We start from the raw sequence: 140487 nt of genomic DNA on the forward strand, positions 1-140487 counted from the left end.
CCTTAACTGGAGCTACAATATCCCTTTAAACCAGCCCACACCGTTCTCTCCAGCCCCAGTTCCTGCCATTCGATGCCTCAGCCACACTGAATTTTTCACCATCCCTTTTGCCTCTTTGCTGTTTCCACACATTTCAAGTCCTCTGCCATTTCCCCCCTCTCTGCCTAGCAAGTCCTACTCATTAATGGACTTGCAGTACAAATATTACCTCTCTGAAGCCTCTTTTTTAGCACCTCTAGGAATTAGTCACTCTCTCCACTGTGTTTCCCTCATACCTCCATCACACCTCCTACCAAACACATTGTGATCATTTTTATGTGTCTCTGTTCTGTGCAGGGCATGAGCTCACCGAGAGCAGGAGGCAGAGCCCAACTTCTCAGCACGGGGCCTCCTACTTACGAGGCCAGTGAATTTTTACGGATGAATTGCTCGAGTAATTAGAACATCACTCTTGGAGTTGGAAGAAAACTGTCCTTCAGAGAACCCGGCAGGAAAGACAGGCAGTTAGGCAGAGTGAGGTGAGAAGTAATGTGTGGAGTCAGACAGCCACAGTCAGATGGGTGTCTTTGGCCATGGCTCTGATGTCAAATCTCAGGGACAGACCATCTGAAACGTGAGCTCGGGTGGATCAGGTTGCCGAGTGGCATTTTGCTACAGTGAAGAACACTCCCAGCACTCTGCTCACCTGACCTCCAAGCCCCATCGCACATGCCCACTTCCTCCGTGAAGACTTCCCTGAACACTCCTGCTCCTGTCTCCCAGCTGGACTCTCAGGTTCTTAAAACCCCATTCCCATGTTTCATGCTTGGTGGACAGACAGCACAATGCTGGTGCGTGGTTTGTGCTAAAAAAAATGTTTACTGATGCTGGTGAAATTGCCTGCTTTGGATCACAGGGACTGCGGCGTACGAACCGTGTGACCCTCTGGACCCACTCTCCACCCTTCTGCACTGCGCGCTGCGTGCCAGGAGGCTGGCCTTTTTGGACTGCACCAGCCAGACTCCTTGTCCTCTGGCTTCCAGTTAGGTTTGGCCAGGGCGAGGCGCGGGAATAAGATGAGATGGCTTGAGAGTGAGGTCAGCATACTCATTTCCCTAGTTCCTCCCCACTGGCCAGGGGTTGCAGTGCCTGCCTGCCTCCACCAAAGGCCGCAGCTCCTGCGGGCGGGTGGCAGCCCTCTCCTGCAGCCTCATCCACAGCCCTTGCTAAGATTCCGCAACCACACCATTCCTTTTGTCCTGTGTGGCTGGCTACCCGTGTGCCTGGCTGTCCCTTAATAGTCTCCTGAAACCGGCCACATTTTGTAGATGGCCTCTTCATTAGATCCTCCCTGGTCACTCCATCTACACGGTGATCAGACACAGGACCCCTAGGGACGTTTCTGACCCCCACGTCCAGCTCCGCGCTGGCAGGGTAGCCCAGATGCCGGCCCGACATTGGTGTGTCGGTGCCAGCTTGGCTCAGAATCACATTTATTGATTATATCCCAGGAACTTAGATGCTTCTGCATATGTCCCAGTCCCACATTGATTTCTTAAATTTCCCGACCAGAGAAAGCGGGCATTTGTCCCCAACCTTAGGAGTAATCTCCATGGAATTTGGAGTTCCAGAATAGTTTTTGAAATCACAAATGATCCTGTTTTCCTTCTTATATGTTCAGTGCTTTTCTGGACCAGTTAGATATGCAAACTTGGAGTTGTCTTCTTTGGGGGCGGGGCAGCGGTGTGATTTTCCTCTTGGAAAAATCTATCATCTAGTCCAGAGCTGGTTTTTGTTTTTTTTTTTTTTCCAGTCCAGAGCTGTTGAAGGCGTCCTGCCTGCCCACCCCATGGCCATGACTCTAGCTCAGGCTCCTGGAGTTCAGGCTTCTTGGGGCCCCCCCATTCCACAGCACCGTATCATCCTGCAGAGAGCAAGTTTCCCGGGACCCCCAGCCAGCCAACCTACTGCAATGAACAGGGTTCTTGGGGTTGCACTGGTCCAACCATAACACACATGGCACTTTTCTCACCAGGAAGATCTGGGCAAATGAGCCTCTTGACTTAAGGTTCCCCAGCATCTCAAGGAACTCTGAACAGGGAGGTCTTCAGCTTGCTGAATCATTTAACCTAGTTCTGGGACTTCAGTAAAAAGATCAGCTCCAGCGTGAAACCTCCTCTCCCAGGAGCCTCTCACCGTGTGCTGGCCTAGATTGCCTAGATGGCACTGGGAGCAAGATCAGAGACATGTGACCCGGGCAGAAATTGACGCCTAGGAAGGAGGAGCAGCCAGGGGCCTGAGTCCCAGCACAGGGTGGGCGGGTGAGGGAGAGGTGTCTGAGTGTGTTGCTGCAGATAGACAGATGCTGACATGCTGAGCGGGGAGGGGTGTGGGCGGGGGCAGGAATGCATGCAGGGGGTCAAAGTGATGGGAAAGAAAAAATAGGCAGTGATGTGTGTGTGTGTGTGTGTGTGTGGGCGCTTGCCACACAGCAGGTGGGGTATGATGGAAAAAAACAGCTTTGCCAAATTAAGATTTGGTCCTGAAACTTTTGCCAAGCTTTTTCTCCCTTCCCCTCCTCTGCCCACACTGCCCTCACCAATGTTATCACTCTTTCCCAGTGCCGGGTGCTGAGGACTGATAGCTCTGCCTGGGGCGAAGTTCTGGCCGGCTCCCTCCCTGGCCCGAATTGCCCCTTTCCCACTAGGCCTCCCTGTCCACCGGCCCTGCAGAGAAGGGCTGGCACCCTCACCCTGGAGCTCTTAGTGCCAGGAGTGACACCTGAGCTGGGAGATCACCCGAGCACCCTTTTTAACCAGCCTTGGCTCATGTGACTGGCTCGCGTCCAGGCAGGGCACATGGTGCTATTTATTTCCCACAGGGCTCTCTGCAGGCAGAGTGGGCAGGGTGGGGCTTTCTCATTGTATTTAAGCCCCAGCTGGCGCCACAGAACTGCCCCAGGCTCAGCCTTTGCCCCTTGCCCAACCCAGCAGGTAAAAATAAACCCATTTTGGCAGCTTTGGGGCTTTGGCTGGGGGTTGCTAGCAATGCGATGTAAACACCTCATGGGAGGCTTGGGGGTGTTGGTGGCAGCAGGGGGACTCTGGCTCCAAACAACTCTGCCATGGACTAAAGGGACAGGGTGTTTGACCTCCCCAGCGAGGCCCGCAGGCTCCCACTCTTTCAGCCGGGCACCGCTTGTTCCAAGGCAGAGGCATCGTAAATAGTGGGTGGTGGCTGGGGCAGCTTGTCGAAAGGGTAGGGAGAGGGGAACAAAGCAGAGAGGAAACGGTCGTGGCTAGTGAGGGACACGCTGTCCCCACAGAATCCTTTGCTGACCTCCACCTCCACCGCTGTCTGTCTGGTTCTTGGGGGGCAAGTGGTGGACTCCTAGGGCTCCTAGTCCTTGTCCACCATCATACCTATGTCGCTGTATTGCAATTCTTACCTGTTCCACTTGCCCCTAAACTGTGTGTTCCCAGAGAGCAAGGACACCTGTGCTGCTGATGTGTGAACGGGTCCAGCACAGTGACCAGCACATGCAAGACATGGGGCCTTGATGGAGAGAATAAAGAGAAGGCAGAGAAAGGCGGGAGGTGGGGCCTGGCCCCCTGGGAGAGCCCCTCTATCAGTGCAGTTACAGGGGAGGGGGGAGGGGACACTCCCCGAGCCAAGAGGCTCCTGCAGTTGTTCCCTGACTCTGCGGTCTGGGGGGCGGGGGTCTCCACCTGGCATCCTCCAGCCCCAGCCCCAGCCTGGCTTTCCCAGCTAAAGCCACGCCTCCCCTCCACCCTCTTCCTCTGGCTGTAGTGGAATTTAAGGCCGAGAATAAATAAAGAACAGAGGAATTACTCTCTGAAATGCAGCTGCCTTGGGCCAGGTTGGGCTGGGAAGGGGTAGGAGGAGTAGCAGGTGACATGGCAGTTGGTAAACAGTTGTCCCTGCAGGAAGACCCACCACGGAAGCGCCTGACTCTGTTATTTCAGCAGGATTGAGGGGAAGCACCTGTGGTCTGTCCGCTCCTCTAGGTCCCCCAAAGAACTCTGACGTCTCCTCCCTCTCACTCGTGCTACTTTGCGTGGACATCTCTCTGGGATCTGAAAGCAGATGGTGACTCTGGGTTCCAAGGAGAGGAAAGGGGCTGTGGAACGCAGGTTTACTGAGAGGGGACTGGAACCAGGGTGACGTGGGACAGCTGCTCAAAGACTCAGGGACACCGTTTCCGAATCCACCCCACGTATTCACCCTAGTCTCAGGCTCTGACTGGGTCTGTTGGTGGGACAGAAATAAACAATGTTGATTTAGCAACCAGAGAAAACAGCAAGGCAGCCAGCTAGTTGTTTCGGGAAGTGAGGGAGAGGCAGGGAGGAGAGGTGGGGAAGCTGGGTGCCTGCTGTTTCCTCCTCCCCATGGTTGCTTTGGACTGCGACTTTGGGGTAGAGCCAGTTTCAGGAGGGAGCAGCAAGAGTCAGAGCCCTGATCTGAAATCATGTCAGCGAAACTTCAAAGGTAACCACATCTCATCTCCCAGGCCAGAAGAGGGAGTGGGAGCCAAGTAGCTAGTGGTAGCAGGTCCTCCGTCCCTTTCATCCCCACCACCTGTTCTCTCCTTCAGCTCAGAACACAAGCCTCTGACTCTGTACTCTATGCAGACTCAGAAACATGCTCTTCTGAAACCATCTCCCCTTCCCACTCCACTCACCTACACACACAAATTTTAAACCAGAACAGAGTGTAGATAATTCGTCGGCAAGTTTTCTCTAAAGCCATTGCCTAGCTTTTGTCAAATTCTGAACATGTGGTCAGCAAGGCTGTCGATGCTCCCTATCCTTGACAAATGCCACTAGAGTGCTTTTTTGCACACAGCAGTTGCTCAGTAAGTCACTGGTGAAAGAACAAATGCACCAAAAAGGTGTGTAAGGACATGCTTCAGCAGAGTAGAAGTGAGTGTAATTTGGGACAGGGCTCCACCCTGGGAATGATTAAGAATTCTCTGCAGTGGTTCAGATTGGGTGTCCTGGGTCTGCTACTGCATCAGGAGCTCAACAGCCAGACGCAAAGGTAGGGCTGAGCAGCCTCTGCAAAACAAGGTTAAATTGTGCCCAGGTTCATGCCACAGAAAGGTCAAAATCAGTCTTTAGCATTAGCACAGCCCAGCTGCAGTCACTTTGGGCAGCTGCCTCTGCATCAACGAACCCCTTCAGAAAGTACATTTCCCTAGAAAGTGAAAGGCGATGGACCACACTCCAACAGCCCTTGCTGCCATTTTCACCGCCATTTCTTTCTTTTCTTTTCTTTTTTTGAGACAGAGTCTCACTCTGTTGCCCGGGCTAGAGTGTCGTGGCGTCAGCCTAGCTCACAGCAACTTCAAACTCCTAGGCTTAAGCAATCCTCCTGCCTCAGCCTCCCGAGTAGCTGGGACTACAGGCATGCACCACCATGCCCAGCTAATATATATTTTTAGCTGTCCAGATAATTTCTTTATTTTTAGTGGAGACAGGGTCTCGCTCTTGCTCAGGCTGGTCTCAAATTCCTGGCCTCAAGCGATCCTCCAGCCTTGGCCTCCCAGAGTGCTAGGATTACAGGCGTGAGCCACCACATCCAGCCCCTGAATGTTCTTTTAAATTCTGCCTGAGCTCCAGCAGCAGTTCATTTCTCTAACACACAGTTGCTTCATGTGAGTATGAGAAGGTCCATTTCTAGCTTTAGGCCAGGCTCCCACGAGGCAGAAGGCCTGTTCCAAGAATCCAGGGGACAATTCAAGTGTGGCAGAAGACAGTTACCCAGTTAGGTATCCAATTAGCTCCTGTCGCCAGGACAATAATGGCTCAGGGCCAGATCAAAAGCAGGCTGGAGCAGAGCTGCCCACCGCCCCTTGTTTCTCCTTTCCTGCCATTTGTTCAATCCCTCAGGCTTTAAAAGTTACCCACAGACCAAGGCCTGGGCCTAAAACACCCAGACTTCCCAAATAAACTGTATTCTTTGAAGCTGCTTGTCAGGCTTCATTCTTAAGCTAACCTTGGGCACAGGAGGGCAAACGTCATACCCGATGGGAGAACTGACAGGGTTCCCCGAGAGGTGGCCATCCTCGAGTACTCCGTGTGTTTTCCCACCTTCCTTCTCCAGAACGGTGCGGGGACTTACAAACCAGACTACAGACAGCAGCTCTGGGCACTAAAAGAGGAATCCTGGCTGAATCTCTGCAAGGCTGTTTCTCATCTCACTCCTTTTCCCTTCCCAAGACTTTTTATTCAAGCCTTTTCTTTCTCTCCCACCGTCATCAAGTTAGGGAGGCTGTACCTGCAGCACAGCCCTAATCATCCAGTGACCGCGACTCGCCCACTTCAGAACACGGCACAGGGGTCCTACCGGGACGGTGCTCAGCCTTGGTTTTGAAACAACCATAAGATGCTAAATAATTCTCAAACCAATTCACTTTTATTTTTTAAAAAACAAACCACCTCCCCCAAAAAAACAAAAAAACACTGACTCATCCATTCCAAACTGCATTTTCAGGGGAAGCGTGTCAGCAGACTCAAACGAACAATGACAGAATCCCATGACACCAAAGTCTTTCAAACCTGATGATTTAGAGGCTGACGTTCTGAGCTGAAATAGCCACAGGTCACCATTTGGCCTGATTTGGGGCTCTCCTTTCTTTTGAGTCTATTTGTGTGGTGGCAGAAGAGGAGAGAATCTTTCTAGTCTTCAGTCTTCTCCTGTTATAGAAAAATATTAAAGTCTAGGCTTGACTGAGCGGTGGCTGAGCTATATTAAGAATCACATCCTGCCCCTTCAAAGTCTAGACAATATATTTGCAGCTCTGGCTTACCCCAGGGGTTACGGATCTCAGGAACCAGAGAGCTTTGAGTCCTTACAAGGACAGGTTCACTTAACTCCTAAAACTCTTCTCATTGAAATTAGCAGGCAAAATGTGACCCCTAATCACATCATGGCCAAAGCCCAGCTCTGGAAGTAAATTCTTAGGCTTCAGGAAGTATAGGCTGAAGTTCAAAGTGGGACATGTTGAACTGAGGATATTGAAAATATATTATTTAAAACTGGGAGGCTGGTCCCTGGCACAGGACAACTCTTCCTTTATTTGCCAATCCCTGGTCTTTCTTGCTCCTTATTTTTGCAGACTCCAGGTGGCCCACATCATGGACATCTGCAGTTGCTCTACGTATCGTGAGCTACAGTGCTCTACACACTGGTCATCTCCGGTGAGAATGAAGAGATGAAGGAAAACACGTTCTGGCAATTCCACCTGGTTCAAAGGATAAGTACTTATTTTTAATTCTCGTAACAGAAAAAGCACACAGAGGCAGTCTAGAACAATCATTGGCATCTTTCCAACTTCCGTGTTGACGACATCAGACAACAGATGTAAAAGAAATAATTAAAAATAAATGAGAAAGAGTTTTCTATGATTCACTATAGTAGGAGCATTCTGTCAGGAAAGCTTAGAATCATTTATCAGCTGCTACCTAAAATTTCATATTTAGCTTTAATTATGCCTAGTTAGGAATTAAGCAAAACAAAGTATTTTAACACCACCAGCTGCTACAGATTGAAACATTTTCACAGTTGAAATTTTTATTTAATTTTTTGTTTTGTTCTATTTTTGATTACGCAATAAAACCCATTCTTAACAGATTAAATGTCATGAAAACTAAAATGTAATGACATTAGCCAGCTAAGCTGTCTGTCCCAACCCCCTCAAACACCTGGGAATAAAGCACTAACATGGTCATAAATCAATTTCCTCTGGGAAAGGAGATCCAGGCTGGACTCTTTCTCCTGCTTTAGAGCCCCCGTGGGGCAGAAGCAGAATCCTTACATCACAGCTATGTTACGGTGGCATTTTTCTTTTCATTGTTATCAAGGTAACTGTGTCTAACACTGGACCACAAGAAAGTGGCCTCACATAACCCTTATCTGACTGCCCTTTCCCAGGAGGAAGAGATTAGAGATCGATTGTGTGGGTCAACTTAAAAGAGGATCACGTCCATCATCCGCACGTGATCAGTGGGCAGCACAGTCTGCCAATTCAGAACATCATAAAGACACGGGCCCGCCCACATGCAGCTTATATTCTAACATAAGGAGGAAATCATGATAGCACATGATGAATGAATACATCAGTCCCGGTGAGGGTGGAAGGTAGGACGGAATCTAAGGAGATGAGCAGGTTATTAGCTGGATCAGCAAGTTTCCTGTGTTGAAAGAAGAAATGATTTTAGGAATGAAATAAAATGAAAATTCTGACCCAGCTTTTTCACGGTGTTGCTAACAATCTGTAAATTCAGTTGACTTTGTCAATTTAGAAACCAGTTAAGTCAACCCACTTGGCCTGTTTAGGTGAAATGACTTGAAGAACAAAAATGGCTAAAGAACAATCCAGTAACTGAGTAAGAGACAGTCTGAATCTCTGCACTAACTCTGATCCAATTCACGCACTCACTGCTCTAGCTGGGCAAGGATCCATGTGGAAATATAACAGTGGCAAAAAAAGGCAGCACAGTGACAGCCTCTAAAAACCACAACTTGTCCCTTACATTTGAAATCCATCCATAAACCTCCTCAAATCCATCTGCACAACCAGCACCATGTTGTAAAGCAGCCCACTCTCCCCAAACTTGAATCGGCCCACAGAAGACAGGCATGCCAACGTCAATGATTCTGTGTCACTCTCCAGGTTGCCACTCTGAGGCAGAAACACATCCATTCACCTTCACAGAGCTGTCCGGAATTTGTCTAGTGTTCATGCGTTGTCTGCATCCTTTCACTCGACCCGGTTTCAGTAACCTTACAGTCCATTCAGTACACAGAATCAGAGCACGTGCCAACCTCAGCCACGGGCTCCTCTCTGCCGAGTCCAGAAGCAGTGCTGGCTCACCACGATCTTGCACTAAAAACACCAATACTGAAATCAAGTTTAGGTCAGGTGCATTTGGGGTGGCAATCCTTTTAACACAGGTTGCTAAAGGAGCAGGTCTTCCACACTGATAACAGCTGGCAAAACAACCTCAACATATGCTCTGCCTAGATAATGCAGGAGATTCTTAAACTTCTCCTCTTCTCCTACAAATGAGAGAATTCAGTAAGAGTTAGAGGGATCTAAAGGAGCTGAATACACCATTGCCTTCTGTAAACCGGGAGTAAAGTCTTAGATAATAAAGGTTTTAAATAATCCAGATTCTCAGTCACCGAAAGTATCAAGACTTCCTCCTGCAGAGGGTGAGGCCTCAGTTTGAGTTCTCTGCCATCTGGCCCTTGTGTTTGGGAGGCTGAGGCCACACTCTGGACATTTATACTACTACCACCAGTGTGGTTTGTTCATTCTCATTTTTCACAGCCTGGTGCAATGACAATCACAAATACTTTTGGGTTAGGCAAAAGTTCCTTAGATAATATGTGCACAGTATTTTTCTTCTCTTCTTTTTACTGTATTGTCCAATGAAAGGAGCTTCCTTCCAATCTCATGGAGTTTGCAGATTAAATTCTAAAAGAATAAAAATGGAACTGGATCATTCTAAGAACTATATTGTAGAAAGCAAATGCTCTACTCTAAAGAGCACACATTTAGGATAGAACTTGGGCATACTTTTGTTTTAGAGTAATGTGGAAATAGAGGAAGGCACAGGAAAAACCATAAACAGAACAGCAGCAGCAAACTTAGTCTCTTCTTTCTCTACCCTTCCAAGTATCACATTTGGCCTAGCAATTAGTTTTATTATCAGCCTTTACTGTTTAAGTTTAAATCTTAACAGAGAAAAAGAAAGGCTGGTAAAGTGAATAAAATTAGGGAACATAAAGGGGAAACATGGATTATTACCAGTTTCTGGATTTTCAAACAAGAGTTTTCTTCCTATAAGTGAAGTTCACTCAGACCTAGGGAACAGCCTTAAGTTTAAAGTGAAAGTGGGGAAAATGATCAGTGGCAGGTAGCTGGAAAGAGAGGAGAGAAAGCATTTAAACTGTTGTGAGGTTTACCTGAGAGTAGTCACTTTTATAAGTATAGAGTCCACGAAAATACAGCAAGTAGGCTGGTCCAGAGAGTACCACGAAGTTGGGGAACCACAGTTCTCGTGCTGATTCTACCTTTAGCATTCTGGATCATGTGGGGCAAAGAAGCTGCTTTATCTTCCTTGGAGATGGAGGAGGAGGGATGGGAGAGGAAAGAGGAAGGGATACATATGTCTCAGTTTTAAAATCGGCACCTTACAAGGTTATTTGGTAAAGTGGTGAGATGTCTGTAAAATGCTTTGAGTGCCCGGGAAACTTATCAGAGGGAAAATAGTAACAACAACATAATATGGAAACACCATGCATCAGAGAATTGAAGCTAAGAGGAATGAGTCATTGAAAATCAGTGACACCAATTGTCCAGGTCACCAACAGCTTCCGGGTGCACCCCCCCAACCTCATATTCCGCAGTGAGCCCTTTCATCCAGAATGAGCCCCAGAGAATGGCCTGCTGAGGCAAGAGATCTAGCCTTGGCGCTCATCCACAAATACCACCACATCCCCAACCCTCCAGAACAGACATTGAGGGAGACTAGAAGTGAAGAATAGAGTATATTTTTTGGTATGCCTTCTATCTTGAGAGAAAGACATTTAAACCAATACAATAATATGTATCTTGAAGTAACATCTGACGATAACAAAGATGCATTGACCTATAAAAAGTCATTTAATGTATATTCCAGATGGCCAATACAAGCTGGTTAGGTAATTAGCCCTTGAAGAATTCTTTTACAGTCATATAAAAACGTTTTGCCTTGTTAAAAAAAGAAGTCTAGTCTAACAAAAACATATCCACCAATGGGCTTGCCTTTTTTTTTTTTCCATTTGCAGGTTTGCAAGGTAATTAAAAATATGCATCTCTGAGCATATTGCTGTCCATTAGCTAATCAGTTTTGGCAATACACTGCAGAGAGGTATACTGCCATTGGTTTCTGACATTAAGTTAGCTTTAAGCTTATTGGCTATTCCAACAACTGGCGGCAGCTTGGAACCCAGTCCCTGGAAAGCATTTGTGGGATTTACTACCCGTTTCCCTGACACTTTATCTACAGTGGTAAGAGATCTGGGCATAGACTTGCTAATCCAAGGGTGTCTTAATGCTTGGGCTGGGGTCAGACGGGCAGAGGGGTCCCAGTGAAGACACCTTTTCAAAAACTCTATAAACAGGTAGTCATCGCACCCTTTCAGTGCTGTCCCCCAGTCTTTGCTGCCTGGGGGACCCCGCTTTTTACCCCTTCGTGAGCGACCCCCCACAAGCACAACCCTCCCATCTGCCTGAGTAGTCACAGAGCAATAGCGAGGCAGGCCCTTGGAGTTGATAAAGTACTTGGCACGTTTAGATTGCTCCAGAAGTTTTGGTGGTGGCATCCCCAAAAGCTCCATCATGCAGGCCAACTGGTCTCCTTCATCCTCTCCAGGGAAGAGAGGCTGTCCTGTTAACAGTTCTGCAAGGATGCAGCCAAAACTCCATATATCGATGGGTGTGCTGTAGCGGCTTCCTAAGATGATCTCCGGAGCTCTGTAGAACCGAGACTGGATGTATGTGTAAAGCTTCTGGTACTCGAAACAGCTGGACCCAAAGTCAATGACCTTGGTTGCACTGCGCCCATGGTGTTTCAGGAGAATGTTTTCTGGCTTTAGGTCACAGTGAATAATCTTATTTTTGTGGAGAGCATCCAAGGATTGCAAGATGGATTGAGCAAACTTGCGTACTAACTGTACGCTAAAACCTTGAAATTTGTTTTTTTTGATTAGCTCGTAAAGGTCTATGCTCAGCAATTCAAAGGCCATGCAAACGTGGTTCCGAAATGTGAAACTTTCCAGCATGTGGATAACGTTCATGCTACCAGTTTTATCCTGTTTTTTAAGATGCTCCAAAATCCGGATCTCCTCAGCTGCTTGACGATGGAAACGCTTCTCATTTCGCACCATTTTTAGGGCCACGTACTGTCGAAGTTTGTGATCATAGACCCGGGCTACCTGCCCAAAACTCCCCTTGCCAATAATTTTCAGCACCTCATATCGATACGCAAGATGGTCTCGAGGTACGTGAATATAGGACCCATCTGCATCATCATATCCCCCATTGTTGGGACCACCAATAACTCCCTGTCTTTTTTTGGCATTTGGACCCACAAAGTAAATTTCTGGATAATTGATGATTTCCAGCTTCTCATAAGCAGTGAGGTGGTGTTTATATTGCTTCAGTGCTTGTTCTGGAGTCAGAGGCACCACTTTGGGTGCTTTGGATGAACTGCTGGATTTTACTGAATACAAGTTATCTGAACTTTTACCCTGAGAAACAGTAGGAGAGCACTTTTCAGAGTCATTGGTACCATCTGACTGAAGAATATCGGATCTTTTGTTGCCAAATTCTTGGAACAGCTGTTCTACCTTCATCTCACCTCCATTCAGAAAGTGCTGAGTATGATCTCTTATTAACTGCTCAGTGGTAATCTATGAAAGAGAAAAATGAATATAATGTTAAAGTCACTAAAAACATTAGAAAGATGAAAGGATCTTCCCTCCTCTGACTTAGTAATAATAGCTGAACATGTCCAGCCATGTTTATTTTAAGGTTGAAATGACCCAAAAGGGAGATAAGAAAAGCAATAGTCTCTAGAGACTTGTGTTACATTAATCCTTAGTCTCCCTGAGTATTATGGCCACTCCAATCCCCTAGATGCCTTGTTTTGTTCAAGATGATCTTACCACTCCCTTAACATGCTAGGTTCCTTCTTACAGGTATGTCCTTGTACGGAGAATCCTTTTACCCTTTGGCACCCCTTCCCAGCCCACTCAAATCCTATACTCCTTCGAGGCCCAATTCAAGTACTCTCTTCCTCTTAGAAGTACTCTGAGCCCATGCTAATTAACTTCACATCTTAACTGCAGCTTTTGAGCCCGTACCACACAATTCGGCACTTGCTTATATATGCACACTGTCTTATATGTTTTACTAATTGTTTCAAGTATCTTCCCATATCTTAAGGGTATATAGCAGGATCAAAATAATGTATATTAAAGTGTTCTGTAAACAATAAGGCACTATTAAATGACAGAAGCAGGATTTGAATGCAGATCTTCTGACTCCCAGTCCGGGGCCCTTCCCATTAACAACACTCAGCACCAGGTTCTCCTAGCACCTACACAACTCTCTAGTAGTGCTGAATGCTGACTATGGCTGGAATCACCCAAGTCCTCATCATCTACTCCCACGTCCCCATATAAATTATTACAGCCTTCTAAGTCAGTTCACTGAATTACAAAAGTTCTAAGCCAGAGAGGACTCTTGAGATCGTCTGGACCAATTTTTTAAGTATCTGATAAATAACAGTGAGAATCCAAAGCCTCAGAGGTGCTTCCTATAAAATTCTTCCCCAGTAAGAGTCTCCATAATAAAGGAGCACTACTCCTTTTACTCAATTTTGCTTAACCTTTTCCTGGACGGAATAGTAACCCACAGAAGAAAGTTCTATTTATTCCTCTGAATTGAAATAAGATTATTTTAATTGAAACAAGATTCTTTGAGCCAGGTGTGGTGGTTCACACCCGTAATCCTATCACTTTGGGAGGCTGAGGAGGGAGGATTGCTTGAGGTCAGGAGTTCGAGACCAGCATGAGCCAAAAGTGAGACCCTGTCTCTACAGAAAAATAGAAACATTCGATGGGCGTGATGGTGTGGGCCTGTAGTACCAGCTACTGGGGAAGCTGAAGCAGGAAGATCACTTGAGTCCAGGAGTTAGAGCTTGCAGCGAGCTATGATGATGTCACTGCACTCTACCCAGGGTAACAGAGTGAGACTCTGCCTCAACAAAAACAAACAAGGCAACTGAACACTCCTTTTCCCAATCCCCTACCCTTTCATATTAAAAAAAATTTAAAATTAAAAAAATAAAGTGGACAAATCTTTAAAAATAGAATTTTAATATAACCTAAGCAAACCAAAAATTGTATTTATGTATTACCAAAAATAAAGGAATAAAAAATATCAAAAAATAAAAACATAAATAAAAAAGGGTAAAAAATTTTAAATGTTAGCATATCTCAGATAGGCCCCTAAATCTAGTTATGAAAGTCCTCTTTGTTCCTTTTATGAAGTCATTGAATCAGTTTAAATATTTATAGAGTTCTTATAGTTAAGTGAGGTATTATATGATCTTAAACAAAAACGATGCAGCCAGTTCATTGTAGCCAGTTAGTTTTAAAATAAAGAGGCCAGATGTGGACCAGTTATAGCTTCTTTCATACCAAAAAAGGGAACTATCACTGGTCATGAGAATAAATGGGCCCGCAGACAGAACCTAAATACTGTGCTAAAATGCAAATACAATGTAATATTTTTCCTATCAGTAACTGAGTCAAATAACTATTCTTGTTTTTAGAGATGAAGAAACAGAAATGAGCCACACTCATCCATCCATCCATTCAAAATTCACCTGAACACTTAATGTTCACTATTTAGCACCTGTGCTAAAAAGCAAGCTTTAAGGAACTACAGTCTATTAGGAAATAAATCTGGCTGAACTAGGGAAAGAATTATAATTGTTTGGTTTTAGTTAGATTTACATAACAAAAATGAACATCTGCATGCATATTAGCCAGTTTTCCTGAAAACTTACTACTTTACTTTAATGCACCTAAACATTTACTGCTCAAGTCTTTGGGACACATCCTGAAGAAATATGAATCAGAAGGCCTGGGATGGGGTCCTGGCTATACTGCTTAAAAGTTGCAGGTCCCTGGGCAGGTAACTTTAACCTTTCTTAGCCCCAGTTTCTTTATTTATAAAATGTGGATAATAATACCTACTTGCAGAATGATGTGTGAGTCAAATTATAATTAATAATATATGTGAAAGACCCTCACAAACTACAAAACATTTTTAAAACACTGGTTCCAATTACACAAAATTCTCAATATATTAAGGTTTAAATTCCCATATACCCTTCCCTTCTCCTTTCCATTTATCTCCTGTCTGGTGGCTTCCTCCACATCTCCAGCCTGGTCTTCCTCCACCAAGAATCTAGCACTAAATACGCCTTCTGCTCAAGGAGGGCCCCACAACAGGGCTTTTCTTAGGACACACGGAAACACCTCACCCACTTTCTCCCCCACGTAAAACCTGCTTTCCACTCGCTATGCAATTTAACGTGTTACCTCTCCAGGGATATTTGAACTTTACCAGAAGATCAATGCCTTAACCCAAAGGAATGCCTCTCTAGGAACTGCAGTCATCAGTGACAAGCTGGTAGGAAGGGGATTTGTGGTCCAGGGTCCATCCCTGGAAATCTCACCTACTCTGCCTACATGTAAGGCTGCGCTGGCTCTGGAGGTCTTCGTTTCTGTTTGTGATAAAGAGAGGGTCTCAGGCACAGAACATTAATAAAAACAGACACAACAGAAATTTAATTTCCACATGACTAATACAGTAAGATTAAGGATGCCACTTGGATTTCCTGACTCATGGTTTTTCCTGAAATGAGCCTAAGTCTCTCTCCCTGCAAATTGGTCTTACTTTGCTCTCTCAGGAACTACACAGAAGTATCCAAAATTCAAAGAAGAGTCTTCTGTTCTTTCTGCAGAAGAATGGGCTAAAATTTTTTTTAAAAAAAGGTCTTTCAGATACCTAAAAGGGGCTGCCCTGCCCCTGCCCCCACCACCCTTCTGTAGGTTCGTCACTCCCACTACATCCTCTTTATCTCCCCAGATGTGTGTCAGGTTCCCTTGCTATCCTGTTCACATTCTCAACGTAGACTGCGCCTTATGTCTTTCTTGAAGTGTGGCTTCTAGAATAGGATACGCTATTTCAGGCGTAGTCCACTATGGAGATTATCATCTCCAGCAAATCTGGAGAATTCCAGGAAGACATTTTTCCATACAGGGAGGGGTTCTCTCCTTAGCTTACTTTCCTTTCATGTAAATAACTCAAATACTGGCCTGAATCAATTATATATCAAGTCTGCTGTGCTATAAATAAAACCTTCCTTCCATTGTTCTAGAAAAAATCTACAATGTTCACACATGTTGAAGTGTAATAGTTATAACACACTATATATTTCTGTATAGAATAGTAATCACAATAACCAAGCAATGTGTAAGATAGATTCTACGAAATATTTTGCTAACCATGTAATTATATCTAGAGAGACAGATAGTGTCAGATTTATCATATTTTATCTCATAGGAATGCTTCACATACACTGCTAATTTGAAGGGCTCATGGCGTTTCAAACAGAATCTTCTACTGTATTAATCAAGTCTTAAAGATCTTGTTGACAAATTCAGAAGGAAAATACCCTTCTCACCCAGAAACACCTTTTTCCCAGCTCCCAACCCTAAATCCCTGCAACATAAAACTTAGCCCAATAAAAGCCTATGGGCAGAAGATTTATAGTTTACAATGAGAACATAAGAGCATTCTGAATAAACAATGAAGCTAAAAGGACTTTGTGAAAAGGGCAACAGGGTCTTGGAGGGAGTAACTGCATAATGAACTATGGTGGCACCAAGAGGTCAAAAAATATTTTTTTTTAGCAAAGTTTGCAAAGACACCATTAAGTTAGAATCTAAAAACCTGTGCTTCCCAAAAACTGTTACTCTTAACACCATGCAGTCAGAAATTCATTTTAATCCTGAAACTTACAATTTAAGTGATCTACTAGAAGGCATTGGCCAACTCTGAATCAAAGTTAAAATGAAACTTAAGCCAGATGTTAACATACAGGCCCAATTGCAAAAAGTTTCTCATAGGGATGTTGTGATTGACAGCAAGGAGCCAAGAAATCTGGTGGTCAAAACAAGGGGTATGTGGCTCTGGGGTTCTCAGAGGTTTCTACTTGCAAAGAATAGAAAGAAACCCCACTGCCCTCCAGAAAGGACATTAAAAATCGGGTGATCAGCCTTCCAAATATTTTTAGCCCAAGCTTTGTATATTAGTAGCCTTTAAAGTGGTGAAGACGTTGATTATAAGCAAAAACTGATGAGAACTTAGAAAGGACTCTGAAAAATACAAGTAATTTTTTTCCATATAGGAACAATTCAGGTCTTAAACAAAAAAATGTGAAGGAGAAATATTACAAATTAGCCAATTCAATTATTCGATTTGTTCATTAGATGACAAATGCAGTAAATTTTAAAGTCACAGGATAGCTTCTCTTTGTCATGGAACTTGTCCAAACCCCTGTTCTGCCTACTACTCTGTATGCTGAGGGAATGTGAATTAATTTCATTATTATCTTAAGTAAAATGGTGTCAAAAGCTAAGTGTCTGCAGTTCCCGAAATGATTAAATGCATCAAAAACCAAACTGTACTGTTCAAGTTTTATTTATAACCTATATAATGTTACTCTTTAGCATACTAATAAGATAAACTGCATTTCTATCTTGAAGGGAAAAAAATCTGCAGATCTATGAATTCCAGGATGCTTTCTCTTCCTTGTTTTTATTAAAAAGAGCCTTTGTAATACCTTATATATATCATCCTCTATGAAAATAAGCATTATCTTCATAAAAGTAGCACATTATTTTTTTCCTAGTGCTATTATATATATATTTCTCCCAGTGGAAAATGAAAGAAAACAGTGGGCTCCAAATTAAAATCATTCTGAAAAGCTAAATTTGGACCACAGAAATTGTTATTCCAAAGTCAGGAGAAATCAAAAGGAAACAAAAGAGTCTAGATTGTCAGTGATCTGTAACTGGACCTGCACTACCTCTTTTCCAAGACAATTCGAGTGCAAAGAATTACTTCCTTTACTTACATTTAGTCTTCTGGGTGGAGGTGGTTCAGAAGGATTGCAGAGTACATTTGAACAGGGTGGGCATTTGGTTTCATCTATCATCATGAAGGTATCATAGACACCATCCCCCAATCTAGTTGAAAGGATTATAGATAAAATCTGTCAGTAACTGAAGAATATAAATTTGTATTTCCAAAACATCCTGTGTCTTAAGTGCTTCATATCTGCTTCAAGGAACAATAACAGAAATAAATGTCTACACTGCATTTTGGTATTGAATACAAACAACTGGGGTATTTGTCAGAATAGAGAAAATACATTTTTCTTCTCATTTTTTTTTTTTTAAGAAAGGACAGCATTTCTAGGTTTGTATTTTAAAATAGTTAAAATAAGTCTTACTTTCTGAATATTGTTAAAAAAAAATAGGAACTATCGAAATGATCTCATTTAACTTACTACTTGAAAAAGAAGGCTAGTTTGAATGTGAAGCCTAAAAACCAGAATAGAAAAAAATGACAGAGGTTAATTGTTTTTTCAAAGTCAGAGACCTGGATTCTAATCTCAGCTCTAACACTGGCTGTGCTACCTTCCCCTCTGAACCTGTTTTCCACATGTTAATGGGAAGAATAGTTCCAGTCTACACACTTATGAGTCTTACAGGCAAGAAATAAAAAGCCTTTTTAGGGCTGTCTTCTCTTTATTTATTTATGTACTTACCTGCTTACATCTACCTAATTTGTAGAAAAATACAATGAATACTACAGCAAACACTAAAGGGATGTTCTAAATTACAAAATGTACTGAATTTACTTCTTTTCCCACTTCATTTTCCCATGGATGGTAGAGGCAAAATGCTAAATGATGAAGGATCGTTTCTCTCTTATTTAACACTACACTATGGCTACACCACTGTAAAGGAACACAAAAGACAGAGGGGAATTATTTAATCCACAAGATGGCCCTGAATAATGTATTTCATCTGCTACCAAGAACGTGGGTTTCCCAGTCACAGACATTAGCATTTCATTGTATCATTTTACATGACACAATGAATACAACAGTGACCATGTTACAGGGGAAGAATTTTTTTAAATGTCTTTTAAAATATCCTGGAATATTTTAGTCACCTTTAAAAACTGTTTTGTTAAATTAGTTCTAGAGTTTTCCTGATTGATGTGTTATAGGAATACAAAAGATTAAAAAAAACCTACCACGAATATTTTCGGAATGTTCTCTTTTTAAAAACGTGCTCACATTCTTATGGAATAATTTATATCTTTAACAAGGAACTACTTCACAGACAGCAACCAAATATTCCAGATATAACTGACCCTTTGCCATAAGCTTGATAAAACAAACCGGGACAAGTGTCCACATTTATACAAAGAAAAAGACGGAAGACCTGCAAGATTTCCTGCTAACAGCCAAACGAAATTAACGACAGGAAATCTCCACGCAAATAAAGCGGGGTGTGGGGCGGGGGAGCTTCTCTCCATTTAGGTGTAAAACACAATGCAAGGTGGGGAATCTCTTAAAATAGGATCCGGAGAAAGCCCCACCCAGCACAGCCCCAAACCTGCACATCCAAAGCTAGACCGCACTCCTCTCAGCAAAGCCCCAAAAGTTGACCCTTGCTTATGTGCTCTAAGCAACAGGGCTTCTTTCAAAGATACTGCTCCCTGGCTCGCCCAGTTTGCTAAAAACCCCACAAAAAGTCCCAGGTTTTCAGAGTCCCTTACTATATACCCCCGATCTAAGGCATTAGAGATAATCCAGCAGTGGAAATTCTTCCTCTAACTCTGCTCTAGCCTCCTCCCAGGTTCACAGTGGGCTGCGGAGGGGGCGCTGGCGGAGAGGGAGCGGGGCGGACCGGTCCCCAAGAGAGAATCAGACCCCTTCCTTGGTCCCTCCTGTTGGGGGCTTGCTCAACCTCCAGCCCAGGCCTTCCCCGCCCCCCGGCCTCGCCTGCCAGCGCCAGCCGCTCACTTGGGCGCCCCCAGCCCGTTACCCCGCGGCGCCGTTACCTCCGCTGCTGGGGCGGGAGCCCGGTCCCGGGCGGCGCCGCATCCTTCCGCCCAGGCCCACGAGCCGTGCCTCCCATCTGCTAGCTCGGGACCCCCGCGGGGGGGAGGGGCGGCGGTTGGAGGGGCGGGCGGGCCGCGTCCACCTGCGCTGGGACTGCAGCCTCCCGGGCGCGACGCTCCCCCGGGGACTCCGAGCCACACACTGCAGCTCCGCGCGCCTCTGCTGCCGACTGGCCCGGGCCAGGAAAGGGGGAGAAGCAGCAGCACGGGTGGGAGGGGGAGCTGTCTGGTCGCCTGGCAACCGCGGCACGCCCCGGGAAACGCCTCTGCGCCACTGCGCGCCGACGCACAGGGGCGGGGCCAGAAGCCAGTTCCTGCCGCGCGGCGCCCCTTGGCCCCTGGCGCTGGCGCGGGAGGTGGGGGGCGAGGGGCCCACGGCCTACGCAGACGGGCTCGCGGGAGGCGACTTGGGCGCAGGGGCACGCGGCTGGGAGAGAGGAGAAGGGTCCCAGCGGAGGGTGGAGGAAGGTAGCAATTAGCCTGCAATTTCTGTCTCTGGAGTGCGGCCCGCCCCTCACGGTAAGTAGCACGTTGCAGCCTGGAGTTCTAAAACCTTCCCTTTCAGTATGAACTTAAAATGAATGAAAAAATACGTGCGTTGCTTCAGACTTTCCCCCTGCGGGGCAGCCCTCCGGAGAGTAATGAGTTATGTATAAGAAAGCAATAGTAAACCCATTTATTGACACTGTCCTTGCACTTATGAACGTTATTTTATTTAATCTCAGTAACCATATCAGATAACATCTCCCTTTTACAGATTTAGCTAGGATCCGGAGTTAAAGCTGGGGTTTGTCTGAGTCCCGTCAAACAGCATGCCACACAGATGGTAGGGCTCAAAGAGCCATTTTACAGTTGAGGAAACTGAGGCCAGAGGAGCGGTGCTTCTTCATGATCAGGTGGCCAAGCCTGAGCTACAAGTTTCAAATGCCCAGGCTTCTTGCTCCACCAGATCCCTAGGAAGGCCCTTCCTGTCTTTTATCCTATTCTAAGGATTGGTGGTGAATGTATTGTTTTCCTTTTCTGAAAAGTTAAGACACCTCAGTAACACCAGTGTCAAGCAGATTTCGATTGTTGGAACGACAGTGAGAGGAAAGGAGGATAAAACACGAACACAAGTGTTGTTTTCTTGAATGTGGCATGCAGTCAGATTTTGCAAACCTGCAAAGCACGAGGCAGTCTGATCCTTCAGGAGAGAACCAAACGTTCTCAAGATGCGGAACAGCGGCGCCACCTGGTGGGACTTTGGGACTCATTGTCCCAAGTCAACATAGCACACTCCCATAAATCTTAAAATTTCCATCCAAGGCTCATTTCCGTGTGACTAAAAGTCATATTCCGTGTTCTCATGCGTCCATGTAAAAATGCCCCTAAAGATTCAAAGTGTCTCTTCACTCTATAAATTAGGAATCTGTCGGTTTGGGGGACTGTATGATCAATGTTGCTTTAGCCTCTCTTTGGTAAAAATGTAAATAAAAAGGTTTTCTTCCACCATGATTTTTACAAATTTTCCAATTTTATACACTTTTTATGTTTGCCTCCTCCTCCCCCCACCCTGCAAGCAGAACAATCCTGCTTTCATAGGAGTTTGTATTTGAGCTCTTATGAAGCTTTTGTTTGAATAAAGAGTTCCATGGCAACAAAAAGTTTGGACTAGATTGTTGTTGAAGTCACTTCCAGCCTAAGATTGCAAAATTCTATTAAATAATCCCTGTTCTTAGAACTTATGTGGACACGTCTGACTATTGCCTTGAACAGTTGAATGGGACTTGCCCCCACAAGTTTTCTTACCTCATTCTGGATCACTGCTCGTGAGAGGTTTACATTCCCACTGTGTTTAAGACACATCTGCCAAAGCCAAGCTGAAGCATTCCTGCTCCCCTTCTTGCTCCTAAGGTGGCAAATGCAGACTCTCCCATTGTCTTTAGCCTATTGTTCCCATGGTCAAGGGAGGGAGGACTTCTTGAGGGTGCTGGAGCTTCATAAATTTCTGAACTTAGTGACCCAAGTACTTCCCAATGTTTCTTCAAAGAGCCCCTGTTTCCTAACACCATGGCTAGGTTAAAGTCCAATAAAAGATCTAGCAGGAACCTCCACACCCCCGTTGAGAAGCTGCCCTGTGTCCTCCAGCTCTTGAGCAGCTTCCACACCATTCATGCCCTTTCTTCCCCTCCAAAACCTCATTCAAGAGTAGTAAGAAGTCACTATTATCTTTCTCCGTGAAGTTAAAGCCAGATTAACCCACCATGGATTAGCCAAAGTCATATACGATGCCTGTGTGTCCTTTGAAGTCAATTCTAAGACATCTGCAAGATGAGGAACCTGCCAGTTCTATCACATGCACAAAATAAGGAAACAAAAAAAGCAACTATTCCAGGATTAAAAAAAAAAATGGAATATTCATAATGTAATCACAGCAGTTTCAAATGCACAGATTAAGAAAACATCCCTGTGGCCACATTCACCTGGAATTTTGTGATGAAACAGATGTTGGTGGGTTATGTTAAGTTTGAAATCATTTCATTGATATATATTTCTTTACAAAATGTGCCATAATGCATTTGATGACATATACATCACAAAACTGGAATACATTTTTAAAAAATTATTTGAAGAGAAACTATGAAATTCACTCTTTTCCACAAGCTATGTTGTCCTGAAATTCACCTGTGCTCCTGAAACACATACCTAACACATACCTGCTATTTTTGAAGCACAGAAATCTAGCTCACTGAAACACTAAAATCATGTCTTCTTTTTTCTGGAACCTCAGAAACTGTCTCTCTTCTGTGCCTCAGGCACCTCCTATTCCCACTCCCTTCCATCTGCCCAAAGATTTGAAAAATGCGCCATTAATACTTCTGAATCTTGAAACAACAAAGCAAACAAAAGCCCTGCCCACAGTACTGTACTATAGTCCTGCCTCTTCTAGTACTGTAAACATTTGATTCTGTGTCTCCTAAGCCCTAAGGTTTGTCCTTATTAACCTCAAACCCCAGAAACATTTTTCTTTTTCCAAAATTTCTGCCACCCCTCTTTGCTTGTTTCTCTGGAGTCAGCAAGACCAGTTCTACCTACAGCCCCTAAGGGGCTATATGAAGCTACATTTCGTTTTTTCATTTTATTTTATCTTAATAGATTTAGGGGGTACAAATGTTTTTTTTTTTTTTTTTTTTTTGTTACATGGATGAATTGTATAGTGATGAAATCTAGGCTTTTAGTGTACTGGTCACCTGAATAGTGTACATTGTTGAAACTATACTTCTCAAATCTTAAAACCTAACCAGGACTCTTTCTAATCATCCAAGTATTTATCATGTTCCAGGTACCATCTGCAGTGCTTTTAATATATTTGCTCATTTAAAACTTAACAGTAGTCCTGTGAGATAGGTATTGTCTTCATCTTACACTTCAAAACACAGTCTCAGATTAATAACTTGCCCAAGGTCACCCAGCTAGTAAATGGTAAACTGGAATTCAAATCCTGGTCTGTTTGATCTTAAAACCCAGTCCCTTGACTGCCTGTATTCTGCCTGTCTTTCCTGAGCTTGGTGGGATGGCCAAGACTAGACCACTGGACCCTTGAAGTCTGTGATATAGTTTCAACAATAGTTCCCCAAAGATTTCCATATCCTAATCCCCAGCATCTGTGACTATGTCACCTTAATCAACAAAAAGAGAGTTTGGAAATGTGAAGTTAAGGATTTTGAGATGAGGAGATTTTTCTAGATTACCTGGATGGGCCCAGTGGAATCACAAGAGGTCCTAATAAGATGGAAGGGGAAAGAAGGAGGGTAAGAGAGGGAAATGTGAGGATGGAAGCAGAGGTCAGAGAGAAAGATCTGAAGATGCTGTTGTTGGTCTTGAAGATGAGAAAGGGGCCATGGGTCAAGGAACGAAGGTGTCCCCTAGAACCTGGGAAAGGCAAGGAAACAAATTTTCCTCTGGAGCCACCAGGAGAAACAGCCCTGCCAATTCCTTAATTTTAGGACTTCTGACTTTCATAACTGTAAGATAATAAATTTGTGTTGTTTTAGCCACTACATTTGTGATAACTTGTTACATTAAAGGTTAGGAACCTTGAATACTGTGATAAATTAAACATGGCCATACATTCTTTGCAGCTGCTCCCAGGAATTGGTGGAAATTATTTTTTTTAGGTCTTGAATCTGACTAGCCCTGTCACCTGCTTTGACCAATACAATGTGACAGAATTAATCTTGTGTGATTTTGGAGCTTAGGCCTCAGGAGACCTTACAGCTTCCGCTCTCATACTTTTAGATGCTGCCACCTTGTGGACAGGTCTGAGCGAGACATCTGGAGTCTTCAGCCAACGTCAACTGCCAGAGGAGTGAAAGAGGCCACCCAGCTGGGTTGAGCTGCCAGATGACAGCAGCCACAAGAGAACCCCAGGCAAAGTTAGCTGGAGAACCACTCAGCTGAATCCAGCCCAAATCAACAGCCCCTTGAAAATTATGAGCAAATAAAATGATTATTTTAAGCCACTAAACCTTGGAGTACAGTAATAGATGAATGATATACACAGGTACTTCTGAAAAATACCAATTCCTGCCTACCCTCCATCCCACCAGATAATGATGAAAAATTTCTTGGTAAGGGGCTCTGCCAATCTTTTTGTTGTGGCTGTCGTTCATCAGTCAGGTTGAGAAATCACTACTGGAGACCATGGAGGCCAAGTCCTACTGGATCAGCTGGGCCTTGGAAACCCATTTCACCTGCTCTATTGGACTTGGGCCAAAGAACTAGTTCTCTCTCGATCACCTAGTATATAGGTTAGGACTTTTTGTATTGCAAATATCAAAAAGTCCAACTGAAGCTGCTGAAAGAAAATGTACCATATACATTTTTACAGGGTTTTTTTCTTTTTTTAGCTGTAGAGCTAAAGTTAGGTATGATGTGTGCCCATTTCCATTTCTTTGCTCTGTATTCAAACTTACTTGCTGGCTTCATTCTCAGGCTTCTTTTTTGCAAGCAAGATGACAACTGGCAATTCTGGGTTCAACTCAGCAGAAAAGCTCTCTCAGTCACCCCGGCATTATCACTGTATTTCCTTGGCTTTGACTGGGTCCATCCTTAAACCAAATCTGTGGCCAGGAAAATGTGATGCTCTGATTGATCAGGCCTGAGCCTCCTGGACCCAGCGGCAGGGTCACCTGGAGTACATTGGACTACTCTTGAAAGTTAGGGAGACAGTGATTCTCCTGCTTCTGCATCCCAAAGTACGGGGTTTACAGGCATGAGCCAACCCTGTCTTTCAGAGGCAAGGCCCTTTGTTAGGTGCACAGAAGGATCCAGCTCTTCATCCACACCCCTCCCTCCAATTCCCACAGAGTCCCCACCTTTCTCTTGCCCCCTTTTTTTGTTCCACTGATGAAGAATCAGAGTCATGTTCTCAGCTCACAGTTACTGAATTTATACCTTTTATGGGAACTTCACAGTATCTATCTACTTTTTCTAAATAGTCCTCTCCTTCTCTGGCTCTACCTGCCTTCCTCTGGCTGGACCCCACAAGCTTAGCATATTTCTATGTATGACTAGACCAGGATGTAAGTGCAGTTGCCAGAAAAAAATACAGAACACTCGACTGAATTTGAATTTCAGATAAATAATGCTTAATTTTAAGTGTAAGTATGGGCTGAGTGCAGTGGCTCATGCCTGTAATCCTAGCACTTTGGGAGGCTAAGGCAGGAGGATTTCTGGAAGTCAGGAGTTTGAGACCAGCCAGAGCAAGAGCGAAACCCTATCTGTACAAAAAATAGAAAAATTAGCCAGGTGTGGTGGTGTGCGTGGTCCCAGCTACTCGGGAGGTTGAAGCAAGAGGATCACTGCTTCAAAATATTTTCTAGTATTGTAAGGAATTCAACTTACAGCCATGCTTACCGCCAAGTATAATTAGAGAAAATGATTTTTCCCCCAGTAAATAGCAGCCTTCTTGGTATAGTTGCCCTGTGCCTTGCTACATTTCTGCAGCTCAGACCTAAGAGTGGGCAACAGGCGGGGATCTCTGTGGGGTGGCTCTGGAGCTGCAAAGGGAAGGCTCAGGGATCCAGGCTTGCTGGACTTGGGGTTCAGCCAGCTTACCTGGCAACAGGGTCAGCAGGCAGGGAGCAGGCAGGTCAGTGATGCAGGCAGAGAAGGTGGGATCATGCCCACATTGGGAAAAGGAGCTCTTACTTTACCAAGGGGGAGGCTGGATGCTGTGGGGCAGAATCCTGGGCTCCTACTTGTCAACCAGTAGTTAATTTTTAGGCTTACAATTGATGTCTTCTTATCCAGGACATCTGGTGTACAATAGTTTCCCCAGCTTGAAATTTCTAGTATCCCCTGAATAACTTTCCTCAGCTCCCTAGACAGAGGCTTCTTCAGCAGCTGTGCTGCAACAGACTCCAGGGGTATGATATACCCCAAGTGTGGCCAAATACAGGCTCAAGGGGACAGAGGTCTGTGGGTGCTGTCCTCTTCTGGGCTTCTGTGACATTGGCCATGTGGCTGGGGTACTTGAGAATAAAGGCCTGCTGGATCAGTTTAGGATGAGTTGGGGCAAGCACCTAGACCACAGTAGGTGGTGGGAAGACACTGTGGAAGGCCTAAGTTTTGGACAGCCGATGTGGAGTTCTCCTCTGTGCAACCGTATGACCCAATTAAGCAATTAGTATTTTTTTATTGGTGGATGGATACTCTGCTCTGCAGTTTTAATATGCAAAATTTAATTTAGTAGGGGCCAGGACCCCAGATGTTTAAATCTTGGCATGTGACATATCTATGACATATGGTGTACAACAGTTTCCTCGGCTTGAAATTTCTAGTATTCCCCTGAATAACTTTCCTCAGCTCCCTAGACAGAGAGGCTTCCTCAGTAGCTGTGCTGCAACAGACTCCAAGGATATCAAATAGCCCAAGTGTGGCCAAACATGGGCTCAAGGGTACAGAGGTCTGTGGGCGCTGTCCCCTTCTGGGCTCCTCACAGGGAAAACTAATTTCTCTTTCCTGCCTGGGTGACCGTTTGGAGCAAATCTTGGGACAACAGGGGATTCCTTGTTACTGAATTATCTAAATTAAAACTCAAGGAGGAAAAAAATCTTAGAGAAAATTCTAGATGATGCCCCTAGCTTACAGTGATAAGCAGACGTAAATTCTGGTCTCTCTAGTTAGGCAGAAGGCCAGAGTCCACCCCAGATGCAGAGAAAAGAAAGAAGGTCTAGTGATTATTGATTGTGTTGATGATTATGTGCTAGCATAGTACAACGGGTAAATAATCAAAGTGACCTAAGGCAGGTCCTAGGTCCAAGGGAAGGGGGAGTCGATTTAGCAAATACTGCCCAGCTATATGAAGTTAAATTTTACAATGCTTATTTAGATTGTAGGAAATTGTACTTTGTTCTAACTGATGCTATCTGCTTCTGTGAACCTGCTTGCTTTTTATTCGATTGTTTAAGATAGTTAATCAGATAAGACCAGAGGGTCTTTAGATGATGTCATAAACTTAAAGCTGAAAATTGTTGCCTAAGATGTCCCAAGGTGTATATGTTTAATGTTCCATATGGTGTAATGGTGAAGGGTATATAAGTTGTCACAAAACCGGTGCTCAGGACCGCACTCCGAGCTCGGTGGGATTTCCTGCCTGAGAGCGTGCCTCTGGCCAGCTAATTAAGACTCAGTAAATTTCAATCAGTCTTTGGTGGTTGACTTTCTCGCTCTGGTCCGTGCCTGAGAGCGTGCCGCTGGCCTGCTAATTAAGACTCTAAATTTCAATCAGTCTTTCGTGGTTAACTTTCTCGCTCTGGTCCGTGCCTGAGAACGTGCCGCTGGCCTGCTAATTAAGACTCACTAAATTTGAATCAGTCTTTCCTGGTTGACTTTCTCGCTCTGGTCCGTAACAACAGTACAATGTAAAGATCTTAATTTAAAAAGCCTTTAAGAAAAGCATTCAAGAGAACTGCAAGTATAGTAAAACTTGAGTTCCATTAATTTTGCGGGATTGAACCAAACCGAACAGATGGGAGCTGGCGGTGCTGGTCAATGCAGTACCTAAAGCAGACGGAAGGGAAGGAAATCATTGCACTCGCGTAGGTGCAGTCTGGTCACTACAGGCGTGCACGCCGAGCAGCTCGCGCAGGCGCAGAGCCGTGCGAGGGCGGGGCCAACGGGCGAGGGAGGATAAGTTCCCCAGGCGTCCCGGTCCGCCCTGCTTCAGTTCCCGTCGTCGCCGCTAGGGGCGGCCGCGGTCTCCGCAGCGGCAACAGCCACGAAGCTGAGCGGCCCGAGTTTCCAGTCGGGCCATTTTCTCCGCCGGGCCCCAGCATGGCTGCCTCCAGGGCTGCGGGCCGGGCAGCTGCTGCACTCTGGCTTTCCTGACATCCCCTGGCTTCTGTGCTTCCCTTGCCTTCCCCGGGCCACCCCAGCAGACATGTTTGCCAAAGTCTTTCGGGTCAAGTCCAACGCGGCCATCAAGGGGTCGGACAGGTGAGGGAGGGAGGGGGCCTGCTCTGCCTGCCAGGACACCCAGGCGTCTCTCGGGCCAGGCTGGAATCCAGTCTTAGCTAGGCTTGATCAGCCAACCTGGGGCGGAGGCCGAGGGGTACAGCCAGAGAAGGAACTTAAGGGTGAAAGGAAGGGGGGGGGGCTGGAGAGGGGGCCTGATTTATCTCCCAGGCTGACTTTTGGATATTCTAGTGAGTTTAAAAGAAAACGTAATTTAGTCAGCGTTTCCTGACTGAAGACTGAGGTGTTGTGGAGGCTGCAAAAAAAAAAAAAAAAAAAAAGGAATACAGGGTCCCTGCCCTGCAAAGAGCTTAGAGCACCTTGGGAGAGATCAGGCGGGGTACCCAGAATTAAACGTACAGGAGAAAAAAATTTCTAGAGATTAATTCTGGCAAGAGAGACAGCTGGAAGCTGAGGTGGAAGGGAATAAGGCATCTGTGGTAAGGAGAACTGTATCCGTGCAGATACCACCTTGGGAATTTTGGAACCAGTGTTCTATAATTGTCATTGTTGGTGTTATGGTATAGCTATTTAATCATAAGCTGACAGAATTGCCAAGCATATGTGAGAAAGGAGTGGGTCTGAGGGCGAGGTATGAAGTCAGGAAGGCAGGGCTGAGTTTTCTATGGCAGGAAAACTTGGGTTGCTCTCTGAGCTTCAGTTTTCGCATTCACAAAATGGAAAGACACGTCTCAGTATCTTGTGAAAATAGATAAGACACTGGGTAAGAAAGAGAATAAGATGTTCTGGAAGAGTGTGTGAGAATAGGGCATCATAAACCAGACAGTCTTTCCTTGGGCCTCACGATTTTATAGTGAGTCCTTCTTAGTTCTTGAAATTTACTAAAGTCCATCCAGGCAGCATTCATGGTGCTGGTGTGCTTTCTGCAGGAGAAAGCTTCGGGCGGATGTGGCAGCTGCTTTCCCCACCCTTGGAACTGATCAGGTTTCTGAGTTGGTACCTGGAAAGGAGGAACTCAACATTGTGAAGTTGTATGCTCACAGAGGGGAGGCAGTGACGGTGTACGTGAGTGGTGGTAACCCCATCCTATTTGAACTGGAGAAAAATCTGTATCCGACAGGTATGGCAACAAGATGGGGATGGCCATTATAAACCTTGCTTAACGTCTGCTTTTCTCTTTTTCTTCCATTAACTTTCCTCCAAACAAGCACAAAATCTCTTGATACCATCCCTAAGGATCTTTGTAGACCTAGTGTTCCTGGATTTGGGTCTTTCAAAACCAGAAATGGCTACAGGAGAGAGAAAAAAAAGGGCTAACACAGAAAGAGAGGGTAGTTGCAAAGGGAAGTCCTGAGATGAAGGAACAATGGCTGAGTTTAAAGTGGGCTAACTAGGGATAGAGCAGAAATCTTGAAAAGGATGGAATTTCGGAGCATGTAAAAAAATTTCTGAAAATGATTTGTAGCAGAGTTTTCCTAAGATACTGAAGAGAGATACTGTGATAGAAAAGCTGGTTTAATTAAGCTACGTACCCAGCTGTCTTAGTGATGGGCTTTAATCAGATGTCTCACAGGTGTCTCACAGGGATTCATTTAGGCTCTGACTGGCTGTCTAGGATTCTTTGCTTTCCCTTTGTCATAAATCTCAGGGATTCAGTCTCCTTTTCTCATTTCCACAGCTGTTGACACCTACTTTGTCACTTGGGGCTTTTTGTCCTCCAGGGTTGGCTGCAACAGTGCAATGCTGTCTTCTTAGGCCACTCCTACCCCTACTCCCCCTTGCCTGCTACACCTGAAGACAAACACAGACCTTTTTTGAGCTAAGTGTTTTATTGCTAATCACTGTGAAACGAGGGAATAATGATAAACACGGGAAAATTTCGAAATTTCTTACAGGCTGGCTTGCTGTTCTTAGGTTACTTGCTTCTGAATCCATAATTGGAAGCCTCACAGGTTCTGTGCCCCTACTTCTATCCACTGTGGCCGTTTTCTGCTACTGTAATCTAGGTGCCTCCAAGTCTCAAGTGATACTTGGTTTCTTAGGTCTTTGCCTTCCTCAAGAATGAAACCTCTTTGGGCATCTGCTCACAACCTTCTCTCTACCTTCGAGTTGAGTTTCTTTTCTGTATTCTAATTAAAGTGACTGTAATTCGAAGCTTTTTCAATTCCCCAGGAGATTGACTTTTTGGTCGTAAGTGTTTTCTGGGTCTCTTTTTTATACAGTGTACACGCTGTGGTCCTATCCTGATCTCCTACCAACCTTCACAACATGGCCTCTGGTACTGGAAAAACTGGTGGGGGGAGCAGGTAAGAGGATTTTCCTATGTTCTGGCTATTGGCTGAAATCTTCTTAGTGCGGGCCTACTGATTTAATACATTTACACGTTTACTGTGTTCATATGGTTGACAAATGGAATTTTTTCCACTGTGTGAGTTACAGCTCTCACTGGGCTGCCTCCATGAGCTCTCTGAGCCTCTGTGACCCTGTTGTGGGGCCTAAATAAGATAAGTGATATGAAAGTACCTTGTGAACTGCCCTATACTGTACTTTAAGTCAATAAGCTGAATTTAGGAGATCAGGACAAGATAGATTGTGGTATAGGACACTCTGTCTGGTGCTTCTGTTTGACCTCTAGACCCCCCCCACTCCACCCCCGGCCCCCTCCACCCCCCGGCAAAGGGAGAAGGTCTTATACTCAAGTTGCCATTTCTCAATTTTCTTGTGAATAAAATATATGTTTCCTTGTCAGATGAGTGAATAAATGATGAAGTGAAACATGAGATTTGATGGAGGGAGAATGTAGGTTGTGATGCTTTTGTTTTGTTTGCTGCAGATTTGATGCTGCCGGGACTAGTTGTGCCCCCTGCTGGTCTGCCGCAGGTACAGAAAGGGGACCTCTGTGCCATTGCCTTGGTGGGGAACAGGTACTGTGCCAGGCAGCTGTGCCTTTTCAGTGGGGAGAAACTTAGGTAAAAGAGGGTTGAACGGGAATGACAACTTCCAAAGCATATGGACAGAAGATTGAAAGAAAAAATAGGTTCTTCTGGCTTGGTATGTTTGTTCATACCTGTAATCCCAGCACTTTGGGAGGCCAAGGTGGAGGATTGTTAGAGGCCAGGAGTTTGAGACCAGCCTGGGCAACATAGTGAGACCCCCATCTCTAAAAAAAATTTAAAAAATTAGCTGGCATGGTGGCATGTGCCTGTGTTCTCAGCTACTCAGGAGGTTGAGGCAGGAGGATCCCTTGAGTCTAGGAGTTGGAGGCTATAGTGAGCCATGATTGTGTCACTGCACTCTAGCCTTGGTGACAGAGTAAGACCCTGTCTCAAAAAAAAAAAAAAAAAAAAGGTTATTTTGAAAGAAGCAGAAAGTGGGCCATTAGGGGAATTGCAGTGAGCCTGAGCCTGCTGGGAGGGTCCATGCATCTGGGCTGAGTGTACTTGCTGCGGCTACTGCTGCTTTTTTTTCTTTTAATTTTTTTTTTAAATAATTTTAGATTTAGAGAAGAGTTGCAAAGACAGCAGAGTTCTGATTTACTCTTTACCCCAGCTTCCTCAAATGGTAACATCTCACATAATCACAATATGGTTATAACAACTAAAGAATTAACTTTGGTACAATATTGTTAACTACAGACTTTATTTGTATTTCCCCAATTTTCCACTAATGTCTTTTTTTCATTCAAGGATCCAGTCTAGGATACCACATTGCATTTAGTTGCCACGTCTTAGTCTCCTTTTGTCTGTGACACTTATTTGGTCTTTCCTTGTCTTTCATCACCTTCATACTTTCCCCCATCGTCCACATCAGCAGCCTCATCTTTTTAATTATTTTTAAATAGGTTTATTGAGATATAGTTTATATACCATAAAATTCACCTTTTAAAATGTATATTTCAGTTACTTTTAGTATTTATAGTTGTTCAACCATCACCCCACTGCTTTTTTTTATTTTTTTTGTTTTGTTTTTTCTTATTTTTTCTTACAAAAAAATAACTTTTTATTTCTTTTTTTGTTTTCTCTCCACCTCCAATGCTGATGGCCCCACTGCTTCTTTTTTAAAATAGGAAGTAATTGTATGAACAACTTTAAAAAGTCAAAAGCCCCGTCACCCCACAATCCTTTTCTCCTAGAAGTACCTGTTATCATTTTGATATGTATTCCTGCTGCCCATCTTGGATGTATATATACATATGTATATAAAAATATATGGTTTGGGTATGTGTGTTTAAAAATACAAAGAAAAGTATAGTGTGTATGTATTTTTTCATTTAATGTACTATGGGCATTTTTCATGTTAGCACACACAGATCTGCTGAATCTTTTTATTTGCTGCGTAGTAATGGAAGAAGTGCTTGCCTGATTGACACCGAGGTTGGCTCCAATTTGTCTCTATTACAAACAATATCTTATTGATGCCTCTAGGGCTACCTAGAATGCAGAACCGGTGGGTTGAAAATCATGTGCGTTTTCTGTTTTTCTACAAAAAAGCTGTGTCAATTTTCATTCCGACCTATAGCGTATGTGGAGCCTGTTTCCCTGCACCCTCACCAACACCGTATACGATGGATCATTTTCATTTGTGTCATCCTGGTGAATGAAAAATGACATCTCATTATTCTAATCTTTGCTTCTTTGAGAGAGAAGGAGAGGGAGACTGTAGGCATAAGAAGGGTCAGTGTTTAAAGATCTTATTTTTGCTACTCATATTCTTCTCTTTTCCTTGAACCTTTTGGAACCAAGCACATAGAATCTTTTGTTTCCCTATAACAGAAGTTACAGTTGAAAAGAATGGTGGCATCATTATTTCCCCCCAGTATTCTACCCAAGATAGGAAGAAACTACATAAGTGGATATTCAGCTTATTCAATTTAGCCTTTAGAGCACAGGTGGGGATGGTTTGTGGCAGGGGTGAGTTTATGAGGGGCAGGAGGTTGTTAAAAATACAAGTCATGTTCAGGAGTGGAGTTCTCAAGCCATTGACCTTTTTAGGGGTGAAAGGAAAAAAAAAACCCTCTTTTAAGAAATGGGAAAGAAGCCAGACTGAAAGCTGCTATGTATGGTACAGAAGATGGAGCCACCAGGTTTAGTGGGGAAAAAAAAAATTTTTTTTTTTTTTTTTTTTTTTTTTTTAACTACACTTGGGAACTCTGCCCTTGAATCTTCTCCCCAGGTTACCTCGCCAGTCCTATGTATCCCCCACTGTTACCCAGCTGGTCACCTATCCCACAGGCAGTATGTGGTCAATGCTTGAGTAACACTGGGATGACAGAGATTTCTCATTTGGGCTTTGGGAGTTTTTGGAGTTACTGTAAATGTGATTGTTTTTGATATCCTGGAAGTACCCAGCTCTTAGATATGTAGTTACACAGAGAAGCCTTGTCATAAGGAGCCAACTCAGAAGGAACCTCTCTGGCTGTCTCTACTATTCGTCTCTTCTCTCTTCCCTACGGCGTCCCTCAACCTCATTTATGGCTCTGAACTTCCTTGCAGGATGGCTATGACTTCTTTAAGGTAGAGGAGATAATTTATATTTTTGAAATTAAAGGGAACTATAAATATCCTTCCAAGTCCTGCCTGGGTTTAATTCCTACTAGCAATTAAAAAAAGGTAGTGATAACCTCAGCAGAGGAGTTACTTATATAGAAGAGTAATATTTGGTTAAAGGATTTTTGAAAGTAATACTTACAGGTAATCTGAAGAAAACTGAGACTGGACTGAGTTTAGTTTTATGATACAAGAGGATGTTCACGTTGGTAACTGTGGTGCTTTTACCGTGCATATGGAAAGATGGCCCTCACCTGTGCTCTTCTGGTAGACCTTCCCTGACCCTGGTCTCTGGCTTCCTTCTTAGAGCCCCTGTAGCAATCGGAGTTGCTGCCATGTCCACAGCTGAGATGCTGACTTCAGGCCTGAAGGGAAGGGGCTTCTCTGTGCTCCACACTTACCAGGACCATCTGTGGTGGGTACAGTGTTTCTTCTGTTGATGGGTGGAGAGAGCACGGGTCCTGAGATTCAGAAATGAGAGTGTTGGTCCAAGCCACGTCCTTAGGCAAGTTGCTGACCCCAGACTTGCATTTCCTTGCCAAATATGGAGAAAAGAATTTTTTTTTCCTGTTTGGGCAAGAAATTAAACAGAACTTTGATTATTTTGGGGGTGATTTATAGAATCCTAGACCTGAAAGAAGGTCTTAGGGATTGTCTACTCTGCCCCTGAGTATGGTGATACTCAATTTTTTATAGTTCTGGTCAGTCTGGCCTTATCCACCATGCACACTTTAGGCATCATCTGGCCCCATGGTGAGGACTTCTGAATCCAAATCAAAACAGGTACATCCTCAGGCACCAGAGTGATAATCAATTACTTTTATGATATTCAAATTTCACATTTGAGACTCCTCCTCATTATGGAAGTAACACTTTCTGACCATAACAGTTGCTTTCTTGAGCCAGATACCAGTTCATTTCCAGTTATTTTCTTATCATTTTACCAAAACAATAAATGGTGCTTTCCTCAAAAGCCAAACCTGGTCTTTTAGCCGAGTGTTGTGACCTAGATAGAGCCATCCTTATATTTTGTAGCCCAGTCTTGGAGTTATTCATTTTACAAGTATTGTCCAGGCACTACCTCATCAGCCTATTTTTTTTTTTAGCAGATATTTGAGGGCTGATGGCTGATGTTCCTCTGGCACCGTGTTGTTTGTCAGTCCAGGCAACAGCAATCGTGGTCATGTTGTCTAAGTTGTTTTGTCAGCAGCTGCCCCTCCCCTTAAAAATGTTTATGGTATTTACCTGATCAGAATAACCTCACTATACACTTTGGCCTTACTGTTAAAAATACTAACAAGCCTTGCTACAGCTATCAGTTAAAACATAGTTTGATCTACATGTTTGTGGGTAAGATAAAGCTTTTTACCTCTTTGCATGCTCTGCTATGTGGCACCGCTTTTTTTACTGTCTTCCTAAGGCCTAGTGGTGTAAAACCATGGTAATCTGTACTCTGCAAGTTGGATTGCATTGTAGTTAACACAGAGCCACTGATTTGCAGTCCTTGAGCAGTCCAGGTACTTGTGTTTTGTTAATGCACAGGAGCCCTGGGTTTGTCTTTCACCAAACTGGCACTACGGATGCATCTGTGGTCCTAATGTTGTTTAATTCAAAATGGTTTTATTATTAACTCATATGAAGGGAACATTTTTGGGGGCTTACCTTAAGCTGCTTTTTCTTTAATCTTTCTCTGTCTTGGAATGCCTATGATTGTTTTTTTTAAGGAGAAGGCAAGACTTACTGTCCCCATTTCAGAAATGAGGAAACTGAGGCATGGAATTTTCTAGGCCCAGAACTGAAAATAGGATTGAGGCATGAGCACAGGCTCTCTGCTCTTTCCTGGACATTCCTGTCTCTGAACTCCCTGCTGACTCTTCCCTGACCAGGGTTGGAGAGTGTTGTGGCTGCTGCTTGGTGTTTCTGACATGAGATTTTTCCAGGCGATCCGGAGACAAGTCCTCTCCACCTTCCATTGCTCCACTGGCCCTGGATCCCGCAGATCTCAATGAAGAGAAGGGGTCTGTCCAGGTGAACCCCGCCCTGCAGGGAGACATGGGGCGCCTGACCCTGGAGGGAGAGGAGGAGGAGGAGAATGGGGAGCTTCACCAGGCCAGTGGGGAGAAGTTGCTCTTCGAAGCCTCAGAAGACACCAGCATTGGGGGCCTGAACCAAGACTCCACAGACAGCAAAACCCTTCAAGGTAGAACTCTGGGAGTAGAAGGGCCCATCTCCCCTCCTCGCAATTTAAGAGCCGAATATGCTCTACCCCACTTCTGATTAGAATGGCACTGAAGCTCCAGGAGAGGAGGGAAAAGTCCTTATTTCTGTGAGGGTGGTGCAGCAGCCCTTTGATGCCTTCGAGTCCTTTCCCCGGGTGCCAGTCTGCCCCGGCATTTGGACTGTTCCCAGCTACAGAGCCCTCTAGCGTTTCTTCTGGCTCTGACTTGTCTGGGTGAATGCCCCTGGCATGGTGGGACTTAGTGCCCTGACTCCTTCTCTGGGGTCAACTCTCTTTAAAGGCTCAGTGCTCAAAAGAGTGTGGGAGCTTTGGTACCTGGGAATGGGCTCCTTTTCAGGGCCCAGGGGCTAAGGTGGGGATAGAGCTGGGGAGGTCGTTTTCTTGTACTGCACCAGGCATTCTGTATCCCTCAGGAAGGATGTGGTTCTTGTCTTTTCCTTGCAGAGCAAATGGATGAATTATTACAGCGATGTTTCTTGCATGCTTTGAAGTGCCGAGTCAAAAAAGCTGACCTCCCTTTACTCACCAGCACTTTCCTTGGCAGCCACATGTTCTCCTGCTGGTATGGAAGGCGAAAGGCCAGGGATTGGGTCTCACTCCTGCGTCTTGGCAGTAGGCTAGGACAGGGCCGATAGGAGGCTGGTTGAGGGACGTGCTGTGGAAAGAGGAGTGGGAGGTTGATCTGGCAAATTAATTAGGTCCTGCGTTTTAAACACTTAAATTTTTAGCTAGTTGGAAGGATGTTGAGGAAATGGAAGGTTAAAAGTGTCGAGATTCTCTGAACACTGCCTCTGGCTGTGGTGGTTCTAGGCTGTCTCTGATAAATACAGGAGGTGTCCCAGGGGCAGCCTCTTTGTCAGGAGGCTTCTTTGGGAATGTTCAGCCCCCTCGCACTTCTGAAAAGTAGGTGGGCCAGATTAGGTTTTATCAGGAGGAAGAATTGGTGTGAGCCCCCAGCCCATTGAGAACACGAGGCACCAGGGAGGTGGTGGTACATGTGGATGGAATCTGGACTTTTGAAGATAGATAGACCCATCTGGGCTAAACTTGTGGCTCCCCGGGGTGTCCGAGCAAGGCAGATTTCAACTGCTTACTGGGCTTCTGTGAGCTCTGATGGCCAGTAATCACAGGGTTGCTGTAAAGATTAAATAGCCTGACATATGACAAGCACTTGATAAATACTGTCATGTCAGGAGGTTTGCTTATTGATTTTTACCTTGAGATGGAACACCTTTCTTTTTGAGAATCTTGCTCTAACTTTTAAAACAGTAGTTTCTAATGTAATCTCTTCCCATTTACATACGGGCTTCTTTAAGGCACTCTATGACAAGTGTGGTGGGATACTTGGTAATTTGTCCTGACCTGGCTGGGTAGCAAGTAGGCAAAGGGGTCCTGGAATATTTTCTAGGGTAGAGGTTCTTAAACCGGGGTGGGTGTAGAGGGGCTCCCTAAGAATCCCATCGCTCTTGCATGTCACAGTTTGAGAGAAGATGTGAGTTCTGGGGAGTGGAAAAGATTTACAGTTTTTGTCAGGAATCTGCCTCTCAAAACTAATTGCTCTAGGGCAGGGGTCAGCAAACTTTTTCTGTAAAGGCCCGGTAGTAAATATTCTCAGTTTTGCAAGCCATATCATCTCTGTTGCAACTATTCAACTCTGCTATCGTGGCACTAATGTGACCACATAGACAGCGGATAAGTGATGAATGTGGCTGAATTTGTCCCTACGTTTTTATCTGCTGCACCCTACTCTAGGCCTGGCTGTCTATAGTGTCAACTTGGCATTGGAAAGGTTCACCTTGAGGTGGAACTTTTGAGGCCACTGAATATTGTCTGGCCTGAGAGGAATCTAAAGCTGTATCCAGTACAGTAGCCACTAGCCACATGTGGCTATTTTAAATTTAAATTAAAGGTACATAAAATTTAAAATTCAGTTCCTTGGTTACATTAGTCTCATTTCAGGTGCTTAATAGCCACATGTGGTTAGTGGCTACCACATTAGACAGAATAGATAGAAAACATTTCATCTTCATGGAAAGTTCTATCAGACAGCACTGACTTAGGCCCATAGTCTGCTTCCCTCTCTCTTCCCACCACCTGGCAGAGAGTTCTGGAACAGCAGCCTTTCTCAACGTGGGAGAGGCAGGCTGAGGAAGGAGGCCCTCCTCTCAGTGTCAGGCAGGTCCCCTACAACTGCTTGTTAGCTTAACTTGCCTTTTCCATCTGCCATCAGCCCTGAAGGACGACAACTGGACATAAAGAAGTCAAGCTACAAAAAGGTAAGCAGACACCTTCTCTTCATCCCACACACAGAGTTGTGTAGGGGCACATGTGACATGAGCCAGAGGGACACTGGGGAAGCCCTGTCTAGAGGGCTCAAACTAAAGAATTAAGTGTTTTGATTCCAGGTATAAGGGGGGAAAAAAGAAACTCTTCCTGAGTCGCAGCTGTTGGTGGCACCCACTCCCCTTTCCCCTTTGACCCCTTTATGTCTGATTAGAGTTCTGAGAGTCTTCACCAGTTAGTCTCTAGCAGCTTCTTGCTACCTGACCCTCAGGGTGGGGGCCTTGCAGTTCCTAGTTTGATGAGGGCAGGCACTGTCCCATATCCCTGCACAGTTCCTGCCTGGCTTGCTCTGGCATATCCTAGGTGCGCAGTATGTGTGTGGAATCAATGAAGTCCCCTACCACTGGCCCTCTCTCCCTTAGCTCTCTAAGTTCCTGCAGCAAATGCAGCAGGAGCAGATTATACAGGTGAAGGAGCTGAGCAAAGGGGTGGAGAGCATTGTGGCTGTGGACTGGAAACACCCGAGGTGAGTGCAGCGGGCCTGGTCACTAGAGTCCAGCTGACCCCAGGGCACCTGGGCCACGGACTGGGGATTGCAAGACACTAGTATAAAATGTGTTCTTTTCTTTCCTTCTGCTGGGTTTTAGGATCACATCTTTCGTCATGCCCGAGCCCTCCCCGACCTCCCAGACTATCCAGGAGGGTAGCAGGGAACAGCCCTATCACCCTCCAGATATAAAATCCCTCTACTGTGTCCCAGCCAGCATGACCCTGCTCTTCCAGGAGTCTGGCCACAAGTGAGTTTTTGGAGAGCAGCCCTTCTCTGCCTGCTTGGTGTTCTGGCCTGCAGTTCTCTCAACCTAAGTAGTGTCTTCTGTGACTGGCAAAACCTGCTCTGCCACGTTCTCCCTTTCTCCCAAAGCCAGCTTCAAACCTCTTTTCCCTGGAAGTTTCTCTGGACCAAGTGATCGAGAGAGTAGGTCTCTCCCTTTTCTACCTGTGATTATTCTTCACACAGTCATGCTCACCTCGGTCAGGAAAAGGGAAGAAAATAGAGGCAAAAGCTGAGGAGAGCTTCCTGCTCAGCCCGGAGCGAGGCTGAGGATTTGTAGTTTGTCTCCTGGCACAGCGTGAACTAACCCCCGGGTCCCTTCTCACCTAGGAAGGGGAGCGTGCTGGAGGGCAGTGAGGTCCGAACCATCGTCATTGACTATGCCAAGAAGAATGACCTGGTGGATGCAGACAACAAAAAGTGAGTGGATGAGAAGCAGAACTAGCTCTGTCTTAGTGGGTATTCATCTTTAGCAGACGTGGACACATTTGGGGAGAATGTCTGGAACCGGGTGTAGAAAATCACGGCATCTCAGAGGTAATCAAGACCGCTGGTTTCCAAACCGTGGGCTGTGGACACCCAGAGTTAGTGTCTGGGGTGTTCAGATCTATGTATGCTGTCAACACTGACGTAGACTGAGTAATTATCTCACCTTCACCCGGGTGAATGATCTTCAAGGGACCATTGTGGGGAATAAATGCAAACTTTAGAAAAAAGTTTACTGAAGTCATCATGGCTTTTTGGTATTCTTTTTTATTTATTTATTTATTTATTTATTTTTTATTTTTTTTGTTTTTCCACACCCGTCTCCCTGATCCTTATTCTTTTTTTTTAAATGATACATAATATTTGTATATATTTATGGGGTGCATGTGATATTTTGTTACACGTATAAAATGTGTAATGATCAAGTTAGGATATTTTGGGCATCTGTCACCTCTAGTATTTGTCATTTCTGTATGTTGGGAACATTTCGAGTCCTCTGTTTTAGCTATTTTGAAATATACAATACATTGTTGTTAACTGTAGTCACCCTACTCTGCTATTGAACAGAACTGATACCTTCTATCTAACTGTCCGTTTACACCCATTATGGTATTATTTTCTTAATAAGTGGATACCGGTGGTAAATTACCAGATGAAGAGAGTTTGATTAATTATTTTTACTTTAAAAAGACATCGTCATGATCAAAAAGTTGGGGCCTACCAGCCTAATTTAATGCCCTCATTTTCAGGATCCCCACTTCCTATCTTTCACCCCTGCTAGCCTACTGTGAAAACTAAGCCCAGAAAGCTGCGGTCACATGGTCAGTGAGCAGAGCTAAACAAAAAATTCTGGTCTTCAGATTTATCCCATCCCACTTTTCCCTCCACCACCCGCTTCTCCTCCTAGGAAAGCACACTTGTACCTCCCATCCATAGGGTACATTGCCTGGTGGACTGTGGTCCCATAATTGTATCCTGGATGACCATAAGGACATAGAAGAGATGAATCCTGAGTTGGCCCTTGCATCTGGGATTTCTTCATTGCCTCTTCTTTCCCTTCAGTCTTGTAAAGCTGGATCCCATCCTATGTGACTGCCTCTTAGAGAAAAGTGAACAGCACACAGTCATGAAGCTTCCATGGGACAGTCTCCTGACCAGGTAATAGGCATTAGCAGTCCCTCTCAACTTCTCTGTCACCTTGCACTTTGATAATGCCCCATTCTTGGAAGGCAGCTATGCTCACCACTATACCACCAACGCCGCCACATGCCCCATTCTTAGTCTCTGACTTTCTTTCTGTAATTCATACCATGTCAGTCTACATAAACACAGGCTTGAGTAATTCTGATGTGGAGTCTCTAGAACACTTTCAGCCAACACAATATAGGAGAACTTGAGAGGAAGAAAGAAAAGTAATATTAATTAAAAATAAGAACTCCAGGAAGATTTAGAAGCAAAGGAAGTTTGGGGAGAATTGTCTTAAAAAGTCTTCAAAGGAAAGATTCTTAATACTCCTTCTTTTCCACAGAACCATAACTGAAAATAGTTTAATCAAGATTCAGCAAAGTACTGCCCATTGCCTGCCACCTGTTTTTGTAAATAAAGTTTTATTGGAACACAACCATATCCATTTATGTGTTGTCTGTGGGCTGCTTTTGTGCTATAATGGCAGAATCGAATAGTTGTAACAGAGACCAGATGGCCCACAAAACCTAAAATATTTACTGTCTAGCCCTTTACAGAAAAGTTTGTCAATCCTGTTATATGTAATAGCAAGAGACAATTTGGTTAGATAAAAGGTAGAAATTCCTTATGGTAAAGGTATTCTGTAAAAGATGTCAGAAATGTGAAGCAACACTTGGAGGCAACAGGCTGGAGAAGGTACGTTCTTAAGACAGGTAGTAACCTCCACAAAGTAAACTGGGCAGGTTCTCAGGCAGCCAGGCCAGTGGACAGTTTCCAGGGGCTCAAGTCACCGATGTTCCCTTTCTAGAATCAGTGGGTCTCAACCTTGGCTGCACTTTGGGGAGTCTCAAAAAGTATGTCTGGTCAGGCATACTGATTTAATTGGCCTGGGGTGCAGCTCCTTAGGTGATTTGAATGATTCTAATGTACAGCCAAGATTTCAAACCCCTGCCCTGCAAGATAGAGTTACACCCGACTGCTTGCTGGTAGTGGAGTATGAGGAAATGGTTTCTGTTGGCTTTATCAGTGTACAACTCATAACTCCCATTTCAGATGTTTGGAAAAATTGCAGCCTGCCTATCAAGTGACCTTTCCCGGACAAGAGCCCATTGTGAAGAAAGGGAAAATCTATCCAATTGACATCACCCTAGCACAGAGAGCTTCTAATAAAAAGGTAAATTTCAAAAGATACAATGAGGATGGTGATTTAATGTCATTGCCAAGCTCTAGTCTCCCTAATATTATTGGAGGTTTTTAGGTGGCCTTAAACACCTTAAAGTTTGTTTATGAAATAGCCACGTTTGTGTGCCTGGGCTGAGCTCTGTACAAAACGGGTAAAGCTGACCCCCTCACTCGCTGCCCTCTAGGATTTTGTGCTGGGAAACTTGCTAGAGCCTGGTTCCTAAAGTAAACAGGATTTTATTTTTATTTTTTTTCTTGGAACTAGATTGTGGGCTTTCAGCTCTTATACGTCCTTTTAACTCTTGGGCCTTGCTCAATGAAAATAACCTGTGAAAAACTGCTAAAAGAACTGAGTGTTTAGCTTGACAACACAAAGTTGTAGGGAAGCAATTATATCTGTCCTCAAATATGTGAAAAGCTGTCCTCTAGAAAAGTAGTGTAGAAATAGGATTTTTGGGAAATCCCAAGAAGACAGACTTGAGTTCAAAATAAGGAATTTTCTAGTAGTGTACGGTTATGAGCATGGGCTTTGGACTTAGACCTGGGTTCAAATGCAGCCTTTGGCTCACCCCTTGTCCTCGAGCATGCTACTTAATCTCTTTTTATCTGTGTTTCATTATATGAGAAATGGGCCTAATACCTATCTTGAGGATCAAATGAAGGAATATATATGGGTGAAGCACTTAGAATAGTACTTGGCCTATCAACAATAAATGAGAAACAGTAATGATAAATTTAATAATAATTAGCAAAAACCACTATTTATCGAATGTGTATGTGCCAGATACCATACTAAGCAATTTTTATATATTAATTTATTTAAACACTAATTCTCTATTAATAGTAAAATAATTAGAATTGTCCAAAATTGAAATTGGTGTTTTGCAGTAAACTTCTTCAGCATAAAAAAAGAAAAAAAAAAAAAAGAAATTAGTGTTTCATGAAATAGTGAGTTATTTTCTGGAGGTCTGCAAGCAAGGTTAGGTCAGCACTTTCTAGCGAAAGATGTAATCGTGGGTTTGTGCATCACATAGTGGGTTGGAATAGAGGTGACCTCTAAAGTCTTACTGATTCTCAGATTCTCTGGGTCTGGAGTCCCTTGACAAGCTTAAAGTTATTTGGAACTTTTGTAGACTTTATTGATAGCAATCATTCCCACCCACCCCGACAGTAACACACTTTACCATCTGTAGTCATGAATGAGAGAGAACTTGTTTAAAGCAACAAAGAGAGAATTATGATTTTTTAAAAGCATTAATGTTTTTCTTTTTTATCTCAAAGTCAAATACTTATTTGCAAAGTTGATGCATAATGGGAAAATGCATGTCTTGCTGACTAGATACTTGATATTATTGGTAATTTATTTTTAGGTGTGATGATGGTTTTGTTTTAATGTTAAAAAAAAGAGCCTTATCTTTTGGATATGCATACTGAAATATTTATAGATGAAATGATCTGATATCTAGGAGGATTTGCTTTAAAGTAATATAGGAGTGGGGAGTAGGTAGGGCTATAGATGAATCAAGGTTGGCCATGAGTTGATAATTGTTGAAACTGGTGATAGGTACATGAGGTTCATTATATTATTCTACTTGTGTTTGTAACTTCTCCATAATACAAAACCTTTTTAAAAAAGTATATGTTATATGTAGGATAGAGATTATCTATCCTACTAAATATATAACACATATATAGGATAGGATCAACTTAGAAGCACAAAAATAATTTACTGGATAAAAACGTTCCATGGTTATAGGGATGGTGACCTAAATGCAGAGGGGTGAGGCTCCAGAATCCTGAAGTTGGGTCGCCACCACCATTGGTTTTCTTTTCTTTTTTTTTTTTGTCTTGTTTTTGATCTTTATTTCTTTGTCTAATTGGAGAGGATTTACAGATTTTAATATAGAAAGTCCCCGGAGTTATTAGTATTCAGTGACATGGTGATTTCCCTACATGCAGTTTTACAAGGGTAGTTTTCTTCATAGACTGTTTACATTGTTTCTGCTCCTGTTTTATTGCCTTCCCATTCTTTATTTTTCTCTCTTCTCCTTTTTCACTTATCAGGTTGTCAAATTCCTCCCCTCACCTGGCCATAAATACATATTTTAATACTTACTGCACTTATGGAATGAAATTTTATGTTCTGTGTTCATAATTTTAAAAGCAAATGAAACATTTTTATTGTATTTCTCTGTTTACAGTAACTTAATGGAAATGCTTTGTATTCATGTGAGCCTTTTGAACAGGGGGATTGTTTTGTTTATTTGACTTGATCTTGTCCTTCTGGGTCAATAGCTTTAATGAAAAGTATATTTCCTATTGTTAATATGTCTACTTAGAATTGGTTGGTTGCCAACAGAAGTTCAGTTCTAACCAATGTGTAGGTTATTTTTTTTTTATTCTTGTTTCAGCATATTGTGGGGGTACAAAAGTTTAGGTTACGTATGTTGCCCTTTCCCCCCTACCCCTCCCCAGTCAGAGCTTCAAACGTGTCCACCCCCTAGACAGTGCGCATCACACTCATTATGTATGTATACACCCATCCCCTCCCCCACCCACATCTGCCCGACACCCGATCAGTGTTATTCCTAAATGTGCTCTTAGGTGATGATCAGTGAAACCAATTTGATGGTGAGTACACGTGGTGCTTATTTTTCCATTCTTGGGATACTTCACTTAGTAGAATGGATTCCAACTCTTTCCAGGAAAATACAAGAGGTGCTATATCACCATTGTTTCTTATAGCTGAGTAGTACTCCATGGTATACATATACCACATTTTATTAATCTGCTCATGTATTGATGGGCACTTGGGTTGTTTCCACATCATTGCAATTGTGAATTGTGCTGCTATAAACATTCGGGTGCAGATGTCTTTGTTATAGAATGTCTTTTGTTCTTTTGGGTAGATGCCCAATAATGGGATTGCTGGATCAAATGGTAGTTCTACTTGTATCTGTTTAAGGTATCTCCATATTGCTTTCCACAGAGGTTGCACTAGTTTGCAGTCCCACCAGCAGTGTATGAGTGTTCCTGTCTCTCTGCATCCAGGCCAACATTTGTTGTTATGGGACTTTTTGATAAAGGCCATTCTCACTGGAGTTAAGTGATATCTCATTGTGGTTTTGATTTGCATTTCCCTGATGATTAGAGATGTTGAGCATTTTTTCATATGTTTGTTAGCCATTCTTCTATCTTCTTTTGAAAAATTTCTGTTCATGTCTTTTGCCCACTTTTTGATAGGGTCATTTGATTTTTTTTCTTGCTGATTTTCCTGAGTTCTAAATAGATTTTAGTTGTCAGTCCTTTATTGGATGTGTAGTATGCAAAAATTTTTTCCCATTCTGTAGGTTGTCTATTTACTCTCGTGACAGTTTCTTTGGCTGTGCAGAAGCTTTTTAATTTAATCAGGTCCCATTTATTTATTTTTGTTGTTGCTGTGATTACCTTTGGGGGCTTCATAAATTCTTTGCCTAGGTCAATGTCTATAAGAGTCTTTCCCACATTTTCTTCTGGAATTCTAATAGTTTCACTCCTAAGGTTTAAGTCTGTTGTCCACTGTGATTTGATTTTTGTGAGAGGTGAAAGGTATGGGTCCTGTTTCAGTCTCCTACATGTGGCTATCCAGTTTTCCCAGCACCGTTTATTGAATAAGGATTCTTTTCCCCAGAGTATGTTTTTGTCTGCTTTGTCAAAGATTAGATGGCTATATGAGGATGGTTTTATATATGGATTCTCAATTCTGTTCCACTGGTCTGTGTCCCTGTTCTTGTGCCAATACCAAGCTGTTTTAATAACCACAGCCTTGTAGTATAGTTTGAAGTCTGGTAAATTAATACCTCCCATTTTGTTCGTATTGCTTAGAATTGCTTTTGCTAAATGGGGTCTTCTCTGGTTCCATACAAAGCATAAAATTATTTTTTCTGTATCTGTGAAAAATGATGTTGGTAATTTAATAGGGATTGCATTGAATTTGTAGATCACTTTGGGTAGTATAGACGTTTTAACAATGTTGATTCTTCTGATCCATGAGCATGGTATGGTTTTCCACCTGTTTACATGCTCTGCGATTTCCTTCCTCAGTGTTTCATAGCTCTCCCTGTAGAGGTCTTTTTACCTCCTTAGTTAAATGTATTCCTAAGTACTTTATTTTCTTTGTTGCTATTGTGAAAGGGTATTGAGTCTTTGATTTGGTTCTCAGTTTGACTGTTATTGGCATATATGAATGCCTCTGATTTGTGTGTATTGATTTTGTATCCTGAGACTCTACTGAATTCATTTATCAGTTCCAGGAGTCTCTTGGTTGAATCCTTGGGGTTTTCTAGATATAATATCATATCATCTGCAAAGAGTGAGCGTTTGATCTCTTCCATCCCCATTTGGACACCCTTGATTCTGCTCTCTTGCCTGATTGCTCTCGCAAGGACTTCCAGCACTATGTTGAATAGCAGTGGGGACAGTGGGCAACCTTGTCTGGTTCCAGTTCTAAGTGGGAAGGCTTTCAATTTTTTCCCATTCAGTATGATGTTGGCTGTGGGTTTGTCATATATGGCTTGTATCATTTTTAGGTAGGCCCCATCTATGCCTATTTTGTTAAGCGTTCTTATCATAAAAGGGGGTTGAATTTTGTCAAATGCTTTTTCTGTGTCTATTGAGAGGATCATATGGTCTTTGCTTTTGCTTCTATTTATGTGGTGTTTTACATTTATAGATTTGCGTATGTTGAACCATCCTTGCATCTCTGGGATGAAGCTCACTTGGTCGTGATGGATTATTTTCTTGATAAGCACCTAGATTTGATTTGCTAGGATTTTTACATCTATATTCATGAGGGATATTGGTCTGTAGTTTTCTATTTTTGTTGCGTCCTTTCCTGGTTTTAGTATTAGAGTTATGTTGGCTTCAGAAAATGTGTTGGGGAGGATTCCATCTTTCTCGATGTTGTATAATAACTTTTGTAGGATTGGCACCAGGTTTTGTTTGGTTTTTGTTTGTTTGTTGTTTTTTTTTTTTTTTTTTTTTTTTTTGAGACAGAGTCTCACTCTGTTGCCCAGGCTAGAGTGAGTGCCGTGGCGTCAGCCTAGCTCACAGCAACCTCAAACTCCTGAGCTCAAGCGATCCTCCTGTCTCAGCCTCCCGAGTAGCTGGGACTACAGGCATGCGCCACCATGCCCGGCTAATTTTTTTCTATATATATTTTTTAGCTGTCCATATAATTTCTTTCTATTTTTAGTAGAGATGGGGTCTCGCTCTTGCTCAGGCTGGTCTCGAACTCCTGAGCTCAAAGGATCCGCCCACCTCGGCCTCCCAAAGTGCTAGGATTACAGGCGTGAGCCACCGCGCCCGGCCTGTTTGTTTGTTTTTTTGTTTTTTTGTTTTTTTTTTTGTAGGTGTGATAAAATTTGGGTGTGAAGCCATCTGTTCCTAGGATTTTCTTTTTGGGGAGGTTTTTTATGGCTGTTTCCATTTCAGTTCTTGATATTGGTCTGTTCAGAAATTCTATTTCTTCCTGGTTGAGCCTAGGGAGGTTGTGTGTTTCTAAACATTTGTCCATTTCCTCCACATTTTCCAATTTGTGTGCATAAAGGTTTTTGTAGAATTCATAGATGATATCTTGTATCTCTGTGGCATCAGTTGTAATTTCTCTTTCATGTTCCTGATGGGGAGGTTATTAGAGATTTTTCTTTTCTGGTCTTAGTCTAGCCAAGGGCGTGTCGATTTTGTTTATCTTTTCAAAGAACCAACTTTTTGTTTTATTAATCTCCTGTATAGTTTTCCTGTTGTCCACTTCATTTAGTTCTGATTTGATCATATTAATTTCACTCCTTCTGCTGGGTTTGGGATCGGTCTGTTCTTCTTTCTCCAGCTCTTTGAGTCTATTCATTAGGTTGTCTATTTGTAAATTTTTTGTCTTTTTGATATAGGCATTTATGGAAATAAACTTTCCTCTCAGAACTGCTTTAGCTGTGTCCCACAGATTTTGATAACTTGTGTCTCCTTTGTCATTTAGTTCAAAGAATTTTTTGATTTCTGTCTTGATTTCCTCATTTATGAAATGATCGTTCAGGAGAAGGTTGTTTAGCTTCCACGACTTTGAGTAGAAATGAGAATTTCTGTTAGGGTTGATTTCTACTTTTATTCCATTGTGATCTGAGAAGATGCATGGTATAATTTCTATGTTTTGAAATTTTTTAAGGCATGCTTTGTGTCTTAGGATATGGTCAATCTTAGAGAATGTTCCATGAGCTGATGAGAAGAACGTATATTCAGTGGAGTTTGGATAGAATGTCCTGTAAATGTCAATCAGGCCCATTTGTTTTAGCGTTTTGTTTAAGTCCATTATTTCTTTGTTTATTTTCTGTTTGGAGGATCTGTCCTATGCTGTCAGCGGGGTGTTGAAGTCTCCGGCCATTATGGTGTTGGTATTTATCATTTGGTTTAGTTCAAGTAGGGTTTGCTTTATGAATCTGGGTGCACCTAAGTTGGGTGCATACATATTAAGTATAGGTATGTCTTCTAGTTGAACTGTACCCTTCACCATTATATAGTGACCATCTTTGTCTCTCATTACTTTTATTGATTTAAAAACTAAGTTATCTGAGATTAAAACTGCCACACCAGCCTTCTTTTGGCTTCCATTTTCTTGAAATATCTATTTCCATCCCTTTATTTTCGGTCTAGATGCATCTTTGCAAGTTAGATGAGTTTCCTGGAGACAGCAGATACTTGGCTTGTATTTTTTTATCCATTGGGCTAGCCTATGTCTCTTGAGTGGGGAGTTCAAGCCATTCACATTTATTGAGAGAACTGATAGGTGGGGCAGATTTGTGTTCATCCTGTTGGGTAGAACTTCATTGCTACGTCTTCTTTCTTGGGCCATTGTGGTATCTGGCCTTTGATCTTTAGCTTTTGAGTAGTTTTACATTCGTGAGTGTTTCTTGTGCTGGTCCATATACACCTCTGTTTTGAGTACTTCTTGGAGGGCTGGTCTTGTCTTGGTGAATTCCGTCAGTCTTTGTTTATCTGAGAATGTCTTAATTTCTCCGTCGTATACAAAATTTAGCTTTGCTGGGTTACAAGATTCTAGGCTGGGCATTATTCTGTTTCAGAAGAGTGAGGATGGGGCCCCAGTCTCTCCTTGCTTGTAAGGTTTCAGTTGAGAAATCTGGCATTCGGATGGGCTTTCCTTTGTATGTTACTTGTTTCTTTCGCCTTACAGCTCGAAGAAGTGCCTCTTTAGTGGATATTTTGGTCAGTCTGATGCCTGCATGACGTGGTGTCTTCCTATTTGCAATGAATCTCCCAGGGGTCCTTTGGGCCTCTTGTACCTGTGTATGTAGATTTTTTAGCAAGGCCTGGGAAATTTTCCTCAATTATCTCTTCAAATAGCTTATCTAACCCTTGCGTATTTTCTTCTTCACCCTCAGGAATGCCCATAACTCTTACGTTAGGCTTCTTTACATAATCCCACGTTTCTTGCAGACTCTGGTCTTTTATTTCTTTGCTCTATCTCTATGACTGAGTTATTTAATTGGAAGGTGTTATCTTCGATCTCTGAGATTCTTTCTTCTGTTTGATCTACCCTGCTCTTGAGGCCTTCCACTGTGTTTTGTAGTTCCTTGAATAAATCCTTCATTTCCAGGAGTTCGGTTTGATTTTTCTTTAATATTTCAATTTCTTTAGTGAATTTTTCTTCCAAGTCCTGGATTTTCTTTTTATGGTTTCTTTGTGTTGGTTATCCATTTTTTCTTTGCATATCATTCAGTTTTCTGATGATCCATGTTTGAAATTCTTCTTCTGTCATTTTGGTGTTCTGAGTTTGGGTAATGTCCATTGCTAGAGAACTGGTGTTTCTCTTCGGGGGTGTGCTTTCCGTTTGATTCTTCATACTTCCGGAGTTCTTTCGCTGATTCCTTCCCATCTGGATCAGCTACTGCTTCTTGCCTTTAGATTTTCGTTTAGATGATGACATACCCTGTTTAGTCTCTGAGGCACTAGGTACTAGGTGGTGTTTGTGGGTGGGATTCAACCACACCCTATAGGATGAGTCAGTAGATGCAGTAAAAGGGTGTGCAGAATGACCTCCCTGTCAGTAGGTGGCGCTTGCTGGGAGGAGCAGACTACAGTGTTGTTTTTGGGTCCTGTGACCAGCTCTTGTTCCTCTGGAGAGACACTCTAGTGCCTCACGTGGTGGGTGGGGCCCTGGGACTTCCAGGTGTGTCCTTATTCTGCACCTCAGTGGGGGCAGGTCAGGGAGTGAGTCTGGGCAGAGCTGGGTTGGGTGAGCCTGCCCTCAAACTCCACAAATGCCTTTAGCAGGGGTCAAAGGTCTGTTCTTTGCCTCTGGGCAAAGCTGCCAGGGAGGGGCTGGAATGGCCCCACTCAGCAGGAAAATCTGCGTGGGGGGTGGGGCTGTCTGAGACCTATGGTCTAGAGCAGGCCTCGCTCCTTTCCACCCTCCCCTATTCCGCAGTTTTTCTGGGGCCTCTGTGAGCAGGCAGGACCTCAAGCCAGTGGATGTCCCCTGGCTGTCAATGCAGGCCAGGAGGTTCCTTGCCCAGGATTGCAGACTGGGCTGGGTGCCACGGCCTTCCTGTGAAAGGAGGGTTGCCCCTCAGGCACGCTGATCTGCCCCTGAAGGCACACACACTCAGTAGGGTCGTTCACAAATAACTCTTCTGTGCCCCAGGACAATGCGATTGAGGCCTGGGTGTATGGGATCTGGTCTGCAGGCCTGTCCCCTGGGCCCTGGAGATCAGTCCCTGACCCTTCCAGGGAGAGGAGTGATGGTCTTAAGTCACCCACGGGGTGCCCAGGCTGGATCATGTCTCTCTGCCTCAGGATTTGCCTTGCTTTCCTGGAGTCACCAGGCAAGCAGTACCTGGGAGGGTGGGTGGGTAGGGAGCTCACAATCTGAGTACCCCTCAGACTGCTGTAGGTCCCCAAAAGGAGAGGTCCCATTCCCTGCAGATGCCTCCGGGAGGTGGCTAAATTGTCTCTCTCGGCAGGGGCCAGTAGGCAAAGGGGGAGGGGAGAAAGAAGCAATATGGCACCTACCAATTGGCTCGGATCTGTGGACCGGGAGGTGCCCCGAGGGAGATGGGAGCCTGGTGTCCTGTCCTCACTGGCGGTGGCCATCTCTGGGCTGGTGTGGGCAGGTCTCTTCACTCAGGAGCCCACCCGCAGTCCAAAACGCAAGGGAGGGGAAATGGAGCTGCTCCACCTACCCTTGTTGCTGGTCTCCGAGCCTCTCAGGGGCCTTTCTCCTTCCAGTTCTCCTCCGCAGCTTCTTCCTGTGGAGTCTCCTATAGTTTCAGGCGCTCTCCCTTCCGACCCTCGTCTGAACTATGTTCGTCTGCCTGACTATTTTTTTCACTATCTTCTGAAATCTGTCTTTCTTGCAGAGACACTCTGGCTGGCGGTTTTTCTCGTCCGCCATCTTGATTCTCCTTTGTGTAGGTTGTTTACCACCATTGGTTTTCTTTCTCACTGTCCCTCCAGGTGACCATGGTCCGGAACTTGGAGACCTATGGTCTGGACCCATGCTCAGTGGCTGCCATCCTCCAGCAGCGATGCCAGGCTAGCACCACTGTCACTCCTGCCCCCGGGGCCAAGGACAGCCTGCAGGTGCAGATCCAGGGAAACCAGGTCCACCACCTCAGCTGGCTATTGCTCGGTAAGCATTCCTCTGAAGAGCAGAGGCATTGGTCTAGCTGGGCAAAGATCTTCGTGCTGACTCAACTTGGTCTAGTTATAATACACACACACACACACACACACACACACACACACACACACACACAGCAAAAGGTGGAGCCAGTGTTTGACCAGATCTTTGGCCCCTTTCAAATTCAATGTTCTCTCCACCGTACTATTGGAGTAGTTTTCTTCCTGGTCTTCCCTTTTTATAAAACATTTGTTGAGCACCCAAACTCTGCCAGGCACTTTGTTGGGCTTTTTGCAGGCATCGCTCTTAATCGTAATGATGTTGTAGAACTGTTACCCATTTTGCATATGAGGAAACTGAGGTTCCAGGGAGGTTCAGTGTGCCCTGCCCCGAGATCATCTGACTCTTGGGTGCTGCAGCTGGGCTTGGAATCTTTAGACTCCAGAGCCCAAGTTCTTTCCACTAACTCTGGGTCACCTAGCTTCCAGTTTGTCCTTAGTTCAAATCAGCTTCCACATCTCTGTCTGATCAACTTTCTTGAACAAATGTGATCATATCACTCCCCTCTAAAAAAACTTTTTTCTTCTTTTTTTAAAAATTTAAAAAAATTTTTTAAAGGACACAATGGCTGGAATCTAAAAAACTTTGTATACCTCTTCCATGCTTTCAGAATGAACTCCTAAGCTCGTAAACAAGACCCTCCCAGCCTGAGTACATTTTCCCTGCTGTCTCTCTGGCAGCTCGGCACCCCCGTCCCAGGCATCACCATGTGCTTGCTGTCCCCAGATACACCACGCTATGTCCATACTTACACGCTTTCACTGGGCTGTCCTCTCGCCTAATGTACCTTCTCACAACCTGAATCTGCCTCGCTGCAAAAGCTCATTGGCCCAGCTCAGGGGTCATGAGAAGCCTGTCCCAGAGCATGTTCTATTTCATTAAATTAGCATTTAAAAAATTGCTAATGTAGCACTTTCCCATTGTGTTTATATTTCTGGTTAGTATCTGCAGCTTAGTTAATTTTATCTAATATCTGAACCTCCTGCTAGACTGAGCTTCTCGAGGCAGAAACTTCTCCTTTTTCATCCTCAGGGCCTGGCACATAATAAATGCTCAATAAGCAAAGTCACGTCATGGCCTATGGCAGTACCTAGCAGTTAACTTCTAGATTGGGAGTTCCTTTATGTGAAGAACCCCATGTGAGGTGCTGAGAAGAAATATAGAGGAAAACAGATGAACACACGATTGAACATAGACACCTACATTCCTTCTCATGAGAAAATTATAAATGCCTGAAGTACAACTAGAAAGTAGCTAATCAGTATAAAAATTACTGAAATAAATACTTCAGCCTTGAGGTATAGGGACAGATGGTCCATCCAGAAGGCTTCCCTGGGAAGTTGTGTTTGAGCTGGGTGTGGAAGAGCAGATCACATGATGGGAGTTCTTGACAGCAGGAATGAGCCCTCTGTGGGGCCGAGGGGGCTGGAGGTCAGCTGTGTCCATGGGTCGGGGCCAAGGAATGACACGGTGAGCCAGAGGGGAAGCGTGGAGGGCCAGCGGGGGGGCAAAGTCATACCCCACTGAGGAGTGTCTGCTTTTTGGATTGTAGAAGAATATCAGATCCCTCGAAAATACATCCAAGGCCTAGAAAAGGCCCCCAAACCTGGCAAGAAGAAGTGACAGACTCTTTGTTTCATGCGCTGGATCCAGTGGAAATCCAAGCTCTGGGGTGGTAATTTTTATGAGCATTTTCAGCTTTTGCAAATACAAAATATAATTCTTTACCCAAATAAATTTTTATTCTAATCTACATATGATTTCCCTCTTGTTTCCTCCACTTAGCTAAAATGTTATACTAACTTGTAAAGTCAGAAGCATTTTAAATCGACAGAAGAGGCTGCAGTGGTGTGCCTTTTCCAGTTATTGGTTTCAGTGGTAAGTTCCTCCCCTGCTTTCAAAGCAGGACGGACCATTCAAAAGTTCAGGCAGGTGTCCTTCCTGTTTTTAAAGCCCCTCTACCAAATATTCCACAGCCTCTTACTCATCTGTTCCTACTACCTAATTAACCTCCTTGCCCAAAATAGTCCCTTCACATCTCTAAAAAGTTAGTCATATAGAAAACAGAACCCAGCTGTTCTCTATCATCAGTCAAAGCAACAGAAGAAAGAATTGATCCCAAATTGCAGCAGACTTTAGGCTAGGTGGAAATACGAAACAATAAAAGCACATTAGGACACTGGTTTCTATAGGACAGCGATTCTTCCCCAACTTCAGCACACTGCCACTAACTGGTAAGTGTGTGATGCCACTCCAACATGGTGGCTTTGTTATGGTGAAGTCTTAGCCAACAAATGCCCTCTTCAGCCCCAACTCGTTAACTTGGGATCATGCAAGTGGTCTTTAGTGTGTCTTCAGGGGTCCAACTCCCTGAAATGGTGCACAAGATTTTATATGATCATTTTCCTGAGAGAGGGGTGGTGTTTTTGTCAAATTCCCAAGGGATCACTTGAGGCCAAAGAGATTCAGAACCATTGCTGTGGTCCCCGCTCAGCTCGCGGAAGTCATTTCTGAGAGCAGACCTATCCTTGTACAACAGGAAGGAGGAAGAGCTGGGCTAAATTCTTTAAGAGTTCTTGGGTTTTACCATTAAGAAACAATTATACTTCAATTGACGTCCCTTTTTCTTTCGCATCTTACTTTTTTTAAAATTTGAGATAATGGCTCAAAAATACCCATAATATCCACAGATTACCCATTTGAGGCTTGAAAAGGAAGAAAGGATGCGTGTGGGACACCTACCTTTTGTTAGCAGGCCCAGAATAGGCCTTTCCCTTGTAAGTAAGCTCCTTAACTTCACTAATCCTGTCTCTACTGGTATGAACATATGGAACTGGGGAAGGGCTTTCTAGAAATTGACCCCAAACAGGATCCTATTACAACAAAGCCTTTAGCCAGCCTGTCTGATCTGAGAGAGTATGAAATGTATAGTAGCAATGAACTATGGTCCTTATATGAATACAAATAACATGTAGTACTGTGCAAAGTTCTTTTCCAAACATGATGCTTTACACAATCTTGGAGGGATTGGAGGCTCCGAGATGTTGTGTCTTGCCTTGTTAATCTCTGCTAAAGACACAAAGCCAGTAAGTGGTAGGGCTGGTTCTAAATTGAACATCTACTCTTAACTGTGGTTTGACCGAGAATTCTGCTATGACATGGTGCTGTCAAGACCTGTGCTTTGAATGGTTTTTCCAGTAATGGTGACACATTTGCATGAGTCACCTTCCCTCTCCCCATATGAATAGCATTAGGGACTGTATGAAGGTGGAATAGAGTTGGACTATGTAATAGGTTCTTTTTTCCTACGTGCTGAGCCAAATGATCTATATCAAGGTCAAACATACAACTTTGAATTTATTAACCCCAAGCTGCAACCAAATGAGTTTCAGTGAAAAGCAGAAACTGGATCATTTTTAGGCTTTGGCAAAATCATTGAAGGATACACTTCTCAACAGATGTGCCCCATTCTTGGCTAATTTTAAGAATGTTGGACATTCATTCTTTCTTTTGGGCTCTATTCATTGCATTCTATGTGATCAATACTGGAAGGCAGGTAAGAATTTATTTTTAATAACTTATGTGATTATTTCTGTGATTACTGAGATGTTCCTTTGATGGAAATGAGAGAATGCTAAAGTGAAAAGGCCATTTTGGTCATCTAATCTAGTCTTCTTTCTCCAGGTGAAATGATCTTAAACTTTCAAAGACATATTCCGGTCTATCTTTTGTTTTGAAAGAGTCAGGGTCTCGCTCTGTTGCTGGAGTGCGGTGGCATCATCATAGCTCGCTGCAACCTTGAACTCCTGGGCTCAAGTGATCCTTCTGCCTCAGCCTCCTGAGTAGGTAGGACTATAGGCTTGCACCATCACATGTGGCTAATTTTTAAATTTTCGTGGAGATGGGGTCTCACTCTGTTGCCTAGACTAGTCTCAAACTCCTTGGCCTCAAGCAAGTCTCCCAAAGTGCTGGGATTATAGGCATGAGCCACTGAGCCCGGCCCTATTTTATTCTTACATAGTTCCAGAAATAGAAGAATCATTGCTCACCTCAGTAGCCTGTCCTGGTGTTCAATCACCCTTAGCTCCAGAAAGCTCTCCTCTTTTTCTAACTCAGTATCTCCTTCTCTAATAAGTCCCTTTGACTCTCCAGCTCCATGGAGATAACAGAAAATAACTGGTCACCTAGGCAGTGCCTTCCAGCACATACACATTTGGACAATTTTCTCCTAATTATTTGAACAGTAACTTTCATTCCTCTGCATACTGGCCAAAGAAAATCTGACTCTGCCAAGAAATATGTGATTGTCTCTGTTCCCCGCCTCTCTCCCCAACTCCCAATTTCCATAAGATGGTGAAGTTCAAGGAAGACATTTCCAATATGAATCATTTTTGCAACAAGCTTTTATTACTTTTTTTTTAAAACCCATATACGAAAGACATTTAAAAAGAAAATATCCTCAAAACAAACACATACTGAGCAACACAACCATAGAAGGCACTACCAGCAGTTATACCCACCTCTGGGAGGGAAGGATACTCTACACTTAACTTTTTTCAGAGGCTTAGACCCAACCTAGGTCCTGGGTCTAACTGTGCTTTAGATAAAGTCTGAATTTTCCCACATTTATTTCATTTCATAAACACCCTTATCTCTTTATATATACCATATGCCTTTATGTATATATACACATATACATGATTTTTTTTTCCTTCTCAAAAATAAAATAGCCATCCCCTTAGAGGGAGGTTCTCAGCAGCATTCACAGCAGTTGCAGCAGGAGCCATGCCTTCTAGTAATGTTAGAGACATGCGGGACGAAGGGAAACGACTCTCTACCTGCTCCCTTTAATATACAGCAGGGAGAGAGATTTTTAAGGGAGGGAAGTGATAAGGCTGAGCATGAGATGGCAGATAACCAGGGTTTTTGTGGTTTGAAAAAAATCTTAGAGTTGCGAGCTTATGTTACCTTTGCAGCTCTGAAGACTACACACAGTTCCTGTGACAAGGGGCAGCATTCCTTCTGGGATCAGGGCAGTGTGGACTCAGCCTGGGTCAGGGAGGGAACTTCTGAGGCTACATGAAGAAGCGTGGGCTTGAACCAACCCAAGCGAGACTGGCAGAGGACAACAAAGAAATGATTTCTCAGAGGCTGGACTGGAAAACCAGCCCTGCTTCGAATGAAGATTACACGTCCTTCTCCCTCTGCATTGGAGTGTCTTTGCGGTCCTGGCTTCTTGCTGGCATTGTTTGACTGATTTGTTTTAGGATTCAACCTGAACAAGAAGCCAGTACAAATGTGTAGAGCCTCCCTGTCAATGTGGTCTCACGTCACTTCTTGGAAGTCAAAACTCAGGCACCCAGATGGGAAGGAGGTCCGTGAGCCTCAGCCCATACTAAGAGCGAGGGCTCTCCAGGCCCCGTCTCCCACACCACCGTTGTCCACTTCCTGGTACAAGTGAGCCGGCAGCAGAGCTTCAGGCACACACGCCCTGCTCCTGTCTCTCTCTGAAAACAAAAAGGCACTGAGGTAAGTGGGGAGGTCAGGCCCGTGGGCTCACTGAGCGCAGGGCCGGGCCGGCCCGAGCTTCGGAACAGAAAGGACTCAGAGTTGGCCGGGTTGGAGCTTCCCCCTCTGTAATCAAGGCAACGCCTTCGGCAGCACCTGGAGATCCCAGTGTCCCCATGGGAGGAGGGAGGCAGTGCTGGAGGCCGAGGGGGAAACCGAGGCAGCCCAGGCCCTCCGCTGTTCGGTAGCTGGGATGAAGACAGCTTTGAGGAGGTTGTCTGCATCGCTTTTTGGCTTTCTCTTACTGCCCGATTTCTCTACTCAGCAGGAGACTTTTAAAATGATAAACAACTGGTTTCCCTTTGGTGGAAACACATGAGGGTTATGGCAATATTAAATTCAAATTTGTAACTTAAAAATAACTGTTGACAAATCTGTGACTAAGTACCACACATACGCAGATATATATGCCTTTGGGTTTACAGTCTCTTGGGCAGTGACGGCCAGGGCAGGCTGCAGCTTCTCTGGAAATCTGAGCCAATCTTAGCTTTGGTGCTCCTAACCCTGAGCTCTGGGCCAGTGGCTTTCTGAACTTCCCTTATGCATGAACAGCGGGCACCTTGGGCCAGTGGGGACAGTCCTTTTATGAGCATTACCCTACTTTTCAGGGTCTTGGCTCAGACCTGCTAAGGGAATATGCTACAACTTTTTACTCATAAATAAAGGTACTACTGTAGGTGGCAAATAAGGGACATTGAAGAAGAATCAAAGCCAGAGAAAGAACACGTAGCTCTAAAACCTTCCTTCTTTCCTTTGCCGGCTGGTGTGGTAGGTTCCAGTCTGGTGACGAGAGAGGCAACTATTTGGTTTGCAAAAGGCTTGCAGAGTGAGAGAGGACAACGGCTGTTTGTTTCACGTGAGTTCTGCTCTCGGCAGAGTCTGTCGAGGAGCACGGCGTCGGGGTGAGCAGGAGTCAACCCCACACAAACACTTGTCCATGGAAGAGACTTTGTGCCACAGCTGGAACTGCTGGGTGGGCACAAATGCACCCGCCAAAGGTGTCCTGAGAAAAAGTGTCTGTTGCAAAACAATAATTAATAATAACAATAAATCCGAGAGCATTGGGAGGAGAGGAAGCAGGCCCGGTTACCCGGGTTTGCCCTGGGATTCTCTTAAGGCCTCCTCCAGTTTCTGCCTAAACTTGTTATACTTCTTTTGCACTTGCTGGATTTTGTCCTGCTCCTCTTTCTCCAAGATCGTGAGGAAGTTCTGGAGTTCAGGGATAGAGAAGGCATCCCACTGTGAGGCGACAGAGGGGGAAAAACAGAACAGGAGACAGGTTAGAAGTGGAGACGGCCCGCAGGGCCCTACCGCCTCCTTCCCACCCTTCACACGTGAGATCCATACACAGTTTGCTGCTGGATAGGCAGGTGCAGCGAATGCAGCCTGGGTTTTACATGTCTGTCATACCAGCAGCAAAATTCCAAATCCTGGCATCTTGTGACCAAGAGTTGCTGGTCCCTGAACCATGTTTTTATTTGGAGAAGCAATAATCTTACGTTTCTGTGTAGCAGCTGAGTTCTTGGCAGTGCTGCTGGAACTACCCCAGGCTCCCAACATGCAGACCCTCGGGAGGCAGAGGAAGGAGAGCGGCCGTGGACTCAGGAGACCCGAGTTGAGCCCGACTCCACCTCTCACCAGCCAAGTGACCTCAAGCACATCACTCCACCCTTCCCAGCTGCTTTCTTATCTGCCGTGGCATGAGGGTGTCTACCTCCCATGGCTGGGAGAGATCACGAGAGCCTGGCGGGACCAGGCCTGTCAGGGCAGAAGGCAAGTCTGACTTCTCTCAGGCTGACCCAGGAACAGAGGCCCCATGGGGCCAAGGATTGAGACTCCTAAGCTCTTTAAGCACAAAGAGCATTAGGTTTTATCTAATTTAGTCCCCACACCGGAAAACAAGATACCAGAGTCCACAGAGGGAAAGTGGTATAACCGTGATCACGCAGCTCACAGAGCAGAACTGGAACTCGAGCCCAGGCCTCCCAACTCCCAGGCCCATGAGCTTCCACAGGGCCGGCAGTGTTCACACACTGTCAGTGGAATGCTTTTTTCCAAACATAGCCTTCCACAGACGCCAGTAGATAAAGCAGTTGGAAGGCAGAGCTGCTCTGGTTGAAATGCAAGAAGGGGCTGAGCCCCACCTGCCGGGATCCCCAGATCTCCACCATGACCCCCAAAGACTGCTCCTCAAAACCCCAGGCCTCCACCAGACACGGTGTGACAAACCCTCCCCTGCTCTCCGTCACTCATCCCAGGACACCGGGGGAGCACCAGCCTGGTCTCACCCCAGTTTACAGCACAAGACCGGACACTAGTCAGCCCCCCTAGGGGGAAGGTGGTCAGTATTTAAGAACAACAGATAGACAAATATTTCAAAAATGTCTACACCCAGCGAAGCCCAGAGGTGGATCTTGCTGGGCCTCAGGCCCTCCTGGAGCAAAACCAGCCTGGGCCTGAACACAGGGAGTTTTTGAGCCCCACCCCACCCTGAGTTTTCAGGAACAAAGCACACAAAATCCTTTCCATGGGCCATGCCAGACACAGGCCCTGACTTGCTCCCCCAGGGTGCTTACCATCCCGGCTGACGCCCTGAACCTGGGGCGCAGTCCTCACCCCAACTCGGCTTTCTCTACAGCCATTTTCCTGCTACTGCTGCTGTGTGGCCCTCACCTATGCTGGCTGGTTAGGACGACACCCACCTCCATCCACCCACGGTGCCCCAAGGGCTGGGTTTGTGCGGAGGGTCCAGACCTACCTCCACCTCTCCGGTTTCATTCTCCTTTAGCACAAAGCTGAGGACATCAGTGTCAGGCCCAGCGAGCAGGCGCAGGTAGAGGGGGCAATCGGCGATGGAGAGCTTCTGGAAGAGCACTGCAAAGCAAAGGGGTGGTCTAGGGGCTCATCCCGGGAAAGAAGGATGGGGCGATGGGCAGTGCAGAGGTGGGGTACACATAACTGGAAGTGGACATACATAAGGTCTTTTCAACCTCATGAAATGAACCTGACAAGAATAAAGGGGCGATAACCTTTTATCGTAGGTGTCTGCTCAGAGTTTGAAGCATGTTTCCATTCACATGATCTAAAAGGTTAGGAGTGGTGGGCGGATTCCTCCCATCGCACAGATTAGGAAGTGGGAGCCCAGGGGGCGGTTTTCCTGAGGTCACACACAGTAGGGGCACAATGAGCGACATGAGCTGCCCTGTCAAGCTCGCTGCTCTCGCCTCCCTGCCCAGAGTCCTCTGCGTGTGGCTCTTCCACAGATCTGAATACCACGGGGACGGCTGGACCCCCGGGACACAGGAGACGCCCGCTTCTCCCCCCCATGGCTGGCAGGGGTTTCGGAGGGCGGCACGGACAGAGCTGGGAAAGGCAGCTCCGGCTGGGATCTCTCTCATACCTTGTCCGTCCTTGTGTGTCCGCTTAAAAAGTGCAAACTTCTGGGGATTGTCCACGACCATGAACTTCTTGAGCAGCCCCTGGATGACTTCACTGACCGTGGTGGTGCTGCTGATGTGGAGCTGCTTGATGGCATCGAGAGGCAGGTAGAAGGACGTCCGCTTGTCGGTGGTGGCCGCCAGGTTCACCTCCTTGATGGCATCGTAGATGGACTGGGGCCGGATCCCCGCAGGCACCGTCACTGGCCGCCGAAGTTTCAAATGCACTTTGATGAAGCCTGTGTAGGTGCCGTCTTCACTCTGCCAGTGGGGGCAACGTCACGTGGGGTCAGGGCGGTCTGTCTCGCATTGTCATATCTGCCGCTCTGTTAGCACCCACCTGTCTCCTCGAGTTCCTTCCTGCTTCTGCTGACCTGGGGTTGCTGGAGAGCAGAGACGCATTTCCCCACCGGGGGCAGGAGAAGGCCCACAGTGTCCAGCCACCAGAGAGGACTTGTGGGGCTACAGTGCCTTTCCCTCTCGAGAGGCTCAGGCTGGCTGCCCCAAAACTGGCCAGCAGGCAGATGCCCGATGGCCTTTGGTGAGTTCCCCCTCTGAGAGGCAGGGTGGGGGTGGCCTCTCCAGTTTGCACCTCTGAACCAGGCAGGAGCAGGAAGGCTCTATAAGGCCCTTGGAGACCCAGCCCACTGCATTTTCTCCTGCATCTTTTTTACAAAAGTCCCGCAGCCTTTAAGATTTAAACCAGACCCATCTGTGACTGGGTTTGCTGGTGTCCCATCTGCCGAAGCCCCAAAGAGCCAGTTGCTGCCAGCCACCAGCAGGGGGCAGGGTTCTCCCACCTTTTCCCCTCCCCACTGAGGGTGGCCTCCCCCAGCCTGGTGCTCAGTTGGGTGCCCTCCCCTCGCTGAGCGCTGCACAGTCCCAGGGGGAGGAAGGAGAGCTGCTGCCAACTCCCCTTGTCGAGGGCTCCCTGGGGGCCAAGCAACACCAGGCCCTGGGTCATCCTATATCATTTGATCTCCTAGTTTACACTGAAGCTCAGGGAAGTGAAGAAAGTTTCCCAGAGTCATATGTGAACAAGTGGAAGGGCCAGAGATTGGATCTGGATCTTATTCCAAAGCCCATTCTATTTCCCTAAAGCACACAGAGGCCAGTGCTGGGGCTGCCAGCCTCCGTGACCTCGGAGGCCTCTGGAGACTAGGAGAAAGGGGAGGGACCCACAAGGGAGTAGCCGCGGGACCCAGAGGGAGGGCACAGGAGCCCAGGCAGCGGGGTGGGCGCCACTCACCAGCTTCATGCCCAGGCAGTTCTTCTCCCGCGTGTTGTAGCTGTCGATCTTCTGCTTGATCTCCTGCAGTGTGGGCGGGCGCCGCGGCTCCTCCACAGCCTTACAGACGCTCTGGAACAGACGCAGGAGGGGGTGGGTGTGCAGTGGTCCTCAGGATGAGCAGGGACGTCCACACCCTCCCACAGGCCTGCCTGACCAAGAAGAATGGAGCGCCAGCCCCGCACCCTGACACTAATCGCACGGACTGGAGTGAGACGGTGAGAGGTCAGATCCCAGCTGTGCCACTGCTGAGCCGGCCACCCCTGGGGAGATAACTCACATCTCAGCCTCAGGCTCCTCACCTGTGAAATGGGAACAGCACCTACCCCACAGGCTTGTCTGGAGACCAGTGTGAACGTGCCTGGCACATAGGCCCCGACCATGGATCTGGTGCAGGAGCAGAGCTGCATCTGCACACGGGCGGCTGCTATGGGGAAGATGCCTCGAGACGCCATGGCAGATGCCAGCCATGCTCCGTCTCCTCAGGGCACAACAACAAAGCTGGAGGGACAGGCGTGTGCACGTGGTGCCGGCGGGTGCTGATGGGAAAGACAGGAATTTCCCCAGACCCAAAGGACCAAGGACACACAGACACAGTTCAGGCCCCCTGTCACTGGTCACAGTGCTTTGCACATAACAAGAAGTAAATGTCTGTCTGTCAGATGAACGCGTGAACTGGCAGCAGTGAGGAGCTGCAGCCCTCTGAGATAAGCGTAGGAGATAAACCTATTCTGCTGGGGCAGAGGGACAACAGCTTTGACTTAGCACCAACTCTGTGCCAAGTACTTGGCATACATTATCTCATTTAATTCTCACAAACCAAAACTCTGCAAGATAGCTTATTACCCCCATTTTACAGGTGAGACTACCAAGACCAAGAAGAGTTCAGCAAGTTGCCTAGTGCCCTGCAGTCAGTATGTGCAGAACTGAACAGAAATTGCAGGTCTGTCCTGTTGTGTTCTTCCTACAACACCAGGATTCATTCTTCTCACAGGTCCCCCTGATGCCCTCTTCCCCCGACCCCTGGGGAACGGGAGGGGGTAGGGGAGAAGAGGGAGTACAGGGGCGAATTCTGGGGTCTAAGCAACTCTGCTCTTCAGCCAATTCCCTGGATTTCTCTCGAGTTCACCGTCACCCACTTCCCGCTTTTCTCGTCACGCTGTGAGAGTGCTGGAAGAGGTTGGCCAAACCCGCTGGGAATTTGCCTGATCTTGGAAATCTAGTAGGCTCAGGGAAGATCAGGATTCTCCCTTGGCAAACACGGAAACTGAGGCCCAGAGAGGGACGACTCTGATACCATGTGACACTGTCCTGTGGGTGTCTGGGTTTGGCTGGGAATTTCACAGCTACCCCAACATCACACACCACCCAGTGGAACACAGCAGGGCCCCACAACAGAGCTTGGGCCTGCCCTTCCTCTCTTGAGCAAGCCTGTCTCTCTCTGGGGGACATGCTACACTGAAGAATATGCCATCGCTTCCTCCTCCCACTTTCCAGTCCCACGGAACTGATGCAACGTCAGCCTCTCGCTGCCAAGAGGAGCTGAGGTGGCCGGGCCTGAGCATGGCTCCAGCCTCCCACCCACCCCACCCCTCAGCACAGAGGGGAGCCGACATTCTTCTCTCATCATAGCATCTTCCCTGGGCCTGTCTGCAGCCTCTGGACTCTTGCTCTGGGACTCCTGATCTCCTGCTAATAGCAGCACTGTGCTGGGTACCTTTTCACATGCCTTCTCTTACATACTACCTACATTTTCCAGATTACAAAACTGAGGCTAAGAGAGGTTAAGAAACATGCCAGGCTGGGCATGGGGGCTCACGCCTGTAATCCCAGCACTTTGGGAGGCCAAGGAGGGAGAATCGCTTAAGGTCAGGAGTTTGAGACCAGCCTGAGCAACATAGAGATCTCGTCTCTACAAAAAAAGAAAAATGAGCTGGATGTGGTGGTACACACCTGCAGTCCCAGCTTCTGAGAAGGCTGAAGTGGGAGGATCACTTAAGCCCAGGAATTCGAGGCTGCAATGAGCTAAGATGATGCCACTGCCCTCATGCCTGGGTGACAGAGCAAGACCCTGTCTCTAAAAAAGACAGAAAGGAAAGAAAGAGAGAAGAGAAGAAGAAAGAAATTAACAACCATGCCTGTGGTCTCACTGCTAGTGAGTGGCTGAATAGCGACTGGAACTAAGTCCACCTAAGGCTGGAGCCCGCGTTCCTCTCAATTCACCACGTACCACCCTGGGGTGGCCTCTCCTGCTGAGGGGGCCGGCCCACTGCTCCCACGGCGACCACTGAAACTCCATCCTGCAGGGCGGGGATGAGCAGCTGCTAAAGCAAGGCCTGTAAATGACCCGGCCTGTGAAATGTTCATCCAAGGTGTGTCTGACCAGTGGGTCAGGACCCAGAGGCTGCGTGTCACCTGTGAAGATGGCAAGGAGGGAGTTTCTAACCTCTGGAGCGGGATGCAGCCTCCGGGATGCAGGGCCTACCCTCTTCCTATGAGCCTGCTTGGTCTCTGGGACTGGCCCTGACTCTGGAGGACCACCCAAGGGAGGCACTCTCTGGACATCTCCCGTTTGCCCGAGGTGAGTAACAAGTGGTGTGAGCCTCACAGACCGTCTTTCTTCGCTGTCAGTCATTAACCCAGGGACACTCAAAATGAAGCGTCTCATTCCTCTTCCCGTCCCTCAGTCAGCTCCTGGAGCTCCCCCGGACCCCGGGGCCCACCAGCTGGGCACATCGCTGTGGGCCCAGATGCTCCGGCCCTGGCGCTCCCTGCCTTCCCTCTGAGAGCTGCCGGCCAGAAAGACCAGCTGTCTGGGCACCACTGTGTGCTCCCCGCTGTCTCTGAAGCAAGTAGGCTGCCACTCCTCAGGAGTTAAGCGCTTTCCCATACTCATCTACAAGAAAAGAGTTAAATGATACAAAGAAAACTCTAGAAGCTCTTGGAAGCGCTCCTCTCATAGTTGCCAACCGAACTACAGCCATTTCCCTGTAGGAAAAGGCAGCTGTGTTGTGGCTTTCAAAGGCCTGGTTTTGAACACAGCGAGAGTCAGAGCTGCTTCAGCCTAAGGTTTCTTCTTCCTGTTCCCCTTTTCTTCAGCAGATAAACCCATCTATCCTCTCTTTCCCACCACAAACCTGGGGAAGTGACGCAAGTGGCTGCGGCTGCCCCGCCTTGCAGGGCTGACGCAGAAGACAGTGGCCCTGACCTCACCATGCTGAGGCCCTCTGGGTGTGGCAGGAGCCCTGCGTGTGGCCAACACTACAAACCTCACAGTCCTGGAACGCCGGCACCCAGGTCTGGCATGGCTGCTGCCCACACCAGATCCGGCAGACGAGATCTGACCCACGGACTGAATGAATCACCTCCCAAAGTAGGCCAGCCAGCCACAGCCACGAGGGCTCCCTGATCCTCTTCCCGCCCACGAGGTGGTGTAGAATCTAGACCAGGGGTGGTTTTTTTTTTTTTTTGAGATAGAGTCTCACTCTGTTGCCCTGAGTAGAGTGCCGTGGCGTCAGCCTAGCTCACAGCAACCTCAAACTCCTGGGCTCAAGCAATCCTTCTGGCCTTTTCCCGAGTAGCTGGGACTACAGGCACATACCATGATGGCAGGCTAATTTTTCTATTTTTAGTAGAGACGGGGGTCTCGCTCTTGCTCAGGCTGGTCTCGAACTCCTGACCTCAAGCGATCCTCCCGCCTCGGCCTCCCGGAGTGCTAGGATTACAGGCCTGAGACACTGTACCCAGCTCTAGACCACTGTTTCTTAAACTTGCCCGCATAGTGAGATCATCTGGGGAACCTTTAGAAGCACGGCCACTGGCACTTTATCCCTGGAGATTCCGATTTAGTCGGTCTCGGGTGCAGCCTGGGCGTAGGAATTTTTCAAATCTCTCAGCTGATTCTAAGGTGCAGCCACATTTGGGAAGAACTGACATAGACAGACCCCTCCCAGTTCCAGACTGCAAGGGTCCCCATCCAGCTGCACAGTTAACACTTTGGCACCGACAAACATACGCTGCCCTTAAGGTTGACCTAAGAGGCAGTATCTGCGGTATGAACAAGATCAATGATGTAGTAATCTTCCGAGGGTGAGACAAAGACCTCGATTTCTATTCCTCTGACAGAGTCTCAAGTCTTCAAAGTGAAAGATGTGTCTCTGTCCGTGAGTACACAGCTAGAAACCCAGCAGATAGAGTTTTGTCTCCTGGGGTGACCCAAGATAGAGACAGAATGGGGAACTCTTATGATTTGACAGATACAGGCATTGGCCCGTGAGGTGTCTCTCCTGGGGGGTCTACACATCTCCGTGCATAGGGCAGGGAATTCATCTGCTCTGATTAAGCCCCTGGCATTGGCGGCAGATGGCTGAGCTGTTCCCAGTGCACCCGGCATGTCCAGGGCACTGGTGAAAAATAGGTTTGTGCTCACATGTGCTAAGCCATGGAAAATGGCTGTGTCCTCTTTTAGCTCTCAAGCTTATTCGGGTACAGCCAAGTGCAGAGGCTGGGTGCTGGGTGAGAGCAGGGATGCCCGTCCCCCGAGCGATTCTCTGATGTTTCCACTGAAATATTCTTAGCAAAATCAGGAGGACCACACTCCTGTAGTCTGGACCCTATCTCAGAGCTGATTTGCCCTAAGTCAAGGTGTCCTTTATTCTATTTTTTTTTTTTTTTGAGACAGAGTCTCACTCTGTTGCCCAGGCTAGAGTGCCATGGCGTCAGCCTAGCTCACAGCAACCTCAAACTCCTGGGCTCAAGTGAGCCTCCTGCCTCAGCCTCCTGACTAGCTGGGACTACAGGCATGCGCCACCATGCCCGGCTAATTTTTTTCTCTATATATTTTTAGCTGTCCAAATCTTTTTTTTCTATTTTTAGTAGAGATGGGGTCTCGCCCTTGCTCAGGCTGGTCTCAAACTCCTGACCTCGAACGATCCTCCCGCCTCAGCCTCCCAGAGTGCTAGGATTACAGGCACGAGCCACCGCGCCCAGCCTCTTCTATTTTTAAAATAACAAAAACAAAACTGGCTAATTCTGCATTCTAATCAATGACATACACAAAGTCCCAATTTTGGTCACTGGGGAGTGACCCAATGCTCTGAGGACAGGCTCTGAGTGAGTCTGCTGGCTTCTAGTGTCCCCAGGTGGGCACGGTCCCCCCCAGGAATGCTGCAGCAACAGAGGGGCATCCCAGGGGGAGGAGTAGGCTGGGGACAACATGCGTCCCACCCTCAGTGCCGCAGCCATCATATATATTCATGCCCACCTTTTCTTGACCTCAATCACACAAACCTTATTTTTGGTGAAAACTTCACTCTCCTTTTTTTTTTTTTTTTTTGAGACAGAGTCTCTCTCTGTTGCCCAGGCTAGAGTGAGTGCCGTGGCGTCAGCCTAGCTCACAGCAACCTCAAACTCCTGAGCTCAAGCGATCCTCCTGCCTCAGCCTCCCGAGTAGCTGGGACTACAGGCATGCACCACCATGCCCAGCTAATTTTTTCTATATATATATTTTTTAGCTGTCCATATAATTTCTTTCTATTTTTAGTAGAGATGGGGTCTCGCTCTTGCTCAGGCTGGTCTCGAACTCCTGAGCTCAAACGATCCGCCCACCTCGGCCTCCCAGAGTGCTAGGATTACAGGCGTGAGCCACCACGCCCGGCCCACTCTCCTTTTTAAACTGGTCAGCCTCTTCTCCTTCCTGCCAGGTACTTTCACCATATCACTCCTTTCTGCCCATCTGATGTCCCCTCATCTGTTAAGGCCTCTCTGATGACCCCAGCCCAGAATGATGATGACAATGATGGTAATGATGATCCTTCATCACATCTAATTATGGGCCATGCACTATTCTACTCACCTGGCATGTAATAGCTCACTTCATCCTCAAAGCAAATTTATGACAGATGCTATTATGATGCCCATTTTATAATAGAGGAAACTGAGCCACAGTAAGGTTAAAGCTAACCTACCACTAAAGCTAACACTGTACTATCTAGTACTTAAATATGCATCTATTTATATTAACCTCCAGGTAGATTATCTGTCTAAGTTTTTCTTCCCAACTAGACTGAAGCTCTTACTGGCTTACATCATATTTCTATTTCTTTCTTCCTTTTCTTAGAGACAGGGTCTTGCTATGTTGCCCATGCTGGAGTACAGTGGTTATTCACCAGCTCGACCGTAGTGCATTACAGCTTTGAACTCCTGGCCTCAAGTGATCCTCCCACCTCTCCCTCCAAAGGAGCAGGGACTACAGGTGTATGCCACCATGCCCGGCATACTTCTGTTTCTTCTCATGCTTGGTGGCACTGAGCATGAGGCAGATAGTAAATATTTTCTCAAGAACCTTCCATGGTCCCCCACTGCCTACAGTGGGGAAAAAAAGGTCTTAGTTACTCCTAGGAGTTACAGTGCAGAGAGCCTTGGATTTCAACTAGAGTGAGTTCTGGGAGAAATGCAGCCACACCTGTCTTGTCCACCACGGCATCCCCGAGCCTAGTTCCAACTGGACACATAGTAGGGGTTCCGTAAGTATGTGCAGTATGAACACAAGCGTGTGCTTGCCTTCTGACTCCCATTATAAACTATGTGATCTTGAGAAAGTCAGATAACCTCTTTAAGCCTAAGTTTCTTCACCTATAATGTTGGGATAAAAATCCTTTGCACCATAGGATTTGTGCAAAGGTAAAATCAAATGACATAAAGGGTATGAATCTGTTTTGAAAATGATCAAACCTGTCCAAAGGCATGTATTGTTATTGTCATCCCAGGAAAACAAAGCCCTACCCCTCCCTCCGAGCCAACCTCATTTCTCACTTTCCTTGAGCACTTATTCTGGATTAGCCCCCATACCCTCAGAGTTTGCTCGTTTCTTTCTCGACTCCAGTGATTGGCAGACTACTTCTGTAAAAGGCCAGAGAGTAAATATTTTAGGCTCTGCAGGCCATATGGTCCATTGCAACTACTCAAGTCTGCCATCTCAATACAAAAGCAGCCACTGGAGGAGTGTGGCTATTTTCCAATAAAACTTTATTTATAGACCCTGGCCCACGGGCAGTGGTTTGCTCTACACTGTTGTTTGTGCACTCTAGATTACATACTGGAACACATACTCCTCGTTTCCCCTAGTTCCATCTTCTCCATATAGTTTCCCAATGAAATTTCTCCAGCCCATCACAATCTCCCCATTCTCTGCTCTGCTAATATATCAGATCCCTGATTCCCAAATGGAGAAAGATACACACAGTTTTGCTCTGGTCCCTTCCTTTCTCCTGAACCAGACTTCCTATGTTTCCTGTGTATTTCCTCACAACACCAGTTAATGGGCCTTTGTCACTTCACTCTCACTTAATGGACACTTTTCACAAGTAGACAAAGGCTTGGTCACCTCACTGGAGTTCTGCTCGCTCTCCGTTCTCCAAGGAGGAGGTAAGAAAGCTGGTGGGGGCGGGGATGCAGGTGGGTGGCTAGGCGCACTCACTGGCTCAGAGACTCACTCCTGAACACCAGCCCCATGGCCCCAAAGCCTCCAATTCCTGTGCAGCAAAACCGCAAGTGACCACGTGTCACGGATCTCTGTAGCTGCTTGCTAATGTTAAATCCATACTGCAAGAACTGATGCAGGTGATTTCAGAACCTGTATGGCTACATTTGACATCTAATTATATGCTGCTTTTTATTGTTTAACGATTGCTTAACATATGTTAATCCCATCTCCCCAATTAGATGATCCCTGGAGGGAGACAGACATTAGTCTGGGGCTCAAACTTCTTTGGCACCTGCTGTGGGGATTGGCTGACTACTGGGCTGACCTCCAAGGAGGTGTCAGATAAATACCTGTTGATTGGGTGGCAGGGCAGCCTGGGTGATTCCAGCCCGGAGCCCGCTGTGGGCCTTGACACCAGACAGCCAGGTCCGGGAGCACCTCACGCTGTCCTGCACCCCACAGGTCTAATGCCAAGGGCCTTGGCCCGAGACAGCCCTGTGGCTTGGCCCTTTGCAGCTTGCTGGTGAGAATGAATGTAAGACCATCAAATGATCTGGGACCTTCAGCAAGTCACTTCCCCTCTCGGGGCCTCAGTTTCCTCATCTGCAGAATCATGAAGTGAGACCAGAGAAGCTCTAGGGCCCTTTGCAGGATTCAGATCTTCCACATAAGATAAGGTGGTTTTTTTCATCACTGCTTCCTCTTCTATTTCAGAGAATTGGGTGTGGGAATGGGTCCCCTCGGAAGCTAGCCGGGCACATCTGAATTGCAGCAGGAACGCCTGGTCTAACGAGTACTTAAGAACATTTCTAACCCCTACGAGTTTACTTTTCTCACTGCTCACTACCTGCTTTCTCTGCTCAGCAGCAAGACTGGGGCAAGCTCAAGGAGGTCTACACCTTCTTAACTCAAGAAAACAAAACAAAAAATACCCCGGAAGCTTGAGCCTTTGCCACATTTCCTCTTTCTCAGCTCTTAGCAAATCTGTCAGCAGCAATTCTTTCGCCCCTTGGGTGGAAGCATCTCCAGGCCTGAGCCAGGGAGGAGAGCTTGAGGCATCTCCTGCAGAAAGACCACCTGCAGATGCCTTTCAGACCCCACATGCCTGGTATGGCTGGGGGGTCTGCCCTAAATGGGAACCTTGAAGGCAAGGGGCAGCCACCCATCTGTGGGGACTGCTCAATGTCCAAACCACATTCAAGGGTCATTGGTCCCCTTGTGATGATCTCAACCAGAAAGGAAAGAGGAAGCACCACGGGCCTCATGGCAGGGCCCCTCCCAGGCCCTAAAGGGCCTGTGTTCTGGGATGGATTCCAGTCCCACCCATGGCAGTGAAAGGGTTGATTCCCACAGTTCCCTCCATGGAGCTGTCCATTGTCCCCAAAATAGAAGGGTTAGAAATTCCTAAACTGTGTTCTCCAATAGGTTATTCACTGCAGAGCAAGGAAGGGGCTTCACCATGGAACCATCCGTGCAAGCAGCTCTAGCAGCGTGTAGCAGAGGAGCAGGGGAAACAAGGAGGTGGGGGGGGGGGTTGAGCAATGAAAGAATCTGAAGTCTCAAAAGGCAAAAATGCAGAGCAGATGGTCAATGTCGACAGTCAGTCAACAGAAATGGATTGAATTGCCTCTGGGTGAGGACTGTGAAAGGCACCTTGGGAGGTGAAGCAGACAGGGTGTGGTCCCTGCCCTTGGGAGCCCCCAAATTATCTAGGAGGGAAGGCACTGTGGCACAACAGAGCAAGCACAGTGCAATCTGGGACAAGAAGCCTCAGGCAGCCCAGATCAACTTCCTGTGGTGAAGGTCATTCCAGCAGGTTCCCCAAGGTGCCGGCATGTTCCAGAGCCTGGGCACAGGGTCCCCATTCTTTGAGGTGGCCATCTCAGTCTATGCACAGGAGCAGCTCACCTAGGGTGAGTCAGGACCAGGGAACAGAAGCCCCATGCAGGAAGCCAAGAGCTGCAGGGACCTAGGCTCAAGCCCTGCAGTTCCCCATTATAACAATAAAAATTGCCAACAGCCGGGCACCACCCTGAGGGCGTCACAGTCAGGATCTCATTCAATCCCCTAAGTAACTCAACAAAGGAGGTACCCTTACTACCCAGCATCCCTGCTCTTGACTGCTAGACCATGCTGCCATGCACGCTGGGCCACAGGTGGCCTGTGCTGGCCATGCCCTTGGTCTTCTGTGAACTTGAGTGAGTCAATCTCACTGAGAGTCAGATCTCGTTTGTGAAATGCAGTTTACACATTTGTTGTGGAGATTAAAGGAGACTGTGCATCCAAAAGTGCTTAGCACAATGTAAGTACACAGTAAGCACTCAATAAACGTTACCTATTGCATCATCATCTGAATCATCATCACCATCATCAGTAGTCGTTTGTCTAGCAGGACAAAGGAGAGGTTGGTCAGTGGAGATTGGCCCACTATGAGAGTCCTCATGCCTTTGACCTTGATCCCTGCCAGTCTTTTCAGCCAGGGCCACATCATGACTTTTATGGTCCTGAGCACTTTTGGCTTTGGGGACATGGGACCTTTCCTCCATAAAAAACATGGAAAATTATATTTTTATGATTGCACTGGTGTAAAGAGAAATATATTAACATCCTATATTTTCTTCAACTTAAAAGTTCACTTTTTTCCTCCTGATTTTAAAAGAAATCAAAACATTTTGATGGGCCTCTAAAGTACTGTGGGCCCCTGGCCCTGCGCCTGCGATGCCTCACGGATGTGCTGGCTGCTACTCTGGCCGCGCTTCCCAGCTGTTCAGTCTCAGGTAGGTTGACCGACTGTCCTGGTTTGCCAGGAGCAAGGGTTTTCTCAGGGTGCAGAACTTTCAATGCTAAAAACAGGGCAGTCCAGGGGCAACCAGCACATCTGTGACCCTAGCCCCAGGGACCCCCACTCAGGTCTAGAGGGCTCCGTGCTCTATTTTCGTCTCTACTGCGGGTCCCGGGACACTGTGTGCTCTTCTGTCCTCTGCAAAACTGTACCCATGGACTTGATTCTGGAGGTTCTTCTGATACCGCCCCTGACCCCCAACACACACCCCAAGGTCAAGCCATGGCCTAGGACAGTTTGGTGGCTGCCCGGAAGATAAGCACCATCCCTACAGCTGGATCCAGAAGGTAAGCTCCTCAGGGCAGGGACTCGGCCTTGTGCACCAATGCCACCCCCAGGACGCACAAGAGGGGCTCATTAAACATTTGCTTAATGAATTGAATAACTCACAAAGTAGTAGAACACACACACACACACACCCCCCTCTCAAATCCCAAAACAAATGCAGGGGAATTGAAATGTTCCAGTATTTTATAAAGGTCTTACAGGATTCCTGGTCCATGGACTTACTTAATTCTGAGACAATTAAGTGAAGACCAGACACAACATCTCTCCTCTATTTCTGGGGGTAGATAACCCAAACCCCCTCTTCCATTTCTGTTCTTCCCTCCTCTGGGTCTTCATGAAGTCCCCTTTTCAGCTCAGAGGTCTAAAGTGTGAATCCAGGCAGAATAGGATAGCACCCATTCTTCTGCGATGGCCACAGGAATTTTCCCTCTGAGGATTTTCTCATGCCATAAAGAGTTTCTAGAAGGTCTTTCTTCAGGTCAGTTTTCCTCATTGAGTTTCCAGCTACGTCGCTGTCCCCTCACTGAGCCTCCCCTAGGTCAGCCTCCTTTTGGTCTCCCTGAGCCCTCAGTCTGACCATTCGGCCTGGGAAGTCCGTCTCTTCATCAGATAGAATTTGCCCCCTGCCCCTGGAACTGACAGTATGTCTACTTTTATCTAGAATTAGTGGACTTTCCAACAACATCGACGTATGCCCAATTATTCCAGCACTGATTTCATCCTCTGTATATTAGTGTTACTGGTACAAGCCTGTCTCCCCCATTAAACCATGGGCATCCCAAATTCAGTGACTGCACCTTTTCTATCTTTGTATTCCCAGAGCACCCTGGATCAGAGTGCTGTGGAGTGAATTAGGAACGGACGATGGCTAGCAGAGTGAGTGGGTCCCAGTACCCTGTCCCAGGGCCAGTCTCTCCTAAGGCTAGACTCAACTCTTCCAGAGGATTACATTGCATATCATATATCTGATAAGAGATTGATATTCAGAGTATATATAAAAAACTCCCATCACTCAATAACAAAAAAATAAACAACCTGATTAAAAAATGGACAAAGGGCATGAACACACGTCTCCAGAGAAGACCTATAAGTGATCAAGAAGCACATGAAAAGATGCTCAACATCACTAGTCATTAGGGAAATGCAAATCAAAACTACAGTGAGATACCACTTCACATCTATTAGCATGGCTATCATTAAAAACAATAACAACAGAAAATAAAGTATTGGCACGGATGTGGAGAGATTGGAACCCTGTGCATTGCTGGTGGCAATATAATATGGTGCAGCCACTGTGGAAAATGGTATGGCGATTCCTCAAAAAATGAAACATAGAATGACCATATGATCCAGCAATTCCACTTCTGGGTACGTACCCGAAAGAACTGAAAGCAGGGATGCAAACAGGTATTTGAACACCCATGTTCACAGCAGCATTAATCACAATAGCCAAAAGGTGGAAGCAACCCAAATATTCATCCATGGATGAATAGATGAACAAAATGTAGCATACACACACACACACACACACACACACACACAATGGAATATTATTCCAGCCGTAAAGAGGAAGGAAATTCAGACACACACTATAACGTGGATGAACCTTGAAAACATTATACTGAGTGAAATAAGCCAGTCACAAAAGGTCAAATAGTGTGTAATTCTACTTAGATGAGGTTTCTACAGTAATCAAATTAACAGCGACAGAAAGCAGAGCACTGGTTGCCAGGCACTGGGGAGGGGAACACAGGCAGTTGCTGTTTAGTAGGTGAGGAGTTTCAGTTGGGGAAGATGAAAGTTCTAGAGATGGATCGGTGGTGACGGTTGCAAAACAATGTGACTGTCATACTTAATGCCACTGTACTTAAGAATGGCTAAAATGGTAAATTTTATGTCATGTGTATTTTACCGCAATAAAAAATAAAAAGAGGATTCCAAGGGCAGGGGAACGTGGAGGCCACGTAACTGGCTGGTTTTATGTGGTCTCCATAAAGCTGGAGCTTCCCTTGCTTTCCATATTCCAGGCAAGTGAGGAGTGAAGCCTACTTCTAAGCAAGTCAGCCCCCTTCATCTTCAGACCTCCAGGAACAGACTCTTTTCCTAGGACTAAGCCACCCCCTGGTAGGTACACTGGAAAATGAATGCTAGGGGTGACCTGGACAGCCCAGCCCAGCTCAGCCCAGCTTGGAAGAGCAGCCACAGGCCTGGAGGCGTGCCTGCTCACAGCCTCCCAGGGTCTCCCCAGAAAGGAGATCAGGGCACAGAAGCTGAGCCCCTGGACTTGGGAGGGGCCTCACGATGGACTAGTGCTAGCGCAACCGGCGTCATGAGGAGATTCAGGTCGTGGGGACTTCCCAGCCTGCTTCAGCTGTTCTCCCAATACCTTGTCACGGCAAGGTCAAGGAGCTGTGCCTGGCTTTCCAACTTCATATGCACCCCAGTGATGGACGTGGCCATAAAGTCACCGTACACTCTTGGGGCCACAGAGCTGGCAGCTGGCCACAGAGTATCCAACCTCACCTTCAAATCACTGTCTTGCTCTCATGTAGTGGAAAACACTTTAAACAAAGTTATTTCAGCTTTACATAAGAGTCCCAGATGCTCTGAGAGCCAAGCCTTGAGAGAGAGGTGGCTTTAGGCACCCGGCTCATGAGTTCTGACTACAGGCTGCCCAGGACCCAGGTGCTGTGACTGCGGGCGCACTCTCCCCCGCCACCTGCTGGCTCCAGCTCCGCTGACGCTCCCTGCAGGACAGGGCATTCCGCTCCACAAACGATTCAGATAACCCAGAGGTGGTGAGTGGTGCGTGGGAGCCGAGGATCTCTGGTGGCGAGCCAGTACCCAGCGTCCAGCACACCGCGCTGCCCACACTTGCTAGGAGGGGAAGGGCAGCTCAGGGCTCGCGCCAGCCGCCAGGACACCGGCCTGCACTGCCTGCTGGAAAAGCATGGCCCTTCCTGGCTCCCCGCTGCCCTCAGCTCTGGGGCTGGGGTGGTGCTGATGTTGCAGCCTCTTCACCAGCCTACACGTGTCCTCTCCTCACTGAGCCGCCCGCCCTGCTAACCCTACCCCAGGCTGGCGATCCGGGCACCCAGGTGTTCAGGGATTAATCTGTGATACTGAAACATGTCCTAGTTGGTTATTAAGAGCTCTGAGTCTTTTTTATGTGTATTCCCTAACTATTCCATAAATGCTCAGGGCCAGGGACATTTGATTTCCTCTGTCCCCCAAATGGCCTGGCAAAATGTGCTATCCTGAGTGCAGTTGGCATGGGTTTGCATTTGTGGGCACCTTTTGGCCTCACTGCTGGGCTTCAACTACTTGGAGAATTCTGGGAGGAGCTATAGGAGAGGCAGGATGGCTTAGTGGTTAGGAGTTCTGGCATTGGACTACTTAGGTACAAATGCTGGATCTGCCACTTACTACTGTGTGACCCTGGGGACATTACCTGATCCCTTTCTGTGCCTCAGTGTCCTCACTGTTAAATGGACGCAGTCATAGAACCAACCTCATATAGTTGTGAGGATTTAGTCTATACGTGTAAAACACTTAAAACAACACCTGACACGTATCAAGGCCCAATAATTAGCCATCACTATTCACATGTTCCAACAATTTCCCAGCAGCCTCCAGCTCCTGCCCTTTGTCTATGAACAGAACCTTATGCCTCCATGCACCCCCATCACTAAAATCCAACGCCCCTCTGCATTTTCTCAAAATGGCCTGCATGGTCCTGTGCCCCAGAGCTCACCATGGCTTCTCACAGTCCAACAGTGAGTCCCCCTTAACAGTAGCTACCCACTGGGCAGGTGAGTCTTCCATTTTACAGGAGGAGGAGGTGAGGCCTAGAGCGGTGAGCACACTTCCAGAGGTCACACAGAGTGAAGGCTCGGGGCGTGGATTGAGGGTGCCCAAAGCACTGAGATTGCCAAACAGCGATCTTTCACTCACTCAAAATTAAATAGGGAAAGTAAAACAAACGAGAGGTCTATTGATTTCTTTCTCCCCAACCTGCCATTCCCCACGGCTGAAAGGCAGACAGAAGAACTCTATCAGAGCAGGTCCCCGGCCTCCTCCCAGGGGGCCCTGCCCGCCCCCCTTGGAGGCCCCACTTGAGGAAGGCCCATGCCAGGTCCTGCCAGAGCCCGGTTGCTTAGTGACCCAGCCCTGCCTACCCTCATCCTCCAGGGCAAACAGCTGAGCAGTCACAGACGGGGCAGATGGGGCTGTTCTAGGTTTGGACAGTTGTCCTTGCATTTTCTGCTCACTCAATGGGATTTTTCTTTACAGGGTTACTGGAAACATCCATTTATTCCATATAAAGAACCTCAGCAAGCTTCCCTTTAAAACAGTCCTGTTAGAGACCAGCCTGGGCAAGAGTGAGACCCCATCTCTACTAAAAATAGAAAAATTATCTGGGCATGGTGGCGCATGCCTGTAGTCCCAGCTACTCCGGAGGCTGAGGCAGGAGGATTGCTTAAGCAATCACTTGGGGAGATTAAAAAAGCAGATTCAAGGGTCCTATCTCCAAAGATTCAGGAGCCAGCAGGTCTCAAAGAGTGATTCTGATGCAGGTGGCCGGGGCCATCCTTGGAGCAACACCAAAGGTTTCAGATGCTACAGAGAAACCAAAGAAGTGCTGAGTAAGGGAAAGCACCTGTCCTCAAGGAGCTCCCAGTCCAGTTGGGGGAGACAGCTCATCCTCAGTGACAGATGAAGGAGAGGCACAGGTCAAAGAGACAGAGGTCACGCCCTTCTCCAAGAAGGTATGAGCAGAGCTTCCAAGGTGGCTGGTGCAGAGAGGGTGGAAGGGGGAATGCGTGGCAGTGACAACCAACTGCTGACCATGACCTGCTTCCTGGTCCACCGGGCTCCCAGCTGTACTTCATTTCCCACCCTCCCTTGTGGTGAGGTGTGGCCACGTGACAGAGGCCTGGCCAATGGCACAGGGCAGAAGAAACACACACCATTTCCAGGCGTGGCCCACAAAACTCTCCCATGTGTCATCCTGAGCCCCCACCTGCCAATTTAACTTTACGGAAAGAGGGAAATAAACCTCTTACTATATTCAATGACTAAAAATCAGGGGTGGGCTGTTGTCATTCAGTCCATCCTGATTGTACGGGACGCAAGAGAGAAGACAGAGCAACTAAACCCAACCAGCACTTGGCGCCTGCTTTCGCAACCAGGTACTTGCTGTTGCAGTAGACCCGAGGGACAAGCGATTTCTGATCTCACAGGGCTGCCAGGCCTGGGAAGGGCCAGAGAAGGCAACGGGCAGTGAAGTCCCCAGAGGTGGAGGACAGATGACATTCCTAAGGGGACGGCCAGGGCGTGGCTGTGCCAGTAAGCAGAATCTTCTGGGGTTAGTCTTGGGCCGTGTAAGCCTTTGAGATAACACATAAAAAACAGTTAAATGGTCCAATGGTTCTGAAGATTCTTGTTTCATTTTTATTGCTCAAATTTGGAGCTAACTTATCGGTAGTATTCTTTTCTTTCCTCTCATGCGAAGGTGGTGAGAGGCAGGTGCTGCGCCCAGGGCCTCGGTGTGCCTGCTGCTGGCACAGAGAGGATGTCCCCGGCTCGTCCCAGGGCTGTCAGGGTTGGCTGGTGTCCCTGGAGGACTGCAGAGGCCCTGTCCAGGGAGGAGGCGACCAGCCAGGCCAGCAGAGATGGAACAAGTGCCAGAACGGAACAGGGAGCTGTGTGCTGTCCTGACCTCTCAGACTCCCTTCCTCTCTGCATTTTCCTTAAAGAAATTCAATGGTATCAGTGTCAACCGGAGAAGGCCTGGGGACATGGGAGTGTGCTTAAGGAAAATATTTAACCATAAATATTGTCAGCTCTCTGTTCTTCATATCCACAAAGAAAAACACACAGGAGCAAAAATCTCCAGCACAAGGATAGATTTTTATCTCTTAAAATCTTTCAATTTTAGCATAAACTCTGAGAACTTTTACTTTTTTGGTTTTTCTTTTTTTTAATTGACCTGGCATCTATGATGACGAGGGAAGAACTTTTAAATGATTAAAGTAGTAAGATGACAGGGACTTCCTGCTAGTGTGAAACGTAGGGTGGGTGTCCCCTTGGCTAATGTGCCTTATGGAACGGAAGGATGGTAAGGAACTTTCAAGACCTTATGCAGCCTGAAGTCGTTTGAGTCTTTCCATTCTGTAGAAGGCTCTGAGAGGACAAGGCCTATAGTCTGTCCTGGGTCACCCACTCAGTAAAAAACCAAGAAGAAGAGCACTTGACAAGGAGTCCAAGCGAGGTGTTAGTCCTGGCTTCACTTGGCCACGCGCATGGCCTAGTGAAGTCCTCCCACCTCTCTGGGCCTCACTTTCCCTATCTATAAAGTGAGCTGCTCTGACATTCTGCAAGAAGCAGGTTTTATGTGTCCTCAGCACGCTCAACCCAATGCTCTGGGTGGGCTCCAGCGTCCTGGGGTTCCGGAGCCTGTTGAACATGCAGAGAGAGCTCAGAGTGCTTGTGTCACTGCTCAGATGTCAAATCCTAAATGGCCACCACCTGCAGGCATTTGCGAAATTAACAGGAATGGAAGCTGGCCCCAGATAGGAGTAAAGGAGCAAATGGCAGGGATGGCCAGAGGGCCTCGCCTAGCTTTACAGTCCCCAGCCCTACAATCACCAAACCTTGTTTGTTGAGAGACTAAAGCACAAAATTCTCTGGGCCAGGAAGCAAGAGATGTAGGTTCTAATCATGGGTTCATCATAAACTTGCCGTGTGACCTTGGATAGATCCCCCTGTCTCTCTAGATGCCACCATCTTGGACTGGGCTAACTGTGTGCCTTACTGAGCCCACCCAGTCTGCACCGCCCGCGCACACAGGCTGGCTCTCCCCAGGCCCACGTGGACATGCACGACCCAGGGAAACCCAATCTAATTGTGCCCAGCCAAGCAGGAAAGTCCCCGGCGAGTACCGCCTCAGCCTCCTGAAACTTTGTGGTGTGACTCAAAACCAGGTCCCCCACCCCTCTCAAACAAGACACATGGCCCCAGGAGGCCGCCATTTCTGAAAGGAGACATCAAGCTAGGACCTGGGTCTGGGCCCCTTTCTCCCTTGCTGTTTCTCTGACCTTCAGGTGCCTCCTCTGTGAGATGGGGAGACCTGCCCCATCCCTGCCACCTCCCTCCAAAAGGGATTGGAGAGTGGTCTCGGGAACTCCTTGGAGACAGGCTAGTGACATCTCCCAGGTGGTGGCACGGGAACAGCAGCGCGGCTTCCCCGAAGCTGTGTTCAGCCAGAACACTGAACAGTAGACACAGGTTGTTCTGACAAGGCTATTTATAGAAGCCGGCTCAGCCTTCCCCAATGGGGGCCTCAGTCTCTCAGCGACCAGGAAACATATAAACTCCTTTCCTTGGAGACAGGAAGAGAATTTCTCTTAGGAGCTCAGGCGTGATCGCTCCCTGGGTAGGAGAAAAGCATTGTTAGGGTCAGAATGAGGTTGGGATATGACAGATCTCTTTGAAACCCTTTACAGAAGTGACTGCATGGAAGAAGACAAAGCTAAAAAATGTTATTAAAGGGGAAAGAATGAAAGACTGAAACCTGTGGAGGAAGCGTCCCGGCCCCTCAGTCAGCCACACGGCCTCTCGGCAGCTGCCTTCTCAGCCTGCGGGCCCACCAGCCCTGCGCCCTCCCTGGAGAGTTCTGTGCTGAAGGCCAGTTTGGGGCTGGGGGAAACTGTCCCCGTCTGCAGTTCTGAAGATGCAGTTGAGATTCTTCTACGACAGTTGAGCAGAGGTCAGGGATAAGGGGGTCGGTGGCCACCTCCCCTTCCTTCTCTGTAGCGTTTATCCCTTAACGTCCTGACCGGGCTTCAACAAAATGAGTTTTTTAGAACGGATTCTGGCCTTCTGGGGGGTTCTAGACTCTGGCAAAATGAGGCAGGGAGATATACAGAGGCCTCAAGATACGCAATGGATTCAAGATACAAAGTAAAGAAAGAGTTTCTGTGGACACCAAACTAAAGATGTATTTTCTGTAGTGACGCTAGGAAGGAGAATTGGGGGGAAGAATGGGGAAGGCCGCTTAGGCCATGGAACAAGTCATTCCCCCAGCACCAACCCCATCCCAGTATATTTTCTTGTAGGATATTTCTATTTCTCCCAAGAACTATCGGAAACAGCTCTCTTTTTCAATTGCCAAGTAAAAGAAACCCCAGCTTTGCAGAGCCCCTTCTTCACCCAGTTATGCAAACATCTCACCCTCTGGGACCAAGGGCTCACAGCCCCACTGGCAGCGCCAGGCAAGCACAGCAGCTAAACCTTGTTTTAAAAACAGGAACCATTGCCTTCCCAGGCAGCAACAAAACCCTCCAGAGCAACAGTTCAAAACCTCAGCTGCATATGAGAATCACCTGGGGAGCTTCTCAAAACCCTGGTACCCAGGCCAATTAAATAAGACTCCCTGGGTGGGGGGGCCCAGGTGTCATCAGTATTTTCTCAGCTCCCTGCGATTCCAGTGTGTAGGTAAGGTTGACAATGGCTGGTCTGAAGACCCAGATAGCAAGAGTGCCTGTGGGGGAGGGGCGGGCCACACCGTGAAGCAAGAACCCCGAGAGTAGGACACCACCCCTCTGTGGCCCAGGTGTTCTACATGAGCCTCACCTAAAGCGAGAGAAGGAGACACCTGTCCCTTTTCCCCTCACTTTCCAGAACATTCCCCCCACCCCCAGCCCCCATCAGGGGGTGCCCCAGAAAGCAGATGCTGGTTCCAGGGGCCTGCTTTAGTTGATTTCCTTCAAACAAATTCACAACCTCTCCTTCAGTTCTCGGGCGTCCTCTCACAACTGGAAGGTCCAGTACATCTGCCTGACTTCAGGACCCAGCAAATGCAGGGCCTACAGACAAGATGAATTATTAACGAAGGCGGCCCCAGAGTCAGGCCTGGGGAAGTTTTGGGTTAATTCTAGCTTGGAGTAGGACTACTGCATTAATGATGAGCCTGCCACACACCTGTGAAATTGAACCGCTCACTTCTGCCTATATAAACAGTCCGGTCTAGTAACCTATCTAAGGACCAGGCTTGAAGTCCTCTCACCTAAATAACAAAGCAAATAAACAAAAACAGCTTTGCCCCCACTCCTTCCCAGATACCCGCAGATCTGTGGCCCTGCAGCCAGCTGGGAAAGTGGCCAGGGATCCCAGGCTTGCTGGTGTCTAGAAGCTCACACCTTTAAGAAACACACACAGACTCATGAGAGAACACACACAAGCCCCTTAGGTTACCCAAACCAGGAATTTAAAACGGTAGCATGGCGGCAGCCTAGGAGAGACGTTTTAGTTTGCCTCTGAAAACACCCTGCACTTCTGCAAAGTTGCTGGACTACATTTTAAGATGGTTTCTGGCCACTTCCAATACGGAAGTCTCAACCTATGAATGTCTCCCCTACTGAGGGACTGGGCGTCATCCACCTTCCATCTAGAACTAAGCTAGGATTTGGGGAAAAAAAGAGACAGAGCAGCGGCCCGCTTACCTGCACAGGCACAGGTGAGCGTGAGCCAATCCCTGAGCCCAGTGCAGTCCCCAAATCCTAGCGAGCCATTTTGAAGAGAACTAGGGACTAGAAACGCCAAACGGAGCAGCCTGAAGGGCTCCGGATCCAACCCGTGGTCTGCTCCGCCGGCAAGTTCAAGAGGGTTCTCCAAGGGCAACTGCCCGGCCACTCTCCTGACACATGGCTTAGCGTGTTTGCCGGGAGCAAGCTCTCCCTTCTAGACCGCAGAAGTTATTTCCCCCACATGAAAGGCTCTTGTATTCCATTATTATGTTTACCTTTGGAGAATGTTTGCTCTGTGCATTCCTGAAAAAGGTGGTCTTGGCAGTGAAGAAGCAATCTTCCAGTTCCTCATCCAGGCTGCAGTACCCACTGCTCATGCTGCTGTCCACGGTCATCTAGTCCCGAGCCCCCGCCCGAGGCCGCCAGGGCATGGGAGGGGGCCGGGCTCGGGATGCAGGACGCGGCAGAGGGAGGTGGGGACCCCTCCCCGGGCTCTGCCGTGGCGTCACCCCCAGCCCCGCCGGGAGCTAGTCGCTCAGGAGGCCAGGCACGGCCGGCGTCTCTTTCACAGTGGCTGGGGCGCGGGCAGAGCAACCCGTTCCCGTCCCTGCGTCGCCTGCGCCCGCACAGCCGCTTGCACAGCCCCGGGGCGGCCCCGGGCGCCCGCTCGCCGCGCGCTCCGCTCTCCGACTCGCAGGGCCTCTGCGGTTTCATCTCCCCGGCGCCGGCTCCCTCCCTCCGCCCCGCGTGCCCCGCGCCATCTCCACACCTCCCCCGCCGGCTGCCTTTCCTGCCCCTGCAGCGGTGGCAAGCAGTGCAGTTCCGAAGCCACTTCCTCTGCAAGGTTCCTCAAAGCCGGCTCGGCTGTCACTGCGCACTCCCCCGCCTCCCCACCCACCTGGGTGCCACACGACCTGGTGGCAACTGGACCCAGGGCACCTCAGGTCAGATTAGGGATGCAGCGAAGGAATGCGCCAGGATGGATCTGGGCGGGGGGCGGGGAGGGGGCGGATTTATTCCCTCTGTTTCTTCATCAAGGAGCCCATTCTCATCACCTGTGGTGACTCAGGTTCACGGAGCAGACAGTGCGGTAAGGTCAACACCATCCTCCGCCCCTTCTCCCCATGCACCGCCTCAGCCCACCCCATCCCCAGCCCCCACTGGCTGGGTGGGGAGCCTGGCCAGAGTGGCTGGAGCAGTAACCGGAGAAGAAGAAAATCAATATCTGGCCTGCCTGGGAGCAGCAATATTTTAACTTGGAAAAGCCAGAAGAAACTGCAGGGTCACCACAAGCACATGCAAATCATATGCAAAGTCAAGGCAACCTGGAGAGAAAGTTGCTTTGCCACCCGAAGAACCAGGCCCTCGGGACGTCTCAGGATACCAATGGAGCCTGCAGACAGCACCGGGTTATTTGTGCCTTTTCCTGACAATCTGGCCAACAGGGGTCTTTGCCAGATCTTGTCCTTCCTAACATCAGGGATGGCTCATTTACATTTCTCCGTCCCCCCCCCCCCCACCCAGGGCTGATCCCTTCCAAACAATTAGGGCGACACCCCACAACTTCTCAGACCACAGTTGGTACAACAGTAGTTACAGCTGCCGCTGTTTGTACCACCGTATGTGCCAGGTGATTTGCGTGCAGTCTGTCATTTAGCTCCCCAGACAGCCTTGAGATAGAGACTATTTATAGATGAGGAAACTAAGGCTCAGAGTCACACAAGTAGGACGTGTGTGGTGGGACTCAGCCCCTGGTCTGTGTGACTCCAGGGCCTATGTTCTTAGTCACTGCGATATACAGTCTCTCAGCAGAGATGAGATTATTTTGGTGGCTACTCTGTCATCTTTAAATGCAGCAGGGCCTGGAGTCGCAGGAAAAGCAAGCACAGCCTTCAGAGCCTGCTACCATGCTGATGGAGTCTGGGGGCCTGTGGACCCCGGGAGCGCCCTGGACAGTGGTGGCCGAGAGGAGCTATCAGGACTCTCCCAGTCTGTGCGACTTTCCTTGGCGTTCCGAGACAACTCAGTCCTGGGGAAGCACACGCTGGGTGGAGGACTAGACTTAGCCCCCAGACACCAAGCTGCCAACTCCATTTTAAGCTCTGGTTACTTTTATGAGGAACCCTCTCCCTCCCCCACCTTTGCCAAATCTGTCAGTGCTCAGGAGGGTTTCAAACTGCAGCCCAATTTGGCTCCATCCTCCCACACAGTCTTTTTCCCAGAAGCCTGCAAGTGCCTGGCAGGCACCGACAGGAGAGAGCTGAGCGCCAGCGCCCCAGCCGCTGGCCGCCCTCAGCTCAGAACTGTCAATACCGGTAGCTGCTTCCTCTGGCAGGAAGACACTAAGTGGAGGGAGACAGCCGGGTGAGCTACCAGGTGTTTGTGGGGAGAGCTCTCACAGTAATGCGGTTGAAGATAGGTTCTGGCTTTGCCTGGAGCAATCTTTTCTTCAAATGGGTATTTTTGAGGCTGTTTGGAGGAGTTTCTCCGGGGTTCTCTGTGTCTTTGGGCCATCAATAGCAGCCCACTTCCTTTGTCCAGCCAGCTAAGAACAACACTTTGCTTTATAAAAAGAACCTCCTTACTCAGTGGGAAGCTAATACTTAAGGATAAAACAGGCCCCAGATTCTCTGTGGCCACACTGTGCCCCTGGCGTCACGTGGAGAGCTCCGCAATGCCACCGCAGTGCTACACATTCAAAAGGTGCAGCCTTAAAATACGGCTAAGAACGACCTCTTCAAACACCAAGCCAAGGTACCCCAGGGGCCAGCACGTGTCTCTCCTTGTGAGCAACACACGAGATGCCAGACCTGGGTAGGGAAGCTCGCAGGATACTATGCTGTTTTAGGGTGCTGCTCCCTGCCATTCCCAACAACGTGCAAACATGCTGTCTGAATAGGGCTTTTCACATCCGTCACTTCACGTAGGCTACCCTATAACCTTGAGGGCAGACATTATGCCCGTTTTATAGAAGAGGAAACTGAGGGAAGTAACTTGTTCCATCACAGCTGTTTACTTTCAAAGCCTCTTGACTTCTAGTTAACATCCGTTTCCCTGCCCTACCCCACCTGTCAATGAAGCTAGGTTTCGAAGGAAGCCATGAGTAAGGAGTCAGCAAAACAGAGACTGTGTGGGCAGGGACCCTAGGATGGGAAGAAATATGCAAAGATCATATATAATATATCAAGTTGGCCAGCCTCCAGGAGGAAAAAGCCAGAATGAATCCCCAAGGTCTCAAAGGGAGGAAGACAGGACTCTCCTTAGCATCTAATGACCCTGTCTGAACCTCTTCCCTATGAATAATCAATAGTAGTGATAGCTTGGCCATGGTAAGGGGGAGGGGCGTGGAAGAGCCTGAGCCTTTTAAGCCTCTGAGAGGTGACTGCACAAAGGATGGGAACTGGCTGTGCCTGTCCCTGGACCCAGGAAGAGGAGGCTGGGCCCAAAGCTCAGCATCCAGAGCCCTAAACCCATGGCATCGTGCTGGGGGTCAGAAAGCTTCACTGAAGTGATGAATGGACCACTTTCATGACTTAAAGTGTCAGATGATGAAACATGTTATTTTAAGCTTTCTTCCTTTCTCAAGTGCAATCCTGTCGTGTGGCCAGATCCCCTTGTGGGACCTGCCCTGTGGTTCTGCATGTTCTAGAAAAGCTGTGGTACAAGACTGGAAGTCAGGAGCTGGTATTCTAGTCCCAGCTCCACCTCCAGCTTGATACGGTGTCTTCAGCAACTTTGGACTTCAGGTTTCCTCATCGGTTCAGTGGAAGAGTGGTAGGAGTGGAGATCAGATTTAGGGCCTAATGACCTACCAACATATTCAGAGACTAAAAACCAGGGTGAGGTGCCACCCCACTCCTGAAACGTGTTTTGAAATCATTATTAGCTAGTCTGTGCAGACACTGTACTAGTAACACCAATGTGCGTCGTTTCACTTAATCCCTACAACAAACCTATGAGGAAGCCATGTTTATTATCGCTATTTTACAGAGAGGAAAGGGAGGTTCGGACAGGCTAAGTAACCTCACATAGTCACACATGCTAGTTAATGGAGCGGTGTATCAATCCGGGTAGCTCTGACTCCAGATCCCAAGTCCTTGAACCCCACACCCTGTGGCCTCATGGTTTACCCTGGGATTGCTCTCTTGGTAACCATACTGCCTGCAATTATAGTCCATTGCAAACGAGTTAGGAGCCACTTTCTCAGTCTGTCTGTGCCCCTTCCCTTTAGCTCACTGGGGTCTTCTCTTCTCCCCGTGTATGCCCCTGCTCTCCCCGGGGATTAGTTTCATCAGTGCCGATGGTATCAACCACACCTGGAAGACCCAGGGCTTATAATTCTCTCTCCCCCAGCCATCTCTGGATGGGTACCTGCAACAGCTCACTGAGTACCAGCCCCACCCACTGGAGCTTCGGTCTCAACACGTCCAAAATTGAGCTCACTGTTCCCTGCCTCACCCTCCACCTGCTCCTCCTCCTTCAGTATTTCCCCTCTTGGTGAACGCACTGACCTAGATTGCTGCAAAGCCTTCCAGGAGTTCCCTTTGTTCCCATCTCCGCCTCCTCCAAACTCCACACCCCCTTGTTGCCAAAGTTACCCTTCTAAGATCAACATCCAATCAAGTTCCCTATCATAAATCCTTCTACTCAGATTTCAACTAATAATTATTGAATAATTACTATGTATCAGGTTCTAGTTGCTTATTTTTTCATTCATTCATTTAACAAGTATTTACTGGGCGCCTTCTGCATGGCAAGCACCAGGCTGGGTGTTCGGGTTCAAGCATGAGTAAGATACAGTCCCTGCCTTCTCATAATGTATCTTCTAGGAGAACGACTTTAAATAAGAAGATCTATTCAGGTCACCGAGATCTTACACATTTCATTATCTCAATCCTCACATTCCTGCAAGAGGGTATTTTACAGATGAATAAACTGAGGTCCAGAGTGGTCACTTTGCCCAAACAAGTAACTGGTAGGAGCAGATTTCAAACACAGAACCCCTGTGTCTAAGTTTCCATTACAATTGTCCCTCCTCCGTCGACTCCCAGTGCCTATTCCAAACTCCCGAGCCAGTCCTTTAAGGTCCTCTGCGATGCATGCCCAGCCAACCGTTCACACCAGCACCAGCCACAAGCAAGCATCCTCTGTTACAGCACACAAAACTCCATTTGCGTTCCCAGAAACCATCCTGCCCTCTTGTGGTGTTGTTCTTGCTGTTTTCTCTGCCTGTCAAATTCTCCTCCTATGTTCCCCCCCAACACCCCCTCCAGCCACCCCCTCCTTCCGAACATGTATTCCCCAATAACAACCACACCTCCCACACCTTCTGTGTGACTCTCGGAGGCATCCTTTCCCAGACATCCTATCTGGGTTGAATCTTAAGAATGCCGCCCACCATCCCTACAGCAGTGATTTCTGGCATTAAGTGGCTGCGCACAGCAGAGAGCTCAGTTTTCCCCCAGATGACTTCCTACCGTAAGAGGTGAGTGGCTGTCCACCATTTAGGTTCTCAGGAGCGCTAGCCCACACCACGCTTCTGCCAGGCTGCCGGGCTAACAGCTTCGATAGGCCCTGAGGCTTACGAAGACTGAAGACAGTTGAATCACCCCAGTCGTCCACAAGAAGAGGCAGAGGCCCTCAGGTGCCCATGACAGTGTCTGAGTCAGGGATTCTGCCCTCTAAGTACCCTCTCCCTTAGTGAGGATAGAGAATGACCAAAGATGCTCCTGATCAACAACACTCTCCCTTGCCGGCCCCTCTCCAGAAAGGGCCAATCCTCCAATGCCCAGGGCAGCGTGGTCAGCAGTGTGAGACGTGAGCAAGACGCGTCTAGCAAGGAGCATCTTTTTGTCCCCAACCTCAGACCTCAGGGCTGAGCTGCCCCAGCCACGGGTCATCTCAGGCAGTCCACTGCTTCTAGGGCAGAAGTGAGGGTAGGGCTGAGGAGCACAGAGCAACGTCTCGGGGCTTAAGGATCTCTAGAGAAATAAGTACTCGAGCTCTGATGAGAAGAACTGGGTGCCAGTTGGTCCAGCCTGGGCTGCTCAGATAGGCCCTGGGGCGGCTCCCGGGAGGGATGGCTGTCTACCTAGTGCAGGCGGATCACTGACAGCTTTGGCCAGCACTTCTAGCTTTGGGAGCGTGGCAGGGAGTCCGTGAAGGAGCCGTGGAGGGAGCTGTCCCAGACGTAGCCAGAGTGGGGCGGAAGGAGTGGGAGAACTGGTTCCTCCCTTCCACACGCATCGGGGGGGCTGCCTCTCATCTGGCTGCCTATGGAATCCCCTGAGAGAAGCAATCAGTTCCTTATCAAGAGAAAGAGTCTGAATAGAAATCAGCGCCCAATTTTAGACTTGGAAGCTAAGGAAATACGACTGAGAGACTAGGCAGGGTCCAGTGTGTTCTGCTCCCCACCCCCACCCCCAATCTGCCAGGAGAGACTAGATCTGAGACCCTAGTCTCTGGCTTATGTGACATTCACGCCATGCCAACTGGAGGTGGTGAGCCTCCTCTTATTTGCGGCAGCCAGAGAATGACAGAATATGCTCTCGATATCAATTCATTGGATAGTGGATTAAAGTATGGTTTCTATTGAATGCATATCTCTTTCGCACCATTGCAAAGTCAAAGAATCATAAGTAGGACCATCGTATGCCAGGGACCCTCCCTACATCTTTATCTTATCACAGTCTACCTATCAAGTGACATTATACCACTTCATGTGTAATATAAAAAACCTTACAGTTCAATTTGATGAGCATCTGTTGTAATTTTCAGAAGAGACCCAGGACCCGGCACCTCCTGAGAGGCCTGCAGGTGGGTCCCTCACGAGCAGGAGGGACCCCGGGGCCTCCAGCCGGGACCCCCCGCCCCCCCACGCCCGGCTCCTCCCCTTCCAGGCGCTTCCCTCCTTGCTCCCCGGCTCCCCCGTGTGGTAGTCCCGGGTTCAACAAGAGGCGGCTGGGCCGAGGGACAGGGCGGGGCGGGCCGTGGGCGCTTCCCCTTCCGAAGGGCCTGGAAAGGCAGAGCCGCGGGTAACGAGACGGCGGTGTGTCTGCAGGAGGCAGCAAAGGGCCAGGAGCCAGGAAACTCCGAACGCGACGCCAGCTGAGTCACCACTCTGCTGCTGCGGGGCGATTGCAGCAGGGGCCCCGCTAGGCGTGGCAGCGGCCGGGTCCGTGTCTGCGGGTGCGAGGGGTAGGGGCGTCGGGCAGGGCCCCCGGGGCTGATCCACGCCGGGGCTCTGGAGGCCATGTGTCCCTTTGGTGAACAGGGCCAGGGTCATCTACAGAATGCAACAGTGACGTGGGCCTCGATGTTAGGAGGGATAACTGTAAGTCTCACAGCAATAAGCGCTGGCCCGAGCCACAGCCAGTGTCCTGGTTTTATATCCAGGACAGTGACCCAACTTCCTGGGATTTTTACGAGTTGGCAGGGCTAGGCCATGAAGGGTTTCTAATCCAGATTTATGCTCATGCTGAGAGCAACAGGAAGCCACTGACGGTTTTCATCACCGGGGTGACATGATAAAAAATACCCAGTAAGGCCGTCAGGGGTACCAGCGATGGCCCAGGACTGTTCCCCGGGGGTCTGTCGCCGCTTTGTCCACACAGCGCATCTCACGGAGCCGCACGACCGCCCTGGGCAGTCCCACTGCTCAGAGACCTGAGGCCCAGAGAAACTGGAAAGGCAAGTAATTCGCGGACACAATCCGGATTAGGAACTAGCTCTTCAGTCACCCAGGCCAAGGTTCTCCCTTTTCTTTAAGAAAACATTTATTGCCCTTTAAAAATATTATATTAGGAGCATATGAAAGCATTTGGCTATTCCAACAGCACAGAAGCAGACAGCAAAAGTTGAGGACCTCACTCCATTTCCACCCCCTCCCAAGGTAAAGTCTCTTCTGGTATTTAGCTGGGCACCGGCCAGGCCCTTGCCCGGCATTTACATACACACGTGTATACAGACATACAAAATACAAACGGCCTGGTCACCTGTGTACTGTGGGCGGACTTGTCTTCACTTGCACTCTTCCTTATCCACGCACACAGATCTGCTTTGGCAGCGCACCTTGGTACCAGTAAGGATGCTGGAATTTCCTTCCCAGCATCTCAGGAGCTCCCTCCACGGCTCACACTGCCCCGAGGCACTCCGCGGACCCTGTGCCCTGGCCGTCCAAGCACCAGATGACCAAAGAGAGTAGCTCTGTAAGGCAGCGTCTTCCACAAATGGCACCCAAAGAGCCTGGCGTAATAAGTACTTACAGAATGAATTTAAGGCAGTCCTTAGACACACAGATTTTAGAGTATTAATTTAATGTGTGTCAGGAGAAAAATCCTAAGTACATCAAACCAGTGGTCCAAGGATATTTGAAAATCTCCTTTAATATAAGTTTATTTAAGTTTAATAAAATGCGTCTATTTAAAGAGGCATATGAAGTAAATAATAGCACAGGTAGAGCATGCATATGGCGAATTCTAAGTGTGGAAGGTGCCTGATGAAGTTTGAGAACTGCAGTGGGAGGGGCTGGCTTCTGCAGCCGGGGGCCTGAGAGCCTGACGTCCAAGGTTGCTGCTCAGAGTCTCTGGAGGGCCAGGAGGAGCGGGGAGCAGTTTGGGCCTGTTGGATGTGAGAGGATCTGAGCACTGGCCACAAGGGATTTGAGTGGAAAGGGGAGCGCTTATGTTTCTGTTTTGTAATCTGTGCATTCCAAGTACCAAGCAAAGTGGCACCAAAGGCCAGAAGGACACAGCTGCCAGGATTCCCCTGGGTTGCAGTGGGTTATAATGAGAATCTACAGTAGTGGGCAAGGACAAAGACTCCTCTTGGGATCAGCTTCCCCACGGGCAATGAAAGAACTGGGCCAAACCATCAGAGGTCTCACCTTATCGCGAGGGAACTGGGAAGCCACTGAGGGATTTTCGTCCCAGAGATGACGTGGTAAGAGCACCTTTAAGATGACTGGAAGTATAAATCCTCGGGACATGCCCCTAAATAAAGGAACTGCAGCTGTTTTGGCAATTGATTGGGTCTTCAGCCAACAGCAATGATGTTCTCTTGCAAAGAGGCTTAAACTAAAGAAGGGACCTGGGGTAGGCTTGAAGGAGATTTGCTCAGAGACACTAGGGTGCCCAAGGAAGAGTCGGACATCACAGACCTAGAGATCTCCAAGAAAAGACTCCAAAACCACTGCTTCTGGAGTTGACAAAAACACAGGCGGCCACCAGCCCCCCTGCCTCTGTTTCTTTTTTTTTTTTTTTTTTTTGAGACAGAGTCTCTCTCTGTTGCCCAGGCTAGAGTGAGTGCCGTGGCGTCAGCCTAGCTCACAGCAACCTCAAACTCCTGGGCTCAAGCGATCCTCCTGCCTCAGCCTCCCGAGTAGCTGGGACTACAGGCATGCACCACCATGCCCGGCTAATTTTTTCTATATATATATTTAGCTGTCTATATAATTTCTTTCTATTTTTAGTAGAGATGGGGTCTCGCTCTTGCTCAGGCTGGTCTCGAACTCCTGAGCTCAAACGATCCGCCCACCTCGGCCTCCCAGAGTGCTAGGATTACAGGCGTGAGCCACCGCGCCCGGCCTGCCTCTGTTTCTGATGCCTGCAAGACACAGGCCAACCCGGATGGCCTTGTGAGTTTGCCGTTGGGGGCACCAGGGCCCATCCCTCCCCCCCCCCGCCCCCCCCCCGCCCCCCCACACGCCTGTTCCTCCTTCCTCCCCCGCTGCCTCCCTCTGGCACGGCAGAGAGAAGACAGACCTGGGGATTATTGCTTTTCAAATGTTGGGGCCAAGTACTTATCTACAGATGGTCTCCACCACGTTTTGAAAAATGTATGACTGTACAGGAAGAACATATAAAAATGTTAATGAAGAGTGGTTCTCTCTGGCTGGAGAAAAATCATTGACTTTTTTTCCTCAAAGAGCAGAGAGGCGAAATGCTACCAAGATGAGCCCTCCTAACAGTCACGGGCCCCCAAGCTAGCTGAGCTCAGACCTGGGATCCTGCTACAATAAATCCCCCAAGAAAATGGCCCGCGCACACGAGGCTAGCTCAGCCCAGGTGGTGATGTCAAGGTGAAAGAAAGTTCCATTTTGGTATTTAACAGAAATTCAAGCCAAGGCGGAAATCAGCACAAACAAGCTTTTTAGAAAAGGCGAGTGGGCCTGGAGCGGGGCCCGGGTTTTATTGATAGAAGGCTCGGTCCTGCCCCAGTTCTGCTGAAGCATGCAGCCAGGCCTGTCCAAGGCAAACACGGCAGCCCGATCCAGCCGGCCCGAGAGCAAACCCCACGCAAGGCTGTTTGCCAGCCGGGCTGCTCAGCACCCATGCGGGACTCTTGGCTCCTGCCCCTGTGATATTTCAGGGGTGGTTCTGCTCTAGACGCAGCCCTAATTTAGCTTGCCAGAAGGTTCTGAGCTTGACTCCCCTCTCCAACAGAGGAAAGGGGGTTACTCTGTTTCTAAAAACCCAGACCTGGAAGCACCTCTTCTCTGCTGACATTCAGGGGATGGGCCGGCGCACACAGCAGATCCCAGGCCCTTCCCTGGGCCTTTTGCCACCGCACCTGGCAGCTGGCTGACCTGCTCCAGGGCGGAGTTTCTCAATCTCAGCACAGTGGCCATATGGGGCCAGGTGATTCCTTGTCTTGGGGCTGTCCTACGTAATACGTGATGTTCAGCAGCATCCCTGGACTCTACTGGGAGTCAGTAGCATCCCCCAAGTTGTGACAACCACACATGTCTCCAGGCATTGCCGATGTCCCCCCCCCCCCACCAAGGACATTTGCCCCCTTTTGAGACCTGCTGCTCTAGAGGAACAAACAGAGAAAGACCCAATGAGGAGACCCAGGAAGCAGTGGGGGCAGCCGGGCTCCAGGGTGGGGCGTGGGCAGGGTTAAGGAGCACAGAGAGGGGAGAGAATTGGAAGCTCCCAAAGAGAAAAGCGAATTAGAACAATAAAAGTTTGTTTCAGTAAGATTTTTAGGAAATGTTGCTATATGGTGTGCCATGTAGCCTCCATCCTTCGCCTTTTAAGGAAAATGTTCAGCAAAATTCTGCATCGCTCATCAGTGCCCTGGGAGTCAGACGTGTCCCCTCTCCTTCCACTGTCCCCCACTGGAGGGACAGGTTCTGGCTAAGGGCAAGGCCCTCCCAAGGAGCTGGTTATATTCAGGCCACGCTATAAACAGTTACCATTCCAAAGTCTATAGAGGATGCACAGAATTTTTTTTTTTTTTTTTTTTTTTTTTTGAGACAGGATCTTGCTGTGTCTCCTGGGCTAGAGTGCAGTGGCGTCATCACAGCTCACTGCAACATTAAGCTCCTAGGCTCAAGGAATCCTCCTGCCTCAGCCTCCCGAGTAGCTGTGACTACAGGTGCGTGCCACCACACCTGGCTAATTTTTCTATTTTTTTTGTAGAGAGGGGGATCTCGCTCTTGCTCAGGCTGCTCTCAAATTCCTGACCTCAAGTGATCCTCCCCCCTCAGCTTCCTAGAGCACTAGGATTATAGGCATGAGCCACCACGCCTGGCATTTTTTTTTTAAAGAGACAGAATCTTGCTCTGTCACCCAGGCTGCAGTGGAGTGGCATCATCATACCTCACTGTAGCCTCGAACTCCTGGGCTCGAGCAATCCTCCTGCCTCAACCACCTGAGTAGCTGGACCACGGCACCATACCTGGCTTTTTTTTAAAAAACCAGAACTAGAGGTTACAACTGGCTGATTTAACAAAAAAAAAAAATTTTTTTGTAGAGACAGGGTCTTGCTGTGTTGCCCAGGCTGGTCTGGAACTCCTGGCTTCAAGCGATTCCTCCTACCTCAGCCTCCCAAAATTCTGGGATTACAGGTGTGAGCCACTGTGCCTGCCCTAGAATTTTAAACTACACATCTTAGAACCAATTCAATATCTTTATAAAAACATACATCATAGTTGCTTTCTAGTAATGCCTTCCCTGGGGAGAAACAGGCATGGGGGAATAGCAGGGAGGCGAATGACACCCACGGCAGATCAGGCATTTGGACACAGTCGATCATGTATATCATGGCCAGAAAAGTCATGTGGGGAGCTCCTCTGGGGACCTGGAGCTGTTCTCGAGCCCCCCACCCAGCATCTGGGTCCCCAATTATTGTCTCCCAGAGCACCCTGGGATCTCCCCTTACAGACCCTACTGTAAACACAGGATGGACAGGGGCATGTCTGTTCCCTTCATTACCAAGTCCTCAGCTTCCTGGGCTTGGCACATGGTGAACGCTCCAAATATATTTGGGAAATAAACATCAGGATGATCTCCTGGAACACTCCTTACTTCCCTGGCTGGCAACCTTCGACTCACACATTAAGGCTCAGAGCAAACATCACCTCTTCTGGGAAGTCTTCCCTGATTTCTCTCAGCAGAAACAAATGCACTATGTACCAAAAACATTTGCTTTGTACTTGTATCACTCCATGCCTCACAGTATATACCATTTGGTTGTATTCTGCCGCCTCTGCCAGAATGCAAGCTCTCTGAGGACAAGAATTGGGATGTATCATTTGTTACCCCCACTCTCACCAGTTCCTGGCACATAGTAGAGAGTTAATAAATGCTTGTTCACTGCAAGAATCAATAAATGCACTCCTCTGTTTCCATTCTAAATCCTAGACACCAAAGTTCAGAAACATATTTCAAGTGTCTTGGCATAACCCAGAACCAAAAGCTATTTTGGACATCAATTTCCTGGTCCTTTAACACAGGGAAGAATCGTTTGCCCTGCCCCTCTGAAGGCTGATCTGACCTGGCTGGAGGATGTGCTTGAGAAGCCTTTGCCACATCACCTCACTGCCCCAAAGGACCTTCCGAAGGCTGCTCTGGGACCTCCCCCGACCCACACCCCACCTCTGGCTCAGAGCCCTAGGCCAAAATAGGCTCTGTGCTTGGGGAGAGCTACAGGGGACTCTTGACTATCTTCAGACCTCTCCATGTCACTGCCCCCAGTCCCCTTGGAAAGGGGTGTGGCTACGGACTCCACCTGGCTAAGAGGAAGACCCCAACATTCAGCACACACAGAGTACTGAAGCCTCATGCCACCGCCTGAGCACCAGAGCTCCTGGGAGGCAAAGTGGAGCCCGGAGCACCCGCAGAGGCTGTTCCCAGCCTGGTCCACACGCGTTGCTGCCTACCTGGCTGAAGGTCGGGGTGAGGGTGTTTTCTGGAGAGGATCTGTCCTGGGACGAGCCCTCCTGATGGCTGCAATCCAGCTGGATCAGGTTGCGGCACCCTGGGTGGCAGGTGAATTTACAGTCTGGAGGGAAAGAACCAAAGGGGGATTAGGGGCCAGGCAGAACTTCTACCCGCTCCCACCCAGAGAAATAACCTGGGAGATGGCACTTACTTCCTGATGGGAACAGCAAAGCCGGAGAGACGTGAGGGGTGGGAGGCAGTGTGGGGATCCCACCATGCTCTCTGTGCCACCAGGAAGTGCTTTAACATTTGCAATCTGCTTTCACCTGCATTCTTTTGTGTGACCCTGCGATCATTGTTATTGTCACTTTATAGACGAGAAATCTAGACTTCAGTGACTTTCTCAAGGTCAGACCATCTGGCCCCAGACTGGTGCTTTTGTTACTAATTTACATTAATCTCCAGCGTCCATGGATCCCCAGGGAAGGACTTAACTTTGCTGGGTCTTTTTTCACCAATCTGTAAAATACAGGTTGAGCATCTCAAATCTGAAAATCTGAAATCCAAAATGCTCCAAAATCTGGAAGTTTTTGAGCACTCACATGATACTGAAAGGGAAGGCTCATTGGAGCATTGCAGATTTTGGATTTTTGAATTTGGGATGCTGAACTGGTATAATGCAAATGTCCCAGAATCCCCCAAAATCTGAAATCTGAAACGCTTCTGGTCCCAGGTATTTCAGATAAAGGACACTCAACCTGTAGAGGTGACAGCTGCCCTGCCTGCTGCTATGTTTCTATTAATAGTTATGGGGGAGGACAGGGCTTGAAGAATTAAAAGTGCTTCCGGAGACAAAGGCCTTTTCGCCAGCAGGAAGGGCTGCTGCCTGTCTCTGACCCCACGAGGTCTAGAAACGTGGGGGGGCTGCTCTAACCCAGGGGAAAGCCTGCGGACGACACCCCACATCAGTGCGCGGGGGAAGGACACACTCCGTAGCAGTGCTCACTCCACGGAAGCAGAGACTTAATGACCACCTTAGAGATGGGGAAACTGAGGCCCAGAGGGTAAAGTGAGGTGCCCAATGACACACAGCTCATTGGTGGCAGGGTCAAGGCTGCTAGTATTTTCCGGCCTTCTCAAGGCTCTCTCTGGAGGCTCCTTGGCAGAGGGAAATGACAGCCAAGGGGGCAGGAGACATCGAGGTGACTCGGTAAGGACAGGGGAGGGCAGGAGATGGGGGTGGGGGTGGGAGTGAAGGGAAGGGTAGCGGCAGAAGAAATCAATACAAGCCCATCAGTGGCAAAACGCTAGGACCTGAGGCCGGGTCCCCACGGAGAGCTGCTGGGTCAGCCGCAGTCACCTGTCCTGGAGGGGCCACGGCTCAGCCAGAAGGCCTGGCCTTCTAGGTGCCGGAGTCTCCCTGAGTTTGCCTTCCTGAGAGTGAAGTGAGGGGCAGGGGGACGGGGTGGGGGGTGCAGGCCTCGTGGCAGGAGACAGGCCAGCCTGGACTTGCTGGGATAACGTGGGGATTAGGGGGCCACTCTGGGTTGATACGGGCTGAGGCCCCCGAGACTCTTCCTTTCTTCTAACAAGTTTCAAAAATTCAGCATATTGATCTTTTTTTTTTTTTTTTTTTTTTTTAAAGCTGCCATAGCACATGTATCTTGGGGTGGGGGTGGTGGCTCCTCTTCTCCCCACTCTTCTGGAATGAGACTCCACTCTCCCCAGCTGCCGCCTTCCCTTGCACCCTCAAAGATAAGCACCTGGGCCACATTCCTTGTATGGGTTTTGCCACCAATGACTGCACAGGAGCCCGTTGACAAGCGTAGGGAGGCACAGAGATTCCAGAACCCCACAGCATTCTTATTCCATGGGCTGAATGTCCCAACGACCCTTCTGGGATGGGACAGTGTTGAGAAGCCCCACTGCTCATCTGCGTCACACCCAAAGGTGATGCCCACTGACGGACCCTCTTTCCGACCCCACGCTTCTCTAGGCCTCCCTCCTGCTCCCGTCTGGGGACAGCATGGGTGACGTCAATCCTCTGAGGCGCGGACTGTCCACCTGCAGGTGCCCAGTGCATTTCTGGGCCCCTCAGCGGGAGATCTGCTCAGCACGAAAACTGCCTCTCCCTTAGTGGGGTGAGGGGCACAAGGGGTTGTCCAGGCCCAGCCTCTCCTGCCCACAGTGCCTAAAAACGCCAGGGCTTTGATAAGGGAGCACTGAGGCCAGAGCCCACAAAGAGCAGCATTGTTCCTGGGCCTCAGCCCTGGGTCACACCTGCATGGCTGCTGGCCATGCCCTGAGCCATGAGGAATGCTCTGGGGACGCCAAGCAGTGGGAACAGGAAGGGGAGGGAAGACGGGAGCTCTCCCGACTCCACGGCGAGTGAGAGCTACCATCAGCGCACAAACGGGAAAGCATCTTTGAATAGCAGAACATTCTCTCTCCTCTCTGAGCTGCTTATCCTGTTGACACAGGTGCTCCACGTCCGTCTGCGCATCCGAATCTCTCCATTTCCATGCCGCGTGCTCGCTCTCCCTCTGACACACACACACACACACACACACCCTGAAAACAGCACCAAAACCTCAGAAAGATCTTTTTACAGGTCTGATGCTGAGCTGGACAGAGCTAAGGCACAGAAGACTCCAGGAGAAGTGTTTTGGGATTTTATAAAAAGCATGTTTGAGCACTAGAGACTTTGTTCCATCAGACCGTGTAATCACAGACTATAGCAAAACCACCGAAGCACGTCTTCATACTTCCCGGTCCCTGAAAATGCCAAGACCAGGGCTTTTAGGCCAGCAGATATGAAGTCAGAGCTTCCATGCGCTTCTCCAAACACAAAAGCAACAGCTTGTAGGCTTGATGGGTTTGGGGAGCGGGGAGACCGGAGAGATTCCAAAGACAGGGCGGCATTCCATGGACGCAGTGGTAAGGGCCCCGCGGACCACCATCCCCCAAGGCAGCTCATCGCCGGGTGCTGCCAAACCAAGCCCTGCCCTCGGCACTCCATCATCCTCCACAGCCTTCGACTGGTGCTCAGTGTGGACAAGGAAAGAAAGAGGAGCCTGGGTGGAGCACGGCCATGCAGCACCCGGGGAGGACTCGGCCAGTGCCGTCATCTCTGGCGGCAGCGTCGGTGTCTCGAGTACGGGCATCCACGTGTCCCGTGCAGCCTGAGGGTGAGGATGAGTACGACAAGACTCCTGGGAAACCCAGGCCAGCGGGGCACATGGGACACACATGTGAAAAGATAACTAACGCCCGAGACAGCCCAAAGCAGGGGGCTGACTGTGGCACAGATCTAGAAAGTTCCTTCAGCTAGATACACCAGAGCAGTCAGGGAGGCTCTGGGAGGTTAAACAAAGGGTCAGAACCCAGGCAGCTCAAATGACCCTATCACAGGGGCCAAGAGGAGGCAGGGGGCTCCGGCATCACTGGATAGTTAGCACAAGGATCTCGCCAATAAGAGGCAGCAAAAGATGAGGAAGCATCATTCCTAGGTTCTGATTGTAGTTTCTCTGGGAGAACAGGCATTTCTTGACCGGTATTGCCATCTGTAAGACAGAATTACCCCTTCCCCTCTCCATCCCTTCTCTTCAACTATAGCCGCTGTCCCCATTCCCAGGAGATGTTTTGAGGAAAATAAATGTGCTTCCAGGTTTTGGAAGAGGAGCCTGTGTGAATCTGTTTTGCGTTGCCATAAAGGAAATGCCTGAGGCTGGGTAATTTATAAAGAAGAGAGGTTTATTTGGCTGACGGTTCTGCAGACTGTACGAGCATGGTGCCGGCCTTTGCTTGTGGTGAGGGCTTCAGGGAGCTTCCAGTCAAGGCTGAAGGTGGAGGGGGGGCAGGCGTGTCGCACACACAGTAAGAGGAGCAGCGAGAGAGGGAGGAGGTGGTGCCAGGCTCACTTAAACAACCAGCTCTGGCGTGTGCTAATCAGGCGGGAACTCGCTCATTATGGTGGGAGGGCACCAAGCCATGCATTCGTGAGATCCGCCCCCATGACCCACACACCTCCCGCTTGCCCCGCTTCCAACACTGGGGGTGGAATTTCAACACGAGTTTTGGAGGGACAGGTATCCAAAATATACCAGGGCCTGTGGACACAGAAGGGGCCAAGTGCAAGGAGACATGAAGGAGACAGACCACAATAGGGGCCCCTCTTCCAAAGAGGGAGCCATGAGCCAGGATGCAGGACACTGCCCCCCAACACTCAGACTGTGTTGGTTTCCTGGGACTGCCCTCACAAAGTACCCTGGACCCAGTGGCTTAAAACAGAAATTTATGAGCTCAGTTATGGAGGCTAGGAGATTGAAATCAAGTTGTTGGCCAGGCCCTGCCTTCTCTAAAATATGTAGGGGCATCCTTTCTTGTCTCTCCCTAGCTGTGGCTGGTTTGCTGGCAATCCTTGGTGTTCCTTGGCTCTCGGCTGCGTAACTCTAATCTCTGCCTCCGTCTTCAACTCTCCGAGTATTTCTGTCTTCTTATATCAGGCATATTGGAGTGGGGGCCACCCTACCCTAGTATGACCTCATCGTAACTAATTACACCCACAACCACGTATTTCCAAACAAGATTGCATTCTGAGACATTAGGAGTTAGGACTTCAATATATCTTTCTGGGGGGAAGCACAGATCTACCCACAACACAGCCCCTGGGCCATTTTGGGAGCACAGAGCCCTTGGGCCCAAATAGATGGAGGATTCTGGTGGATTCCATCTCCAAAGATCAGCAGTGGGCTGGCAGGACCAGGAAGCCAGGAGTGCTGGGCTGAGGCCAGGACCCCCTACCTGCCTACCTCCACCAGCCTGCTCCTGGCCTTCACAGTCCCTGAAGGTCACCATCTCAGACAAGGGGGTCAGGCCCAGAGGCCTTGGCGACCTATGCTTGGAGATGGCATTATTTTTTCCACTTCAGCCCAGAGGAGGTAAAGCCAGCAGGTGGAACCACCTGTGCCAGGAGATTGTTTTTTCCAAAATGCGAGGCTACAAACCTCTCCTTAATCCCCAGGGCTGCGAACGTTCGTTTCTGCCCCACCCCAGTTGCCAGATGCACACACAGGCACACACACTCTGCCATGTGGCCGCCTAACCTGAGTGGCTGATTTTTCTGAACCAGAGGCATTTGTTGATAAGAAACCCTTAAGGCTCTTTCACCCCAGAGTTGCCGGCAAGATACCGAGATAACATAGAGCTCTCGGCTTAACTCTCCTTCTCCTCCTGCCCAGGCCAAGGCGTGGGTGAGGGTGGGGCAGGCACCGAGGACACAGGCCTCCCCTGCGGTCACTCCCGGGTCAGTGGACAGCAGCACCTCACCCTGCGTGGACAAAGCAAGCTCTGAGGCACCTCACCCTGCGTGGACAAAGCAAGCTCTGAGGCCTGAGGGGAGGCGGAACAGCCTCTGAATCCAGGAGCCTGCGCCCGTCCCCTGGGCGCCCCCGGCCTTCTTGGGGAAGGCCAACCTCAGAGCAACCTGGCCACCCCCTTCCCACGCTCCCTCAGGACCAGGGGCCTGGCCTGCACTACAGTGTCATGGGAAGAGCGTGGACTCGGAGGAAAGCCTGGCCTCTGGTCCCTGATTCCAGAGCCACACGGATCAGGGTTTGAACCCAAGCCCTGCTGCTCATTAGGTGTGAGATGCCTGGACCATTAACCTCAGTTTCCTCATCTGCAAAATGGAGGTAATAATATCTTTCTTGCCAGCAAATTTGTTGTCAAAATTAGAGAGAATGTATGTACATCATCCAACAGTGCCTGGCACACAGTAAGTGCTCAATAAGTGGCAGCTGTCACTTTTTCACCACTATGGGACTCAGGAGTCTGAGTACGCAATTTTCTGTTGCCTCTGCATGTGATGCCAGCGAAAATACTTCTCTATTTTCAAGTCCTCTCCTAATGTATTAAGGTCAGAAGAATCGTGCAGCTTTCCCGTTCATCTAAGTTTCTGCTACCTGCTCCCACCTCCCTCCAACCTCCGCCTCTATGAGCCCAGAGGAGTAAGGCAGGGCATGGAAGGGCAGGCAGGTCATGTTGGTGAGTGGGAAGGTGGAGAGACCAACCTTGGAGGTCTGCAGCCATTGCCAAAATCAACACGATCTATACATTTCTCATGCTCCTGGCTAAACTCCTAGTGCGGCCAGCAGCAACGGAATGGAAACACCCTACTCCTGGGGTCAGGCAGCTCCGGACATCTGCGTCTTCTGTTTCCAGGAGGGAACCTGAACCCCAGCCCTCTTGAGACCACGTACAGTAGTTCCTTGTTTCAGAAGATGGACCACCCTGAGGGCACTCAGCATCCCCCACCACAGCGCAGAGGGCCTGGAGGGACACAACTGCTCCCCGCTCTACACAGCCCTGACCCCAACTCCAACGCACACACGTATGCACACGCAGAACGGATGAGAACGTCAATGTAATGGTAAGACAAGTGACCTAGAATTCTAAGGTCGGAGATTGCCAGCCCCTCCCACAGACAGGCAAGGGGGGCAGGCGGACGTGCAGGGGCGGTTGTCTCCGTGGGAAGAGCAAGCGGGACGCGCCTGAACACGCTCCGGTTCGGGCGAGATGTTCAGTTCCCGTGCAGAACAGTGGGTGGGGCGGGCTCTGTGGCTCCTCCGGGTCGGGCTGAGGAGAGAAAGTGCTGAGAGGTGAGGTCACCTAGGGAGCCTCGACTAAACTGAGGACACCCCAGGAGCCTGGTCCCCGCTCTCTCCCAAAATGACCCTACCAGTTTTGCGTGTGGCAGGGCTGGCTGGGGTTGACATATGCACTTTTAAGTGACTTTCTTGTACTGAAGGGAAAGACAAAAGATCTGCTTGGTTGTTGCTCAGATTCCAAAGCAGATATTAAAATTCTGGAACCTTAGTCCCTAAGATCTAACGTATCAGTTATTTATTTCCCAAGCCTGGCCCCTTGTCACATTTCCAAGCAGGCTGAATGTGTCCCCTGTGCCCTCCTCCCAAACACACCGGGCCGGCCTGGCAGCAGTCGGGCGCCCAGGCTGGCCCGCAGAGGCATCACCCTGCCCCACGTGGGTGGGTGGGGTGGGTGTGCCTCCTGCAGGCCCATTCATCATCTGTCTCCAACACGACCACACATCCCGAGGCTGAAAACACCAACAAAAGGAAGGCACTGTGGCCACGCCAGGCTGGGCGTGTTGCCGTGGGGGTGTTTGAAGAGGAGCAGGTGGAGGGAGGGAGGACAGTTCACAACGAGTTCAGACGGATGATGCAGGAGGTAAGCGACGTGCCCGCCATGTGCCCAGTGGCATTGGGGACAGGGCCTGTTCCCCGGGTACCTTTTCTACAAGGCTTGTTTCTAGCACTTTGTTCTTTGGGGGTACTGTACGCTGAAGCAGCCTCCACCCTGCCCTGTGCGAACGTGTATATATGCGTAAAATTATAAACAAATATAACAGGGGTGAGCCATTTTTAGCAATTCATGGTTCCACTTCAGACAGTGTTAACTGACCCCCTCTAGGATGATGCTAGAACTCTCCTCCCCATCCCTTCTGCCCCATCCCCTGATGTTTTCTATATTTTATTTTTTACACTTCCAATGTTTATAATATTCACATTGTTTTAACCATACTACACAATGCAGTTGTCTAAAATTCGTTCTACTTTTAAATGGATTCGGTCCTCTTACAATAGCTAACCTATTTTTAATTTTTTATCTTAATTCATTTTGGGGTTGACTATATTTGAGGGAGTTACTTATATTTTTATACACGTTCTGTTTCCCGATGATGCTGTATGCACCTTAAAGAGACACATCCCTATTTTGTTGGCCATTTTATACTGTGGCTCTGTGGCCTCGTACAGTACAGTTTGTTGAAGACAATGATCAGGAGAAGATGTGGATGGAGCAGGGGGAGGTGGGAGAGGCCGCAGGTCTTCGGAGCACACCACAGAGCATCCAGAGAATCCCTCCTTGGCCAAGAATGGTTAAGAGGTGGATTTGGGGGAAAAATGCAAAAATAAATGGTGTGAGGTAGGGGTGCTGGGGTGAGCAAGCCAATGGACCCCATTCCTTACGTGTAAGTGGGTGTGGGAGACTTGTCATCCGGACCCTCTGACACCACATGGGAAAGGTCCAAGCTGTAGGTAGGGCGTGGCCAGGCAGAGGAAGTGCAAAGACACAGCACAATTTTTGAACGAGGTAATTAAAGTATGTGGGACCATCAGGACACTTGTACTCAGAGACACAGAGAGAGTATTAACCCTTTCAGTCTGGTTACGTCTCCTATCTTTCCACATCTACCTAGTTCCTAACCAGTTTTCCATGTGTGCATGCAAGCACTCATTCGGCACGTACTGATTGAGGGCCTGCCGCGGGTCAAGCACCCTTCCAAAGGACAGCCGGTTCCATCCAAAGGCTGTAACAGGAAGGAGTGTATGAGAGGATGAGAGAGAGAGAGATAAGATATATCCTATTTTGATTGTCACCACAGGAAAAAAGAAATCCTATTACCAGAGTATCTCAAGAAAAGAAAAAATACTTTAAAACATCATAGACAGTGGGGTTTCAGGGAATTTAACAAACGGCAACAAGCCCATGGTATCCAAAGTCAGTGTGGAGCTGCCAGATACCCTCTCGGCCCCAGGCCTGCTCAGGAGGGGCCCCCTTCTCCCGGCATGTGTCATTCTGCTCTGGGTGTAAGAGAGACAAAGCAGCAGAGGTCCCCCAGCCCCAGGCTTGGTGCCCCCCCATCCCTGGGGCCGCTAAGGAGACAGGAGGAGCCAACCCAGGTTCTGGTAGGGACGGGCACATACGGAAGGAGGAGAGGAGGGTTTTCTTGCTTTTGTTTTTTGTTTTTAAAGCAGAAACACCATCTCTGAGAGGTGACAAAGGAAAGCCTCTTGCTAAGCTGGAGTATATTTTTGGTAGTGTCCCACGGACCCCAACAATGAGGACAGCCAGATAGGTTTGCACAAGTCCTGCCCGGACGTATGCAGACCACGGGACGGCAGGTGGAGCCTGTGCGGAAGCACAGATGTGAATGCACACACAGGTATGTGTGGACAGGTATGCCCTGTCCCCGTGCCAGGAGGTCACAGGAGGCCAGAAGAGCAGGCAGGTTCAGTTCTTCATGGGACAACCAGGCTGCTGCATCCAACTGGTTTTTCCACACCTGCTTTGATGTCACTTGCAGCCATTCAAAGTGCTGATCACCAACCCAGTGAAAGCAGACTTTGCAGTGAGAAGAAAAGTAAATAGATTACGTGGAGGCCGTCTCTGCTGGAGGCACACAAAGGCTTCTTTACAGCTGTGTCGCTGTAACCTGGACCACCGCAGACTTCTGGAGAGACTCAGGCCTGTTCCCGCTGACCCCCAAGCAGCCTTTCTTTTAAAATGACATATGACTTGTTCCTTGGCGACATGCCTGCTTAGCTCCTAATGATGCCCGGTGGGCTGGTCTGGCTCTGCCTGTTAATGGCGCGGTGTGGAAACCTCCACGGTAGGAATATTTCTGGGGAGCGTGTGTCAGATACCCTCCTCCACTTCTGCCCTTCAACCTTCAACCCAACCTCTTCCACCGACACGCAGGCAGCCCACCTTGCTCCGGGTGCAACGGAAGAGCAGACAGCCGTGTGGGGGGCTTGTCGGGATGACCCCCCGGAGCAGCTGCTGGTCTTCCCAGGGTCACCCCAGCACAGCTGCTCCCCACACGGGCCCGCTCAGCGCCCAGCATCACACGAACTGTGTCACAGCCGAGGTCGGGTTTAATCCACCGAACACCAGTTTGAGGTCAGAATTCTCTGCCCCATTTTGTGCTTGAACAACCCAAGGCTCAGGCAGGTTGATCTGTAGGAGGAAAGCCCTACAGCCAGGAAGTGCCAATGCCAGGACCCAGGCTCAAGCCCGTTTTCTTAAACGCCACACTCCAGGCAGCCCGTGGAGTCCTGTGGGTGAGATGAAGATGTTCCAGAAGTCCATGGCCTGCAGTCCACGCTCCCTTCATCACGCGTGTCCTGTCTTCTCCCTGCTCTTCCGTCAACTAAGCCCAAACACTACCACGAGTCGAGCGCACATCACAGCTGCAGTGCAGTGTTTGCCCTGACCTTGCTGCTGCCACTCCAGGCCCGACTGATTCTATGAAATCTATAACTCCTTGGGCTGAACAGCAAAGGAGCAAGGAAATGATCTGTTGACTAATTCTTACAGAGAGAGGGAAAGAGACGATGGACGTGAATGCACGAGTAAGCATTTAAATTAGGAAGTCAGTGTCCGACTCTCTTCTTAGTGAAGGTTACAGTATATGTTATTAGGCTATCGATGAGGATAAATTATTCAGGCTGGCTAGAGTGCATTTGTTTCCAAAAGGGGATTAAGTCTAGATGAATTAAAATTTTCATTTCTCAAGAGGTAAAGCCTTGGCCGGGCGCGGTGGCTCACGCCTGTAATCCTAGCACTCTGGGAGGCCGAGGTGGGCGGATCGTTTGAGCTCAGGAGTTCGAGACCAGCCTGAGCAAGAGCGAGACCCCATCTCTACTAAAAATAGAAAGAAATTATATGGACAGCTAAAAAATATATATAGAAAAAATTAGCCGGGCATGGTGGTGCATGCCTGTAGTCCCAGCTACTCGGGAGGCTGAGACAGGAGGATCGCTTGAGCTCAGGAGTTTGAGGTTGCTGTGAGCTAGGCTGACGCCACGGCACTCACTCTAGCCTGGGCAACAGAGTGAGACTCTGTCTCAAAAAAAAAAAAAAAAGAGGTAAAGCCTTAATCAGAAAAATTATACTTTTTCATAGTGAGGATCCTATGGTTTTTCAAACTCTGCTCCCACAAACTTAGCCCAGAGATGGCGCTACATTTTAGTTCCATCCCTAAGACTTAGCGTTGTGACCCGCTTAGATCCCCACCTATTCCTGAAAGTATCTGGGAACAGCATGGGGACAAATGCAGCGGGGAGCCCCGAGGAGAGCTCCCAAGACTGTCCACCAGTAAAGGAAGCAGCTCCAGACCTCACGGCACGGCAATGACCTCTAACAAGGGGCCTTCCTTCTCTGAGCCACCTCATCCGTAAAACAGAATAATCCCTTTCCCGTTCCCACCATACGGCGATCTGGAGGGAACAAATGATGTTAAAAACAAACATACATAAACGCTCTGCGTCTTTAGCAGAGAGCGCTACAGAAATACAAGACGCCGCAGACAGCAGGAGGAACCCGAGGCTAGAAGGGAGTTCTCCAGGGTTCCCAGTCCTGGTGCCACCACCAGTGGGGGCCTTTTGTGGGTCTCAGCTTCCTTTCTTTGAAAAAGGGGAGTAGGACAACCTAAGGGACTGGGATAATGAGGATTGCTATTGTCTCTCCTTCTCGTCTTTCCCTCATCCTGATACTGTCCGTTATCCTTCCCCAGGCGAGGACTGTCCTCACCCTCATTAGTGCTCTGGAAGGGAAATCAGTGGCCCAGGCACGGCCTGAGGCTGGGGCTCCCGTCCAGCTGTGTTCCACCCGCAGCCTCCGGCCCTGTGCAGCCTGCACACTGGGCCCTGCGTGCACCTCCACCTCCACCTCCACTAACCACGCAGGTGAGAACTCATCGCCTAGGACGCTCCGCTGCTCCGGTCCTCAGAAGGCTGACTCAGCAGCTTGGCAAGGCCTGACGCCCCTTTAGGATGGATAGAATGCAAAACAGCAGCCATCCGAGAGACCTATATTCTACTAGCTCAGAGACCCCGATTAAGACGACTGCTTAGCCCTAATTCTCAGCCAAGGGAAGGGTGTCCAAATCCACAGCCAACATGAGGCCTCTGAAACAGGCTGCCCACGTCCTTTCAGCCTGGCTGTTCCACCCAAACTGGGCGAGGTGGCAGTACCTGAGCCTTGGCCCCTGCACAGTCAGGAGGGCCAAGGACTGGTGCAGAGCTCAGCATTAAATACAAGGCTGCCAGGAGAACCCTGCACTCCTTTTCCGTGGGAAAGGCCACTAGCAGAGACCTCCGAACCCAAGCTCCCCGAACGCCCCCAGCTGGATGGGCTTGGACCTACCCTGAGCCCGCTGGGTCTCGCTGCGGAACCTCTGCAGGATCTGGAGCTTTTCAGAGACCGAGCGGCTCTTTGGGAGCCTGCGGAAGAGCCGCTGGAGCCGTGCAGCGACTGTTCCAAAGCAGGCAGCAGCCACCTCCTCCTCCTGGCCCTCCGTCATCCCGGCTGCGGGAGATCAATAGCTTTTCTCCAGGCCTGGCGTCAGGGGTGCCGAGTCGGGGAGGGCTCTGGGGCGCTGCGACCGGCTCAGGCACCTGGGACCTGGGGCCCTGGCACCAGCACAGACTGACTGATGCCTTCTCTTTCCCGCAGGTCCTTTCCCCTCCACCTCCCCCAATGGAAAACTTTCTATTCCTGGGGCTTTTAGCTTGATAAGATAAAAATGCCCCCACCAAACAGGCTGCAGGGAAGAGCCTGCCCTGAGCCTCCCTTCTCAGTCTCGCCTGTGAGTCTGAAGATCAATGTCTCCAAAGTTTCCACAGACGACAGAAGTGATCGGTTACCTCCTGCCACATGCCGGACCAGAACTCGTTAATGGATTTCTTAGGGGATGGCGGATTAATAATGCTTTACCAGCCAAATAGGGCCCTGAGGGACAAACAGGGGCTAATTCACATCCTCCCGTGCTGAGCCCAGGGCGGGGGAGGGCCCATGAGGAGGCGGTGTTGCTTTTAAGAGGGTCAGACCACTTATCTGAGACCAGACACCTGAGCAGAAAAGGATCTGAATCTATGGATATAGGAGGGGGAGAGAGAAAAGGAGAACAAAACAGTCAGGGCAGACATGCTGTTCTCTTGCCCCAAACTGGCACTCACAGGATGCCCCGTCTCTCTGACTCCCACAAGCAGCCATTCCTGAGGGAAAAGTTCCGGGAGGTCCCGTTGCCCAGGCAGAGCCTGAGGACTGGCACCAGATAGGCAGCAGAGCCTTCCAGAAAGGCCACTCGAAAGGGGTGACTGCTCCCAGGCCGCCCAGAGATGAGAGGACTCACCTGCCAACCACCAGTGGGGGCCAGTTTAAGACCAGGGAGGAATGCTCGTCTTTAACCACAGAGGACTCAGGCACTTGCAGACTCTCTGGCTGAAGATGCGTTGCGCATCCGAGCTCAGGTCAGCTTGCGTGAGTCCAGGGAGTCAACACTCACGAGTTCGGATGTGAGCTACACTATACCCTGTGCAACCACCAACCTCTGGCTCAACTCCTTTGTGCCGTCATTTTCCCCAGGGTCCAAGAGAATGCTGGAGCACGGCCTCTCCTTGCGCTTACTTAGAGAAGAAAATGTGGAACGAACCTAAGCTGCACTCCGCTCACCTGCCCTTCTCATAGAAAACCTGACCAGGAGGTCTCTGTTCAGATCACCCCTCGCTATGGGGGGCCTGAGAATTTGGTGCAGCAGCAGTAAAAGCACACTGTTTCCAAGTCATTTATTCAATATGGAAACACCTCAAAATGTCACTCTTCCTTAGGCCCGGACATTGATTGGTTCTTTCTCCATAAGGCTTCCTCGGGAACACTGGACTGCCCCTGGCCTTTTGTTGTGGCCCTCTGGTTTACCAAGCAACCTCTGCACCAGAAGAAGGTCATAAGCCAGCCCAGGTCCTGAAATGGCACTCAGGACCTTCAAGCAAGGGGTGGGAGCCCAGGTTCCTGGCCCTGCAGCAACTCTGATCCTTGCACCTGAGGTCGCCAAGGGGGCCCGGAACTCCGGCTTGGCTGAGCGTAGGCGAGAGCAGCATCCCCCTTCCCGCCCTCAGAGAGCAGAACACGGGCCTGCTGGGGGAATTTTAAAATATGAATCACGTGTAATTGGGAAAAATCCCTCCCAAAGGCCCCATTTGGGTCAATAATATGCTGACCTCACTTCTCTTTTTGCCTCATCACAGAGCTGTTCCTTGACAGGGAAGCCAGCAGGGAAGAACTGGCAGAGATAGAGACAGGACCTTCATTCCTGGCCCTTGAGAACTAGATAGATTTTCTACTGTAGCTGTGGTCTGGGAGGAGCACTGTCTAGAGGCAGGGGAATGCCTGCGATGACCTCTTGCTACCTCTGACCCAAGAACCTCCATGCTGCAGGGGAGTTTGGCCAAATCCCACCATAATTTGAAGCAACAGACTTCACCATCTTAAGTGCTGGTATACAATATATTTTCACCCCATTTATATAAAGGGAAGTCCAGATTGCTTTTAATAACACTCATCACTAGAATAGACATTCATGGATGGCATGCTCAACTCTTTCTCTCAAAACTCTTAAGTTATGACTGGAATCTGTTGTTCCATTTGTTTTTTTGTTTTGTTTTGTTTTGTTTTCAGACAGGGTCTTACTCTTGTCACCCAGTCTGGAGTGCAGTGGTGTCATGATAGCTCACTGTAGCCTCGAACTCCGAGGCTTAAGAGACCCTCCCGCCTTGGCCTCCCAAGTAGCTATGACTACAGGCATGCACCACCACACCAGGCTAATTTTTAAAAAATTTTTTTTGTAGAGATGGGGGTCTCACTATGTCGCTCAGGCTAGTCTTGAACTCCTGGCCTCAAGCAATCCTCCTGCCTTGGCCTCCCAAAGAGCTGGGATTACAGGAATGAGCCACTGCAGCCAGCTTGTCATTCCATTTGAATATTAGGGCAATCTCTGAGTTTTGGGGTATTTTTGCTACTTTCCTCAGATACAGAAAAAACATAATTGTTTCAACAGAAACCACCAAATCTCCAACTTCCATTTAACTTGGATGGAAAAAACAGCCTCCTCCAAGTCAGCAAGAAAAGCAAGTGATGATACCTGTTCTCACATGGGAGCCTGACCTGGAGAAATAGACAGAGAGTCGGAGCTGGGTTGGGGGTGGAGGGCTTTCCCCAGATTTGCTATTCCCAGTGGGGCCATACCGCTGCCTGGGATTAGAGCCAGAGGTCTGTTATGCAAACCTCAGTTTAATTTCTAGGTCCTATCCACCTCTTGTTCCCTCTAGCTCTCCCCTCTAGGATCGAATCTGTTCACTTCACTTTGGTTCCTGGTTAGTCCTGTGTCATGAACTCTGACAGCTGGGTCATGGCAGGAGGAAGCGTGGAACAGGAAAAGATCTACCGGCATTTCCACACCCACCCCCTGCACACGCTAAACACCAATGGGATGGGGCGGGAGCGGGGAGAGACGTGCTTGCTTCTTGTAACTTGGGATTTGGAAAAACTTCACCCTTTGTTTAAAGATCTCATGATTTACACATGTTGACGATCAATTTAGAAACTGCTGAAAGCGGGCGTAAGTACAGCCAGCTCTCAATTATCCAGACATCCAGACACTGACTACGTCTCTAGCTTGCACTTGGCTCACCCCCCTTTTTTTTTTCTGTATCTCCTTTTTTGGACATTTCAGCATTCATTGGCAGAAGGGGGGCTGAGGAATAAGTAAACTCAACTCATTGAATGATGTTCGCTCATAAGGCAAAATGCTATATTGGGTTCTGGTACTGGTTTTGCTACTAATGATCTGGGTCATCTTAGAGAAGTCACTTGATTTCCCTGAATGCTGCATTTCCTCATCCATGAGATGGCCATGATTAAACCAGCCCTACCTACCTCACCAGGGAACTGCAAGGCGAACAGAGACAGTACCCATAAAAATGCTTTAGATACAGCCAAGCACGATAAAAGTTCTCTCTGCTCCCGCAGTTTCTTTGCCATTCTCAACTCTTGCTATTCCATGTGAATAGTCCCATCCTAGCAGGTTCACAGAACACCAACTTATATCTTCAGAAACACAATGATAATTCTTTCCCAGATCTAGCATCTAGTAGAAACAAAACATAAAAGGATTAAAAAAGAAAAAAGACAAAGAGCATCACTCTTGTTTTAGGCCCGACTTTGGTGAACCTGCAGTCTGATGTCTTCAAGGTCCACGCAAGCCAAGTTTCCATTTTCTAGTGGCCCCAACCACTGGCCGCTGCAGACATCTGGATTCGAACTGTCCCACCTGGAAATGTGTTTGTTCAAGAAACAGGGAGGGGGAGCAGAAGGTCCCTCCACTGAAAAGTAAATATGACCCAGCCCAGACGCGGTCACAGGTGAGTGTCACACTCTGCCACCCACCCGCCTGCCTGCCAAGTGAGACACAGGAATGAACAGACGGCACCTTCTAACACCAACACCTTACAGACCCTCAGCACAAGGTCATCCTGTGCTTCCCCCACCCCCATGCCCTCAAAGGGGACCAGGGCTGTAGGTGTAGAGAGGAAAATCTGAAGAAAATCTAGGACCTGCTGTAGCTCCCAGGGGTCACCAGACCCCTCAGCCAAGATGGGGCGTTCTTCACCAGGAAGCTGGGCCCATGCAACAGTGCCAGGAGGGACGCCATTGCTCTTCCTCCTTCCTCTCCAAAAAGGGCACGAAAAGAACCAAACCTCGTAGATTTCCCTGTGGGCACACCCCTCACGAACTTTCCCCTACTCCAGCAAGCAAAGGCAGGCTGGCACAGGCCTGGCATGGACTTGCCAACCACTTCCGCCAGAGACTACACCATGAACTCTTGGGGTCCACCAGGCTCTGCCCACGTCTCCTCAGCACGGCATGTGGGTGCTTCAGAAAAAACCCAAATATCACCTCCCCAGGTCTGAGTCAAGATAGCCGTGACCTTGGGGCAGGGCTACCCATGACTCTTCCCAAGCCCTGATTTTATCCTGCTTAAACCAGTGTTCCCAGGGAACCGAGCCTTCTCCCCTGTCTGACATCATCACCTCAGCCTCCTCGCTCTTTCTCTGAAGCCCAAAAGATGGCTCTGCTCCCCTTTCAGCCCTGAGATCCAGCCTGGAATATGTGAGGAGAAGCTTGCCAAAATTCTTGGAAAAAAACCGAAAGTGACTAAATGCAAAACCATCTCCCCCGTCAGGGCTGGCCTTCCCTGCATCAGCTGCCGCCAGCGCTTCCCGACCCGACCCGGACAGGGAGAGCCAGAAGGCCCTGCGGGAGGGGTGGGTGGCAGGAGTCAGCAGAGACCAAGACCCGGTGGGGAGACAGAAAGCATCCGGCCTGTGGGCCGCCAGCGCAGGCCTGGCTCCGCAAGCTCAGTGAGGAGCTGGCAGGAGCTGGCGCTGCCTGAACCGCAGGAACACAGCTCAGTCTGAGAGCCTGTGGGGGGGGGGGGTTGCATGCCACGCACACCCACAAATACTCTCCCACCCAAGAGTACTCACCTTTGTCATCTAAGGAATGGGAACAGGAAGGGCCTCTAATGAGGCCAGAGATGTGTTTGCCGTTCCTCACCAGCCTTAGTAATACCCTGGGTAGGGCAGGCAGCTGTCCTCCAGGGGGAAACTGAGGAGCGAGGGGTGGGCGTGGGAGAACGGGGTGGGTGTGGGAGAACACTTGGGCTTCAGGAGCTGGGGCCCACCCATGGCTGTCCCATCCCAGGGGCTGCCTCTGACACAGACGTGCTGGGCACTGAGCCCAAAGGGGAGAAATGGCTTCAGGGCCTGAGATGGCCCGAAAGCCTCGAAGACCTGCCAGAATAAGCCGTGCCTGAGAGGTTCTCACTTTACTGCTGCCCCTAGCAAGGTGGACAGGTGACTCCCGGACAGGTGAGTCCCTCTCCATGTGGGACCTCGGCAGAAGCATCTGAACGCGAGAAGCTATCCTGAGGATGAACGTAGCAACGAGCAGGAAAACACTCTGCTCTTCAGAGAGGAGGCATTACTGACGCGAGAAGAATCCTTCCCGGGCTCATCCTCAGACCAGGCGGGCCTGGCGTGAGTCGTGGCTTCTCCTGAGCCTCCTGCCCCTGGCGGCCGCACATGTCACAGACAGGACAGGCCCCCGACAGGACGAATTCACTCCACCAGCCAGGCAGGGCCTTGGGACTGGGCTGAGGGCTGTCTTTTCCTTGTCACAGGCTTGGCACAGGCTGATGTACCAGTAAACTTGGGGAGAAAAGAAAAGCTCCCAGACGGAACCCTCAGAGCCGAGAGGAGACGTCAATTCTCCTCCACCTAATAACTCCGCAGGACCAGCAGGCAGACGCGCAAGTTGATTACCAAGTCTAATTAGGCTGGCAGACAAGTGGCATTAATCATCTTTGACTGTACCTGGGATCCAAGCCCCCCACACTCCATAATCAGAAAATTTCATGCTCTGATGAATAGTGGGGAAAATTAAGCCCACATTTAATCCTTTCACTTTCATCTTTTGAGAAGACAGGAGGCAGGGAAGAGAGGAAAAAGGGATGCAGCCAGAGGAGCTCAGAAGGCCTCTTTGAAAGCATCCGGGTCCTTTCCCTGTCCCCTAATACACACACCCTCCAACAGGACCTTTCCCGAGAAGAAAACCCCAATTAGAGCTAGGGGTAGGGGAGGGATTGGGGGTGAGAGATTTTTCACCATCTCTAACAACAAAATATCCATCTCACCGCTTTTCTTAACCTCCAAAGTCAAACATGAGCCTAAATCAATGAAAGTGCAAGCCACACACCGAACAAATACCTTCCAAGTGCACAAGGTAAATAAATACAAGAGCTGCCAGGACAACATAGACACTTTCCAAGATTCCTGAAATAAAGACTGACCTTTCTCTGCTACAGGAAGCGTCAATGCCAATGCGCCAGTAGCCTCTTGCAAAGAACCCACAACAGGGGATGGGTCTGCAGGATCCCGGGGCTGTCACACAGGGGGCTCCAGTCATGCAGAGTCAAGTTGAACCCAGCCATTAGTGCAGGACCAAGACTAGAGAGGCTGGACAAGGGGGCCTGGGCGATACCAGCCACATTCAGCAAAAAATGCCTTTATGCTCCTCCCTGAGGGCTGCCTGGCACACAGCTCATCCTCACACCTGTAATTAAAGTCTATCACCAGAGGGGGAGGTTAGGATGATGAGCCCCTGGGCCTCCCTTTCAACCCAGTAATTCTAATCACTGAATGCTTCATAGCTCTGAATAGCTCCCCCTCGGGAGAGAGACTCTCGCTCCAGGAACAGACAGGTGGCACTCAGTAACTGCGTCCAAGGTATGTCTAAACATCTCCTCCAGGAGCGTTTGGTACCGGATGGCTTACACACCCACCAAAATGGGATGGAGGGTAAAAGGCCATCTCCATGGGCCTTCTACAGAAGAAAGGGTCCACGACCTGTGAGGGACAGTCCATGAGCTGTGAGGGACAGTCCCTGAGAACAAAGCCAAAGGGCAGCTGGTGAGTTTCTTGGGTTATTTGCCGTTGACCATTCCCTCCCAGAGCGCTGGAAGTAGAGTCTCCCCACGACCACCACCGCCACCCCAAAACACACACGTGCATTCACGCCACCTTTCTTTTTCTCTCCCTCTTTCTGCCTTTCCCCCAGTCCGCACTGGATTGCCTTCGCTATCTAACAAACATGATTTCTTTAATCCTAGAAATTAGTATTAACTCTGAACTTCCCTGTTCACAAAATCCAGCATTAACCAGAGGTTGTTTACACACCTTGAAGTTGGGGTAAGCTTAAGTTAGATGAACTTTCACTAAAAAGGCAGGCAGACGGTGGGAAGAGAGTTTCCTAAAAGTTTCCCTTACTGAAAGTCCATTTTGCCAACCTGGCTCCCACCCTGTGTCAGCCTCCTGTACAGACAGACGTCATTCACACACCCACCGCCCTTCTGCTTGTTTCCAAGAGCAGGGAGATTTAATAGTGCAAATAAGCCACCACCTTCATCACCTACCACTTATTGAGACCCCGCTCTGTGCCTGGCACTTACTGGGTACAAGTGATAGAGACAAGGAGCCGATGTCTTTGTGGCCCCTAGGCCAGGCATGGAAGGGTCTCAGCCACTGGGATTCTGTGAGCCACAGGCTTCCCCGAAGGATATCAGGCAGGAGTGGCATTACCGGAACTTTAAGTTTCAGTACTCCTTTCCTACTTAGCAACTTGCAGAGTTTGAAAACTGTATTCACTGTCTTGGAAAGGTGATTGTAGGAGGTGTCACGAGCCCAGGCTAGTTGTTACAGCTGTAGGATGGGAGGGGATAATAGCATTCATATCTCATTAAACATTCATATTGCATTTTGCCAGGCACTGTTCTGAGTGCTTTACGTATATTAATCCATTTAATTCTCACATTAACATGATGAAGTAGGTAATATTATTATCCCCATTTTTTTTTAAACAAGGAAACAGAACACAGAGATGCCTAAGGTCACAGAGGGACTAAGTGACAGTCAGGATTCAAACCCAGGACTCTGGTTCTAGTCCCTGCTCTTAAGCACTGCATAGTATGGCCTTCCAAAGGTCCTATTTCCAACCCTTGCTTTTCAAAGTGAAGATAAGACAAATTTCCATCCCTGCCATGGAATTAGACTTTCAACTTAAAGAAAGATGCTTGGTGCACTTGGCCTGCTGTATCTCCATCTAACAGCCCTCATTTGCACATCAGAAATTTCTCAACTTTTCCCATCCAGCCTCAGGTTCACGATTAGTTAAATATTAATAATGACAAACAGAGACTCCTCTCTGTAGTCCCTTGATTCCAGTTCTGCTTCCTCTCTGGTGTTCAGACATGCTTAATTGGTATTACACCAACTATGTGAGGGGTCACAGGAGTGAAGACCTCACCAAGTCACACACAGAATCAGAGGTACAATCCATGGACCTGTGTCTTCCTGCCACTGGCAACTATTCATGACCGATCAAAGGAAATAAACAATTCTAATGTGATGTGAAGATAAATTCATTTAAGCATGGAGTACCACACATATATGCATATGCAAAGCCACACAAATACACCATTATCACCAAAGGGAAAAAAAATCATAAAACAATGTACAAAACATTCAACAATCGATATAGTCTCCAAAAATCTAAATACAAACTAGAAAGACAATGAAGCATCTTTCCTGGGATTTCAGCACAATAAAACCCATACAGTGAGGCTCCGGCCTCTCTCCCTGTGTGTAGGGTTGGTGGATACAGCAAAGAACTCTTGAGAAGGCAAAAGCTGCCAACACATCAACTCTACTGCAAGGTCGGAGGTGTTTACCAAGTGACAGCAGCGCTTTCTCCCACAACAGACACCTCTACAACTTTTGCTCTTTCCTTCTTCCTTAGCACCTGAACTGAGAGTTCTGGTGATGGAAAAAGCAGCTCCCGCTTTCCCCTCCAATCTGCCCCCTCCACGTGACCCTGGCTTAGAGTCTGAGCTGTCCTTCCCCGGGGCCAGCTGCAGTGTTCTGCACACCGAGTGGCCTCGGCTGTGCCTGCAGACAGAGGAGAGCAGGGATTCCTGGTGTGGAAGTAGCTGCTGCTGTCCAGTGCTCCAGTCCGAGGGGGCATGTGGAGCTGCTGTCATAGGGGAAGGGAAAGATGCAAACCACAATCCATTTCCAGAGATGCTCTTTAGAGGTTGTGCCATTATCTGTGCTTTGTGCTTCGGATCTTTAAAATATCTATAGCAACACATAAGCACATGGCTACAGATATCCTTTGCCAGACACAGCTACAGCAAATACAGGGGTGAGGGTGGAGGGAGAACCCCTATTAAAGGAATACTGTAGGAGAAGAAAAATAATAAATCCCCAAGAAGACTGCAGATTTGCTCAGAAAAATCTATGCAGTGGGTGCCCAGTGTTTTATGGCTTTAGGAGGCGACTGGAGGGTGCCTGAGAGCTCTGCAGAAGAAGCGACCCTGCCAGGAGTTGGGTAACATTAGAACATGAGCACTGGCGCAGGAACCCAGGAGGAGGAGGAGGCAGGGTGCAGCCAAATACTGGAGCAGAGTCCAAAGGTTTGAGGGGCCACAGGTGGAAGGCAGGAGGGGTGCAGGTTCAGGGTGACTTCAGGCTCTTTTCAGCCTCACAGCCTGTTTCTATCCAAAGCCTAACCAGGTCTTATCCCTGTCCCACCAGCTACCCCCGAAGGAGATGTCTCAGCCTGTACCATAGGTGGACAAACAAGCCATTTGGCCATTAACACAATAAGCAAGGGTCAAACGGTCATCTCAGTAGCAGTCTCACACCCCCCTCCCAAGAACTCACAACAAAAGCATGAGGGTGCACAGGAGACAACGGAATGACCTTGCGGTGGCGGCCATCAACCTCAACCTGCCTGCGTGCATACGCGTGCGTGTCTGTGTGTGTGTGTGTGTGTCTGGGGAGGGCCGAGCACCCACCTGCCGGGAGAGAGGTATTTGTCAAATGCTGCATAACCATACCTGGGCAGTAGGCACTCTCCGAAGGACATCCGGCAGGGCACTGAGGAGCAGAGTGTCTCCAGGGGTTACCTCCCTCAAAGTGGGGGCTCCCCTGGAGCCGGAGAGGGCAATGGCCCCTCTGCCTCTGCCCCAGCGCCCTGGCAGTCTCTTCGCCCCCGGACTGCGGTCTTCCCGCGCGCCCCTCCCCTGCCCTTACACTTACTAGCGCAGCGCAGCGCCTGCCGCAGCACCTCTCGTCCGCACAGGTCACACCAGCCGGGGCCGCCCCGCAGCGCCAATTCCGCGAAGCAGTGCCCCTCGCCTCGCTCCGCCGGGACGCGGGGATCCTGCGGCTGCTCGAAGATGCTCCGCACGTCGCGGGGTCGGGGAGCCCCAGGCCGCCGCCGCAGTCTCTGCTGCAGCCCAGGCCGGAGCGGGCGAGCTGGTCGGGAAGCCCGGGGTTGGGGCTCCAGGTTCCCCCGGGCAGCCCTGCGGGCGCCGCTCCCTTCGTGCATCCCGGGCGCAGTGGAGCGGGGCGCGGGGACGCAGCGGCGCGAGGACCGGCCGGGCGGTGGCGGCGGCGGCTCCGGGCCGCTCAGGCTCTGCAGATAGCGCGGCGGCTCGGGATCCAAGAGTAGCGGGTACGGGCACTGCCCGATGGCCGGGGACGCCATGGCCATGCCCGCTAGTGGCGGCGGCAGCGGCTCCGGCGGCGAGTGCACTCCCGAGCCAGCCCCGAGAGAAGGGGCGGCCCCAGGCGAGCGCGCCTTTAAAGGGACCGCAGCCCGCGGGGCGGGGCGGGGGCGGGGACTTCGGAGAGGAGGAAGGACGACCCGAGGGAAAGACCCGCGGACTGAGGGGCAGGGTCGGCGGTGGGCGGTGTCTGAGCGAGTGTGGATTTGGGGGCGTCAGGAAGCGGACTGGACAGTTGGGGCAGCCGAGGGATTCCGCGTAGGAAAGGCTCTATACAGTACAGCCCAGAAGACGCACTTCTTTAGGGGGCCCTTGGCCATCAGCCCTGCCCCTGTCCCTCTCCCGTCACTTCCCCCGACACTAGATCCATCCCCGCCCGCCGCCCCACGCGTGCAGGTGAGGGGCAGGTCGGAGGGGAGGGCGCGGAAACCGGCTGAGGATGTGGTCTAGGGAGGGGTCGGTCTTCTGTCCAGGTGCCCACCCGCCGCCACCCTCCCGGGGTTGGTGCCGGGGAGGCCTGTGCGCAGTCCTCTTCCTCCCGCCGCCCCCGCGCCAGCCCAGCCCCGCGAGGGTCGGGAATGTCCCGCTCGCGCCGCGGCAGCGCGAGTCCCGTGACGCCGAGGGACAGGCGGGCGCGCTGGGGACGCTTCCGAGGCTGACCGCGGGAAGCCGCCTCTGCTGCCGGCGGAGCTGCCCGCGTGCCACTTTCGCTCTGGTTGGATTTCCCCTCTCGGCAGCCCTGCCGGGTGGGATATTCCTCTTTCCCGCAAGACCGGGGTTATGGTGATCGTGGGCGCTGGACTGTGAGGGCGCTCCCCCTGCCACCATGGGTTGGGGGAGTTTTTCTTCCTAAGCCAAACCCTCCTCTCCCCGGCTTACAGCTGCTGGAGTGATGGCTGTAAACACCAGTCCCCCTAAATGCCCCACTTTGCACCTGGTGTAGACAGTTCACCTGTGGGACCCAAAGAGAGATCTCTTCTCCCAGCACTTTTTCCCATGAAGGCTTGCCTTGTTTAATGCTCTGCTATCACCATCCTGAACGTCTTAATTTTAGAACAAAGGGCCCAACATTTTGTTTTTGCTGCTGGTTCCTGCAAATTATGTAGCCATTCCTGACCAGCACTTTGCCGTGGAGACAGGCCCATCTCGTGGATGAGGAAACTGGCAGAGCCAGGACTCCTGGATCTTTGAATTTGTGCGTCCTGTCGGGACCAGCAAAGACTCTTACAGACTCTGGGCCCCCCTAGCCCCGGTTATCTGAAGGGTAAATTGGGCTGGAGGTGGGGAGACCGGCGATGCTGCCTGGTACTCTGCAGTTCCACTCTCTGCCTCAATCACACTTTTCCTCTTAAAACATCAGTTCCATTTGGCTAATTTACCAGCGGTCACCAGCAACCAACTTTGGGAGTAGTCTAGATTCTTCTGGACCCCAGTCTCTTCCTCCTATTCCCAGGCCAGAGATGGATCTCCCCCTAATGTTTGGTAGGGGAATCTTCTCTTTTGCTTTCTGTTTTCCCCATGGAGGTAATTTTTACATAATTCCTAAAATTTTTGAGTCCAGTGGCCAGGGAATTCCCAACCTGCTTTGGTCTATGGCTTCTCCCTCATGGTGGTGGCAATCACAGGGTCCCTTGCCTCCCGAATTTGTAGCACAGGACAGGTTCCTGGGTCTAGGGCTACTGTTTCTGTCTCACCAGAAGCCTGAGCTTCTCCCCTCTTGAGGTGGTTTCTGAGGAATGACCCACAGGGCCACCAGCCCCACAGTGCTACCAAACAGAAGGGGCTCAGATGGGGAGGGGCGTGTGAGCCGCAAGCCACTCCCTCCACTCCCCCCTTCCTCCACCTTTCCTCTTCCCTTTCTGAACCTTACTTTCCGTACATCAGTGGTTTTCAATCCCTGGCATGCATCACAATCACCTGGGGGGCTTATTAAGTCACAGGTTATTGGGCTCCACCCCTAGAGTTTCTGTGTCCCTAGGTTTGGGGCTGGGGTTTGAGATTTTGCATTTTCAGCAAGTGCCCAGGTGGTATTGATGCTGCTAACCCAAGGAGCCCACTTTGAGAAGCGCCGCTCTAGCTCTAAGATGGTGATGAGAGAATGGGCTTCTCTGTTCTTCCCACAAAACTGGTGAATGTCAGAGGATATGACTGAGAAAAACCCAACAGGGGCTATTCCTGAATACTTTCTGCAGAACGGAAAATACACCTTGCTTTTGTGGTCTCTTTATTCCCATCTCTCCCACTTTTTCTGCAACCAGTTCTCTTGGGGATGTTGCAGAAACCTGTGTTGCCCATAAACATTTGCTTGTGAGCACCCTATGTTATCCATCCATCTCCACTGGCTTGAGGCTTGCTTGGTGATCACTTCCTCCTAGTGGGGTGGTGGGCCAGGTGAGGTCCAGGACATGAACCCCACTTGAGCTCTGAGTGACAGCCTGGTGTAGCAAGAAGCAATGGGGATCTGGCAAAAAGTCCATCAGGGGAAGAATAGTTTTGAAATGTCATTTGTGAAATAATTGCCAACAACTCCATCTCTGTCCTTCCCCCCAGCCCAGATTCCCTGGGTAGGGGGGCTCACAGGGATGAACGTCAACACTGGCCATGGGAAACTGAGGACTGTCTGGAATGAGCAGGCATAAAAGCCTTCCCAGCTGCCTGAGCCGCACAGAAGAATGCTCTGGGTTTTGTTTTCCGGCTGCAGCTCTGATTTGATGGAGTGGCGGTGGCTGCTCTCTGCACTGAGTGTGGGAGGAGATTGTGCAGGGCCAGATTTGGCTTCTGGGTTGGGAACAGAGATGAAAATGGAGATAATATAACTTCATGTAACCAATCCAAAAACTTTGTCAGGTTTATCTTAAGGTTCATCTCCCCGAGCCAAGAAATTGAGGTCAGAGGAGGTAGTTGCCTCCCTCAACCTCAACGGGAGGCTCCCTGCCTGGAACTTGCCTCCTCTGATGCGATCTTCCCTGCCTAGTTGCCTTCTTTCCTGAAACAGCATCCCCTCCTACCACACACACACACACACACACACACACACGGAGTAGCGACTCAGTATTTCTCCTTCCCCAGCGAAGTGCCTGACGCCTGGACTTTAAACATTTTTTGGATCTGTCTTTGGCCATCCAGACTACAAGTATAAGGCCACAGCATCTGCTGAGACACCTCCATTGGGAGTTTTTCCCATTGTTAGCAGATCCTCCTGGCTCAGAGCTATTGATTTTTTTCTCTCTGTGACTCACTCCCAGCAGAGTGGGTGTGCTGCTTTTATTTTTGACCAAGGGGAAGGATTATGACAGCCAGTTTTGGGTGTGTGGTCAGTGTGTGAGGTCACTTCAGAGGTGGTCCCAGAGCGTGTTGCTTTCTCTATTGGGCGAGTTGTTTCAAGACTGTCCCCAACTTCCCTCCACCCACACTCCTAGTAGGAAGGAAAAGGCAGAATATGGCCTGACTTCCTGAAGGGGAAATTCTAGGTTTTGTTTTGCTTTGAGGTGTTTGAAGTCTCCTGAAATCCCCAAAGCTTTTAGGGAACTCCTAGGGACTCTGACATTTATAAAACTGTCTACATAGAGTTACTGTATCAGTCAGGACAAATTAGGTTATGCTGCAGTGATAAACAAGCCCCAAATCTCAGTGCCTTTAAACAATGGAGACTTCTTCCTCACTCACATTACATGCCCTTTGCAGGTTGGCAGAGGCACTCTGCTCATCAGAGTCACCGTGTCTAGCATTGCCAGCCACTGTGCCAGGGGGAAATTGAAAGATCCTGGAGGATCACATATCAGCATTTAAAAGCTCCAGTCACTTTTGCTCACAGCTCATTGGCCAGAACTAGTTATACGGCTCCACCCTGCAAAGCAAGAAGCACAATTCTGTGTGCTCAGAATGGGGAAAGAGCTGGAAATAGTTGGCAGTCAGCACCAGTGTCCAGTGCGGTCTTCAAGGGCATAGAACAGTTATTCATTCATTTAACAAGTAATCATCTAATATCCACTATGCATCCGGTGCTGTCCTAGACACTAAAGGTGAAACAGTGAAATGGACATGTTTGTGAAGCTCACATTTAGTAGGAGGGGATGAAGGGATCGTTTGGTCTAGGGAGGGTGGCAGGTGCCCGAAGACCTGCGGGGGCTGTGCAGAAGTGGGGGGTGGTGTTGGGAAGTCCTCTGAAGACTCCTGCACGTGCTCCAGGATGCTGGTCAGTGGGGTGGATTTCCTGCCTCCAGATGCTTGTCACTGGCCGGGAGTGAGGGCTAGCAGGGCACCATGTCCACTCTCAGTGGGATGGGCTTTCTGTGTGTCACCAAACTCCAGTGTTCCCAAGGGGATCTCCCAGGTCCTTGATAGTATTTGGGGACAAGAAGGGCAAATCAGGGTGGGAACGTGAGCAGGGATATGAGGGTTCCTGGAAAGGTGTCACCATGTAGGGTGGAGACTTGTTTTCCACCAGTTTAGTGGCGCCTCCTCCATCTGTGCCTCAATTATGGACTTTTTCCATCCCCAGCCACTCTGCCAAGCTTACGATAAGACCGGTGTCTGTGTGTGTGCGTTTCTTCCCATGTTGGAAAACTCAGATATTCCAGGCAGATTTGTCAGCAGCTTTTCCCTAAGCCAGAGGGGAGGCTCCAAGCCACAGCCACTTACATCCCAGCACCGAGCCAGCTCTGCGCCCATCACCGTGGCAGGAAGCCCGACTGGGGTTATGACAGACCAGTGACAGCAGAGTGGCCTGGATGACATCACGGCTATCCCTGCACCACCTCTGCCTCACCCCATCTCTCTGTTCCTCAGTGTCTCTCGGTGGGTCGGTCGGTCTAGTCGGTGGGTCCGGCCACTCTCATTTCTGCTCCCTCTGCCCCCGCCGCCTTTCTCTTTCCTTCTCCATTCCTCACTCCCATTCCTCACCTCGCCCTCCCGCTCTCTCTTCGCAAAGCGTGCAGGGAAAGGACCCACTGCTCCAAGTAGCAGTGATTCTGAGCTTCCAAGAAGAATAAACCGAAGCTACTTCAGGTCACCCTGGCCTGTTCCTTAGCACCTCCCACTGGGGCTGCCTGGTTAGGGATCCTTTGTGAGACGGAGGGAAAGCAGCCAGGAATTCCACCCCTTACAAAATCAATGAGGCAGTTTGGAAGCGAACCCACAATGACCAGTTGCAGCAATCCTTTGAGGATGCTGAAGTGAGGCAGCTCCAGGAAAGCAAACGGTGGTTCCAAGAGGAGGGCTGCCAGGCCATGGTCAAGATCCAGCCCGTCCTCAGACTGGCTTCCCTGGCCTCAGCTGTCAGGGTGAGGCATGGTGTGGGGCACCCAGTGTACCACCCACGGCCAATTGGCCTATGCTGGGTCATTCACATGTCCCCTGCGGGACATTTGCAAACGCTGCCTCAGTGTTCTCAAGCTTTAGCTTGTGTAAGAATCACCAAGGAAGCTCATCAACAATGCATATTCCTGGGCCACACCCTTGTGGGTTGGATTCAGGAGCTGGGTGGGGTCCTAGAATCTGTATTGAACCAGGACACCAGTTTCAGAAGAGGAAACTGGGGATTCTGAGAAAGAAACAGGGGGACAGCCCTGCAGCACCCAGGCATGAAAAGCAGCACCAGACCCTCCGAGCTGACTGTGCTTCCAGCCTGGGGAGCTGGGGCAGACCCTGCGCCCTCCCAGCCAGGCCCTCTCTAACTCCAGCCAGGCTCTTTTAAGAAGACACTTGCTATGAATCTGAACGCCACAGGGACTCTTCCCAGATATTTGTAGCTGACAGGAGCCTCTAACTGAGCCTGTCTGAGACAAGAACTTCTGTTTTCTCTACCCACCCTGCAGAGGGGCCTCATAGCCAAGTGTGGGGTGGGGAGGATGTGCATAGAACTGACATTGTGTTTCAGGCACTTTACGGAAATACCTAATCCATTCCTACCCATCACTTCCCACCCTCCATACAGGCACCAAAAAGTAGTATCTTCAAAATCCCAGTTGGACTTGACCTAAAGCCTGTCTATGGTTCTCTGAGGTCAAGCTCAAGTTCCTTAATGTGGCCTGCAAGGACTTTTTGAGGCTGGTTCCTCCCTTTCTGCAACACCAACTTGCTACTTCCATGTGCTCTCTAGTAACACAGAAATACTTGTAGTTCCTCCTATCCCTGTGCCGCAGCTGTTCCCACTGCCAGGAATGCCGCCCATGCTTGCTCGGTTGGGTATCACCTGCTCACCTGCTCGGACTCCACTCTGGAGTCACCTGCTCCCAAAGTCATTCCCTGACACCCTCCCAGCCTGACCCAAGCACCCTCCCCTGTGATGACTTAATATTAATACTACACTTGAGCTATGCATTCCTATCATAGCACCTACACTGTGACTTTGGAGTTACCTGTTGGCATGCCTGCCTGACCCCATGGAGGTGAGCTCCTCAGGGGCAGGCAAGGTGTCTTAGTCACCTCTGTAGTTCTAGCATCTAGCACGGGGCCTGGCACACTGTAGGAGCTCAGTTCATGTCTGGTGAACTAAACAGGCTCTTTTTTTTCAGGGTTACATAGGAATCAGTGCGTAGAATGGAGAGGAAAGTTTAAAAGGTGTTCAGACACCTGAGATCTTACAAGTTGCTCTGGTCATGGGCCTTGGTCCAGTTGCTCATTTCCTACTTAGGTGCACTCAGAAGCTCTGCAGAACTGCAGATCGCGGTAGGCTCTCATGCCAGCTGCTCCACCCAGCGTAGAAACAGAAGCCTTGGGGTGAGTCTGTCCCCCACAGCTCATGGGCGTTGCTCGGTAGAGCCTGGATCATATCATCTCCCAGAAATCTGCATTTGGCCTTCAGGGATCCCCTGGCTCTTTCAGTGAGCTCCACCAAGCACGTGGGGTCCAGAGCAGCTGCGGCTGCCAGGGAAAACCCACTGTGGGACTTCCCTGAAGGGCCACTGGTGAGCCGGAAGTGTAGGGCTGAAATTCACGGCAGCAGAGCCAACCAGAGGTGGCACAGTGCCCAGGGACATCAAGGCAGCAGCTGGCCCCTGAGGCCTCAGGACTTGAACCCATGGGCTTAAGGGACTTCATGGGCTTGAGGCCCAAATAGCAATCATGGAGCCCCTTAGGCGTGATACACGCCAGCAGCCTCCAGCAGCCCTCCCCTGGGTCTTTCCATAGAGAAGCGGCACAGACGATGTCAGCCCCCAGGACTCACGGTTCCGTACTTGGGGCCCTGCTGGGTCCATAGGTGGAGGAAGCTCAGGATGTGGCGGCTCCCACGAAGATGGGCAGGAAGGATCTCTGGGGTTCTCTAGGCTCAAGTGTAATGTTGTCTCCGTACTGCAAAGCCCATAGTGGGGCTTCCCACTCATCTCCCTCTCTTCTTGGGGCTATCTTACTGCGTTCCCCCTTCCCCTTCTCCTTCCTCCAGCCCCGCCCCAGGCTAGGTGGGTAGTCCAGCTCTGGTTTAAGGGAAGGCTGGAGGCCTTCCAGGGGAAAGACTAAATCTGCGAGCAGTTTGCACGAATTGGAATGCCTCGCCCACCGCTTCCAGACAAAATGAGGGAATGCTTAAAACGACCTCTAGTAGTACTCAAACCCGATATTTAGGACACAGCCTAAGTTTTGAACAGTGGTGGGGATGAGAAAAAGCAGCAGGCACTTAGATGGTGGGTTTGAGGTTAAAAAAACAGAACTGTCTCCCTAAATTCCAGGTCCCTCTGGTACAGCTCCCTGAATGACAGGGGCGGGAGAACGGAAGGAATGGGAAGGCAGGCCCTCCCAGCAGGGGGCCATCTTCCTTGGGCTCTTCCCTGAAATTAGGGCCCATTTAGGGGAAAGGCGGGAATTGGGAAATGACGAGTCCCCATTTCCTAACACTTCCCACAGATCCCCACCCAGGCCCTGCTCGGCTGCCAAGCCCCTCCCCTGCCTCCCAGACACAGCCCAGGGAGCCACAGAAGTAGAAAAGGTGGTTTATTCCACTTCCTGAAGGTGCCGGGGGCTGACCTACAGGCCTGTGCTCACGAGCGTGGCCACCTGTGACCGCTTGGCTGCATGTCCAGGGCCAGGTGGTGCCTCAGAGAGAGGGAGAGGGAAAGGGTCCCCGAGGCGCGGGCACCTGGCCTCGATCACTCATTTGCTCAATCTTAGGCTCAGCCAGAGCAAGAGTAGAAGGAAAATGGGGCTCTGTGTTGCCTGGGGCTGAATGTGGTGACTCCAGAAGCCGTAGGACAGCAGAGAGAGCTGGGTCCAATGTGAAACACCTTAAGAGGAAGGAAGACTGAGATAGGTCGTTTGACCCAGCACCCTGGGTCTCCCTTCCTGTTCCCCAGGGAGTGAAGCCCTGTAAACCAGAGGCAGGGTGGGAGGGCATGTGGAGCCACTTGTCCCCACGGCCTGGCCAGGTTCAGCCACACAGGCCAGGGCGACAGAGGAGCAGTATCTGAGCCTGGCTAAGATAGAAAGGTCAGCCCAGACGGTGGCTGCCACACTCTTCCCTGTGGGCCTGGACAGAGGTGGCCTGCTGCCCCAGTCTTGGCTGTGCTGCTTCCCAGGGGGAAAGGCAGTGAAAGGTAATGCTGGTGACATCTCCCGGCCATTGGCCAGGAGGGAGGTAGGCTGATGAGATGGGACCAGATCTCGCCCTGGGTTGGGTCCCACAGTGCAGGAGAGCAGTGTTTGAATCATTCTAATGCTTCAGGATGCCTCGTGCACCCCATGGAGCTCAGACATCAGGAGCTGCGGGGACTCTGCTTAACCTGTAAGGAAAGGCACAGGTGAGCTTCACCCACCTGTGGGAGCAGCCTGCAGACCACACCCCCGGGCCCAGCACAATCAACTCTCACTGAGCCTTTCAAGGCCTCTGCTCTCCTCTTGTAGCGTCTTCATTCCCCAAGATCCCTCTGCTTCCCAGCTCTGACTGCACATTGCAATCACTTGGGAAGCTATAAAAATCCCCAACCCCAAGCTGCACCGAGATCTCTTGGGCAAGACCCAGGCGTCTGTACTTTTAAAAGCTCCCCTGGTGATTCCAACATGCAGCCATGGTTTAGGAGGAGGGAAAAGGAGTTCCAATGGGTCATTTGGCTCCTTGGCTACAGCTCTGAATAAGGAAGTGAAAAGTCATTAAAATAAAGTTTTCAGCTGTGTGTAAGTAGATTACATATCACAGCAAGAAAAATTTATGTCGGCATTAAAATTAGAACTTCCTGCTCAAGAGAGCTGTTTTGGAAAGTCTTTCCAAGATGCTGTGGAATCTCCTGTTTGTGGGTATTTAAGAGGATGAATCCTCCTCTTGCTGGACTAGGACAGGGAGAAGATGCCCCCCTTTATCCAAGGACCCTCTGACACTCTGGGGACAAACCACAAGCTCTGCTCCTGGTTTCCCAACCTCCTGGTCCCAATTCTAATGTCTCAGACTGGTGTGACATCTGGGGAACAATTAACATTTAGTGAGTCTTCCCCTCCACACACACCCCCAGCCACCTCGAATACTTCATTTTATTTACTCCCTATGTTAACGCCACGAGGTAGGAATTATTATTCCTGTTTTATAGGAGTGGGGACCGAAGCTCAGAGCTGAGCAAGTCTCCCAGGGTCACGAGGTTGGTAAGAAGCAGAGGCAGGATTCGAATCCTGGATCTCTGCTGACCCTTCCCACCCTGCCACTGGTTCCCAAAGATGGGGAATGACAGACAGGAGGCTGCTGGGGAGGATGTGGGAGGTGTACACACGTGTGTACATGTATGTAAATCGGCCACTGACCTTCAGGGCAAGCAAGGACCGTTCTTTCTTCTGAGATCATCTCTTTGGTGCTAAATGTGCTTTATGAAGTGTGACTACAAGATGGCAGGGTTGTCCCCTTTCAAATACGCTTACTTTGTTATATGGGCGGTTGGCAACTCTGTCGTTCTCCAATTTTTTTTTGTGAATTTTACACAAAATCCCAAAGTCTGAGCCCAGCTACATTCCCACACCAGCCCCTCCAGTACCCGGCAGCCCCCATCAGGAGCCCGTCCAGGGTCTCTCTGGGCCTGCAGCCCGGGGCGGCCTGTGAGCACTGGCAGGAGGAATGGGGGCCCCAGGAGGCTGGAGAAACGCAGGCCGTGGGCGGCACACCCAAGCTGCCTGTGACGGGACGTGGGGACGGACACGGCACCCACTTTGAGCATGGTTGTGAAGACTGAAGGAGACAATTTGGGGGAAGCCCAGGCACGGCCCTCATTCAGCGCAGAGCTGCACATGGGCACAAATCCCTGCCTCTGAGCCCCCTCTCAGTGACAGCAGGGGGGTCACATTTTAAAGACTGTAAGTGAAACCTCAGGACGACGACTTATTTGTGGACGAGGCCTAAGCTCCAGCAGGGCTGTTTGGAAAATGGACAGGTGTCATGGGACCTGCATGAGCAGGCACAGGGACGCTGCAGCCCGAGGCCAGGGCGGCTCGACCACCCGCCCTCCCTGGCGCACGGTGGCAGCTCCTTACCGTTCGATGACGCGGTTGTTGTCCTGGAGGTCAAACGCCAGCCGCTTCATCTCCTTGCAGAGCTCCTCCATGCTGTCCAGGGTGGAGGCAAGGGCGGCAGCTGAGGCCAAGGTCGCACTGCCCAGGACCCTTCCCCGGAGGCCGCCCCCCACTGCGGCAGCCTCTGTATTCCTGCCCCTTAGGCCTGGCACGAGGCAAAACTCCCCGGGCCCTACCCTTACTTAGCACACCACCCTCTTCCACACCCCCCTCTGGCACTTACTGGAAAAGCAGGTCCTTTGCAGTAGGACAAGGAGCTACGGGGGGTGGTGAGGCCGGAGCCCCCTGTGTTCTGTCCTGCAGGAGCTGGTGAGCCAGCCGGTCCAGGATCTGAAGGGAAGCCAGGCTTTAGTGAGCTACTACGAGCCGGCTTATGTGCGGCCGGGTGGGCCGTGCTGAGCAAGGGTAAGAAGAGGATAACAAAACTGCCCCGGTCCGCACCCCTGGACCCTGGAGTGCCCAGGGCCCTCTCGCCTTCCCCACCTTGCCGAGGCTCTCCTGGGCGCCCTGGGCTTCCGTGTTACAGGCAGCCACAGAACAGCCCACCAGGCGCAGGTGGTTCCTGGTCTCGTGCACCACCCTTGAGAGACAGATAAAGAACTCGAATCAGAGCAGGGCTCGGCTCACTCTTCCCAGGGCCACCTGGCGGGTGTCGGGTCACCACACGGACCCAGATGGGTCCCAGGCATTCACCTCCCTCTCGGCCTCTGCCCGTCCAGCTGTGGCCTCACCTGTCCCCTGCCCCCTGCAATAACGCGGATGAGCATGTCTGACTGAGGCTGGGAGGGTCTCACAGAGCCACAGTGGGGAGCGCTGGCGGCTGGTGACACACGCCAGCTATGGCGAGCGTGGCACCTGGGAAGGTTCTAGAGAGGCAGAGGACAGCCCACACCAGGGAATTTACATGGGGGACTGCCCACCCTCCTATTTCCAGCATGACTTTCTCCTCTCTAACCGGAAGGAATGAGCAAAAACATCTGCCCCAGGCCCAGCGCCGTCAACCCAGTGGCTGCTTCTCAACCTGGCTACCATTAGAATCACCTGGAAAAGCTTTTGATCTCCTGCTATCCAAGCCCTACTCCAGAGGAAGTAAATCAGAATGTGGCGTGGGTGGGGTGGGAGCTGGGCAGTGGTATCCCGATACGAGGGTAGGGGAGTGCCTGGGCCTTGACCCGTGACAAGCGCATGGGTGGCACAGGCCTCAGAACCTGGTGGCACCTGCGAAACTGTCCTCTCTTCTCGGGAGGGGCCAGCGTTGAGGCAGGCAGGGGAGGGAGGGCAGGCCGTGCCTGAGAAGGGAGAACCCCAAACTCCTGAAGGGGACAGTGTGAGAGGGGGCTCTATTTATGGGTCAATGCCACCTGTCGTTCTCCCAGAGGGACCTTGTGTCCTCCCTAAGGAGAGTTCCCAACACAGCCAGCTGGGACAGTGGGAAGAATCCGGATTTCAGAGGCTGACATACCACGTGCTGGTGTGGGGTCTGCCACGTACTAGCTGTGTGAGGAACAGACCTGTTCTCTGAGCCTGTGTCCTCGCCTGTGAAGTACGGTGACAATATCTACTGCACAGCGTAGGTGTCGTGGGAGTAAATGAGCTAATGTGTAGAAATCACCCAGCCGACTGCCCAGTGCACGCAGGTACACAAAACCACTCGTTTCCTCACACTCCTTCCCTAACTCCTGCCTCTACATCAGGGCTCCCCAAAGCCCAGGTCCCCTGAAGCCTGGAACGGCCAGGCCAGGCCCTGGGACCCCCGAGCTCAGGAGGGACTGTCACCTCATCCGCTTGCCATGCGTGACTAGGGACGCCTGATACTTCTGCACACACTCCTCCTGGAACACCTGCAGGAGCCTCTTGGCTAGATGACTAAAATTCACCCTAGAACGACAGAGAAAACGAGGCCCAGAAATGAGCAGCCAGGGCCACTTGTACACAAGCCTAGCCTCCCCTGGTCTCCATCGTCACCTTGGCATAAATGCCCAAGCCCTGGGTCCATAGCAGGGCTGGCTGTGTCCCTGGGGATGGAGGGGACAGTCACACACTTGGATCATGAAGGGGAGTGGCCAGCAAAGCACACACTTCAACAGGGAGACACGGGCCCTCAGGGGCACACACGCCCTCCGGCTCAGACCCCAGAGGGCAGGGCAGGAGAGGCAGTTCATGGAAGGAGGATGTGTGTGTGTTTGGAGGGCCAGGGGTGGGTGTAGCACTGGGGGAGCAAGTCTCCAAATGGCCATGAAATCCGGGAGGGCCTCCTGGACGATGAGACTGTCCAGGAAACAGAGGAGCAGAGGCCAGGAGCAGGAAGTGGCCGGCGGGAAATCAGGGAGGACAATCAGGGAAAGAATCTGCACGATCTTGTCCATACCGGAAGTAAACCCAGTTACATCAAGATGGCTTCTGGGAGCCTCCGTCCACTGGCCCCAGATAACCCGCCCCAGATGGGGTTGTCCTTAGCTCCGCTGCAGCCTGGCAGGATCAGGGCCCTTCCTCGCTCTGCCCCGACGCCACCCACCCTCTGCCCACCGGCAGGGCGGCGGACGGGCCACTCACTTATCCAGCTTGTGAATCTGCTCCTCGTTGTAGCCGAGCCCTGGAGGAAACAGACGGGACCGAGGTCACCTACTCAGTCAACAAAACAGAGTGCCGCGAGGGTCGGGGACAGTTACAAAGAGGCAGGCAGCTCAGCCTGGGCCCTGCTTTACGGAAGCTCACGGCCAATGGAGCCGGGAAGGGCAGGGGAGGGAAACAAGTACCCGAGTAACTGATCATGACACCTGGAGCAGCCGTGGAGGCCTTGCTTTAGGGCTGTCGCCTTAGGGCTACAGAGGACGCGGCGGTGAGACGGGTCCTGATGCTCGTGTACTAAGGACGTGCTGCCCCCTCCTGGGCTTCGAGGGAATGGCCGTCCAGGGTCGTGGCAGCCCCCGGATGAACTGGTGGTGCAGGTTGCTTTGTGGGTGGCCGGTTCCACTCCCCTAATAGCAGAATCCCCTTCCTGGGCCCTGCGTGCTGCCAGCTGAGAGCACTTATGAGTCCAGGAGACCCGGGACAAGTCCCAGCCTGGCCTCCTGTTAGCAGGTGGCTGTAGGCAAGTGATTCCACCTTTCCGAGCCTGCGTCCTCGTGCGTCACAGCACAACACAGGACTCCAGTGAGGACCAAGTGAGGAGGACCCAGAGAGACACTGCACAGCTTAAAACATGGAACCTTTCAGCACTCTGGGTGTTCACAGTTAAGGGTTCATTTTGAATTTTAAGAAAGGGCCCTTAAAGGCCAGGAGAAGTCAAACTCCGTTGAGGCTGTCAAATGGGGTGGTCAAAGCAGTTGGACCTCGATAGCTTGGGCCACTTAGCCTTTCCTGTGTCTGGGGCTCAGGTTCTTCCTCTAAGAAATGGGGAGGGAAAGGGTGTAGAGTTGAGTTTTTATGAGCATTAAATCGCTTAAGAATGTGCACAGCCCTTGGGACGGTGCCTAGCACGAGGGAGGCACCCAGTGTAGATCGCAGGATTGTGGAAAAGCCTCTGAGATGCTCCTGAAATCACGACAAAGAGTCCCCATGGATACAAGGCGCCGCCGTCTCCTGGGAACAGGAGAGCCCCGCTGTCTCCGCCTCCTGGGTTCACCCCCACACCCTAAGGCCTGGCTCAGAGGCAGGGTCGCAGGTCCCAAGGAGAGAGGATTATTTTCTAGATCTGTATGTCCACTATGGGGTCAGCAGACACACGGAGCTACCAAGCACTTGCCATGGGGCTAGTGTGACTGAGGAACTGAATTTTCAATTAATTTAAAGCTTAAAACGGAAGCAGTGTAAACTATTATTTTCCCCATTAAACGTAGCTCTGTTATTTTGGTAAGACTATATTTCACTTGGGTAAAAATTTAGCTTCCCAATAGAGATGTGCTATAAGTGTAAAATATACATGGGATTTTGAAGGTTTAGCACAAAAAAGATCATAAAGTATGTCTTCAGTAATTTTGTTTATATCGATTACATGCTGAAATGATACTTTGGATATATTGGGTTGAATAAAACGTATTATTAAAATTAATTCCACCTGTTTTCTACTTTTTAAAATTTGGCTACTAGAAAGCTTAAAATTACGTATGTGGCTGGCATTATATTCCTATTGAATGGTGGTTTTTAGATAATCCCAAGGATAGAAGATCGAGCCCAAGACCTTCAGTCCACATATTAGGAAATGTTTAGGGCACTGGAGGGGAGCAAGAGGGTTGGTTCCTGGTATCAGCTGGGGCCTCCCCAGGCTCCCTCCGCCCCCATCACTAGCCCTCCCCTGGGGTGACCCTGCCCCATGATGGCAGTCACCTCGGGCAAGCAGCTTCTCCATCCCTGGGCGTGTGAGTGGGCCGCCCCGGCCCAGAGGGTCTTTGCGAGCATTGTAGATAATGCAGCCAAAATGCCTGGCCCAGTGTCTCAAAATGGGATTTCTCCTGATCCCCCCTTTTCTAGAAAACCTGGTTATCTCAGTATCCCAAAGACACAATGCACAGGGCGACTCTCTTTAAACTGTAAAGTGCTCTGGCACAGTGAGGGGTCTCTTTCCAGAGCCCCCTCTTCTACAGCACCCAGGCTCCAGCCCATTGCGTCCCCCACCTGTGTGATCCAAGCCTCTCACGTGGCAATGGGCACAGGCGTGAGGGCTTCACACCCTCGCTGGCCTGCAGGCAGCTTGCAGGCCGGGGCCCAGCCCCACTGAGTGAGCCTCCAGCAACGCCTAGCGGGGTATTAATGAACAATCGGAAGGGAGGAGGACAGAGTGAGAGGAGTATTTTGCCTTCCCCGTCGGCTCACCTGGCCTCAGCCTAGATTTCTTGAACTGTTTGTAGATGAGGTTCATCTTGTCCAGACAACACTGGATCTGCTGGTTGCTGTGGGCAGGAGAAGGGATCAGGTGTTGGAAGAATCAAACAGACAGAGTGAAGGGCGAGGGAGGGAGTGGGATGGCATGGGAGGAGGGGAGGAGCCGTCCCCTGCAGAAGGAGCCTCACTGCCACAGTTGTGGGGCGCCAGTCTGGAGTGGGGGTGACTATCCCGTCTCTGAGCTTATTTGAGACCCCCTGGAGCAGCCATCCATCTCTCGTCCTCATGGTTTATTCTCTCTCTCTCTCTCTCTCTCTCTCTCACACACACACACACACAGAGGTGAGACAGAGAGAAAGCCAAGCAGGGCAGCAGGAAAGTGGCCTTTGCTATACAAGAAAGCTCGAGGATAGACCCTGAGAAGGAGCCCAGGCCCCTGAAACCTAAGGGAGTCTGGACGTGATCGCTGGGGATGAAATGGAGCAGGAATCTCTCTCTCTGGTCACCTGCAAAGGGCAGAAGGGTGTAGCTTCTCGGTATACTCAATGCCTGGCACAGAGAAGAAACTCAAGATAAATAATGAACCAACGATCCGTGTTTAAAACAAGAATGAATCAATGGTCCTCAGTCCTGCCTGGAGGTGGGGAACCTGGAAGATGACCTCTCAGGGACCTTCTCGGCCTGGGGCTTCAGGTCTCCATTGTTTCCTCCTTCCCCTTTTCAGGCTGGATGCAAACACTGTGTTTGAGAAGTCGGTGTGTGGGGAGATCTTCCTCACTCTCAGGCCTGTGCAGCTCAACTTCCTCCCTCCAGCACCTCCAAAGGACGCCATCTCAGCTGTTTCTGGAGCTGGGCTCTGGGCAGAGCACAAGCGTGTTCCCGGAGCCCCACCTGCCCTAGGAGCCTGCCCTCCCGGGAACATGCGGGTAGAGGACCAGGCGGCTGGAATGGGACCTCAGATCCACAGTCTTTATCCAGAAGGCTCGGGGCCAAACGTATTCTGCATTCAGAATTGCCTCCTGGTGTCAGAAATGCAAGGCAGTGCACACAGGGCATGTCGTGGACCCTCCTGTCAGGGTCGGGGCAGCGACTCCCGATCAAATACATTCACACCTTCAGAGAACCATGAGAAGATTAACCCCAAGTGGGATAAATTAAGAGTATAAAGAGCTTCATGCCAGTTTAGGTCAGGTTTTGCAGTTAAAATAGTTAAGAAAAAACCCTGAGGTTTTCAGAGCTTTTTGAGTTTAGAACTGGGGACATGGGACTGTGGATCTGTGCAGGCCCCGATGGCAGTGGGGGTCAAAGAAAACGTCTGGGGGGCTCTCCGTGGGGCAGCATGGTCAGGGCGGGGCAGGGGACGCAGCAGCCCTGCACACATCAGACTGTGGGGTGGGTGGGCACTTTTATGTTTGTTAAAAAGGAGAAAGGGGGCTTAAATGTCATAAACCCCTGCCTGGGCTAGGCCAAGAACATAGGCTTCGGAGGCGGACAGACCACGGGAGAAAGCAGGCTGACTTCCACAAGGGCTACTGGAGCTTTCGAGCTGCACGCCCCCCACCCCACCCCACAAAGAAGGAAAATCCCACAGACCTTCTGTCCTCATGTACCTGATCCCGGCTCTTCGCCAGCTCCGAGCTCAGGTTGCTGAGGCCCAGTTGGGTCTCTGTTATATTTTGGGAACATCTGGAGAGGACCTCAGCCAACTGTGGGGGAAAGAGGCAGACCCGAGTGGGGCCCTCAGCTCGGGGCTCTGACGAGCAGGCTGGCCGGACCACCGGCCCCGGCCCTGCTCCTGAGGAGCCCCCGCCCCCAGCCCCACTCACAGTCCGCAGCCTGGACCTCAGCTCTGCCGCCTCCTTCAGCTCCTGGACCTCGGGCACCCCAGCCACGCAGCTGAACCTCGGAAGCAGGAGAAAGGCCACCTTAGGGGCTTAGGAGGCAGCTGGAGAGCTCTGTGGCTGCACGCTGGGCGTGGCATGTTTTGGACAGCCTTGCTGGCTTGGGGGATCTCTGGGGTGGGGGGGTTCATGCTTGGGACAGAGGAACCAACTTGAAGAGCGCCCTACTCACTGAAGTTGTGCCCTTGTTGAGCAGTGCAAAGAATAAAGTTTGAGGTGGATTGAAACACCCTGAATCTCCGAAAATTCATGAGCCCATGATGCAAGGCAGCTACGAGTGAACTGCTCACCAAGAAAGTTTGTAACTAAAGAGAAAGAATTAAATTCTTTTCCGGCAGAAACTGTATTTCCTGATAACCAATAGCTTGCTGATGAGGGGAAAGCCATATTTTGTATACTACTGGCCAATCACGTGCCAGAACTTGGAACATCAGCGTCCTGCTGCCCTAGAGAAATTCTTCTCTTGGGTACAGTGTTGAAATCAAGGATGAACGACGAAGAGGTGGACACCTACATGGTGATAAGGTGACACCACACTGCTTCTTTGTTTTGCAGGGAAAGTGAAACCGTACGGTAGAGCAATCAGGCCGTCACCCCCCAATGCTATGTGGACATGAAGTACCCAGCATCGTCTGTGATGTATTCCAGCAAAAAAGGTTCCACCTGAATCCAGCCAGCCTTTAGAACTCCCGGTTTATAGGGAATGCCCGGAAGGAAGAACAAGGCAAACTTCAAGAGGAAGCTCTCGATGAGTCCAGAAGGTGGGACAACAGACAGGTTTCCTCCGACAAGCCAGTGTCATGAAAAATGGGGTGAGGGAGGGAGGGGCAGATTGTGCTCCATTAAAACAGACTTAGGGAACATAATAACCAGACACACAGTGTGGCCTTAGGCTGCATCCCAGTTGGAACAAAACTAGCTATAAAAGGAAATTCTGGGGACAGTTAGAAAAATTTGAATATGAATTTGGTACCAGATGAGATGAAGATGAATTGACACGGAGGGGGAGAGCTCGTTAGCTGAGAAAAGTAGGTTATAAAACAGCAAATACACAATATTCTCATGTTGGTTAATGTATATACTTACACAGTAGGAAAATATCTACTAAGGTGTAATAACCCATCTCTGGGTGGTAGGATACGGTATTTTTATTTTCTTAGTTTTACTTATCTGTCTTTTCGAACTTTTTACCATTAGCATATACTCTTTAAGTAACAATAACGATCAAAAAAAAAGTATCTGGTATATTTTGGCCTAGCAAAGAGTTTAGCACATAGTAGTTACTCAATGCGTGATTGCTGAACAAAGTAGGGCCTTTAATATTTGATGGCAGAAGAGGATGAGGCTGACCCAATCCAACTGCTGGACAGGGAGTCAGGAGACACAGGGTTTTTGGGGGGTTTTGTCTTGTTTTTTGTTTTTTGAGACAGTCTCACTCTGTTTCCCCAGGCTAGAGTGCCGTGGCGTCAGCCTAGCTCGCTGCAACCTCAAACTCCTGGGCTCAAGGGATCCTCCTGCCTCAGCCTCCCGAGTAGCTGGGACTACAGGTGCACACCACCATGCCTGGCTATTTTTTTCTTTTTTTAGTAGAGATGGGGTCTCACTCTTGCTGGTCTCAAATTCCTGGCCTCAAGTGATCCTCCCACCTCAGCCTCTCGGAGTGCTAGGATTACAGGTGTGAGCCACCGCGCCCAGCCAGGAGACAGGTTTGGGTCCTAGTCCTAGTGGCCACACTTGCTGTCTGCACGATCTTGAGTGAGTCACTTTAGCTCTCCAGGCCTCAGGTTCTTCATCTATAAAATGGGAGACAAATTTCCTTCCTGCTACCTAATGAGATGTTTGTGGGGATCAAACGGGACCTCAGAGATAAAGGTCTTGACTAGAGAGCACATTGATACAAACACACATTTTTTTGGTGGTGGGGGTGGGGGAAGCCGTAGGATTCCTGAAGCCAGTCCCGGCTGAGCAGTGCCTCGGGGTAGCAGCAGCTGCCAAGGAGGGCCACGGAGCTTCGGGACAAAGGCAAGTCTGCTCTGCCAAGGGAGCAGCCTTGGGGAGCCTGAGGCAGGAGGAGCACAGTGGGCAGAGGTGAGTCACCAGGCTGGCTAATGGCAGCCCATTTTGCGCCAGGTGCTTGGACTCCTCCAAACAAGACATTCAGCTCATTTAAGGTATCTGATTCCACTGGGGGAGAAGCCAGTGGCTTTGGGCCTTAGAAGGATCTGCAGGTCTTAGGATGTTCAGAAAACAATGGGATTGCGAAAGGTTAGAGCTGGGAGATCATCCAACCCTCTCATTTTGAAAATGAGGACACAGAGGCCCAGGTAGGGAAGTGACAATGGCCTGGGGTCACACTGAGAGCTAGTGAAGAGATTGCACCTGGCCCTCTGACTTTCTGCTCCGGGCTCTTTCTGCTTTCCGTCCCCTCCTCCTTGACCGAGGCTGCAATACGCTTCGAAGCAGGCACTTGCCTGACCCGAGTTCTCTAGACTCACCACACCTCAGAGCAGGCCTCAGAGCCAGAGTAGGGGGACAGCATCCAGCAGACCCCAGGACTCCAGACCTGGGCCTGTGGTCCAGGGCCAGTGGGCAGAGAGACACCTCAAATGCTTTCTCTGCACATCTTTCCAGATCAAGAACCTACAATGGCTCCCTACTGGTCATTTTATTGGGGTCTGACCTCCATGCATTCCCTCCTCCTCTCTGCACCCCCACCTCTGTCCGTCTCTGACTCTACTCTGGGATATTTGCCATCGTGGCTATGGCTTCGGCAAATCTCACCAGTACTCCCTCCCTCCCCCAAAATACGGTCCCTTCTGTCTCTGCACAGACCTTCCCACCACAGGTATTCTCCTTCCTCTGGCCTAAAAAGCCTCATCTTCCAGGAAGGCCTCCATGGTTGCCTCGACCCATCTCTAGTCTCCCCTACCCAACCATCCTGTCAGCCCTCACATGCCTGGGAAGGGCTAACTGCCTCTCTGGGTGACATGATGCCACATCTGTCCCTGGAACCCCTTTCTGTGCTCCAGGGGATTCACCAGCAGCCCTGCTGAGTGACCCCTGCTCTCTGTCACTGTTTGAAGGGAGTTTGGCCATGAGGCAGACTCCATCCTTGTCATCTGGAGACTCCTCTTCCTCCTCTCTGCACCCCACCTCCCCTGCCCCTCCGTCAGTGTCACTGCTGCAAGGCCCGAGAGACAGGCAAGGCTGCAGTGAGTCAGACCACTGCCGGGAAACTCCCTGTCCCTCCCTGAGGACAAGGGCTGGGGGTGGCGGGAGGAGGGGGGACTTCAGGCATGCTTGGCAGTCTCTGATCCTCTGTCCTCAAGGACTCCCACCACCTGGCTTCCCCAGGCTGCAGAGCCCCCATCTCTGGCCCATAGCATGGCCCATGCCCTCCAGGACTCGGGCCAGAGCCTGCTTCTCCACAGTGCCCTGGCCAACGGCATGTGGTCTGCGGCACCTCCTGTGTTCCCCATCCCCAGACCCTCAGCTTGGCGTCCTCCTCCTCGGTCTCCCTCTTCATCCAGCCCATCCTCCCTAATTAGCGCAAGACAGGGGAGTAGAGAGAGTAGGGGTGCCAAGGATTGGGGCAGGGAACCCTTAGGAGGCAAAGACACGTTGAAGACCCAGAGGAAGCAGGAAAAGGGACATGGAGGATGAGACCACCTGGATCTCCAACCCGGGTCATGTCCGGGGACCGTGCATGGTGTGAGTGCTTCCCCTAGAGACCTGCTCTGGGCCTTGGTGCAGGGTGAGCATTTAAAATCAATCAGAACAGGGCCTGGCAGGACAGAGGCCCCTTCCTGGGGCAGGGAGGTTGTTTTGGTACCTGGAGAACCAGTGCCCCTCGTGGCCCCCTAAGTGAGGGGCTGGGTTGGGGGGAGGGATATGGAGTCATCTGGGGCAGTGGGGGGATGAAGGACAGGGTGGGGGTGCCCTCTCTAGTCCGCCAGGGCTGCAGGAGAGCTCTGGGTGGGGGAGGTGAAATGCATTGTTGGAAGTATCAGGGGTGAGGAAGACAGAGAGCAAGGCTGAGAGGTCCCAGCTGGCCCGGGCAGGACACCTACCTCTCAGTGCCCAGGCTGCTGCTGAGGAAGAGGAGGGCCGTCCGCGTGACCTCTAGAGTCCGCCTGCACGTGGTCTGGAGCACCTCCCTGCCCGAGGGGAGCCGGAGTCAGAGCCACCTTGCCCAGGGGGACCAGGGGACCGGGGGCACCGTGCATGTGGCATGTCCCAGGGCGGTGCAGAGAGCTCCTGGCAGCCCACCCCACCCTGTCCCCCCCCTCGCAAGTACTCACACCACCCAGTGCAGCCCCCGCAGCATCAGCTCCTGCCCGTCCAGCAGGGCCCGCGCCAGCCGCAGGGCCTGGTAGCCGGCGCCCAGCACGCCCTGAAACACACAGGTGGGCAGGGGCAGGTCCCACACATCCTACCCCTCTGCACCCCTCCCTGCCACCTGGGGGCCACCCCTCACCTTGGTCGTGTTGTAATCTGCCTGCAGGTCCACTTTGGGGACAAACTTGGGGACGTCCAGAGCAGCTGCAGATAAAGACCCCTGCCTGAGTGGCCTGCCTTTATGGTTCTGGGTCAACTCCGAGCTCACCTTTCGTTATTTGCAGCTCGCACCGCTCACCGCCAACCCCACACCCCGGAGCCCCACGCCTTCCAAGCCTCGCACCTAAGGCCTGTCTTTACCATGCGGTCCCTCACTGCCACCTTGTGGCCACTTTGCAAACTACATCCTCATGCCCAAGGGCTCATCTCAACAGCCAGAAAGTGGACTCAAACCACCCCCTTGCCCACGTGTTTCCAGGTTGATTCCCGAGAAGGAGGATGAAATTGGCATCATTCAAATGAGAATGAATGACGTTTGTGCTATCACTTGGAGAAAGGACAAAGCTCTGGACCCCTGACCACCTTCCAGCAGTTTGGGCTCCTGCTTCCTCCGGTACAAACGACCTGAGGCTCCCCCATCGACAGAGATTACAGAGAGCACGTTAAATCCAAATCTCCGTGTTTCCATTGGAGTATTTTCCCCCACAGCCTTGTGGATGCTGTGAAGCCCAGAGAGGCCAAGCC

General features: G+C 49.4%; 4 protein-coding genes across 10 annotated transcripts in view; 1 reads left to right on the forward strand and 3 right to left on the reverse strand.

Moving 5' to 3' along the window:
* Nucleotides 1-10887: 10887 nt before the first annotated feature.
* DYRK3 (dual specificity tyrosine phosphorylation regulated kinase 3) lies at nt 10888-19851 on the reverse strand. 2 transcript variants are annotated; one of them, XM_069459544.1, is made up of 3 exons: nt 19775-19851; nt 17772-17883; nt 10888-12465 (listed from the first exon to the last, which is right to left on the reverse strand). In XM_069459544.1, exons 1-3 carry the CDS (start codon nt 19849-19851, stop codon nt 10888-10890), a joined length of 1767 nt encoding a protein of 588 aa, XP_069315645.1. The 2 variants fall into 2 exon arrangements, with proteins under 2 accessions (XP_069315645.1, XP_069315646.1); XM_069459545.1 differs by lacking the exon at nt 19775-19851 and adding an exon at nt 18561-18577.
* Nucleotides 19852-28132: 8281 nt separating this feature from the next.
* Nucleotides 28133-55614, forward strand: EIF2D (eukaryotic translation initiation factor 2D). Of its 4 annotated transcripts, XR_011231565.1 has the most exons (18): nt 28146-28315; nt 29224-29414; nt 30517-30600; nt 31128-31218; nt 34148-34255; nt 35781-36040; nt 36524-36641; nt 38310-38355; nt 38785-38888; nt 39010-39159; nt 39525-39614; nt 40743-40838; nt 41919-42039; nt 51549-51723; nt 53327-53449; nt 53560-53652; nt 54465-54551; nt 55515-55614. XR_011231565.1 is itself a non-coding variant. In XM_069459709.1 (15 exons), the coding sequence occupies exons 1-15, from the start codon at nt 28260-28262 to the stop codon at nt 53395-53397; spliced, it is 1761 nt and encodes a 586-aa protein (XP_069315810.1). In that variant the 5' UTR covers nt 28133-28259; the 3' UTR covers nt 53398-53527. The 4 variants fall into 4 exon arrangements, 3 of the variants coding, with proteins under 3 accessions (XP_069315810.1, XP_069315812.1, XP_069315811.1); XM_069459709.1 differs by lacking the exons at nt 53560-53652; nt 54465-54551; nt 55515-55614 and having other exon boundaries at nt 28133-28315; nt 53327-53527; XM_069459710.1 differs by lacking the exons at nt 28146-28315; nt 53560-53652; nt 54465-54551; nt 55515-55614 and having other exon boundaries at nt 29358-29414; nt 30016-30600; nt 53327-53501.
* A 2806-nt stretch (nt 55615-58420) lies between these two features.
* On the reverse strand, nt 58421-118199 carry RASSF5 (Ras association domain family member 5). Of its 3 annotated transcripts, XM_069459448.1 has the most exons (6): nt 117735-118199; nt 95376-95497; nt 62029-62139; nt 60743-61040; nt 60101-60216; nt 58421-58581 (listed from the first exon to the last, which is right to left on the reverse strand). In XM_069459448.1, the coding sequence occupies exons 1-6, from the start codon at nt 118189-118191 to the stop codon at nt 58429-58431; spliced, it is 1257 nt and encodes a 418-aa protein (XP_069315549.1). In that variant the 5' UTR covers nt 118192-118199; the 3' UTR covers nt 58421-58428. The 3 variants fall into 3 exon arrangements, with proteins under 3 accessions (XP_069315549.1, XP_069315552.1, XP_069315551.1); XM_069459451.1 differs by lacking the exons at nt 95376-95497; nt 117735-118199 and adding an exon at nt 82486-82808; XM_069459450.1 differs by lacking the exon at nt 60101-60216 and having other exon boundaries at nt 58504-58581.
* Nucleotides 118200-126151: 7952 nt separating this feature from the next.
* The window catches only part of IKBKE (inhibitor of nuclear factor kappa B kinase subunit epsilon), a 21908-nt gene continuing 7572 nt past the window's right edge, over nt 126152-140487 (reverse strand). Inside the window, exons 11-22 of the mRNA XM_069459309.1 lie at nt 139883-139947; nt 139707-139798; nt 139476-139562; nt 135331-135406; nt 135098-135210; nt 133496-133572; nt 131237-131276; nt 130460-130561; nt 129167-129263; nt 128907-129013; nt 128645-128716; nt 126152-126918 (exon numbers count right to left, since the gene is read on the reverse strand). Of these exons, the coding sequence (XP_069315410.1) occupies nt 126885-126918; nt 128645-128716; nt 128907-129013; nt 129167-129263; nt 130460-130561; nt 131237-131276; nt 133496-133572; nt 135098-135210; nt 135331-135406; nt 139476-139562; nt 139707-139798; nt 139883-139947 (962 nt within the window). The 3' untranslated portion in view covers nt 126152-126884. The remainder of the gene's footprint in view (nt 126919-128644; nt 128717-128906; nt 129014-129166; nt 129264-130459; nt 130562-131236; nt 131277-133495; nt 133573-135097; nt 135211-135330; nt 135407-139475; nt 139563-139706; nt 139799-139882; nt 139948-140487) is intronic.

This window comes from Eulemur rufifrons, chromosome 27 (assembly GCF_041146395.1).
Source record: "Eulemur rufifrons isolate Redbay chromosome 27, OSU_ERuf_1, whole genome shotgun sequence".
Lineage (NCBI taxonomy): Eukaryota > Metazoa > Chordata > Mammalia > Primates > Lemuridae > Eulemur > Eulemur rufifrons.

Coding starts and splice junctions, on each gene's coding strand:
- DYRK3 (XM_069459544.1), bottom strand. CDS start 19,851: ATGGGAGGCACGGCTCGTGGGCCTGGGCGGAAGGATGCGGCGCCGCCC. Junction 17,884..19,774: donor CTCCCGCCCCAGCAGCGGAG/GTAACGGCGCCG, acceptor CCTTTCAACTAG/ATTGGGGGATGGTGTCTATG. Junction 12,466..17,771: donor CTCCACCCAGAAGACTAAAT/GTAAGTAAAGGA, acceptor TCTCTTTCATAG/ATTACCACTGAGCAGTTAAT.
- RASSF5 (XM_069459448.1), bottom strand. CDS start 118,191: ATGGCCATGGCGTCCCCGGCCATCGGGCAGTGCCCGTACCCGCTACTC. Junction 95,498..117,734: donor GCAGGCGCTGCGCTGCGCTA/GTAAGTGTAAGG, acceptor CTTTCCCTCCAG/ACTGTAAATTCACCTGCCAC. Junction 62,140..95,375: donor TCACCCCGACCTTCAGCCAG/GTAGGCAGCAAC, acceptor CGTCTGTTCCAG/AGCGTCTGTAAGGCTGTGGA.
- EIF2D (XM_069459709.1), top strand. CDS start 28,260: ATGTTTGCCAAAGTCTTTCGGGTCAAGTCCAACGCGGCCATCAAGGGG. Junction 36,041..36,523: donor AGACAGCAAAACCCTTCAAG/GTAGAACTCTGG, acceptor TTTTCCTTGCAG/AGCAAATGGATGAATTATTA. Junction 36,642..38,309: donor AGCCACATGTTCTCCTGCTG/GTATGGAAGGCG, acceptor ATCTGCCATCAG/CCCTGAAGGACGACAACTGG.